General features: G+C 35.4%; 2 protein-coding genes and 1 long non-coding RNA gene across 3 annotated transcripts; 2 read left to right on the forward strand and 1 right to left on the reverse strand.

The window, feature by feature from the left end:
* The first annotated feature begins 744 nt into the window (after positions 1-744).
* On the forward strand, positions 745-68,200 carry LOC123560687 (uncharacterized). Its single transcript, XM_053553190.1, has 18 exons — positions 745-926; positions 1,329-1,584; positions 4,523-4,715; positions 5,117-5,210; positions 8,341-8,434; positions 8,758-8,875; positions 9,437-9,518; positions 10,113-10,198; positions 10,832-10,928; positions 41,291-41,543; positions 43,696-43,937; positions 46,113-46,154; positions 50,624-50,704; positions 55,648-55,707; positions 57,104-57,223; positions 59,008-59,058; positions 64,124-64,171; positions 68,178-68,200. Exons 6-15 carry the CDS (start codon positions 8,769-8,771, stop codon positions 57,167-57,169), a joined length of 1,116 nt encoding a protein of 371 aa, XP_053409165.1. The 5' UTR covers positions 745-926; positions 1,329-1,584; positions 4,523-4,715; positions 5,117-5,210; positions 8,341-8,434; positions 8,758-8,768; the 3' UTR covers positions 57,170-57,223; positions 59,008-59,058; positions 64,124-64,171; positions 68,178-68,200.
* Positions 68,201-86,004: 17,804 nt separating this feature from the next.
* Positions 86,005-94,463, forward strand: LOC128546426 (G2/M phase-specific E3 ubiquitin-protein ligase-like). Its single transcript, XM_053516939.1, has 5 exons — positions 86,005-86,298; positions 86,637-86,811; positions 88,102-88,280; positions 92,439-92,659; positions 94,240-94,463. The coding sequence occupies exons 2-5, from the start codon at positions 86,680-86,682 to the stop codon at positions 94,461-94,463; spliced, it is 756 nt and encodes a 251-aa protein (XP_053372914.1). The 5' UTR covers positions 86,005-86,298; positions 86,637-86,679.
* Positions 94,464-100,168: 5,705 nt separating this feature from the next.
* LOC123550390 (uncharacterized) lies at positions 100,169-109,052 on the reverse strand. Its single transcript, XR_008372812.1, has 3 exons — positions 108,513-109,052; positions 107,263-107,628; positions 100,169-102,559 (listed from the first exon to the last, which is right to left on the reverse strand). It is a non-coding gene; the product is annotated as an uncharacterized LOC123550390 (long non-coding RNA).
* Positions 109,053-144,179: the final 35,127 nt, after the last annotated feature.

The raw sequence follows: 144,179 nt of genomic DNA on the forward strand, positions 1-144,179 counted from the left end.
CTTTTCAGCATCATCTGTATTATGTTTATTTTAATATTCTGTAGACAAAATAAAGACACCCATTTCTAAACTATTGATAGATATAATCCTTGTGGTTTTGGATTTAATTGACAGAAGTTGTAAACCAGAATATACAGGAATCTTAATTGTTTTGTTAAAATATTGACTTGATTTATCTTTATATTTTAGTGCTTTGATCCAGAGGTTCAGATCAACCCAAGTTACGTGATACCTCAGTTGTACACCAACCCCGAATAAGAACAAATTATGGTTTTGATGTTGCTAGGAAATGATATTGTGAAAACATCTGGTTTGTTTATAGGTAAGAAATCATTCTGCAGTTTTAATCCTTGTTGTCAAATAATGCTTTTCTTGATTCTAGTTTACATTAAAGTAAGTGTATTTAAAGTTTTTCTTATTTAACAGTTTTAAAATGTGAACATAGGTAACTTTTTATATTGACATCTTTGTTACTTGTTATTTTTCACTTTCAATTTTGCACTCTCTTAAGATACATGCATCATATGGAAATGGGATGCTTATTGTTGTACAAAATGTTTAGTATGTAAGCAGAAACCAATGTTTTAAGTCTTATGTTTCAAACCTCTCATTTACTGTCATCATCAGGTTTAGTTTTGGAGGTAACATGTGTCAAGTGAACACATTTCTACTTACTTTTGAGTGTAGCAACACCTTTTGCCATTCAGTGACAGCTTTATGTGACTTTGTGTAATTATGTTGTAGGTAAACTATTAGGAATGTTACCATACAGTCGTCATCACCAGTCTTTGCCATTCAATGATGGTCTTGAGTTACTTGGTATGAAATGGGTGCCGAGGCTAACTGTGTCACAAGCATTTAGGAAGTCACACTATGTGAAGTGGGTGACAGACTATGGAGGGATAGTTTAAATACACTTGCTGCAGGTTTGTAATTTATGTTATGCTTTTAATTCATGTGACCATCAAAGAAATGTGTATTTTGAAAATCATTACAATAAAAAAAAAAAATACGGTTTTAATGGAAAGGTGTCCAAATTTTGGAGCTTTGCTTTATGTTAAAAATGTGGGGTTGTGATGTGTGTCAGAATTGTGAAGCTTTGGTTTATCAGAATTGTTAAGCTTTGCTGTGTGTAAAAATCATCAAACTTTGATGTTTATCGGAAATGTGGAGGTTTGATGTATGTAAAAGTTGTGAAGCTTTGATGAGTTTCAAAATTGTAAAGTTATATTTTACATGAAACATAATGTTTTTGATTTTATAACTTTAAATGTAACAACTAAACAAAAAGACCTTGCTACTAATTCTTTTATTGATTTTGTGTTTAGAACCATGTTTGGTGCTGGCTTTACGAGGAGTCAATGCATTTGCAAAGTTAGAGAGTGTGGTCCAACCTTGTCCGAGCCCCAAGTCTGGGCAGCAGTTCAACCTGGACATGATCCACACAAGGACAGCAGAAGAGGCTTACACATATATCAGGCTGTTTTTCACAGAGAGAGAGCTGTTCTCAGATACATTAGCCAGACCTATGTTACCATATATATCTGTCTTTCAAACAAAGCATGACATGCCCCATTTTACCAGGTAAAGCCCTTTCACTGTTAAATGCTGTCAGGGTTTGTCTTCGTAAGGGGTAGTTGGTAGACATTGGTAGTTTAGGATCAGATATCCAAAACAAAAGTAGGGTCTGCAGTTCATTACCAACTTTTAGTAACATCGATCTTACGGAAAATCGATAAATTTGCCTATATAAACAAAGAAGGAAAAAATTACTTAAGCTTAAATAGAAAAAGTTCTATTTGGAAGTCAAAAATTCGATACTCCACAAATTAAAGTTTAATTTATTCCGGATATTATAAATAATAAACTGATACTACCTGGGTAGATACTCCTTCTGTGCGGTAGGGTGACTAGTTGTCAAATCGGTGTCTATGTCAGAGAACATGTTCGTCCGATGTTCCAATAAATTACAAGCAAGGTGCCTTTAAACTTCGGAATTTCCTCTTCTTTTTAGCTCACCTGTCACATAGTGACAAGGTGAGCTTTTGTGATCACCCTTTGTCCGTCGTCCATCGTCGGTCCATGCGTCCGTCCGTCAACAATTTCTTGTCTGCATGATAGTGGTTTCATGTATGATTTTATTTCAACCGAACTTGCACACAACTTGTATCACCATAAGATCTCGATTCCTTTCTTGAACTGGCCAGATCCTGTTATGGGTTCCAGAGTTATGGCCCCTGAAAGGGCCAAAATCAGCTTTTTTGCCTTGTCTGCACAGTAGCAGCTTTATTTATGATTTGAATTTAATCAAACTTGCACAAAACTTGTGTCACCATAAGATCTTGGTTCCTTTCTTGAACTGGCCAGATCCCATTATGGGTTCCAGGGTTATGGTCCCTGAAAGGGCCAGAATTAGCTATTTTGACAATGTCTGCACAATAGCAGCTTTATTTATGATTTGATTTTAACCAAACTTGCACACAACTTGTTTCACCACAAGATCTTGGTTCCTTTGTTGAACTGGCCAGATTCCATCATGGGTTCCAGAGTTATAGCCCCTTAAATGTCCAAAATTGGCTATTTTGGCTTTTGCAGCCATATAGAGACTTCATTAATGGTTTGATCTGATACAAACTTCCAAAATATCTTCAACAACAATAAATCTTGGATTCCATGACGAACTTATCAGATCCAATCGTAGGTTCCAGAGTTATTTTATATCTTATTACCTCCCCTGATTGTAATCAAAATGGATTTATATCGGTAAGTACTTATATGACTTATTTGAAATTTCAATTTTTGTCATTAGTTGGACTGAGACAATCAGGGTAAATAACTATGGACTGATTTTTTGTCAAATTACCTCCCTTTATTTCAAATTAAAATGGGTATATCTCCGTAACTAATGAAGATACTGATCTGAAATTTCATTTATATCAACAGATGGACTTGGACAATCAGTGAAGATACATATTGACCGAATTAATGACAGATTACCTCCTTTATTATTTATCTAAATGAATACACCTTAGCAGCTTCTAATGAGATTGGTTTGAAACGATCATAATTTTATCATTTTGAGCAATAGTACTCAGGTGAGCAACACAGGGCCATCATGGCCCTCTTGTTATGCCTATCTTGTATATTTGTTTTGCTTGTAATGTAATAAAGAGTATTTCAAAAAAGTTACTACACAGAAAATCAGATCTTTGGGGAGATGAAATAGTTTTGCAAAGCAGTGTTGAGTGTTTTACTGTTTTAAAATCTTGATGGTATAACAGGGGAAAAAGGGCTATGATTTTACAAGATAAGGTTTTTATTGACCTTTATAGTACATTTTGATGAATTTTAGGCAGTTCACTGATCGAGCTAGACAGTGTCATGTTACATAAAGATTCACTTATAGGAAATTCCAGTTTTCGGACCTAAAGGTGACTTTTAAGCAGGGTCATTATATATACAGGTGACTGCTAATGTAGGTAACATTGTACACTACAGCACATATTTATGTTAGCATGGGAATCCAGTCTGACAATTTCTAACTTTTTCTACCTGCAAATTGACAGCCTGGGGAAACCTGTTTTCCGACCGCAGCGCCACCTGTATTACACCCGAAATATGCAGGTGTTTAATAAAGAACGATAACTTCTGAAAGCAATAATCCATGGCTAAAAATAGAAACGGAATTCTCACGGAAAAAAACAGTTCGGAATCGTGTACTTCCGAAGGTTTCCGAACATTTCCGGGCCATAGACAAATACCAGATTGTACCTCCCATAGCTTTTCAAGCAAGTTGCAACAACTTTTAAATATGTCAGTATAAACTTAAATTTGCGTCATAGCTATCAAGATGTTATATTAATGCAGACCTAGTGATCTACGAAAATTGCCGAAATTTCAGCAGCCTTGCCTCGTTTTCGATTCAGACAAGCGCAAATATGATCACATGTTAATTTCCCCAGGCATTGATAATAACAGAAACTCGATGAATGCCAATTTACACTAATTAGCGCAAAAAAAGTGATATCTTTAATGCATAAATATTAGGTATGATTTCTTCTGACAAAGCACAAATATTATCAACGGCTTCCCAGACTAATATTTATGTATGTAAACACATATTAGATGTCATTGTAACTGCCATAGTCCATAGACATCTTGTTCAGCTATACAGTTATTGTGATATTAGCCTGTTAGATACCAAAAAACCATGAGAGTTGGTAACGTTGGAGTTCCAGCAGGTATATTAACAAGCGAAGTTATGAGGCCTTGAAATGTATGTGTTTCTGGGTTGAAACACCTTCATATATGCAACTGGCAGATATTTTACATTTCAATGAATTTATATTAATTTATTTTCAGAAAGAAAGTTTATGATGAAATCATTACTTTACTTTCATTGAAGTCATAACTACATGATTATATTGTTTCATTGGGAGGTAGTTAACAATAGTGATAAGTGAAGTAGGCTTGAGCCTATAACTGATGATTCGTTGACAACTTGTTGAATATATTTTTGCAGAAAGATGAGGTAGAAAAGCATGAGAAACACTTGACCTATGGACCCTGTGTATGTTTGTGTGTACAAAGAGAGAATGCTGTTAAAAGATTACTTGACCTGCTGGGACCAGAGGATCCACAGAGCGCCCGCCGACACAGTCAGTTCTACTGGAGGGGAGTGTTTGGTGTGGATCCTGTTAGTAATGCAATATATGGTAAGGGAAATAATCTGTAGAAAGTGTACTCATTAAATTTGAAGGTAGTGATTTTATTATCAAGTTTTTATAGTGTGTTTTTGCTCAAATTATTTTATCACTTGTTAATATGAAAAGTATTTTTTGATCATTCGTACAATTTCATCGTAAGGTTACCAGGACCTTGGCTGTCTCTTCCACTCATGTTGGTCAGTTGCAAAAACTTGGAAGCACTTTGTACCATACTAGTAACCAAAAGTGCCAGAACTGGGAGCCATTTTAATTGGTGTTTCCTCTGATTGTTTTAACCATGTAAATTGCTATTATATATAGGTCTGCTGACTGCTTGTGTTTCAAAGATACAAAAACGCTCCTTTTTGCTCAATTAATTGTATATAAAAGCATGTTATTTTTATTTTCAGCTTCTAAAACATATATGGATGCAGTAGAAGATGAAAAGTTATTTTCCCTGATGGTTTGTGTTGTGAAGAAACAGATATACCTCTACAGGAAATAGTGAGAATTTTATTTAAGTCTTGATAATTAGGCCAGTAAACTTAGCATATATTTGTTTTCGGTAAAAAAGGGCAAACTGCATGAAGAATTAAATATGAGCATATGAATGATAAATGAGGGGATGATAATACTGTATGTGTGTTTGTAGAAAGTCCTTTCAGGGATTAACAGACAGTTGCTATAATTTGCCTAGAAATGAATCATTAGATTCAAAACATGTAAAAGTGCAGATGTAAAACTTCCAAAACCAGTTGTATATGTCCTTTATCAAAATAAATGTTGCCGACAACAACATTGTTTTGCCGATTTACCTTTATAAATGAAATTCTAGACATTCTGTGTGCAGTTAAGTATGAGATCTCGACTTTCATTCTTCCTTTACTGGTTTCCCAGTAGTTTCCAGAGCCAAGTAGTTTTCCGGACCTTTTACATTTCGTGCTGTATAGACTTTTCGCCGTCGTAAAGCATCTGGGTAACAATATCATATCATCTAGACCTTTGTTGCCTTTACATAGCAGCGAAAACCTAGCATTACCGAACTTATTTATTATTTGAATATCCCGGCTGTTTTAACTTACTTCGATGTAATGTTTACACAAGAGATTGTCAACAGCAGGGGAATTCCAGTTACAGTGCGCATGCGCAGAAATTGAGGCCCCTTGAAGGTAAACATCAGTCAATTGATGCTCCCATTTACAGACGGTATAGTAAAAACATTCCGAAAGTAATAAAACAATGAAAGTCAGAAAAATCGACCTAGTCACTATACTACGGCATTAAATTATCGATTAAAAATAGGAAACATAATAGACTGGGATTTACCTACGATACCCTCTTAAATCCCACGATACCCTCTATCAATCAAATGTTTAGCAGCAGTGTCCATGCCCGAGTGGTCAGGGCATTAGACTACCAATTTTGAAACCTGTCTTGTTCTTTTTTTTTTAAAGTTGTTAATTATATTAAAAGTTCTTAATTCCTTTTTTGTAATATTACCACTCCGCTAAAAACGTCATGTCATTTTAGCAAGACGTTGCAAACGTCATTCAAACGTAATTAGACGTAACTGTAATGAGCATATTATAAATCTAATATTTGTTAACTTCTTGAAATATACTTTTCAAATCCTCATCATGCCTTAGAATTATGTTTTTATTTTGAATATATATAACGAAATCGGAAATGTTTGCTTTTTACTGTTTTACAGAAAGGTTACAACTGTTACAATGAAAGGTCTGGAAAACTACCCGGACTAACTGAGATATTAATGGAATTAATTGCCATGTTTGAGGCCTCATCTACATTTGTGTTATCATGGAGGTAATATAGAGATGGAGTGCGGACGAGATAATTGGTGTTGTTCCTTGCTGAGCTCCTTTCAGAATCCTACGAGAGATATCACCACAGACACCTAATTATCACTATTTCACATGTAATTAAAATAATCCTTTGAACACACTGTGTGGCACCGCCGTTTTATCGTTAATCAGCAATTGCATCAAAATTTCAACAAAACAGAAGTTGTGGGTGACATATGCACGCGTGTCATATATTGAAACTAATTAATACAAACAATGCGCACTGCGGGGGATTCATCGGTAGAATGAATGTACTACTATTTAAAGCATGCGTTTCTGTGATATTCTAACTCTTCAGATAGCTGTAACTAAGTAAAGTAAGTACTTACAGTTTTCTATGTAGTCATTTTAAACTAAATTCTGTTAAAATTTCCTAAAATTTCCTAAAAAATTTGTACATGTTAAATTAAAGTCAAGGTATCAAATTTTCATTTACTGGGTATTAAAAACGTGAGCAGTTGTGAGCATTTTGAATATTGACCATGTTTTTAGACTGCATATTTACGCTATTGGTCTTGATTACAAGTTTATATAAGTCGTTCATATAACTATATTAAATTTTATTTATTTAAGTAGTTATTCAGTTACCTGTCCACTTCTTCGTGTATTTATTTATCTGTTTATTTATTTGATTATTTAATTCATTTCGCAGATTTGAAGCTGGTGTGAAATCTCGCTGCTAAATTGGAACTTTTTTGTCTCATTTTTTGTCGCACGATCTGGAGGTCAGTGCCTGTAAAGATGCACATTTTTTTTTTTTTTTAAATATGTGCCTTGTATTTCACTCATTCGCCTAATGTACAATCATATCGACAAGACAAGAGATGATATAATGTTCATATACACTCTGTACTGTATATACATATTAAACTTTCTGCTAAAATGGATTTGTATGTCAGTAATATTACGTTATAACCTCATTAGAATTTTATAATAAAGTGAAATTTCGTTTTCTTACTTTTCTTGTCTTTACATTCTGGACATATCCAGGGACCCTGATATAGTTTCAGCTGTCAAATTGGCACACGAATAGTGCTACCATTTGAATTCGCATTTTACATGTTCGCAATTAATCATTACCTTATCGTTTAGCTGTTCACTTGGACAATATGGCCAGTCATTGTCAAAATCACCCACGTCCCTGTTTCTTGGAATTAATTCATCGGAAAAGAAAATCCCTTCAATATCTTCATTTTCGTAATCATTATTTGCCATAAGTAACACTTATAATAAAGTCTTTCCAACATGTTTATCAATTATAATTGCATGACCATGGAAGATATGTAAAATGGGTGTATTTTGTCAACGTTAATTGCCAAAGTGTCAGTGTTTACAAAACGACATCAGAATGTGTATTGTTACTAAACGGAAAATATCGGAACATCCCGATCTCAGTATCGGACTATTCCGGCCGTTTATCGGGTCTCACTCGATAAACTCCGTAAGGAGCAACATGATATGTGATTAACACCTAATTGCTATTGTTTGGCAGATACTTATCAGAGGATAACAAAGCCGCATTGCTGCACAGTTTACCTTTGAAGTGCTTTCGTCCGCACTCCATCTCTATATTACCTCCATGGTGTTATGAACGCAAGTGTAATACGAATTCTGCATTGTGTTAACGAAGAACCTAGCTTTTTTTCTGTGAAAATTTTATGTTTCTGCTATGTTTTGTTTGAAAGTTACTGGCAAAAAATAGCGATTTCAGTCTGGAAACTACTTGGAAACCAGTAAAGAAAACACCTTTGTTTCTATTGTATTTTATATAGATAGCTTGCCCAGCAGTTGATCAAGAAATAGCTGTAAAATATTCTTCCCATAGAGATGTGGTTATCAGTACTGCAGTAGATTCTTCAAACACTGGTAGGTTCATTTAGTTTTCATTATATCTCCTTTTTAATTGTAAAATTATACATAGATGATTATTTTGTCTTCATGAAGGCTTTTTGGGTTGTATTTCCTATTAAGTGATTGGACTTAAGTAGGAATTAAGAATATAATTCTCATTTGTACTGATCTGCCTATATAAATAGCCAGTTTGACTTTAAGACAAGCTTGGTAGGAATTCAATTCATGTTAATGTCAGTGTTGTTAGCTTGCTTTTGTACTGTTCGTTATTACAGCTTATAAGCAGCTGCCTTAATTTTGTGACAGGCTTGATGATAATTAATTTTCTTTGTTTTCAGATGCTTCCCATATGTTGTTACTACAGACAAAATGTATTGTTCTGACACCATTGCTGATGAGGCAGCTAGGATCTCACCATGGTTACATGGATGTTATTGACAGTCTAATTGCTCAAGGGTAATAGTATTAACTGATTCATAAGTCATTTACAAGCTTGACTCCCTGCCCATGTGTACCCCATCCGCTGACCTTCAGAGTCACCAAATTAGTATGTTTTCTGTCAGTATTATCCTATACTAATTTCAAAACTTTAAAGAACTACTTTTGTAAAACTTGGCATGTAAATGAAATGCTGCAGAAAAATAATTTTGTTTTGGTATTTTTAAATGATGACCAGTTACACTAACACACTGGGATTTTTAATTATTACTTTCTATCTCTGTAAGTGAATGACAACTTTCTCATTGAATTAGGCTACGAGTATGAATGACTTTTGACCTATCTTTAATCAGGACATCAAAAGTTTGAATCGTTCTAAATTTGCATCAAACTACAGTTGAAAGTTGGTATCTCAAATTCAAAGACTGAGCTTTTAACTTCGAGATAATCGAAATTTTTACTTAAAATGATATTTTATGCAAGTGTTTTTGGGACGGGACTGGAAAATGCTGGAATTTTGAGATAAGCCACTATGAGATATTGAGTTTCAACTGTATATCATTGTTGCTTTACCTGTAGGTTTGAGTTTGTTGGAGGTAGAATGGTATGGTTCACCCAGGAACACTTCTTGTGCTCAATAGAAGCTGCAAGTTTCCAGCAGGTATAGTGAACAAAGTTTCTAATCTTTAGTACTGTAGAAAATACAGTTTTATATTCACCACTTTCCACCTGTTCTCCTTTGCCCTGTTTATAGGTGCAGATAATTAAAATGAAACTTTATTAAGATTTACAGGAGGGTAATAACTACCAGTAGTTAAGTTCCTGCTTTCAATTCACGCTATATTAAAATGAAAGTTGTTAAGTTTAACTATTAAATTTTGCAAGTTTAACAGATATGTTTTACCATTTCTAAAAGTTGTAAACCATGAGCTAGCACATTTTTATTGTTTTGTAAATACTAACTGCTTGATAATCTCTTTTCAAGATACAGAAATGTAATAGTAAAAATGTCAGCAGGATTGGAAAAAATATGCCTTGCTTTTCGTGATTACAGAGAAACATTGCTCTCACGAGCACCAAGGCTCCGAGTGCCCATGCTCACTTTGCGCATTCCATGGCTCATGTCCTGATATTTACAATGCTTAGATTGCTCAAAACTCAGGATAACTTGAGCAGTCTGCTCATTCCCATGTGACCTGTAATGGTCCCTGTTGTCAGAAATGAAATGGCTAGTGCTTTATTTGATGTTTTCCAGGTTCCAATGCTGGTATCCGGTCCATGTTTAGTACTGGCTTTACAACGAGACAATGCTGTTCTAGCATTTGATACAATACTCAGGGAGTAAGTGCATTGTGTTACTACTGATGGTTAATTTATGTATATGTGATGAATGTGTAATCAAAATTTTAAGAAAATGAATGGAGTGCCTGTGTAGCCCAGTGCATAAGATCATTTACTTGCCACACACTACAGTGGGTTCAGAATTTTTCCTTAGGTGTAAAAATCTTTAATGTGAGAATGCCATCCAGCCGACTTACAGTAGGTCAGTAGTTCCAAGTACCAGCCCATGCATGGTGGAGAACCTTTAGTTGTTCCTGTATCATCAAAAGCGGTACAGTTGCATTATGACTTGAAATTGTGTCTGTGTAACTTGATACTGTAACTAAACAACAACAAAAAATGAAGTTACAGGTCTTCTGTAGATGTGATGGCTGTTAAGACTGTGTAACTAATATGTAATTTGTCTTGTTGAATGAGGCACAAAAGTGAACTAGCATTTGTTATCACCAGTCATAAGTACTTCATGTTCAGGGTTGTCTGTTTCTTCACTTTTAAGGATTTTCTGCATGATACAAATTACTACATTATAAATCTTAAGGAAACCAACTACTGTCTTACTTTAGCAAACACAGCACTGTTGTAAGGTTTATGGCTTTCGAATAGTGTTCAAGTAAATTTTTTTATTATTTGTAGAACATTCAGTACAGAAAGCAGCCAGGGTAAATCAGTGACTGACTCACTACTGCAAAAATATGGCAGACTTATTCTCAGACTGTTGGATCTAAAACAGGTATTGTATAGTTTTAAAACTGTCTTCTGCTCTAATCAGTACCTGAAGTCTTGAATTGACTATAATAATGATTATATTCTTGGAATACTTGAAATTATGTCAAAAAGAAATGTTGAGTCTGTATGTCAAATCAAAATGGTACCAACAAGCTATAAAAGAATTTGAGTCTTCATTTGAGGAGGGAATCTTCAATAGCCAAGTAGTTTAGATTGTTGAATGAATCACAAACAACAAAGTTTGAAACCTCACTTAGGGTGTAGGATTCAATGTGAGGAAGTCATCCAGCTTGCTTGTAGAAATTAAGGTTCTTCTTCAGTAGTTTGTTACCTAACAGCAAACTACAGATTGTTCAGAAATAAAACAAGGGTAGCAGACACAGACAGGAAGACAGGTTATCAACTTACACCAGAATGGACTGGAAAAGGAATGGTTTGATGAAGTTATTATTGGCATGAATAACTTTATAACTGTTCTTGTTCTAATTTTTAATGCATACATAGTATGCTTTGGAATTCATTGCGTAAGACGAGATAATACCTTTATGATTTCAAAATTGTTTGGGATCATTTTGGTTCAACTCTTCAACCAAGTTCCTCTTTGTTCTATATACAGTTGAAACTGGCTTTGTTGAATTCAAAGAGATCAAATGTTTTCCTTTGAGATAACAGAAAATCAACTTTAAATGATATTTTTTGCATGTTTTTTGGACCGGACTTGAAAATCTCTTTGAAAGAGCTGAACTTTTGAGATAAGCAAGTTCAAGATATTGAATTTCAACTGTATTAATACTGTTAATTGCTAATTGGTGTACCTCTTGGTATCAAGCTATTTATTGTTTGGAAAATGTATAACATTTGTCATACATTATTACTGTCAGTGATAGCTTCCTCGTTGTCAATAATTCATGAACTGTTTGGTCTGAATGTTAATGAGATGGTTGCATATATAGATACAAGACTGAAATCCATATTGTAAACAATATGCCAGTATTATTGTTGTTGTAGTGCACTGTTTTTAAATACAAGTAAAGCAAAGCTTAGAGAGTATCAGTATATTAGTTTGGCACATAATGGATATAAAGAGGTCAGCAGGAAGTATCCCTTTTGTCACCATCATTTTTAGCTTGACTTTTCAAATAATAGGGGAGCTACCCTACTCGACCCAGCGTCGCCGGGAGCATGACACAAATGTAAAAGTTTGCGTACCACCCCAAATATTTTCAAAGTCCATTGAGATATTGCTTTCATATTTTGCATACTTATTTACCATCATGACCCCAGTCTGTAAATAGGAGGAGGCAACTCTATCAAGCATTTTGACTGAATTATGGCCCCTTTCCGACTTAGAATATGTTTATTGTAATGTTAAAATTTGCGTACCACCCCAAATATTTTCAAAGTCCATTGAGATATTGCTTTCATATTTTGCATGCCTGTTTACCATCATGACCCCAGTCTGTAAAAAGGAGGAGGCAACTCTATCTAGCATTTTGACTGAATTATGGCCCCTTTTCGACTTAGAATATGCTTATTGTAATGTTAAAATTTGCGTACCACCCCAAATATTTTCAAAGTCCATTGAGATTACTTTGCTTATTGTAATTGTAAAGTTTTACTCATAGCTTATATTATACTATCAAGCACTGAGAATAGTCGAGCATGCTGTCCACTGACAGCTCTTGTTTATTGCATGCCTTCAGCTTTTGTCACCTTAATTAGTGACCATAGCCTCCAGAACTTGCCCCTTAACCCCTGTTTAGGATGTAGAACTTTCTCTTGAAAGGAAGCCAACTTGCAGGTCAGTGATTCTATCCAGATTCTGGTCTGCACCTTGACCTTCACTAGCAGAACTGGACAGTCACCATATGAGGTTAGTTGTAACAAAAAACGGCAAATTTTCAGTGTTCTTTAAATGAATTGTAAACCCCCTTGTCTTTTGTATGAGTAAGATAATTTTGAATATATTTTTAACCACAAAAACCTGAGTTATTAGATTGGGGTATGTCGTTGGTCGGGTGGGCGGGCGGATGGGCAGGCGGCGGCGTCAAACTGGTGTTTCCGGTCAATAACTTTTGTTTCGGTAAAGATATTTGAATAAAACTTGGTATGTATGTAGCTTATATCAAGACAAAGGCTGGGATTGATTTTGGGGTTTCTGAGGTCAAGGTCAAGGTCACTGTTACTTAAAATAGAAAAAGGGTTTCCGGTCAATAACTTAACTTAGGAATGAGCTATCATGATGAAACTTGGTGTATAGAAAACTTATATAAAGTTGTAGCTTGGGATTGATTTTGGGGTTTCTGGGATCAAGGTCAAGGTCATTGTTACTAAAAATAGGGTTAGGGTTAGGGTTGTGCTTTAAAGTGGTGCACTGTGATTCAGTATACTTTTTTATTCTTATGAAAAGTGTTGAAAACCTGGTTTCGTGGCATTGCCGCATTTCTTGTTGTATTTTACACTGTAATTGTATATCATCTCATTGTCGAGTAAAAGATGCAGATATTTCAGAGTATTATCAAATCGTCATTGTTTTATTCCCAGAATGTTGTTATATTTTTGTATTGCTTTTAATATATGAAAGCTCAAAGTGATCTTTATTTCTATGTAACTGTATTTTATTTAGGTATGCATTTTTCAAATCTATCCTTTATCTTTTGCCAAATGATGTGTTTGTGCTATTGGAACAAATAATTGTGCTCATAGAATTGTTTTGAATAAAAGATATATGTTTTAATTGTAAGCTTAACAAGACTAGACAAAATGCCACCTACATATTACAGTACTAGTATACAGGTATGCCAGGTTAGCTTAGTAGGTGAAGCTTGACTTTTGAGAGTAAGCTGTAGGTACAAAATCCTGTTTTCAGTGATGATTACCTCCTGAAGATTATAATTATGTCTGAGGTCATACTTCCAACACATCAGATTTATGAAAGAAATTTGCCATTATATTTGCAGAGCTGGTAAATATTGGTTAGGAATTTAGCAAGTGACACATAGTGTCATTAAGAAAAAAAAAAAACGTTGAAAAAAAGGCGTAAAAAAACAACAAAAGTTAATGATTGCAACAAACTATGGGTGAAAGCCGGTCAAAAAGTACAGGAATAAAAACTATATCTGTTGTGTAAGAACCAACACTTCCATTTTGATACCATAACATTTTTGTTAAGACCTTATAATTAAATACATGCATGAAGGCATCAGTTTTAAGTTATAGTTGTGCCATGCCTGTCTTATCAATAGTTTAGCCTGCAGTATTCTTGTTTATGTATTATACATGTAATGTTTATCTGCCATGTAACAAATTAAACTGAATTTTCACCTCAATTCCAGTATTTTTGGATAGAAATTTATATCTATTTTAACTGCGACATATATATTTATTATGTTATCACTGATTGTTTTTGCAGTTGTGAATATATTGCTTATTGTCTACAGTTTACATTCAACAGTATTTATTTTATTTTGGTATATTACATTCTGTCCAAAGCTGTGTTAGTGGCTTTGCTGTTTTGCAACTGTTGATATTTAAATAAATATTTATATATAGATCTGCATGTATATTTTTGTGAGAAAAGAACATTCCATTTTAAGTTTGTATTAGGCCACACCAAATTGATGTCTTGTTCTTAGGATTTTTTCAAGAATATTTGGGGCAAACGAGCGAAAAAAAAAAAAAAATTCAAATCATCATTTATTGAAGTGAGCGAAGAACATAAAATAAAAAGGGAGAGTAAATAATCTCTTGTTTCATGTTTAACACCAGATCAAGTGTGTTTCTGTTCATAAGCTGGATTTTTAAACAAATGTGTGTGGAGTAACATTCAAACAGCAATGTCTTTGTATTATTGAATGTTTAATGTGTGATACATACCATAAAAAGTAAGAAATATATCTGAACAATTATTATTCTGGAATGTCTTATTATTCCCATATCACTTAATAATGTTCTCTGTTCCTGACATTAGACCTCTTATCCCTTGAAGTGCTGGACAACATATCTATTACAAATGCAGATCACACAGCACTCAAATGAACCTGCTAATCTGAGGTGGAACTATTCGGTGCTAAGTCAGCAGACTGCGTTTTACTGTCAGAAATGAAATGAAAATCCAGCACTTTGAGGGTTTGACAAAGTATACAAAAACAAATGTTGACACTTTTGAGAGACATATAAGCAACCTGTATGAAAAATTCACATGGAGTCCGTATGGAATCCATATAGATTCTGTATGGAATTGAGACGGAATGACTGTTTTCCATGCCAAAATGACATGGACATGGAATTTGTTTCAAAATTCCATGTTGACCAACAAATATTACATACGGAGTAACACATTTCCAACATGGAATAGAATCTGTTCCATATGGATGTATTTTTTTCAGGATGGATTTTTTTCCATGTCAGATGGAATTTTAAGACACAGTGCCGACTTTTTATCCCCCGCCGATGAAATCGGGAGAGGGGTATTGAAATGGCGTTGTCCGTCCGTCCGTTCGTCCGCAGCCATTTCTCAGTAACTACTTGGTAGAATTTCATGAAACTTGAAATAAACATGAACCAACATTCTGCGATGATGCCCGTCAAGTTTTTTTTTTGATTGGTCAATTTCCCTCAGAGTTATTGCCCTTGATTTAATAAAAAATGTCCGTCTGCAGCCATTTCTCAGTAACTAACAGGTAGAATTTCATCAAATTTGAAATAGACATGAACCAAGATACTGCGCTGATGCCCGTCAAGTTTTTGTTTTGATAGGTCAATTTCCCTCAGAGTTATTGCCCTTGATTTAATGAGAAATGTCCGTCTGCAGCCATTTCTCAGTACCTAGCAGGTAGAATTTCATCAAACTTGAGACATGAACCAAGATACTGCGACGATGCCCTTCAAGTTTTTTTTTTCGATTGGTCAATTTTCCATATAGTTATTGCCCTTTAATTGTTTAAAAATCCACAGATCTGTACATAACAAACCAACCAATTGGAAGAATTTCATTAAACTTCTTTCATTCTTTTCCATGAACATTTATTATAAACATGTGATGTTGTGTACCTACACCTGGTCACCACCTTACCTTGGTCCCCCCATCCCCCTCCCCCCCCCCCCCCCCCCCCCCCCCCCCACCACCACCCAACAAACCATCATTCTTGATGTAAGAAATCATATTGCTTCTGTAACATTTTAACTTTGCTGAATATTTTTTTGCCATCCTCAACTCTGCCCTTTCGCGGGATTCAATCACGAATTGCTGTAATAATGGGCACAATGATTTGATTCATTACAGCACAGAATTCTGACTTGTCTATTATGCCTGCTCCTACTCTAACATGGTACATCTTATACTTAATTATTTAATTCGTCTGGAATATTTAGTAAGTTGTGAATTTTGTCATTTTCTCACGAATATAAATGTGTCACTGTGCGTGATTCCTTCTCTAGATTCCATGCAATAATTAGGCTTCTGGCCATGTGAATTCTGTGAGTTTCCACATGCATTTTAGGAGGTTAATACTTGAGAACATAGAATACAATGTATTTCTTACTTATAAGTATGGTTATGACAATATTTAAACTACAATCTATTGATTAAGATAGCTAACAAAATTATACATTTATTGTAATTGTCAACTGTCCCATAAAAATTCACCTTGCAGTAAGGATTCATTTTAAACCATAATAAAATTCTATGAAATATCTTATTTTTCTCTTAGAGGTATAATACTTGAGAACATAGAATACAATGTATTTCTTACTTGATAAGTATGTGTTATGACAATATTTAAACTACAATCTATTGAATTAGATAGCTAACAAAAAATTAAACAATTTATTGTAATGCAACTGGTCATAACAATTCACCTTGCAGAAGGATTCATTTTTAAACCAATATTAAAATTTATTGAAATATCTTTATTTTTTCTCTTAGAAAATCAACTAAAAACAACAGCAGTAGCTTTATATTTAGAAACTCATAACAAGAGATTTACCAATGAAAATAGAGTGACCTACTTACTTCTAGGGGTTGTACATGTAATAATTTCTGAAGTGTTATCATGTATCATCTTTTACATCACTCAGACCAAATAAAGAATGTTACAACAATCAACAAAAACCTGCGTCTGAGAAACACACATGCCTCCAGTGGGTTTTACAGGACTGTATCAGTGTCGAAAGATTCATCTTACTGTATAGCGCAGCAGCCCTAAACAACTCTGTAAAACTGCAGCTTGGGAAAATCTCAACAGCTGTTGCTGGAAATACATTCTGTTCGTTGAGACAACAAAGACATAGGGGGCTGCCATTTTTTTATGCCCGATTTTTAAAGTGATTGAATATTACAAAAATTTAATCGAATAAACTGATACTACCTGGGTAGGTACTCCTTCTGTGCGGTAGGGTGACTAGTTGTCAAATCGGTGTCTATGTCAGAGAACATGTTCGTCCGATGGATTTTTGGTACTTTATTACATGGCATACATGGAATTCTGGTACTTTGTTATATTTATGCCTGGCATCCTACTCTAACATGGACATCTTATACTTAAGATTATTTTAAAGTTCAGTCTTGGGAACTATTTAGTACAGTTGTGAATTTTGTCATTTTTCTCAGCAGAATGTATAAATGTGGTCACTGGTGGAGGTTGGGATTTCCTTCTCTAGATTTGCCATGGCAATAATTAAGGCTTCTGCCATGGAATTCTATGGAGTTCCTTAGCAGGTTTTAGGAGGTATAATACTTGTGAATATAGAATACAATGTATTTCTTACTTGATAAGTATGTGTTATGACCAATAATTAAACTACAATCTATTGAATTAGATAGCTAACAAAAAATTAAACAATTTATTGTAATGCAACTGGTCATAACAATTCACCTTGCAGAAGGATTCATTTTTAAACCAATATTAGAATTTATTGAAATATCTTTATTTTTTCTCTTAGAAAATCACAGTAAAAACAACAGCAGTAGCTTTATATTTAGAAACTCATAACAAGAGATTTACCAATGAAAATAGATCGACCTACTTACTTCTAGGGGTTGTACATGTAATAATTTCTGATGTGTTATCATGTATCATCTTTTACATCACTCAGACCAAATAAAGAATGTTACAACAATCAACAAAAACCTGCGTCTGAGAAACACACATGCCTCCAGTGGGTTTTACAGTACTGTATCAGTGTGGAAAGATTCATCTTACTGTATAGCGCAGCAGCCCTAAACAACTCTGTAAAACTGCAGCTAGGGAAAATCTCAACAGCTGTTGCTGGAAATACGTTCTGTTCGTTGAGACAACAAAGACATAGGGGGCTGTCATTTTGTTATGCCCGATTTTTAAAGTGATTGAATATTACAAAAATTTAATCGAATAAACTAATACTACCTGGGTAGGTACTCCTTCTGTGCGGTAGGGTGACTTGTTGTCAAATCGGTGTCTATGTCAGAGAACATGTTCGTCCGATGTTCCGATAAATTACAAGCAAGGTGCCTTTAAACTTCGGAATTTCCTCTTCTTTTTAGCTCACCTGTCACATAGTGACAAGGTGAGTTTTTGTGATCACCCTTCGTCCGTCGTCCGTCGTCAGTCCGTGCATCAGTCTGTCAGCAATTTCTTGTCTGTACGATAGTGGTTTCATTTATGATTTTATTTTAACCAGACTTGCACACAACTTGTATCACCATAAGATCTCGATTCCTTTCTTGAACTGGCTAGATCCCGTTATGGGTTCCAGAGTTATGGCCCCTGAAAGGGCCAAAATCAGCTATTTTGTCCTTGTCTGCACAGTAGCAGCTTTATTTATGTCTCCCCCAGGAGACATATTGTTTTTACCCTGTCCGTCCATCCGTCCTTCCGTCCGTCCGTACGTCACACTTCATTTCCGAGCAATAACTGGAGAACCATTTGACCTAGAACCTTCAAGCTTCATAGGGTTGTAGGGCTGCTGGAGTAGACGACCCCTATTGTTTTTGGGGCCACTCCGTCAAAGGTCAAGGTCACGGGCCTGAACATTGAAAACCATTTCCGATCAATAACTAGAGAACCACTTGACCCAGAATGTTGAAACTTCATAGGATGATTGGTCATGAAGAGTAGATGACCCCTATTGATTTTGGGGTCACTCCATCAAAGGTCAAGGTCACAGGGGCCTGAACATGGAAAACCATTTCCGATCAATAAATAGAGAACAACTTGACCCAGAATGTTGAAACTTCATAGGATGATTGTACATGCAAAGTAGATGACCCCTATTAATTTTGGGGTCACTCCATTAAAGGTCAAGGTCACAGGGGCCTGAACATTGAAAACCATTTCCGGTCAGCAACTTGAGAACCACTTGACCCAGAATGTTGAAACTTAATAGGATGATTGGTCATGCAGAGTAGATGATCCCTAACGATTTTGGGGTCACTCTGTGAAAGGTCAAGGTCACAGGGGCCTGAACATTGAAAACCATTTCCGGTCAATAACTTGAAAACCACTTGACCCAGAATGATGAAACTTCATAGGATGATTGGTCATGCGGAGTAGATGACCCCTAACGATTTTAGGGTCACTCTGTTAAAGGTCAAGGCCACAGGGGCCTGAACATGGAAAACCATTTCCAATCAATAACTTGAGAACCTCTCGACCCAGAATGTTGAAACTTCATAGGATGATTGTTCATGCAGAGTAAATGGCCCCTATTGTTTTTGGGATCACTCCGTTAAAGGTCAAGGTCACAGAGGCCTGAACATTGATAACCAGTTCCGATCAATAACTTGAGAACCACTTGACCCAGAATGTTGAAACTTCATAGGATGATTGAACATGCAGGGTAGATGACCCCTATTGATTTTGGGGTCAGTCTATTAAAGGTCAAGGTCACAGTGGGCTGTTCATGTAAAATCATTTTTTGGAAATAACTTGAGAACCACTTGACCTACAATGTTGAAACTTAATAGGATGATTGGACATGCAGAATAGATGACCCCTATTTATTTTGAGGTCACTTGATCCAAGGGCAAGGTCACAGGAGCCTGAACAGTGACTTGAGAACCACTAGGCCAAGAGTGTTGAAATTTAGCGGGATGACTGGACATGCCAAGTAGATGATCCCTATTGCAGCCAACCATCAGTGTCTCTTTGACTTTCACTCCTGACCCCTATTGACTTCTTGCCTATAGGACTTTGCATTGGGGGAGACATGCGCTTTTTTACAAAAGCATTTTCTAGTTATGATTTGATTTTTACCAAGCTGGCACACATCTTGTATCACCATAAGATCTTGGTTCCTGTCTTGAACTGGCCAGATCCCATTATGGGTTCCAGAGTTATGGCCCCTGAAAGGGCCAGAATTAGCTATTTTGACCTTGTCTGCACAATAGCAGCTTCATTTATGATTATATTTTAACCAAAATTGCACACAACTTGTATCACCATAAGATCTTGGTTGCTTTTTTGAACTGGCCAGCTCCCATTATGGGTTCCAGAGTTATGGCCCCTGAAAGGGCCATAATTAGCTATTTTGTCCTTGTCTGCACAATAGAAGCTTTATTTATGATTTGATTTTTACCAAACTGGCACACAACTTGTATCACCGTAAGATCTTGGTTCCTTTCTTGAAATGGTCAGATCCCTTTATGGGTTCAAGAGTTATGGCCCCTGAAAGGGCCAAAATCAGCTATTTTGACCTTGTCTGCACAATAGCAGCTTTATTTATGATTTGATTTTTACCAAACTGGCACACAACTTGTATCACCATAAGATCTTGGTTCCTTTCTTGAACTGGCCAGATCGCTTAATGGGTTATAGAGTTATGGCCCCTGAAAGAGCCAAAATTTGCTATTTTGACCTTGTTTGCACAATAGCAATTTCATTTATGATTTGATTTTAACCAAACTTGCACACAACTTGAATCACCACAAGATCTTGATTCCTTTCTTGAACTGGTCAGATTTCGTTATGGGTTCCAGAGTTATGGCCCCTTAAAGGTCCAAAATTGGCTATTTTGGCTTTTGCAGCCATATAGAGTCTTCATTTATGGTTTTATTTGATACAAACATCAAAATATCTTCAACAACAATAAATCTTTGATTCCATGACAAATTAGATCCAATCGTAGGTTCCAGAGTTATTTTATATCTGATTACCTCCCGTGTTTGTAGTCAAAATGGAGTTATATCAGTAAGTCCTATTATAGGATTTATTTGAAATTTCATTGTTGTCATTAGTTGGACTGAGCCAATCAAAGTAGATAACTACAGGCCTGTATCTAACCTCCCCTTCATTACAAAAATCTTAGAAAAGGTAGTAGATGCGCGTCTTGAGCGGCACTTGAGTGAAAATGAGCTACATGAGGGACTGCAGTCTGCTTACAGAAAGTTTCATTCAACTGAGTCGGCTTTGATAAAGGTACAAATGACATCCTCACATGTTCTGATCAAAATTCTGTAACATCCTCGTGCTACTCGATCTTTCTGCGGCTTTCGACACGATTGATCACCAACACTGTTACACGGCTCGAACATCATTTTGGAGTCACACACAAAGCCTTGCATGGATGTCATCATATCTAGTGACCGCTATCAAACTGTATGCGTGATGGTGAGTTGTCGACGCCTACGTTGATGAAATACAGTGTGCCCCAGGGATCAGTGCTTGGTCAAAGAAACTATATCATGTACACTAAACCCGTGGGTGCCATATGCAGACGTCATGGACTTCTCATCATTTCTCTACGCTGATGACTCTCAATTATACCTATCTTTTAAGCGATAGAGGCTGTGGCCAGAAGTGAAGCTTTGCGCCGCATTGAGAGCTGCTGACTCTGAAATTGTCTCGTGGATGAATTCCAACATGCTGAAGTCAATGCTGACAAAACTGAGGTAATGCTATTGACATCAAAGGTAACTCCAAGTACATTATGACGTTTCTGTGAAGGTCGGTGATTCTGTGATAAAATCCACGAAATGTGTTAGGAATCTTGGAGCAGTATTGATAGCGGATGGATATGGAACAACAAGTCAACTCGGTGTGCCGGGCTGGATATGCACAACTTCGCAGAATAGGTCACATCAGACGGTATCTTACCAGTGATGCCACAAAAACCCTTATAAACAGCCTGGTTACTTCACGGTTAGAGACTACTGTAATGCCTTGTTAAGTGGTATACCAACAGCACACTTAAAAGTGTGCAACATGTCCAGAACACTGCAGCTCGCGTAATCACTAAGACGCCCGTCGCAATCATATAACACCGGTTCTGAAGGAGCTTCACTGGTTGCCAGTGAAATACAGGGTGCAGTACAAGGTTCTGACCCACACCTTTAAGCGTTACACAATCAGTCCCCTGCCTATATAGGGATATGCTAGAAGTGTATAAACCGGTCAGGACCTAGATCGCAAGACACGCTGTCACTGTTATGCCAAAATCTAATACCAATGATGTATGGCAATCGCAGCTTTTCGTGCACTGCTCCAAAGCTTTGGAACTCTCTTCCTGTCAAAATCAGGGAAGCTGACACGCTAGCTGCTTTCAAAAGCCTGCTCAAAACCCACTTTTTTGTACAATATTTTGTTAACTGACCGATACATTTATTTTTTTTTATCTTGTTTTTTTTTTTAAATTATACTTGTTTTCATTCATGATTTTTGTTAATGTGGAATGCATTATCTTTGTATACGTATTTGTTTGTATTTTTGCAATTTATTCTGTAAAGCACTTTTGAACGTGTACAAGTGCATGAAAAGAGTGCTATATAAATGTGGTATAATAATAATAATAATAATAATAATAACTATGGACTGATTTTATGTCAAATTACCTCCCTTTATTTCAAATTAAAATGGGTATATCTCCGTAACTATTAGTCTAATGAAGATACTGATCTGAAATTTCATTTATGTCAACAGATTTATTTGGCAGTTTCTTCTTTTGATCACTTACAATAATTTTCTTTTAATTACTTCCCTTTTACGTTATATGAATAGCTTATTTTAGTAACTTTTCTATGGTACAACATGAATGGTACCTCCAATTTCTAGGTGTATTTTGACATATCTGTACCTTGTAAGAATTTTTTTTTCTTTTTGGTTAGATGTCTTTCTTTGTTGTTCCTGTCCTTAGATATTTTTTCTGAGGACCTTCTTGTCCTCAAGTGCAATGATAACAGGTGAGCGATATAGGGCCATCATGGCCCTCTTGTTTTTCGTTCCTGCTGATTTCGACCCAGCGCAAAAAATACGCCAGGTGCGGGCGGTAAAAAAAAAATTAGAATATTTTTTTTTTTAATTTCCCGTCAAATTGGTGCGGGAAATCCGGCGAACAGGTAATCACTTTGGTGTGGCCTTAGATCAAAAGTTATTTTCAAAATTTGCTTAGCGTAAACTTAGTCACCACTTTTGGCAGTTCGGTGTATGTGTGTCCATGCGTGCATCCAATTTTGTCCTGACCATAACTTTTAACTTGCATGGACCAATCTTGTTTATATTTGGCATGATTGTTAACCTCACTGAGAAGGAATGTCATGCACAAACCCCATGTTCCTAGGTCAAGGTCACAGTCAGAGGTCAAAGGTAAAATTTCTTCTTTGTGCATGGTGGGTTTTTGATGCAACTTGGCATGAAGGGTCACCATTTTAAGACGGAGTCATGCGCAAGAACCAGATCTCTAGGTCTAAGGTCAAGGTTACATTTAGAGGCCAAAGGTCACTCCCAGTCCTTATGATAGCTGGTGGGCTCGACATGTTGCCCAGGGGCATCTCGTTACAAGATCTGACTTCTTATCCTGAGAATAGATAGTTAGTTAATGATATCTGGTAGTTTCACTTTGTAAAATTGTCTAGTACATTTTTATTTATAAAGTTGCTTCTAACTAATGAAAAGGCTTTTTAACAAGCAAGATTAAAACATCATTGACCTGTGGACACCACGTTCTACACATTCACTCCTGGCTATGCTTCTTGTAAAAACATTGCATTGGTGTTGACTCGGTGAAAGTTATTTCGATCAGAAACAGAAAAAGCAGTTTTCTCCACTATGTATTATTTTTATCTAAGTTAGTGGTATCTTTGTTACAGTTTCTCACTATTACACGTGTTCATTTCTTTCTTGTTCTCTGTTAATGTGATAGCTGTTCGAACCATGCCATGGCAAAAGGTACAATTCTGAAATATTCAACATATATTTATAACACAAAGAAATTCTGGTTTGCAATATCTAGTTAAAGCTCATTCTGCCCTAAAGCTTTATTTCCACTTCGAGTCTGCTGATATTTATCTTCCAGCCACCTAGGAGGCTGATAAGCCAATCTACCCTGAATACCTAGAGATGTTTTGAGAGATAACATTGATTTTGTATTTTTTTTTGCTTGGGATATTGTTGTTAATAAGTGACATATGACATCAAATATATGCTAATAGGTATGGAATTTGCACTCTGTGTAAGTAAATTGAAGTAGCTACGCGCAATAAAGTTAATTTCATTCAGCTGTGTAGTACAGTCATTTCATCAGACTGTTGAATTAAAGACACAAAACAAATGACCATATTCTCTCATCAGATTTTGTTTTGGCTAAACAACATTTATAAAATGCTAAATTTTATCATGCACAGATTTTAACAACAAAATAAGAAAAAACCTTGAAAATAATTTTAAATAAATATTATTGTCATTTTCTAACACTGATTTTACTCAGTTACACGCATCCAGGCAATCAAAACGCATCAAAATAAAGTTATTTCTCATAAAAAATAGTGTATGTATTTAGTATGTAATTGTAATAACATGAAAATAAGTGAATATTTTAATTAATTTAGACAGAAACTATTGTGCTGAAAATGAGATTATTTAAGACTTATTTTCAGAAAATATGGACTTTATGAAAATTTGAATTTTGAAACAATTTTGTAGAGTTTCTAAGGTATCACACACAAGCTGTCGAAATAATTAAGTTATTATTCTAGGACTCAATTTCATAAAACTACAAACCCATGATAAGTTTTTTCCATTTAATAAATTATAATATCATGTAAACCAAAACATCATTCTAATTTAAGCATTGTAGATTCAATTCAGAATAAAATGGAGCAAAATGGTCATGTCCGCAGTAGTTTCAATAGTTAACAGCTATTGAAACTGAAAAATTCTCATGCATGGAGACAACCAAGGGCATATAATGAAGAAAACCAATCCCCGTTGCGCCCCCGATTATTTATACTTACCAAGCACGCTCCTCTTGTGCTATGAAATAATACCAGGTACCCCGTTGGTACCGTAATAGAACCAGGTACTCCGTTAGTACCATAATAACACCAGGTACCCCAATGGTACCAAAATAACACCAGGTACCCCAATGGTACCATAATAACACCAGGTACCCCAATGGTACCATAATAACACCAGGTACCCCACTGGTACCAATATAGAACCACTGGCGCAACGTTGTGTAATTCCTACTAAACCTACTACGAAATATTCCTATAAAAATGGGGGAGTTACTATAAGAACGGCTAGCCCTTTTCGCTCTGGCCAGTTCTTAAACCAAAACCTAGTCCCAAAAAACTATAATGTTTTAGCCACATGAGGCCAATGCCTTCAAAGTTAACAGCTCTGACAGGCTTGGAGACTCATGTGTATGCAAAAGAGATTTTAATTATTTTATTTAATGCCCCTGTTCCTATCTGATACCCTCGATTGCCTCCAAGCATAAGAATTTTCCGCCACAAAATAAAAATAACATTAGATTTCTTAATATTTTTATTTCCCCAAAATTCTTACTTAAATCTGCTTGTATTTCCATTTTTCTTTGTTTTTCGTACATTCATTTTCACGAGTAAGTTGTATTCATCTCGAACACACGGGACCATTTATAAATAAAGTACGGAAAAGCGGAGATGTCGGCAACCGATAAGCTGTCGTCAGTATGCATTTATTTTGCATCAATAGTTATCTCCCTCTAACTCGCGCGATCTTTCAAATCTGCACGTGTCAGTGTCTACGCATGCGTGGATCTAAAATTAGATGCATTTGGTTCCCGTTCCTGTTTAGCATAGCTTTGTAATGCGTACCCGATAAAGGAATCAAGTACATGTACATCGCGGAGAGTTATTTATAGTTTGATTTCGAGGTCATTGATGTTATTTACTTCTAAAATTATTTAGGTAAAGTAGATCGACTCGTCAAAAAACTGAATTATCATAACGTTAAAGCTGCTATACTGATCATATTTTACGGTTTATTTCCATTTTTGATTTGAAATCTATAATGGACGTACTTCATTAAAAGATATTGTGTTACAACCAGCTTTCTTTTTTGGGGGAGGGGTGGGTTATGGGTATATTTTATACGATCTTGTGACGTCCAAAAACGTATTTAGCATCCAAACGTTGTTTAAAATAACGTTATGTAAATGTGCAGAATAGTATATGTTTGATGATGTATATTGTTGCCTGTGTATTTCACTGTCTGTGTGAAATTGCTCATCATTTGATACCCAAAACCTATCGTGAAATACTGATATTCCATTACACTGTTTAAAGAACTGTAACCACATTTTAGATCCAGTTTGATCCCCTTATTCACCCGGACATGATTGTAAGATTGTTTTATGCCGCAAGTAGAGTTTATCAGCCCAGAATGGTCTACCGACGGCGATAGCGCGGCAGCAGAAATTTAATGACCCAATTAAGGACTGTATTTCTTTTAATGTTACTAACTTTTTGGACAAAATGATTTTTTTCTTTTTTTTAATTACTTCAATAATTTTTGTGAACGGGATTCGAACTTCCATTTTTTGAGAATCTAATTCTAAACCTAAGATTACTTGAGTTGGGCTTTCGGTCTTCTCGTCGGCGAGCGGCACACCTAACTCTTGCATGACTGACTGAAATACCTGCATGACTGCTTTACAAACGTTTCCTTATTTTCACCGCCTAAAAAGTCAAGATAATGTATCATGTGACTTGACTGCGTTCTTGTTTTAACAGAAAATTCTAAAAAAGTATAAAAAAAAAAAAAAAAAAAAAAAAAAAAAAAAAATTCAAAAAGACTCTGAGAAATACTGCAGCCAAATGGTAAAGCTTTATCAAAAATACATTTTGTCCTTGAACTTGAACCCTAATAGCTCGTAATTGTCAGGATGAATAGGTAGCAACCTGAACGCGTTTTTATGTCCATTTTGAAAAGATAACAGTTAAATCTCTAAATCTTGAATCATTTGAATCGCTTCATCGAACTCTTTGTATTTAACAGAGCATAATTTTGGGTCAATGAAATCATTTGTGGAGTGGCCTTCTGCATATGACAAGTGGTGGATTAACCTATATTCGCCAGGTGTTTTCTTGGGAATAATACCAGTTGGTGTAATTTGAATGTTTTTAAAAGAACTGCTATCAAATGGGCCACCAACTCGGCCAGCATCAATTTCTTTTTGAATTTAACGTTGAGCCACTTCCGATAATTGATAAATGGATTTAAGACTTTTTGACGTACGAGCTTGACGAGGGCCTGTGAAATTATTCTGAATCCCTATTTAAAACCATTCAAAAAGATGTTAGCATCAGAGGATTTATATTTTCTCAGCCAGAATTCTAACGCTTGGATTTTTATTGATGAATTACCTAAGTTGACGTGTTTTTTCTTGCACTACCGGTTCATTCTCATTTTTTTTCTTGCACCTCGGTGATTGCTAGGGTAGCCGCGCTGGCGGCGCCATGACCCACGACCCTGAAAGGAATTACCAAAATATGCATGGTCTCCGGAACTTGCGTTCGGTGAAGTTTGTTGCGCGGTTTGAGGTTTTGAACCTATATTGCAGTCAAGAATTGTATGAGAATGACCGCAGTGGTAACAGACATGCTTGAACTTACAATTTTGCCAGTTGCATGTTCCTTTATTGAAAGGTAAACAAATATTTGTCGGTTTTTGTGCAACCGTGAACTGTTTTGAAATTTCATTTCCGAGTGGCATACATCTTATCCTAAGATCATGGTTGATTATAGCCCACGGCGACGGTACTATTGATTGGCGCATGCGAAATTGTTGATCATACACTTTCCACCGTGACGCGACGCACATTCACGGATTATAAAAAGGTACTGTAATAGCTCGTGGATTTTATTTGGATGAGCTGTTAAGTAAATTGACATGTATATAATGAAAGAATCTGTCCAGCGTTCTACTGAGCCGATATCATCTCTGCATTCGTTTGGACGGCATTCTATCGTGCCGTTATTTGATAACCTTAAAGTACTACCGGCAGTAAATTCGGCAAGATCCACCGCACCCTTCAAGAGTAAAGATAAATTCACAAATTCGCCTTTACAAATTTTTTGTTTTAGGCTGGAGGGAACGTGTAGAGCAATATCATCTTGAGCTAAGCGTGTGACGTTATAGCCTTGTAACAACAGATTATCAGAGTTTGATGTTAGGTCCAATACCGACCTCATGTATGTTTCGTCGCCATTATACGCTTGCTGTTGCTCACTGCTGATAAAGCTTTGGTTGGAATTCGACCTGGCACTGACGGTCGCAGTGTTTTCTGACGAGTTAGCGCTATCATGCCCGCTAGGCTTCTCAGCATTAACATGTTCTCTATTTTGAATATCATGCGATATTTGTGAGGCCCGAATAATTTGTTCAAAATCAATTAGATTACCTGAATCCGGGTCTGTTCCGTCATCCCTGGCAGGTTGTCGGCGTTTCTCCCAACCGGCTCCACTACTGGTGGGCTCTATTGTATCCGCTCTGGGCCAGTTTTCTTAGGCTTTGTCTCGTTTCTCCCTGCCCTGTTCCCTCCTGTGCCATCGTCCCGGGTCTGCGTCTCAAATTTATCCGTTTTCTTCTCCCTCTACCTGGCATTGCTACCAACTCGCTTAATTTATGTTACTTCGACCTCTACAAAATCGGTTGTGCGCGACAACGTGGCAATCACATGACTTTTTATACCGGTTTCTATCCCGTGAAATATCGCGAGTGTATCAGTGGAAGCGATCTAAGCGTCGCTTGGAATTATATATTACTTCCATATATATGAAACTACCCTTCCAGAAAGAAATTGTAACCAGAATAAACTAGATTAATCGAAAATATTAATCTTTATTATTAACACTTGTTGTTAACACTTTATTCTACAGATCAAGAGACCGTTTCAAAGTTTAACAATAAAATAAATAGATGAATAAATAAATAAATAAACAAATACATAAGTAGATAAATAAATAGATACCCACGAAGATGTTTTTATTTTTTCATATACACATGAGCATTGTCATATCACATAGGTAAAAATGAAAGGGCTGGTGTGCATTAGTGGAAGATAGTTTAATCTTGCATGTAAAAGAAAATATTTTAGTTCTTTTCTTTTCAATGATATAATCCACAATTCCACCAGTTTTGTCCAGGCAGTGTTATGTGCATCATCACGATGTAAAGATGTGACAATGTTCACGCGGTATGAAAATGTAAGATATTTCTATGAAATTTTTATTTTGCATTTCGGTATGATGTGTATAGTTATTTTTGTGCTGTAATTGTGTACGCCTGTCTTTATTGAAATGTATTTTTTATAACAGTACCCAGTTACAAATGTAGTTACAATTCATTTTTTTTCTGCACTCAAATAGAACCGTACTTATAAAGAATATACCCGGTACTCAATGCCTATTCTAGCTCCATAGCTGGGTTTTTATTTTTATCTCTGTTAAATTTTGACAGATTTAAATGAAATTCTTGCACAATGTTTAATGATAATTTTATTGTAATGAAACATAAGAACGATAATAATCAGAAGTAAAAATATTAATTTTAGACATATTATTAGGGCTGTCATCGATAGAAACGATATCGATGTATCAACGATATTTTTTGGTCGATCGATTATCGATTCCCATTTTTAAAAATCGATATTTTACACAGAGAAAAAAACTATCCAGATAAACACTCAGACCCTCTAAAACAACTTTTCTGCCTGCAAAAATGCGCCCTTAGTAACGGAAGTTGTCAATAAAGGTCATGTCTAAACTTGTACCGTAGCATTCTTTTCCAACTAGTCGGCACTACCTGTATGGGGAAATACATAAATACAAATAAAACACATGAAAAGCAGGCAATTAAACTAAAAATAACATTAACAAGAAGGTATATAGCATGTACATGAACAAATAAGTTGTTACTCTAACTTAATAATCGATATATCGATGTATCGTCGATATCTGTCTTCCGATATATCGGTATCGTCGATATGACAAAGACCCAATCAATGACAGCCCTACATATTATTATTGATCCCGCAGATAGCATTATTTGCCGCATAGCGACAAGCAAAAAATTATAATACTTTTTGGTTGCATTATTTCAACTGTCATTTCTCAATGAATCTTTATTTATTGATTCATTTATTTTTTTTTCTTTTTTTTTTCGATCATATAAAGAATCATCCGTAATTTTCAGGCTTTGAGAAATCACAAATTATAACTCGAACGACGCTCACTTTTTAATATATAAATTGATGAAAGCATTTATTTTTTTCACAATATCCGGTTTCATTTATGTTTTAGAAATGTTACACAACAAAAAATTTGATTGGTCAAATTTGTTAGAAAGAACTTAAATAGTTTATTAGTCCCCTACTGGTTGAAAACCAGTTTCGGGGACTATAGGAATGCACTTTTCCGTCATTCCGTCCGTCCGTCTGTCCGTCCGTCCGTCTGTCTGTCTGTCCGTCCGTCCGCAATTTCGTGTCCAGTCCATAACTCTGTCATCCATGAAGGGATTTTAATATTACTTGGCACAAATGTTCCCCATGATGAGACGACGTGTCATGCGCAAAACCCGGACCCCTAGCTCAAAGGTCAAGGTCACAATTGGAGGTCAAAGGTCAACAGGGCTTTTTTACTGTCTGGTCCACAACTCTCCCATCCATGAAGGGATTTTAGTATTAATTGGCACAAATGTTCCCCATTATGAGATGATGTGTCATGCGAAAATCCCGGACCCCTAGCTCAAAGGTCAAGGTCACAGTTGGAGGTCAAAGGTCAACAGGGCTTTTTTCCTGTCTGGTCCATAACTCTCCCATCCATGAAGAGATTTTAATATTACTTGGCACAAATGTTCCCCATGAGGAGACGACGTGTCATGCGCAAAACCTGGACCCCTAGCTTAAAGGTCAAGGTCACAATTGGAGGTCAAAGGTCAACAAGGCTTTTTTCATGTCCGGTCCATAACTCTCCCATCCATGAAGGGATTTTAAAATTACTTGGCACAAATGTACCTCATAATAAGACGATGTGTCATGCACAACTTTCAGACCCCTAGCTCAAAGGTCAAGGTCACACTTAGCAGTCAAATGTTAACATAACATGAACAGGGTCTGTTTCGTGTCCGGTCCATAACTCTGACATTCATTAAGGGATTTTAATATCACTTAGCACAAGTGTTCCCCATGATGAGATGACGTGTCATGCGCAAATCCCGGACCCCTAGCTCAAAGATCAAGGTCACAATTGGGGGTCAAAGGTCAACAGTTTTTTTCCTGTCCCGTCCATAACTCTGCCATCCATGAAGGGATTTTAATATTACTTGGCACAAATATTCCCCATGATGAGACAACATGTCATGCGCAAAGCCCAGACCCTTAGCTCAAAGGTCAAGGTCACAATTGGAGGACAAAGGTCAATAAGGTTTTTTCCCTGTCCGATCCAGAACTCTGTCATCCATCAAGAGATTACAATATTACTTGACATAAATGTTCCCCATGATGAGACGACGTGTCATGCGCAACACCCAGTACCCTAGCTTAAAGGTCAAGGTCACACTTTGAGATCAAAGGTCAAGAGAATTTTTTTCCTGTCAGGTCTATAACTTTGTCATGCAAAGCAGGATTTAGATATCAGTTGGCACAAATATTCCCCTGGATGAGACAACATGTCATGCGCAAGAACCAGGTCCCTAGGTCTAAGGTCAAGGTCATATTTAGAGGTCAAAGGTCAAATTCAAGAATGACTTTGTACGGAACATTTCTTCTTCATGCATGGAGGGATGTTTATGTAACTTGGAAGAAATGTTCACCACCATGAGGCACCCTTGTTTTTAGAATTACGTCCCTTCGTTTTACTATAAATAGATTTTATTGTAACTTTTTTATTACTGGCGGTAGAGAAAAATCGAGACCACTTTTCTGTGGTACAGCATGCATGTTACATCCAATTTTTAGGTGTATTTTGACCTATCTCTACTTGGTAAAGAGTTTCTTGTGGACTTATATTATATAGATTTTTTTTTTTTTTTTTTTTTTTTTTTTTTTAAGATTAATTTCCCTTTGTTGTTACTATAAATAACTTACATGATAACATTTTTATAATCAGCCAAAAAAATTCAATATGAAAACAATTGTGGGTTTTTATGTATGCACATTTTAATCCAAGTGTGTTGTTATAACATATTGTATATGTAGTACAATATTGTATACATCATTGACAGATAACAGTTCATTATGTTATACTGCAGTAGAGAAAATTAGGTGCCTTCCAGTAGGGGACTTTGTATTGCATGGCAATACTTCATTCACTTGTTTAAGGTAGTTCTGCACATTTGGGTCAAAAAATTTTCTACAATGTAGAATTTGATTAAACCTTGATTTTTTAAAAAGTTCCAAGTATACTTAGAAAATATTGCAAATAAAAAAGATAGGGCTGTGTGCTTGATTTTTAGCTCACCTATCACAAAGTGACAAAGTGAGCTTTTGTGATCAAGCAGCGTGCGTGTGTGCGTGCGTGCGTCTGTCCGTGCGTAAACTTTTGCTTGTGATCACTCTAGAGGTCATATTTTTCATGAGATCTTTATGAAAGTTGGCCAGAATGTTCATCTTGATGATATCTAGGTCAAGTTTGAAACTAGGTCATGTGCGGTCCAAAACTAGGTCGGTAGGTCTAAAAATAGAAAATCCTTGTGACCTCCCTAGAGGCCATATTTTTCAATGGATCTTCGTGAAAATTAATCAGAATGTTCACCTTGATGATATCTAAGTCAAGTTTGAAACTGGGTCACGTGTCTTCAAAAACTAGGTCAGTAGGTCAAATAATGAAAAAACCTTGTGACCTCTCTAGAGGCCATATTTTTCATGGGATCTGTATGAAAGTTGGTCTGAATGTTCACCTTGATAAAATCTAATTCAGATTCGAAACTGGGTCACGTGCCTTCAAAAACTAGGTCAGTAGGTCAAATAATGAAATTACCTTGTGACCTCTCTAGAGGCCATATTTTTCATGGGATCTGTATGAAAGTTGGTCTGAATGTTCATCTTGATGATATCTAGGTCAAGTTCGAAACTGAGTCACGTGCGAACCAAAACTAGGTTGGTAGGTCTAAAAATAGAAAATCCTTGTGACCTCTCTAGAGGCCATTTTTTCATGGTATCTGTATGAAAGTTGGTCTGAATGTTCATCTTGATGATATCTAGGTCAAGTTTGAAACTGGGTCATGTGCCTTCAAAAACTAGGTCAGTAGGTCAAATAATGAAATTACCTTTTGACCTCTCTAGAGGCCATATTTTTCATGGATCTGTATGAAATTTGGTCTGAATGTTCATCTTGATGATATCTAGGTCAAGTTTGAAACTGGGTCAACTGCGGTCAAAAACTAGGTTGGTAGGTCTAAAAATAAAAAAAACCTTGTGACCTCTCTAGAGGCCATACTTTTGAATGGATCTTCATGTAAATTAGTCAGAATGTTCACCTTGGTGATATCTAGGTCAAATTCAAAACTGGGTCACATACCTTCAAAAACTAGGTCAATAGGTCACATAATAGAAAAACTTTGTGACCTTTCTAGAGGCCATATTTTTCAATGAATCTTCATGAAAATTGGTCAGAATTTTTATCTTGATGATATCTAGGTCAAGTTTCAAACTGGGTCACATGAGCTCAAAAACTAGGTCACTATGTCAAATAATAGAAAAAAACGACGTCATACTCAAAACTGGGTCATGTGGGAACAGGTGAGCGATTCAGGACCATCATGGTCCTCTTGTTCGCAAGACAGATTTGACCTCACACAGTTTTTGGGTTGGGGCTTTGCTCCGACTCAATGGAATAATAGACTGTTAAATGAAAACCACTACACTTTTTAGTGCAAAACGGCAAATAACAAAAATGAGTGTAGCTATAACAAAGCGCATGAATATCATCAGGACTATTTACGGCTATTTATATTAACGGCTATTTTTAGAATGAAGTCGCCAGTGACGTCATCGATATATGTTATGTATACCTTTTGATATATGCGTTAAACAGGATTGCTCCTGAGAAACTATTCCAAATAAAAACTTGACGGAAACCGTATTCCAAGGACGAAGTTTCGCTCAAATGATATAAATGAGCATTCAGTATTTAACTCTGGCTTGAATGTGGATTACCTAACCGTGGAGATAAACTGAAAGTTATAGTAGAAAAGGTTCGTAAAGTATAACGTTCGCCGTTCAGCAAACACTTGTCGTGACTTAATTACACATGAATCCGCAACTTATAATTGCAGAATCGAATGCTCGCTTTCATTTTTAGCTCATCTGATTTTTTGAAAAAAAAAATGATGAGTTATTGTCATCACTTGATCGGTGTTGGCGTCGGCGTTGCCTGGTTAAGTTTTATGTTTAGGTCAGCTTTTCTCCTAAACTATCAAAGCTATTGCTTTGAAACTTAGAACACTTGTCCACCATCATAAGCTGACCCTGTACAGCAAGAAACATGACTCTATCCTGCATTTTGCAAGATTTATGGCCCCTTTTGGACTTATAAAATATCAGATTTCTTGGTTAAAATTTATGTTTAGGTCAACTTTTTCTCTTAAACTATCAAAGCTATTGCTTTGAAACTTGCAACACTTGTTCACCATCATAAGCTGACTCTGTACATCAAGAAACATAACTCCATCCTGCTTTTTATACGCCCGAAGAGACGTATTATGTTATGATGCTGGTGTCCGTCTGTTCATTCGTTAGCAATTTCGTGTCCGCTCTGTAACTCTTGAACCCCTTGAAGGATTTCAAAGAAACTTAACACAAATGTTCACTACATAGAGACGACGTGCAGAGCGCATGTTTCAGATGACTAGCTTCAAGGTCAAGGTCACACTTAGGGGTTAAAGGTCATATGAGTGTGTTTCATGTCTGCTTTGTAACTCTTGAACTGCTTGAAGGATTTCAAAGAAACATGGTACAAATATTCACCACACTGAGACGACGTGCAGAGCGCTTGTTTCGGGTGACTAGCTTCAAGGTCAAGGTCACACTTGGGGGTCAAAGGTCATATATGACTTTGCTTTGTGAATATTGCTCTGCATTGCAGTGCTCTTGTTTTTATTTGGCAGATCCCTTTTTTGTTCTCTAACAATAATTTTTTTTGTATTACTTCCCTTTTTTGTTACTATAAATAGCTTATTTTGAAACTTTTTTATTATTTGCCGTAGGGAAAAACCGAGACCACTTTTCTGTGGTACAACATGGATGGTACCTCCAATTTTTAGGTGTATTTTGACATAACTTTACCTGGTAAGAATTTTTTTGTGGACTTAGAATTTTTTTCTGGATTTTCTTCTTTTTGTTGTTCCCGTCCTTTGGGCTTCAACAGTCAAGTTCTTTAAATTTTGCTCCCATCCTCTGATGTAACCCTTTGGGCGTATATTGCCCTGCTTGGCGGTGCTCTTGTTTCAAGAATTATTGTCCCTTTTGGACTTAGAAAATCAGTTTTCTTGGTTGAGTAATATGTTTAAGTCAGCTTTTCTCATAAACTATCAAACCTATTGCTTTAAAACTTGCAACAGTTGTTCACCATCATAAGCTAACCATGTACAGCAAGAATATAACTCTGTCCTGCTTTTTGCAAGACTTATGGTCCCTTTTGTACTTAGAAAATATCAGATTTATTGGTTAAGTTTTATGTTTAGGTCAGCTTTTCTCCTAAACTATTCAAACTATTGCTTTGAAACTTGCAACAGTTGTTCACCATCATAAGCTGACTATGTACATAAAGAAACATAACTCCATCCTGCTTTTTGCAAAAATTATGGCCCTTTTTGGACTTAGAAAATCATGGGTAGGACAATTTTTCTATTATACAAAAAAAATCAGATGAGCATCAGCACCCGCAAGGCGGTGCTCTTGTTTAAACCTAGCTTATTTTATTGCATGTACATCTTAAAGAGTTTTAAGGAAAGTGCACAGACTGGTAATTATGTTATACACTGTTTTTCAAAGAGCCTACTGACTATACTGTATTTGAATGGGACTAAAATTTCATTTTCATTTTGTTTTATTGTATGGCTGCATAATGTCTCTAAAGTAGCTACGGAAGTCTTTCTTTTTCTTGTAGATTAACAAGTCATATTGAATTTAAAACTAATCAGATATATGTAGATCTAGCAGAAAAAAAGTTTTGCATATGTGTTTGTATCAAAAGCTAGAACATGAATTTAACACCCTATAAATCTTTATCACTACATTTTATGGTCAAACGAACAATCGATTTGTCATTCATTCACATATGTATAAGTTCTAGTATTGGGTGTCCTAAGTAGCTCAGTTGGTAGAGCGTTGGCGCATTAAGTCGTAGGTCCGAGGTTCGGGTCTAGGCTGCACAACTTTCTTTAGACTGTTACATTTGGAGGTTCTACTGAGATGTTCACCCTTGTAGCCCATGCAGAACAAAGCAGTTTAACTGGGGTGTACATCAGAATTCGGTATAATTGTGTCAGTGCAACGTTACAACCCCCCCCCCCCCCCCCAAAAAAAAAAAAAAAAAAGGACCCCTGGCAGTGCGGTAATCAAATTATGTACTTGTAGTTATACTGCTGTGTACCATATTAACAATGTATATGATATTTGCTGAGGAAAAGCTATGATTTATTGTCATAAACATAGTTTTTGTTAAATATTTTATGTAAACAGCTCTCACTTGGTGACATTATTAACTGTTATAATCTACTCTGTTAGTAGAATGAATTCAGCAATGCAACAATTCCAATAATTCCAAGTCTAAAATATTAAAAGTAAAAGTTTAACTTTATTTTTCTAATCGCAATAACAAATGCGAAATAAATGTTGTTACGGCTTTTGTTACCTGTACATATACTTTTATTTTCGATATCAAGCAAAATTGAACCATTTGACCGAACATGTTATTGATACATTGGGAATAATTAAGTAAAACTACGAAAAATGACGTTCACTAACAAAGCTGTCCAGATGTTGAAAAATCTGGCGTATCACATGTACGAGATTTGTTGTCTGTATATTATAATTGGACAACGATCAAATTCATGTGGGACTGCCAGAAAAATACCACAATTAATAAAAAGGAAATACACCAAAGAAATGGCAAAATGGAAGAGCAAAAGTGAGTATCAGCTTGTTAAAAAAAATTTTTTTCTTTGAAGTATTGAGAGTCTTTTCCTTTGAAGTATTGGGGATCAGAGAAGAAAAAAATAAGTAATATCACAATTGTTATTAATTATGTTTAAAACAAACTGCATTTTCAATGTATAATGATTGATGTCCCCTGCAAATGCAAACACATGATAAAAAATTCAAACTAGTCCAAATAATTTGACAGTCACATTAATGATTGTTTTATATTTCTGTCGGGCAACCTAGCCGAGTGGAGATATTGTGCATATGAAAAGCTTATCTCAATATTCTGAGGATCAAGTCAAATTAGTTTGAATAAAGTTCTAACCAGGTACCCTAACTTAAAAGATAATTATCAAACATGAAACTCCTGGCAGTATTCTCATGTCCACTTAAGTATACTAATAAAGAAGACCCATTGAAAGTATGTATGGGACAAACATTCAGCCACTAATTGCCACATGTGCCTTTTACACTGAGGAACACAATAAAATATCCAGTAATAAATGTATTTTCGGACTCCTAACTTACTACGTCCAAATCCCATTTCAGTGAAGAGTCTTTTCTCCGAAACTGTTGTTTGAACATCAGCTGATAAGGTTATTTTGTACACATTTTTGCTGAACCAAAATTAAGATTGTTTCGGCTTGTCATACAATATAGATGGAAATACACTTTATTTGGTGTTAAACATGACACAAGCGATAATTACTTTTTGTTTTATTTCATCGCTCTTCGCTCGCATCAATAAATGATGATTTGAAAAAAAAATATTTTAATTTTTTTTTCGCTCGCTCGCTCGCCCCAAATATTTTTGAAAAAAAATCCGAAGAACAAGACATCAATTTGGTGTGGCCTAAGACTTAGAAAAAAAGATGTAATACATTTGCTGGAAGCCACCATATTGAAATGAAGCTTTATCTAAGTGTTGTATTGTCTTACCTCCGGGCATAACGTTTCATTAAAATCTACATTGCCAATAAATGGCCATACGCGAAAACGTTATGAAAGTTGTAATTTTCCCATAGACTCCCATTATGAATCAAAGCACTGAGAGTACTGATGGGTCAGGGCAATTCATGTATTTATAACATAGCAGAATAATCTCCAGGGTTCATACAGAAATCATTTTCTTGTGCATAGTTGCATATATTACCCTGACAAGTGTGAGATGATTCGCATCACTAAAAAGCAAAACATCATAAATGGCTCATATTTCATCCATGGCCAAACACTAAAACAGACAAACAAGGCAAAGTATTTGGGTGCTACACTCGACAGTACACTATCCTGGAACAATCACATAGACAACACAGCCAAGAAGGCCAACACAACAACTGCCTTCCTACGTGGGAACCTATCACATTGCCCACGCGACATCAAGGCAACTTGCTACAAATTATTGGTCCGACCTCAGCTTGAGTATGCGTCGTCAGTATGGGACCCCCACACCCAATCCAACATCAACAAGCTCGAGAAAGTCCAAAGGAGGGCAGCCCGGTTCTGTACTGGTGACTACAGACACACCAGCAGCGTTACCGCCATGATGCAAGGGTTGAACTGGGACAACAAACCAAGGCAGTAATGATGTACCGGGACATCAATCACTTGGTGGACATCCAAGTCCATTTACTGGTTCCAACTGGCGTACACACCAGAGGCCATGCAAACAGATTCCTACAGCCTTTCACCCATGTAAACGCATTCAAGTACTTGTTTCTTCCTTTCTGGGAGAGGTCCCAAGATGTCTTCAAGACCAGGATGGGCAGGCTACACATGTGACTCTGTTTGTATCCTGTTTTTAGATGCACTGATTTTCCCTTCACACATGTACATACTCACAGTTGTGTGACAATGCTCCAGAGAAGTCAAGCGAGCCTGCCCGCTTAGCTCAGTAGGTAAGAGCGTTGGTCTACGGATTGCGGGGTCGCAAGTTCGATCCTCGGGCGGGGCGCATGTTCTCCGTGACTACTTGATAAACGACATTGGCTCTGAAATCATTAGTCCTCCACCTCTGATAATTCATGTGGGGAAGTTGGCAGTTACTTGCGGAGAACAGGTTTGTACTGGTACAGAATCCAGGAACACTGGTTAGGTTAACTGCCTGCCGTTACATGACTGAAATACTGTTGAAAAACGGCGTTAAACCCAAAAAAAAAACACAAAAACAAAAAAAAAAAAAAAAAAGGAGAAGTCAAGCACATTATCCGGAAGAAGAGAAGAAGAAGATATTATTATTAAAATATTATATATTTCAAAATTATTTTGAAAGTTGGTATAGCGTTAATATCTTTTGAGAAAAATTGTATCAGTTACCTTGTATCAATTTACCGGTAGTAACAAATATGTCACAACATTCAGTCTTTCAAGTGATATGCATATCATTTGCAAGTCGGTATATTCTTATTAATATTTGTTGGGGTTTTTTTTTCCAGTAAAGGTTTATGTGCAACTTGAACACAGCCATGTGCAATTTCAGTTCCTTAATTTTTAAACATGTCAATTATATTATTCCATACTACATGTTTTAAATCGTAAAGAATCTTCAATTTCAAGAAATATAACTGTACTGGTTTGAAGTCGTAAATTCGGCCAAGTCGTAAATATTCGGCCACCCACTTTAAAGCTTCCTTTCGAACCAGATGCTTGAGAACGCATCTTTGTCATCACAAGCACTTGCTTTAGCAACAAAGTTGGCAAAAAACAACAAGTTGAGGTGAATAGAAAAAGTTGTCCTTCCCCGTGTACTCTAAATAGCAAATATTTTGTCTTGCGGATTGCGTGACGTCATCGCACACACTCCTTTATGCTGAAGCCCGGCAAGGGTTAATTCAAAGCTAAACTTTATATTATAGCACGAAACGAACATGCGCTTATCAGCATAAAACGCGTTAAAACCAAGTAAATGAATGTATTGTCCCTCAACGTCATTGAATTTCCATGTCTACGTTGTTTGTTCATGTTGACATCATTTCCTTTTGAATTATCTATTTTAGGGCCGTAATACGTTTATGGTTTGCCACGGAACGCGCATATATAGAAAGATGTTATAACAGCGCTTGAGCACAAGAATCTCTCTATTAACACACGTTTACTAAAACTCCCCCGAAAAGTGACAAGAACAGCAGTTTTATGCTAGAATGTGTAATAAAAGGTGACGTAAAAATTTAACTACGTCATGCTGGTGTGAGAATGATGACAGGCGCTTTTTAAATCTCTATTGGCAAATATTTATCACGAAGTATGCTATTGAATATTGATTGCAGTTTGTTGAAAAAAGAATGATTTTGGCCTAAGCATCAATTTATTGCCAAGACAATGTTGAAAATATAACCAACTTTATGTTTAAAAAGTGCATGGCCGAATATTTACAACCTCTAGAAGGTAAAATGTGGAGGCTAAACCTGTGCGTTATTTTAAGCGTGGTTTTATTGTTTACCATACTGTAAATGGCCGTTAATGATAACTGTCAGTGTTGCTTGTATTAAAGCACATGTGGTAAATTTTTGTACAAATAAATTGTATAAAGAAAGAAATATGTATGAAAAACCGCAAGAAGTTGCCGAATTTATGACACAAACCAGTAATTGTAATAGAAATGAACTCTCCTTTAAAGGTAACATACTAAAACATATTTTAATATTTCATAATTCTAAGTAACATTTAATCAATTTTGAGGGGTTGTATGACAAGTTCCAAAAGTATTTCAGTTACTTACAGATGGGTATATACAGTCATTGAAATTAAAAATGCGCCAACATTTATGATTAATTACAATTATTTAATATTTAAAACATAATAAAAATGATTTTAGAATAAAAACATCAATGCTTCGGACTTCTCAAAGAATATGCCTTGTATCAGTCTTGTAGCCAATATCAGTACATGATAAAATTTATTATTATACTGTAAATAAAGTGATTTACAGTCAACTCTTCCCGTAGTCAACTTAGTGAGAATGTTTATCTTTATGCATTCCAATGCTTTCAGATGCAAGATTCAGACTCTGATTTGGACCTTCAAAGTTGTCTGGGCAATGCAGTTTCTAATATCTCCTCTATAAGGGAAACCTTCAGTCCGAAGAAACGCAAACCCCGGATAATGAAGGAAAAAAAGGTTCCTGGACCAAGCTGCGGAGTGTCTAGAATACTTCCTTATTTGTTGCCACCAGCATCAAAACCTCCCAGATTTAGAGGGGAGGCTGATAAGGATTTGATTAAAGACCATTGTGATGCTGGCTACGGTAAGTTCCTCCCCAGACCCTCCAGAAAAAGTAATATATCTTGTATGATACTAGTAGTGTTTACATGTAGCCACTTGAACATGGCTCTTGCCATAATTGTATTGATTTATAAGTTTTTATACACCCAAAGGGATGTATTATAATACCCCCAGTGTCCGCCTGTTTGTCCGTCCATCCGTCAATCTGTCCATTATTATTATGTGTCCGCTCTGTAACTCTTGAACCCCTTGAAGGATTTTAAAAAAACTTGACACAAATATTCACCACACCGAGACGATGTGCAGAGCAATGCATACAATATTTATAAGACTGGTACAGGATGCCACCAGGGTGATAATGATCAGATGATAAAGTGTCAAACTTCATTTAAAACAAAAATTTATTTCTTTTCTAAAAAGAGTAATATAGTAACACAACAGTACATAGTTACTGAAAGTTATTTATTTCTCTCCTCATCCCCTTGACACAATTTAATGAAACTTCACACAAGTGATCAGTAACAACAGTAGTTGTGCATGGGGCATGTTTGGTTCTTTCAGAAGAAAAAATTGCAGAGTTACGGGACTTTGTTTTTTGTTACTATATATTATATACATAGACACAATCTTGTGCGCTCCATCTCTCCTCATCCCCTTGACACAATTTAATGAAACTTCACACAAGTGATCAGTAACAACAGTAGTTGTGCATGGGGCATGTTAGGTTCTTTCAGAAAAAAAAATTGCAGAGTTACGGGACTTTGTTTTTTGTTACTATACTATATACATAGACACAGTCTTGTGCGCACCATCTCTCCTCATCCCCTTGACACAATTTAATGAATCTTCACACAAGTGATCAGTAACAACAGTAGTTGTGCATGGTACATGTAAGTTCTTTCAACAACAAAAATTGCAGAGTTATGGGACTTTGTTTCTTGTTAACATACTATGTACATACAGTCTGCATATGCAATCTTGTGTGCACTTAATCTTCCGAACACTTGCACACAATTTAATGAAACTTCACACAAGTGATCATTACCAACCGTAGTTTGCATGGTGCATGTTACGTTCTTTTAGATAAATATTCTGCATAGTTATAGGACTTTGTTTTTTGTTACTATACAGTGTACATGCAGTCTATATACATACAGTCCACAGAATTATGCAATCTTGTGTGCCTCAAATTGCAATGTACTGTGTCAGTGCATGCGGGGGGTACATTCATCACCTTTAGTGATAGCTCTAGTTTAATTCGGTGCCATTTACATACCTCATCCCCTTGACACAATTTCATGAAACTTCACACAAGTGATCAGTAACAACAGTAGTTGTGCATGGGACATGTTAGGTTCTTTCAACAACAAAAATTGCAGAGTTATGGGACTTTGTTTCTTGTTAACATACAATGTACATACAGTCTGCATATGCAATCTTGTGCGTGCTTAATCTTCCGAACACTTGCACACAATTTAATGAAACTTCACACAAGTGATCATTACCAACCGTAGTTTGCATGGTGCAAGTTACGTTCTTTTAGATAAATATTCTGCATAGTTATAGGACATTGTTTTTTGTTACTATATACAGTATACATGCAGTTTTTATACATACAGTCCACATAATTATGCAGTCTTGTGTGCCTCAAATTGCAATGTACTGTGTCAGTGCATGCGGGGGGTACATTCATCACCTTTAGTGATAGCTCTAGTTTAATTCGGTGCCATTTACATAAATTCGTGAACCAAGCCCTTTAAAATATGCAAATACATCTTATCGGGTTTTTTTTGTACGAAATTTAGAAATGATCAAGTCTCATTCTAATATGCTTGTCTCTGTTAAAACACGCTTACACTAGAATGACGTCACGTTAACGTGCAGTGACGTCAAAGTTTTTGATGCGACCAAGAAAGAGGCTACTATATTTTATCTACTGTTTTAGATTAAAGGCATAGAATTGAAATAATGTATAACAAAACTTAACACTATTTATACACTCGGGTGATAATGCGCCCTCGTGATATTATTACGCCCGAAGTATAACCGCCCATCGTGCATAATTGGTGTTTAAGCATATATTATTATTTCTTAACGTAAACATGTGAACATTCCCGAAAACGGTACTCTAGGTAATAAGAAGTACTTAGTGATACCATATTATTTTATTGCAGGATATCCCCAGAATCCAGGGCAGACATCAGGTAGACCAAAGTCTGTATCATTATCTTACGATATGGATACTGATGAATTTTACCAATTTTCTGTGGGGCTTTTCCCCAACCTGCAGGGGAAGGTTGTATCCATGTACAAAATGGATAAGCAGCGGCGACTGATAACAGTGACCCCAAGCTTGCCATCAGCACTTAGGGATAATTCATACACAGGAGTCACCTTTTTCAAGGGTGATGAACATGTAAGTAATACAAAGTAATGTTGGCAAATTCTTTATTTGTATGTATGACACTAGTTGGTATATTGCTATGTATTAGTAATGCAAAATCTTTAAATTCAAGATATTTTCATAAACATTAAGGGCTTTTAAATATTCGGCAGATAAGGGGATATAGTAATAGTAGGTGTGATTCTGTTCGTCCGTGTGTGCGAGCAAACGATTGATACCTTAGGTGGTAGGGAGTGTGGATTCCCCTTGTAATTATTCACCTTTAAAAAAATTTCGCACTCGCAGGGGAATATAGCAATCTGTGACCACTTCTTGATTCCTTTTATAACAGTGTCCAGAAAACCGACTCTCTCCAAAACTGCACACGTATATTTATGTATGTTTTGGGAAAATAACGCAAAACATGACCTTGGTAATTCTTGTTGTTCAGTGATGTCCGCTAACGTTTATCTTTTTCAAATTTCATTTTAATGATAGCTGCTTACTGAAGCATCTGAACAATGAACCGTGGTAAATTAGATGATAAATCTTAAGAAGGCCTTGATTTTTTTCAGTATGACATGCTCATGTACATTAATAAATATTATGCTGACCAGACTCCATTTACCCAAGGAGTAATTTATCTGACGTCATGCGGCAATTTGACGCCATCATGCTCTCTTACCAAAACGCGCATTAATAGTTTTTAGCGTAGAATATACAGAGCTTTGTTTCTTTCATTGTTTAACTTAAAATCAAATAGAGCCATTTTTATACGCCCATTTGAAAAACGGGACGTATTATGGGAACGCCCCTGGCGGGCGGGCGGGCGGGCGGGTTGGCGGGCGGGCGGGCGGGCGGGCGGCGTCCACAGACCTTGTCCGGAGCATATCTTCTACATGCATGAAGGGATTTTGATGAAACTTGGCACAGTTGTTCACCATCATGAGACGGAGTGTCATGCGCAAGAACCAGGTCCCTAGGTCTAAGGTCAAGGTCACACTTAGAGGTCAAAGGTCAAATTCAAGAATGACTTTGTCCGGAGCATATCTTCTTCATGCATAGAGGGATTTTGATGAAAGTTGGCACAATTGTTCATCATCATGAGAAGGAGTGTCATGCGCAAGAACCAGGTCCCTAGGTCTAAGGTCAAGGTCACACTTAGAGGTCAAAGGATACAAGAATGAAAACTTTGTCCGGAGCATTTCTTCTTCATGCATAGAGGGATTTTGATATAACTTGGCACAAATGTTCACCACCATGAGGCGGAGTGTCATGCGCAAGAACCAGGTCTCTAGGTCTAAGGTCAAGGTCACACTTAGAGGTCAAAGGATACAAGAATGAAAACCTTGTCCGGAGCATGTCTTCTTCATGCATAGAGGGATTTTGATATAACTTGGCACAAATGTTCACCACCACGAGACGTAGTGTCATGCGCAAGAACCAGGTCCCTAGGTCTAAGGTCAAGGTCACACTTAGAGGCCAAAGGTCAGATACAAGAATGACTTTGTCCGAAGCATTTCTTCTTCATGCATGGAGGGATTTTGATGTAACTTGACACAATTATACACCATCATGAGACGAAGTGTCATGCGCAGTTCCCTTCTTTCGAATTACTTCCCTTTGTTGTTACTATAAATAGCTTATATTGTAACTTTTTCATTACTAGTCATAGGGAAAAATCGAGACCACTTTTCTGTAGTACAATATGCATGCTACATCCAATTTTGAGGTGTATTTTGACCAGTCTCTACCTGGTAAAGATTTTTGTGAGGACTTACAATTTTTTTTTTTTTTTTTTTTTTTTTTTTAAGATTAACTTCCCTTAGTTGTTACTATAAATAACTTATATTGTAACTTTTTTATAATTGACCGTAGGGAAAAACCAAGACCACTTTTCTGTGGTACAACATAGATGTTACTTTCCAATTTTAGGTGTATTTTAAGGTATCTCTACCTGGTAAGGAGTTTTTTTGTGGACTTAGAAAAACAAAACACTTAGTTATTACTAAACAACCACAAAGTTAAAATTCCATTTGCAAATACAGGTGCTAGAGTAAAGAAATTTGCTGTGACGGGCGTATATTGTGACATTCTTGCACTCTTGTTAAGAAAAAGGATAGACCATATTAATCATTTTAGCAAGTACTAGTAGAGCAATACAGGACTGTTTGTTAATGTTATATACCGTTTTTGTATGAATTTCAGACTGAAGACCCTGGACCAGTAGTGGGCAATCCTAATCCTATAGTAAGTGCTTAATTAGATTTGACATTAATTAACCAAGGGCGGATCCGGGGGGGGGGGGGGGGGCACCTGGCAGCACCACCTCCCCCCTTAAATTTGTCTTTTGTTCTGGGTAAAAATAGTGCAAAATATGCATTTGTTCTTGCTTGCTACACTCCCACAGGTATTTTCTTTTGTTCTGGGTGAATAAAAAAAGTGCAAAATATGCAATTTATTATCATTTTTTTATCACTCGCTACGCTTACATAGGTATTTATCTTTTGTTCTGGGTGAAAAATATAAAATATGTATTTTTTCTCGCTTGCTATGCTTGCATAGGTAACTTGTCTTTTGCTCTAGGTTAAAAAGATACAAAATATGCATTTTTCCTTGCTCGCTACACTCGCACAATAAAAATCCAACAAAGTTTGCATGAGATCCTGTAATGCTCTTTACCATTTGTACAATATGCTAATAGCCCTTGGTAATCCCTCCCCATAAAAAATCCTCAGAAATCCAATCTGGCTAAGAAATTCCATTCTGAGATACTTACGCAAGAATAAGTCTGATAGGTCATAAAAGTTGGAATATTAATTGCATGTTATTTGTGTTGATTTTTTCACAAAACCTGTCCATTTAAAATACCAAATAAAGTTCCGTTCCTCAGAACGCCCAGAAGGATGCATTATTTTCAAAAAATTTCCAGTGGGGGATGCCCCCAGACCCCCCTAGTTGCGCCCTCCTAACACAAAATTCTGGATCCGCCCTTGTTAACCTTCATTATCGTGAATTATAATTTTGTTTTGTTATGTTTTTTCACTCATTATTATGCCCCTGTATCTGATGGATCGGGGCATTATGTTTTTAGCGCGACTATACAAAGTATAAAGAGAGTTATCCTACTCGACCCGGTGTTGGCCTCTTTCTGTGTCCCCACCATGGTTAAGTTTTTTTTTTTACACTTTCTCTTTTTTCTACTTATCTCTGTAATTACTTGATGGATTTGTTTCAAACTTAAAATAGTTATTTCTCAACAACACCCACATCATCTGACATAAAGGCCATAACTCTGGCGTTAATATTTCATGATTTATCCCCCATTTTCACCTAAGATATATAGGTTAAAGTTATAATGCACTTTCACTCTATCTCTGTTATAACGGAATGGATTTGATTAAGACTTAAAATTATTGTCCAACATCATCACCCACATCATATGACACAAAGTGCATAACTCTTTTGCAGTTTTTTCATGAATTATTCCCCCTTTTTATTTAGAATTTAAGGTTAAAGTTTTGATGCACTTTCACTCTTCCTCTGTTATAAATTACTGAATCGATTTTATTCCTTCTTAAAATAGTTGTTTAACATCATCGCCCACATTATATGACACAAGATGCATAAATCTTGCCCAATTTTTTCATGAACTATTCTCCCTTTTTACGTACATTTTTGGGTGAAAGTGTTGATGCACTTTTCACTCTATCACTGTTATAACTGAATGGACATGATTCCTACTTAAAATAGTTGTTCAACATCATCACCCACATATGACACAAGGTGCATGAAACTGACACACATTTTTAGTTCACCTGAGCAATGCTCAGGTGAGTTCTTCTGATCACTCGATGTCCGTCGTCTGTCTGTCGTCCGTCAACATTTAGCTTGTGTATGCGATAGAGGCTGTATTTTTCAACTGATCTTCATGAATTTTGGTCAGAATGATTACCTTGATGAAATCTAGGCTGAGTTCGAAAATGGGTCATCTGGGGTCAAAAACTAGGTCACTAGGTCAAATCAAGGAAAAACCTTGTGTATGCGATAGAGGCTGTATTTTTCAATTGATCTTCATGAAATTTTGTCAGAATGATTACCTTGATGAAATCTAGGCCAAGTTCGAAAATGGGTCACCCGTGGTCAAAAACTAGGTCACTAGGTCAAATCAAGGAAAAATCTTGTGTATGCGATAGAAGCTGTATTTTTCATTTTATCTTCATGAATTTTGGTCAGAATGATGACCTTGATGAAATCTAGGCTGAGTTCGAAAATAGGGTATCTGGGGTTCAAAAGTAGGTCACTAGGTCAAATCAAAGAAAAACCTTGTGTGTGCGATAGAGGCTGTATTTTTCAACTGATCTTCATGAAATTTTGTCAGAATGATAACCTTGATGAAATCTAGGCCAGTTTTGAAAATGGGTCATCTGGGGTCGTGATTTCCATTTGTAGGCAAGAGTACATAACTCTTACCAAGTATTTTGGCAGGTTAATGGCCCTTTTTATCCCCCGACAAAAGTCAGAGGGATATAGTTTTGGCGTTGTCCGTCTGTTCTTCCGTCTGTCCGTCCGGAGCCATATCTAGGAAATGGTTGGGAATATTTATCTAAAACTTCATATACATGTTCACCACTATGAGTTCTTGCGGCCCGTCTAGTTTCAGTCAGATTGCCCAAGTAACACCAGAGTTATGGCCCTTAGAAGTTTCTAGTGTTAACTATATAGTGTACTATAAATATGGCAATTTCTGCATCATAACTTTTGATACAATTTTACCTAGAACTATGAAACTTAAACAGAATTTAGATCACCATAATGTGGTTGTGTACACACAATTTCATTCGGATTTATTTGTAAATTAAGAGTTATTGCCCTTTAATTGTATAAAAATCCACATATTTGTATATAACAAACTTACCATTTGGTAGAATTTCATTAAATTTCTTTCATTTTTTTCCATGAACATTTATTGTAAACATGTGAAGTTGTGTACCCACACCTGGTCACCCCCTTACCTTGATCACACCAGAGTTATCACACCAGAGTTATGGCCCTTAGAAGTTTCTAGAGTTAACTATATAGGGTACTAGAGATCTATAGATATGGCAATTTCTGCATCATAACTTTTTATATATTTGACCTTGAACTATGAAACTTTAACAGAATTTAGAGTACTATAATGTGGTTGTGCACAGACAATTTTGTACGGATTTCTTTTGTAACTTCAGAGTTAATGCCCTTTAATTGTCTAAAAATCCACATATTTGTACATAACAAACTTACCATTTGGCAGAATTTCATTAAATTTCTTTCATTCTTTTCTGTGAACATTTATTATAAACATGTGAAGTTGCGCACCCACACCTTGTCACCCACTTGCCTCGGTCACTTCCCCTCCCCTCGCCAAAAACTTCTTATTCATTTCTTATTTTAGATTTTTTTCAAACCTTCCAAGTTGTACCATTCCCCCACCTCACTTCTCCACCCAGTCATGCCTACCACTGATCATGCATCCTCTGCCCCCCCAACTTCACCCTTTTTTTTTTTTTTTTTTTTTAATTTTCAATCAATATTTATAATCAGCATGTGAAATTTTATTTCCTCTCCTGTTCCCCTGCACCACCACTCCCTAAAAAAACAAATATATACATATATGTATATATATATATATTTCCATTCCTTTTTTTTTTTTTTTTTTTTTTTTTAAATGTTCAAACCTTCAACATGTTAAGTTGTGACTGCACAAATCTTGCCCTCAGACATGTTCAGGATATCTTACCTGTGTTCTCTTAAGGACATCTGTTCTTTTAAGTACATGTTAAACAGCAACACCTGGTGCCAAACCACTCAAAGACAATATTTCGTTCCAGTTAAACTTCAAGCTCACATTTCAATTAACTGCATTTAATTTTAAAAGCTAAGCTTATTACAGTAAGCATATTCCATTCAAAATAAATTCTTTAGTCAGGATCAAAGTGTCATACATTTATTATGTACTCTTTAATTAAACATTTGTTTTCTGTTAAATTGATTTTGACTAATGAAATTATTTGCTTCTTATTAACATCCTTAACTTTTTTCCGGATATATTTTTTTGCCATTCCTCACCACAAACCCTTTCGGCGGGGGATACCAATTCATCGAATTTGCTTGTTGACTTGGAATTTGGTTCATTTTTTGTACAAGTCCAGATTTTGTCAAAACTATGAAATGTGGCTTTGAAACTTCGAACACTTGCTTATCATTGTGATTTCCATCTGTAGACAAGAAAACAAACCATAACTCTGTCAAGTATTTTAGCTGAATTAAAACACTTTTTGGACTTGGAAATTGGTTTAGTTTTTGTACAAATCAAAACTATTTCATGTGGCAAAAAAATTATGAAAACTTGTTTATTGTCATGATTTTCATCTTTAGGTAAGAGTACATAACTCTTGTCAACTGTTTTGGCTGAATTATGGCCCTTTTTGGACTTGAAATTCAGTTAAAGTTTTTCATACCAGTCCATATTTTGCCTACTATGTTTGTCATATGACCACTTTTTTACCAGTAGTTGGACATCTAGTTAAACTGCAGATTTAGTTTGATTATTTTATACAGTCATCATACAGAAGCCCATTTACAGACTGAAACATGGTGCTTAAATGGGGAGATACAGTATTTTCTTTCCTGTTGGATCTTTTGAAAAATGGTTTTATGTGTAGTCTTTTATTTCATAGGAACCTATTGCTGAGAGACGGGCGATAATTGCTGTCCAGGACCAAGCTTTTGAAGAAGCTTTGGCAGAAGATAGAAAAAAGGTATTTAAAAGTAAAAAATATCAAATGTGTCTCATAATTTTCTGTAAAATCCTAATGTAACTGTTGGTGAAAAAATCGTGGCTTGAACTGGACTGGAAGGCCTCTTGCTTACTGTGCAGGCACTCTACTAACTGAACTACCAAGCAACATGGTCAATTAATTTATCAATTTATCACCATATACCTGTACCTGGCTACATTAATATTAAAAAATAAGCGCACACGCTTACCCTGTTACAGCTCTTCTGGTCATAGGCTCTTTTTTTTGTTGCTACATTGTTTTATTTGGATACTGTCTTTCATTTAGCTCAACTTAGGTTATAGTTGAAACAAGTACGGTAACAGTCTACATTGCAATGTATGCTGCAGGATGAAGATGCTAATATGAGAAAGTTTGCCAGTTACATGGAGATGAATGGTGGTTTTACTTGGGTATCTGAGCTGCTCAAATAAAAGAGATCTTCATCCACCAATTAAACTATTAGTCTAATTGACCTTATTGACATAACCTAATTGATATGTTGAGAATTTGCATAGAACTGTACAAAAATATATTATATATATGTAATTTTATTTTTTTCTATACATGAGAGGTGGGTGGCATATAGTGATTGAGTTGTCCGTGTGCGCAATGATCAACATTGATGCCTAAATGTGCATAAGGGAACAAATTGGAATTGCTTTTTAATTTCCTGGAGTATTAGGACCCATTTTTATACGCCTGAAGGGACATATTATGTTATGGTCCCGGTGTCCGTCTGTCTGTCTGTCCGTTAGCAATTTCGTGTCCGCTCTGTATCTCTTGAACCCCTTGAAGGATTTCAAAGAAACTTGACACAAATGTTCACCACACCAAAACGACATGCAGAGCACATGTTTCGGATGACTAGCTTCAAGGTCAAGGTCACACTTAGGGGTCAAAGGTCATATGAGTGTGTTTCGTGTCCGCTCTGTAACTCTTGAACTGCTTGAAGGATTTCAAAGAAACTTGGCACAAATGTTCACCACACCAAGACGACATGCAGAGCGCATGTTTCAGATGACTAGCTTCAAGGTCAAGGTCACACTTAGGGGTCAAAGGTCATATGAGTGTGTTTCGTGTCCGCTCTGTAACTCTTGAACTGCTTGAAGGATTTCAAAGAAACTTGGCTCAAATGTTCATCACACTGAGACGACGTGCAGAGCGCTTGTTTCGGATGACTAGCTTCAAGGTCAAGGTCACACTTAGGAGTGAAAGGTCATATATGACTTTGCTGTGTCCGCTCTGTAACTCTTGAACTGCTTGAAGGATTTCAAAGAAACTTGGCACAAATGTTCACCTCACTGAGGCGACTTGCAGAGCGCATGTTTTGGATTACTCGCTTCAAGGTCAAGGTCACACTTAGAGGTCAAAGGTCATATATGACTTTGCTTTGTGTATATTGCTCTGCATTGCAGTGCTCTTGTTTTTATTAGCTCACCTGAGCCAAAGGCTCATGGTGAGCTTTTGTGACCGGTCAATGTCCGTCGTGCATCGTGTGGTGTCAGTCGTCCGTCGTGTGTCCGTCAACATTTCTAAAAAAATATTCTTCTTGAAAACCACTGGCGGAATTACTCCAAACTTCACAGGAATGATCCTTGGGTGGTCCCCTTTCAAAATTGTTAAAAGAATTTCATTCCATTTAGAACTCTGGTTGCCATGGCAACCGAAAGGAAAAACTTTAAAAATCTTCTTGTCCAAAACCACAGGGCCTAGGGCTTTGATATCTGGTGTGTAGTATCATCTAGTGGCCCTCTACCAAAATTGTTCAAATTATCTCCCAAGGGTTAAATATGGCCCTGTCCCGGTGTCACATGTTTTATAAAGACTTATATAGGGAAAACTTTGAAAATCTTCTTGTACAAAACCACATGGCCTAGGGCTTTGATATTTGGTATGTAGCATCATCTAGTGGTCCTCTACCAAGATTGTTCAAATTAAACCCCTAGCTTCAAATTTGGCCCCACCCCGGGGGTCACATGGTTTATATAGACTTATATAGGGAAAACTTTGAAAATCTTCTTGTACAAAACCACATGGCTTAGGGCTTTGATATTTGGTATGTAGCATCATCTAGTGGTCCTCTACCAAGATTGTTCAAATTATCCCCCTAGAGTCAAATATGGCCCCGCCCCGGGGGTCCCAAGTTTTACATAGACTTGTATAGGAAAAAAAGTTTAAAAATGTTCTTGTCTGAAACTACAACACTTAGACCTTTGTTATTTGGTTTGTAGCATTGTCCTATGGTCCTCAACCAAAATTGTTCAAATTGTACCCATTGGGTGAAAAGAGGCCCTGCCCTGGGGGTCCCAAGTTTTATATAGACTTATATAGGAAAAAGCTTTAAAAATCTTCTTGTCTGAAACCATATGACCTAGGCTTTTGATATTTGGTATGATGCATTGTCTAGTAGTCCTCTACCAAAATTGTTCAAATTGTGCCCCTCAGTTTAAAAGAGGCCAAGCCCTGGGGTCACTTAGTTATTATGTGAGTTATATAGGAAAAATACTTTAAAAAATCATTTGATCCTTTTCCAAGACTGTTTAATTATAATTACCTGATGACCCCAAGTAATATGATGTCACTTGACTGTGACCTTGACCTACAGACCTACTTTCTTGTTTTTCAAGATACAGCCTTGAAATTTTGATGACATACACAGTTCTGCACATAAATCGTAAAACTGAATTTCATTGACCATGAATGTGACCTACTGACTTTCTTAAAAATTTAATCATTAGTTTGACATTTAAAACATGTAGCTCATATTACTCAGGTGAGCGATCCAGGGTCATCTTGACCCTCTTGTTTGGCAAAATACCTTTTTGTTCTCTTACAATATTTTTTTTGAATTACTTCCCTTTTTTGTTACTATAAATAGCCTATAAATAGCTTATTTTGAAACTTTTTTATTATTGGCAGTAGGGAAAAACTGAGACCACTTTTCTGTGGTACAAGATGGATGGTACATCCAATTTTTAGATGTATTTTGACGTAACTTCAAGTTCACCTAGTAAGAATTTTTTCTTGGACTTGGACATTATTTTTTTTTTGGAATTTCTTCTTTTTGTTGTTCCTGTCCTTTGGCCTTCAAAAGTCAAGTTCTTTAAATTTTGCTCCCATCCTCTGATGTAACCCTTCGGGCGTATATTGCCCCGCTTGGCGGTGCTCTTGTTTGTTTTTCCTCTAATAAATATAACCCAAAATGAAAAAAAAATAATATAAAAATGTAAAAGACTGTGCCAGACAAGTAAATTATAAAGAAAAAATAAATAACATGGCATGGGCTACTTAATATGAGAGATGCTTGTGTCATGAACTCCTTCAGTTTGTTCAAACTTCCAGCAGTGATCAACATTGATGTGCATAAGGGTAAACATTTGAAATTGCTTTTTGAACGCATCGTCTTGTTCTTATAAGAGTAGTTTTACAAGGTACATATACCTGTTGTGGTTATTAGATCACCTGTCACAAAGTGACAAGGTGAGCTTTTGTGATCGCGTGGCGTCCGTTGTCCGTCGTCCGTCCGTGCGTCCGTAAACTTTTGCTTGTGACCACTCTAGAGGTCACATTTTTCATGGGATCTTTATGAAAGTTGGTCAGAATGTTAATCTTGGTGATATCCAGGTCAAGTTCGAAACTGGGTCACGTGCGGTCAAAAACTAGGTCAGTAGGTCTAAAAATAGAAAAACCTTGTGACCTCTCTAGAGGCCATATTTTTCATGAGATCTTCATGAAAATTGGTCAGAATGTTCACCTTGATGATATCTAGGTCAAGTTCGAAACTGGGTCAGGTGGGGTCAAAAACTAGGTCAGTAGGTCTAAAAATAGAAAAACCTTGTGATCTCTCTAGAGGCCATATTTCTCAAGAGATCTTCATGAAAATTGGTCAGAATGTGCACCTTGATGATATCAAGGTCAAGTTTGAAACTGGGTCACGTGCGGTCAAAAACTAGGTCAGTAGGTCTGAAAATAGAAAAACTTTGTGACCTCTCTAGAGGCCATATTTTTTATGGGATCTTTATGAAAATTAGTCAGAATGTTCACCTTGATGATATCTAGGTCAAGTTCGAAACTGGTTTACGTGCGGTCAATAACTAGGTCAGTAGATCTAAAAATAGAAAAACCTTGTGACCTGTCTAGAGGCCATATTTTTCAAGAGATCTTCATGAAAATTGGTCAGAATGTTCACCTTGATGATATCTAGGTCAAGTTCAAAACTGGGTCACGTGCGGTCAAAAACTAGGTCAGTAGGTCTAAAAATAGAAAAACCTTGTGACATCTCTAGGGGCTATATTTCTCAATGGATCTTCATGAAAATTGCTGAGAATGTTAATCTTGATGATACCTAGGTCAAGTTCATAACTGGGTCATGTGCGGTCAAAAACTAGGTCAGTAGGTCGAAAAATAGAAAAACCTTGTGACCTCTCTAGAGGCCATATTTTTCATGAGATCTTCATGAAAATTGGTGAGAATGTTCACCTTGATGATATCTAGGTCAAGTTCAAAAGTGGGTCACGTGCCTTCAGAAACTAGGTCATTAGGTCAAATGATAGAAAAACCTTGTGACCTCTCTAGAGGTCATATTTTTCAATTGATCTTCATGAAAATTGGTCAGAATTTTTTATCTTGATGATATCTAGGTCAAATGTGCTCAAAAATTAGGTCACTGTGTCAAGTAATAGAAATAACGACGTCATACTCAGTTCAACACTGGGTCATGTGGGGATAGGTGAGCGATTCAGGACCATCATGGTCCTCTTTTTTGTAGACTTAATGTCAGAATGCACACAATTTATTTACTTTTTTTGTTATTTATATATCATTACATTATATTGTTAGAAATCATTGCTGTTTTTGGAGTTAGCATTGAACATTCCCAATGTCTCTTGACTAATGTATATCATTTATGTGCTTTTATGTAGGCTCAAATAGAGGATGAGAAAAAAATACAGTTGCAGCAACAAAAACAAAGACTGAAGCAGGTAATGTTCAACAAGGATGAATTTGTTTCAGAACCTGTTAAAAGGAAGATCTTGCCTGTACTTCATATGAAAATTCAATATAAAATACTTGCAGAAAATAATAAACAAACATGTGCAGTTCAGTGCTTACTATGGGTTTCTGCAGAATAACAGGTCATGACAGCCTTTAGGTACATAATGAATATCCTGGTGTCTATTCATGCGATGATCATCAAATGCTTTCATAGCCTCGACATGCTGTTAGTGGCCTTTTAGTATTAGTAATTACAATTTTAGAAACTTCAACAATTTTTAGCTCATCTGATTTTTTGAAAAAAAATGATGAGTTATTGTCATCACTTGAGCGGTTGTCGGCGTCGGCGTCGGCGTTGCCTGGTTAAGTTTTATGTTTAGGTCAGCTTTTCTCCTAAACTATCAAAGCTATTGCTTTGAAACTTGGAATACTTGTTCACCATCATAAGCTGACTCTGTATAGCAAGAAACATAACTCCATCTTGATTTTTGCAAGATTTATGGCCCCTTTTGTACTTAGAAAATATCAGATTTCTTGGTTAAGTTTTATGTTTAGGTCAACTTTTCTCCTAAACTATCAAAGCTATTGCTTTGAAACTTGGAATACTTGTTCACCATCATAAGCAGACCCTGTACATCAAGAAACATAACTCCATCTTGCTTTTTGCAAGAATTATTGCCCCTTTTGGACTTAGAAAATCAGTTTTCTTGGTTAAGTTTTATGTTTAGGTCAGCTTTTCTCCTAAACTGTCAAAGCTATTGCTTTAAAACTTGCAACACTTGTTCACCATCATAAGTTGACCCTGTACAGCAAGAAACATAACTCCATCATGCTTCTTGCAAGATTGATGGCCCCTTTTGGACTTAGAAAATATCAGATTTCTTGGTTAAGTTTTATGTTTAGGTCAACTTTTTCTCTTAAACTATCAAAGCTATTGCTTTAAAACTTGCAACTCTTGTTCACCATCATAAGCTGACCCTGTACAACAAGCAACATAACTCCATCCTGCTTTTTGCAATAATTATTGCCCCTTTTGGACTTAGAAAATCATTTTCTTGGTTGAGTATTATGTTTAAGTCAACTTTTCTCATAAACTATCAAAGCTATTGCTTTAAAACTTGCAACAGTTTTTCACCATCATAAGTGGACACTGAACATCAAGAAACATAACTCTATCCTGCTTTTTGCAAGAATGATGCCCCTTTTTAGACTTAGAAAATCATGGGTAGGACAATATTTCTATTATACAAAAAAAATCAGATGAGCGTCAGCACCCGCAAGGCGGTGCTCTTGTTTGAGTTTATACCAATAACTCCACATTTGTCAATTTAAACAAACTTAGTATTTGTGATAAACTAACCCATGCTTATTGCTTTGTTCTAGATACATGAAGACAGTTTGCGCATCACTGGGGAAGAACCTATGGGTGGGGTGGCTATAAAAGTGTGAGCAGAAGGAAATGTGTTGGGTCAGAAGCGATTTAGGTTCACTTCTGATGTTCGAGTAGGTTATTTTTAGTTGGGGATTCTGATTTATGTAAAACATTTCCGGGTCTTTAAGTTATTTTACTTTGCTAGTATATAAAAAAAATTCTATAACCATAGCACTTTGTTTTTGATATTTACAAGGGATGCTGAAATTAATATTCGGATATTCGGCTTGTTTAATGGAAACTTTAATACTTGTTAAGTGATTGGCATATGCACAATATATTCTGTTGTTTAAAATGTGAATCATCGTTATAAATATAGAGTTTTGGATAAAATGGCTAGGGCTGTTTTTTTTTCAGTTAAGATACAGGAAAAAAATATATTTCATTTACAAATATACATGCATAAATCAACGTGTCAATTTTTACTTAAGTGTGCATATACAGCTACATTGTAACAAAAAGTGTCACAATCATAAAGGTATTATACCTATTATGAAAAAAATTACGATACAATAATTTACCAATATTGGAATTTGATTTTCACATTAGGATATTCGGCCGATTTTTGAAGATTCGTTCCCATCCCTATTATTTACCAACTCTGTCAGTGTCTTTATATCAATGTTTTTAACACAACAGATGCCATATTTCTTGAACAGTTTCAACCAAACTTGCACAGATGGTATATGAATATAAGATTTGGAATAAGTTTGATAATTGAGCCAGTACTAGGGACTGATCGTTTACATAGGGCCGTCTTGGCCCTCTTGTTATATTTATTTATTTTTATTCCCCCGAAGGGAGGTATATTAGTTTTCAACTGTCTGTTCGTTAGTCACAACGTTAACTTTTTGCATGAAGGCACTTTACTCGCGAACCAGGACCTTCAGACTTCACCTGCTGATAGTACTTATTGAGTACACGACCCTTACTGACTTTGGTTTCACCTGGTCAAAGGTCAAGGTCACAGGGGCCAATGTTAACTTTTTGCATGAAGGCACTTTACTCTCGAACCACTGCACCCAGGACCTTCAAACTTCACGTGCTGATAGTACTTATTGAGTACACGACCCCCACTGACATTGGGGTCAAAGGTCAAGGTCACAGGGGCCAATGTTAACTTTTTGCATGAAGGCACTTTACTCGCGAACCACTGCACCAAGGACCTTCAAACTAATGTATTCTGACAGTGAAGGTGTAACCTTACACCAAATTGGTGTTACATCCCCAACTACTGTTGATGTAAACTTCAATGCCGAGGTAATTACTTGGACTGCATTTCATAACTTGATGAAATAGTGTTCTTAGCTTATATGGTTTTAAAAACAAAAACATTTTACAAGATGAATGCCACACCTTGGAGTCAGATTTGTGTCGCTAGCTTTAACTGACAAGTTTGTCCATTGCTGTTGTCTGTCTGTCACACTTTAAAATGCAGCCAAATCATACCAAAATGTACTAGTAGCTTCCTTGCTTGACGTTAAATATCTAAAATGGTAGTTCTAGGACTGCCAGAGCCGGTGTCAGTCTAATGTGACTATAAAATGAGAATTGAACTTGCTGCTACAATTATAAACCATCAAGATGTAACTGAAAGATTGTTGAAAGCGATGTTAAACACCACACAACAAAAATATATTGGCAGTTAACTTTAGCAGTGTTATACTCAATCCTGTAACCTAATCTGAGTCATAATTTATGTTGGTGCTATGATCATGAAACTTTATACAGTTATTTCTTATAATTAAGATAATTCATAACTCGTTTCATAAATCTTACATGATGTTTGAACCTGTTTAAGTTCCTCTATTCCTGTTAAAACCTTCATGTTTGTTGTTTATTTTGTAATTTACAGGCCAGAGTTGAACCCTTACCTGCAGCCATACTCCCAGTCCATGATACAGAGGTTTGTAATGATATTTTGAATTCAAGGAAGGTTCCAGTTGATCTACATTTATGCAGCAAGTGCTGTAAAATTGCAATCTCTTTTCTAGATTTACTTTTATCAATTCAATTTAAATGTAAAGTTTCTATTAGATATGTTTCCAATACACATTTTGGCAACTGTTCTTTTCTGATGACCATGCCATTTCCATAACAAAAAATTTGTACAGATAAGAATATTTCCTTTTCATTGGGTTAATTAATCCCCCTCCACGGGTAGGATAATCATGATACTTGGGTCAAATGTTCACTTCATGTCAGATCAAGGTCAAGGTCATAATGAGAGCTTTCCATTTCGAGTCCGCTCTTTATACTGGTACTGATGATAAACCCGGACAGATGATAAAGTAAACCACCTTGGAAATATTCGATTGCAATTGGTTATTTATAAAATTGAACACATCATCTAATAGTTTCCACTTACAACACCAACTGATGTAAAAAAAACAAAATTGGTAAATATTCTGTACAAATAAATGACTTACATTTATTTGTATAAAAAAAATTTATCCAAAATTACTGGGGAAGAGGGTTTTTTTTCGCATGCTCACTGCTGAAACAAGAAGGCCTGACATTGGGTCACTTTTCATTACTTGATCAGAAATGACTGTTGCAGCTTTTTGAGAAAGTTTCAATATAATAATACGAAGAAAATTTTGTAAATGACAGAGTGGTCGAATTTATCATCAGTCAACGTTCATATAGTCCCCATTTTACAAACCCCTTTCAGGGCCTCACTTCATGTGAGTTTGCTTACTAAATATAAATTTGAATTATGTAAAGTTTTCAGCAAATGTTAAGCTTTATTTTGATACCAACCATTGATTACAATTTGTAGAAATAAAAAAGTTGCATGTAAAAAACCTCATTTTCTGTTCTGGTTTATCATCAGTACCAGTAGTGTTATTTCTAGAGCTCAGAAAGGGCAGGGTGCTGCCTAAAAGGGTCAGGGTACTCTTTTAGCCATGAAAGTTACCATAGCAATTAAAAAGTTACATTTCTAGATGTCTATAGTTAATAATTATGTATTCCATTTATCTTTATTGCACACTTGAAAGAAATGTCACAGAATAAAGTGGTAAATCTTCCCAAAACCAGTAACATAGTTTACAAAGGCTTTTTACTTACTTTATAGTTTAGGTTGAATCATTCAAGCCTTTGTCTTAAAAAATGTCACCAAGAATGTCAACTTATTCATATGAATATGAAATAGTGGAGGGCCTTAATATTAATTTAGCTTAATCTTGAAACCAATTAAGATCATGTTGTAAACAACATAGTAAAAAGCCTGTTTCAGGTCATGTTGTAAACTAATAATTATCAAAAGCCATGTTGTATTGATCAGGTCTTTCACCAATATCATTAACAGAAAAGTGCTATTACAGTCAGGTTAAAGTTTACTAAAACGCATATCCAAAATATACTATCCGGATACTGGTACACTTTCGGAATGTTGTCTGAAAGTAGTTTTTACTCAGTTTACATGACCCACTAGGGTAAACCAGAGATAGTTCCTCAAATTTTGATGTTTCTCATCATAAAAAATACACCGACAGTCAGCTTTTTTTGAAGGAAATATGGAAAAATTGCATACGACATCGAGAGAAATAAGACTCGTGAACGGACATTCTACACTTACTTTTACTTTTGATATTCATTAAAATTTATTTTCTAGTTGAAATTACAGTAGAATCAAACTGTATTGATATATACTTGTTATTATACTAAAGGAATAAGGTCAGTAATTCGGTCGAAAATGTGCTTCCGTGGTGTAGTCGAAAGATGTCCATAATAAATAGATCCTAATTTTCCCATTTTTTGCGCAAATTCGTGTAGAACGAGCGCTTTAATCACCATTTTTAGCTCACCTGTCACATAGTGACAAGGTGAGCTTTTGTGATCATGCAGCGTCCGTCGTCCGTGCGTCCGTCCGTGTGTTCGTGCGTCCGTAAACTTTTGCTTGTGACCACTCTAGAGGTCACATTTTTTGTGGGATCTTTATGAAAGTTGGTCAGAATGTTCATCTTGATGATATCTAGGTCAGTTTCGAAACTGGGTCATGTGCCATCAAAAACTAGGTCAGTAGGTCTAAAAATAGAAAAACCTTGTGACCTCTCTAGAGGCCATATATTTCACAAGATCTTCATGAAAATTGGTCAGAATGTTCGCCTTGATGATTTCTAGGTCAAGTTCGAAACTGGGTCACATGCCTTCAAAAACTAGGTCAGTAGGTCTAAAAATAGAAAAACCTTGTGGCCTCTCTAGAGGCCATATATTTCACAAGATCTTCATGAAAATGGTCAGAACGTTCACCTTGATGATATCTAGGTCAAGTTTGAAACTGGGTCACGTGCCATCAAAATCTAGGTCAGTAGGTCAAATAATAGAAAAACCTTGTGACCTCTCTAGAGGCCATATTTTTCATGGGATCTGTATGAAAGTTGGTTTGAGTGTTCATCTTGATGATATCTAGGTCAGGTTCGAAACTGGGTCACGTGCGGTCAAAAACTAGGTCAGTAGGTCTAAAAGTAGAAAAACTTTGTGACCTCTCTAGAGGCCATATATTTCATGAGATCTTCATGAAAATTGGTCAGAATGTTCACCTTGATGATATCTAGGTCAAGTTCGCAAGTGGGTCACGTGCCTTCAAAATCTAGGTCAGTATGTCAAATAATAGAAAAACCTTGTGACCTCTCTAGAGGCCATATTTTTCATGGGATCTGTATGAAAGTTGGTCTGAATGTTCATCTTGATGATATATAGGTCAAGTTTGAAACTGGGTCAACTGCGATCAAAAACTAGGTCAGTAGGTCTTGAAATAGAAAAACCTTGTGACCTCTCTAGAGGCCATACCCTAGAATGGATCTTCATGAAAATTGGTCAGAATGTTCACCTTGATGATATCTAGGTCAAGTATGAAACTGGGTCAAGTGCCATAAAAAACTAGGTCAGTAGGTCAAATAATAAAAAAACCTTGTGACCTCTCTAGAGGCCATACTTTTCATGGGATCTGTATGAAAGTTGGTCTGAATGTTCATCTTGATGATATCTAGATCAAGTTTGAAACTGGGTCAACTGCGGTCAAAAACTAGGTCAGTAGGTCTAAAATTATTAAAATCTTTTGACCTCTCTAGAGGCCATATTTTTCAATGGATCTTCATGAAAATTGATCTGAATGTTCACCTTGATGATATCTAGGTCAGTTTTGAAACTGGGTCACGTGCGGTCAAAAACTAGGCCAGTAGGTATAAAAAAAGATAAACCTTGTGACCTCTCTAGAGGCCATATTTTTCATGAGATCTTCATGAAAATTAGTAAGAATGTTCACCTTGATGATATCTAGGTAAATTTCAAAACAGGGTCACGTACCTTCGAAAACTAGGTGAATAGGTCAAATAATAGAAAAACCTTTTGACCTCTCTAGAGACCATATTTTTCAAGGATCTACATGAAAATTGGTCAGAATTTTTATCTTCATTATATCTAGGTCAAGTTCAAAACTGGGTCACATGAGCTCAAAGATACGTAAATACGACCTGAAGTTGTTGTTTTTTATATGAAACAAAGAAGGATTTGAATTACTGACCTTTAACCTTTAAACTATAAAGGAATAAGGTCAGTAATTCGGTCGAAAATGTGCTTCCATGGTGTAGTCGAAAGAAGTCCATAATAAATAGATCCTAATTTTCCCATTTTTTGTGCAAATTCGTGTAGAACGAGTGCTTTAATCACCATTTTTCACTACTAGAATACATTCTGCATGAAATGAGACAGTTTTCATGTTCATACACCCCACATGGCAAGTTTTGCAGATCGAAACCGGAAGTAGGTGTTTATTGCGCGGACGAGAGCAAATATGTGCCGTTTTTAGGGTAGCAGACCACAACTGACTGGCATTTCACTAGGAACTACATAACCCCCTGTTTTCTTTTCATTTTTTCGTTAATTTGTCATAGAACTTTCATGAAAAATAGGTGTAGGAAAAAGTGATGTTCTCTAAAGATACGTAAAGACGACCTGAAGTTGTCGTTTTTTTATATGAAACAAAGAAGGATTTGAATTACTGACCTTTAACCTAAACAACGGTCTAATTTAAATTTTGCACAAAGAAATCTAGGGCACTTTTCACGTGCTCGGTAATCAGCTGGCCGCTTACGAACGCCTTTTTGACATTACACAGGATCCATACACTTTATCAATTAGTTTTAACACTTCACTGATTCTCATTACCTGTGTGCACTCGCCGTGACGTAGTTTGCTGATAAAAAAATCATCGAGGCATGTCAACAGGAAAATTGGCGGGATTTAGCAGATCAAAGGCAAGAGGGCACATTTTCAGGGCAGCGTGGCGGCAGTAAAAAAGGGCAGGGCGGGGCGCCCCGCTGCGTCGCTCTAGAAATAACACTAGCTCTATATCTCCTAAACCTCTTGAAGGATTTTCATGAAACTGGTTAAATGATCACCTCATCAAGTCGATTTGCATAACTTATGTCAGCTTAAGGTCAAGGTCACAACTCTGGATCAAATGTTTATACCTTCCATTTTGTGTCTGCTCTGTATCTCCAAAATACCTTGAAGGATTTCCATGAAATTTTGATTACCTCATCAAGATGAGCGATACTGGGCCTAATTCAGAGTCCTCTTTTTAAAAGGTATTGGTGTCACTTGATAGTCAGTAGTGCTGTTGGTTAAAATTTTTGTCCAGGTTAATTAATACTCCAGGGTGAGCTATAATAATAGTTGGATGCTATGAGCCAGTTTATGTTACTTCGACTTAAATTTTCAATAGTATGTTCCTTTTGTTTGTAAGCTGGAATAAGGTTGAAGGGTTTCAAATTGCTGGGTGTGTCATCATTAGACAGTTATTTTCAAATGTTTTTGGGATGAGTTGAAGTAGGATCAATTCCAGATTGAGACAGTGCCTTATTTCATGTTAATTTCTACTTTTATGTATATTATGATAGTACTGTATGATATATGAAAGTGTAACTGAATTAAAATGAAAAACTTCTTTTCCTCTAATTTAGGAACACAATGAAACAGATGCAGTCTTTGATGATACAGACACTCCTACAGTAAGTATTGTTAACTCCTTTTATGTCATAAATTGGATGTAGATGAATGCATATAGTATTGATCCTATCAATCTGTTTGCATATCTTGCCTTTCTTGTGTTAAAAACTTAAATGTCTGTCTTATCAAGGGCTAAAGGGCTTGGTACGCTTCCCTATACAAATTGGCCTAAAATAATAGGAAAAAATAAATTTCAATATTTTGATAAATAAGTATGCCTAGTACATCTACAGTCATATATTGAACATCGTGGCGAAAAAAAAAAAGTTAATAACGTTACCAGTTGTGACGTCACTGATGACGTCATTTGTGCGGGAAATGCTATATAACGCAAGAAAAGCAGTGATATATGGTATATAATAAAGAAATAAACCACATCCGCAAAGGATAAACTTTTAAGTTTTTACATGGTCATGTAGATCAATGAATATCCTTTATCATGTAACAAATTTCGTAAAGTTTACTGTTTGCGGATGACGAGTATTTTGCGAAGATCTGACCTCATATTAGCGTTCTCAGAACGTTTTAACAAGTTTTATCCTTTCTGGCTTTAAAAACTTATTTTTCTTAAAGAAATTTCCATTTTCTCTTTAAGAAAAATGCTATAAATAGTAATATTATTTCAAACTCTTGACAATGCATTTATCGAATAATACAAAACAATTGTTTTTTTATCGATTACCGATTCTTAAAAGGACTACAGGTGTCGGGAGTCATATTTAGTTCCGAGGAGTAAAATCAAATTCAACAAGGAAAACATAATTTAAATACGTTTTTAGAGCCAGTGCACTACACTTTTTTGTGTCGCTTGATCTGAATACATGTATTTGTGATGTCCCATAGATAACTGTAAGAATACTAGTCGAAGGTGCCGATGGAAAATCTGGCTTGATAATAACTGTTTAGACGGTAACGGGTCTCGGCCGAGTTACTGCGAAACAGTTACCCGAGAGCCAGATATTTTCATTTGCATCTTCAGTTAATGATAGATTCGTTTTCTTGCATACCATACGCTTCAATCAATATAAAAAAATAATATAAAACAAATGTTTCTCTTTAAAGCACTTTATTATTATGGTAGTGTATGAATTTACGCATTCATTCATAAACTACAGCATATAAGTAATATTACACCTCGGAGTGTAAGACGAATTTTTCCATAACTAACAAAACCACAAGAAAATCTTACCTGGCAGGCAAGCAAATAACTTCAGCAACGTACCAAATTAATTTCATAAAACGAATATTTTCAAGGTATTGAAACACGTACTTCTTAAAATAATATACCACTAAGAGCTAACTTGTAGTTTTATAAAGAATCAACAACTTTAAATTATTTCATTGACACTTGAATTTAGTTGCATGTTACTGTTATTCTTTTTTTATTTTGAAGTACGCTTTCTGAAACACGTCTGCACACTTATGCAGACACGCAAACGCAGGTGTGGTATAGTATAACTTTAGGTAACGGTATTTTTTAATTATCTAAGCATCGCAAACAGATACCTTAATAATAAATGATATACAGAGGAACAAGATAGTGTATTCCTAACTTAATCTAGACATTAAAGATTATGTGAAGGAAAAAGCAAATATTTTTAAAGCTATGATTTTATATTAAAAGATAACCGGAACTCGTTATTTTTTAGTCTGCATCAAACCATAAAAAGACTTTACTTACGATGCTGAAAATACAGTGCCGGAGTACCAGCTTAAAGTTTTGTTTGTTGTAAAACATTTGTTATTTAAAGTCTATAAATACCTGATATTCCTGGCTTAAGCAAAAACACTGTTTACTGCAAGTACGGAGCTTCATGCAGGACGATGCGGCGGAGGATGACATCATTATCATACATCATTTTATCATCTTAATTAATGCATTTGTGATAAATATTGTTTATATACGTTCATCGAAACAAGAATATAACTTATTTTCTTTATTGTTATCTCATTATCAACTTTAATATTGGAATGTTATATGAATATACATCTAAAGGAACACAAACAAATCCAAGATAAATCAGCTGCTTATCAAATGATATGTGATATTTTGGCGGGAAAATAGAGCGTGTGTTTCAAGTGGTGGTAAAATTCCATTTTCAATGAAAACAAACCGGTTATGTCAACCGTTCAGACTAAAATTTATAAAAGGCTCCATCTTTATATGCAAAATGCTATAGAAATATGGAGTTGCGAAAAGTTCGACGATAATTTTGTGTCTTCAGTATACAAGATTTCCAGATTTGTAGTGTAAGGTCACGTATGAAAAATTTATAGATTAATATTCATGAATCTAATGTGAACATACTTGATCAAATGATCCCTATGAGTTTCTTTTCTATGTGAAAAGGCAACATTCTATTGTTTGGATTTTCCCATGATGCTATACTGAGCTACGAGAAAGATATTTTTCATATTTTGGAACATCACACAATCACTATTAGGTTGAAGCCCGCCCGCTTAGCTCAGTAGGTAGAGTCTGTCTACGGATCGCGGGGTCGTGAGTTCGATCCTCGGGCGGGGCGTATGTTCTCCGTGACTATTTGATAAATGACATTGTGTCTGAAATCATTAGTCCTCCACCTCTGATTCATGTGGGGAAGTTGGCAGTTACTTGCGGAGAACAGGTTTGTACTGGTACAGAATTCAGGAACACTGGTTAGGTTAACTGCCCGCCGTTATATGACTGAAATACTGTTGAAAAACGGTGTTAAACCCCCAAAAAAACAAAAAAAAAACTATTAGGTTGTTCTTTTTTCAAATGTGATCATGGTTTGACATCTGAGTTCGCATAATCCAGTACCCTCGCTGAAAATTCTGAGAAAACTTGATAAGAAAATCCGTACTGCCACCCATGCTCCAATTTAATTAATTTGCTCCCTACGCATAAATTAATTTGTTTTAAAATAACATAATGTACAGCTAAATTATGTTGCTGACACCTAAGACGCTAATATATGTTTTATATAGTAAAATTATACTGATACTTTCCCAGAAATATATGTCTGCTGTATCGACTCCGCAAACAGATTTTGCACGGCAGTAATATACCATCAACATCATAAATAACTTTTTATATCTAATATATTCTCATCGGAATCAAAGAAGGGGGTTGTTTTTCTACGTTAGACACGGTGTTTTTAATAAAGTAATAAATAAAATATTTAAGAATACTAACATGTTCGTCTGCATAACATAATTTTGTTAAAAGCGACCCGTTACTTCTTTTACCTATACAGAAGGTTGCATAACGTTTCACGTAACGTCAAAATGACGCATAAATGTATATTTTCGTTCAGATAGTCTGGTTAAATATTGGCATATAAAAGGAGCAATTTTTAAAATTTCGTAATATTTTTTAAAGATTTATCATTTAAACGGATGATACTTTTTGCCATTTTAATTTAGGCAATTTGCATGAAAGGCCATTTTTCAATGTAAACCGTACCGAGCCCTTTTGTTACAATTTCCTTAAACTCTCCATAATGCCCCATCATCCATGAAATCTACTGCTTGTTTTTTTTTTCAAGCATTACAAATGGTCGTCTGTGAATTAGTGGTATGGTTAATATCTGGAACCATTGTACAGTTTAATGAAACTTCACACAAGTGATCAGTACCAATGTTACTTTTGCATGGTGCATGTAAGGTTCTTTCAGAAAAATATTCTGCAGAGTTATGGGACTTTGTTTTTTGTTTCTGAACTATATACATAAAGTCTGCATATGCAATCTTGTGTGCATCAAATTGCAATGCACTGTGTCAGTGTGTGCAGGGGTACATTCATCACCTTTAGTGATAGCTCTAATTATCATTAGTCCCTCCTGAAGGTAGAGGATAATGGTTTTGTCACATTTGTCTTTTCATTTTGTCTGGCTTTCTATCTGCCTGTCTGTCTAATGAATTTACCAAAGAATGATTTGGTGGATTTGAATTCATGTTTGCAAATAATTTACAGCAGTTATATGTATATTGATAAATTTGTCAATGTTCAATTAAATGTTACAGGTATCATTTCATCCACGCCATAGACATAGTAGATTGAGTCTTCGTCGGCAAGGTGATGACAGTACTCATACACTGAGTCTTCGTCGGCAAGGTGATGACAGTACTCCATACAGGTACACTGTCTATTTAGTCATGGGTTATTGCCCTAAATGTGTCATCACTGTAACAAGAGATTGATTAAAAATCATAAACATAATTAATTAATGTATTTAGGCAGAAACTCATTAATGCACATTCTACTTTATAAAACATACTAGTAATTCTTTGTTGAAAGGATTTGATAACGAAATTAGTCATGTTTAGGTACAACTTGAAATACCTCTGCCAAGATTATTCAAATGATGCCTCTGAGGTAAATACTTGCCATACCCTTTGCCTATCCTCCCTGAAACCACTAGGCTTAGATACTTTGCAAGAACTTCATCCGGATGATTTCAGAAAACATTTATAGAATTATTTCCAGGGATCAAAGAAGGCCCCGTCCCAGGTATGGATGTTTGGTGTCAATAGTTTTTAGCTATATACCATTCATAACACAAGTCCAATGGTCAGTACATAGCTTAAATAAAACATGGCAATATGTCGAGCCTACCTGCTCTCAAATAGGCTGACATTTATATTACTGTTTAGTGTATGTTGTAAAGTGGAATCATGTGAAATAAGTTTCTGGGTAATTCGATTCTATCCATTCTTCAGTTTGTCCGTCCGTCCTGGAGCCACATCTAGAAAGTGGTTTGGAATATTTAAATAAAACTTCATATACATGTTCACCACTATAGGGAAATGCTGTCTGTCAAGTTTCAGTCAGATTGCCCAAGTAACATTAATGGCCCTTAGTAGTTTCTAGTGTTAACTATATACTAATTAGGGTACTATAAAGGTGGCAACTTTTGCTTCATAACTTGTGAAGACAATGATTTTAAAACTAGGAGACACATCCTTGCAAACACTTTACATTTCGGCAAGGATGGTCACCTGTTTTTACTAAATTAGTTTTAAATATATTTTTATAACTTAATTTTATTAAGAACTTTAGGCAAAATAAAAATCAGAAATAAGAGTCTTTGTGTTTTCGTCTTTCGGCAAAGGCCGACTCTGATTTTATCAAATTTTATCAAATTTTAGCTAGCTTTTTAATCAACTTTTATTCAATTTTAACTTTTTTAAACAAATTCTATAATAACAGTAATAAAATCATGAAATAATAAGAAACCAATATCAAATAAAGCTATAAAAATAATTTAAATGGTCAGCAATGTGTATATGTGATAGGGACCTATGGTGGCATGCATAAGCATGACCCAGTCCAAGAAAGACGCCACCATAGGAAAATCCAGTAGTGATGATGATCCGGAAACACACAGACGTCGACACACAACGGTAAACAAACAACAGGTAAACAGGTAAATTTTAAGTAAAAATTCTTACGCGTAATTTAGGCGACGGGTACACAGGATTCGCATGTAAAACATTTATTAATATATAGTTTATCTTCAAATTTGCAGAATCGCTAAAGAATACATATAGCTACATTGCTAGAGCACTTTTAGAAAGATAATATCATTAAAATAACCAAAATCACTTAGAAACGGTCGAATTTTGATAAAAACAACCGCAAAATTTCATACAGCGCGATCGTAAATATCTGTTACATGCAATAAGTAAAGTAACTAATACCGATATAATCATTAAATTCAGACTTTGGACTATAAAGTACAAAAAGCAGAACGGAAAAACATTAAAAAATGACAAAATGTCAGCATTTTAAAAATATAGTAAAACGGTATCGGTAAAGCACATTGAATGTTTACGAGAATACAAAATAAGCATATTTATCGATATGACACATTTATGCAGTAGGCGTGGCGTGTAATCTATAAATAACCTGTGTACTGTCAACAATCGGACGTATATAAAGACTATGTTTTAAACGTGTTTTTAAAGTTTTAATGTTTTTAAAGTTTTAATATTAATTAAATAAAGCTTAAGAGTATAGATGTAGTTCATGGTCAGTGGCAGTTTTTTCTCAGGCGCTTCAGGAGTGTTAGTAAGGTAGTCGCGGCTCTTACCCTGGATGTCAAAATTTAACAAATTTAAATATATATTTCATAACCTATTTATTATTTCGGAAATTATGACACAGTTTAGGGGGGTATAACATTTAAAAACAATATAATAACAATAAATACTCCAGCCAAAAACCAGACATGTACAAAAATAACACCCGGGCCTTGAATTAAGGTCCCTTTTTAACTATATCATATGAATCTAATTCTTTGGAATCGATTCAGGCGCCGACCTGTATCTGGCAACGGGTCTCAAAATTCCAATCTCGCTGGGCCTACGATTGATTAGTTAGATTGGAAACAGTCATAACTACGCAGCGCAGCGTAAACAAATAAGAATGAATAAAACAAAACAAAACAAATCATAACTTGTGACATATTTGACCTAGACCTATGAAACTTGAATTAAATTTAGATCACCATAATATGGTAGTGCACATTGATTTTTGTCTTGTTCTCTAAAGCAACTTTAGAGTTATTGCCATTTAATTATTTAAAAATCAACATATTTCTACATTACAAACTAACCAATTGGTAGAATTTCATTAAATTTCTTTCATTTTTTCCATGAACATTTATTATCCATATGTGAAGTTATGTACCCATACCCGGTCACTCCCACTGACCTTGTCACACCCCGTCAACTTCCCTCACCTTACTTTTTTTTTTCATTTTTCATATTTAATCTTAAACCTTTCATATGTATGAATATGTATCAACATGAAATTTGGTACCCTACTTCTACTTCGCTTCTCCACCAAGTCACCCAAATTTTTAAATGATGAGTTATTGTCATCACTTGTTCTCCATCAAGACTGACTCTGTACAACAAGAAACATCACTTCATCCTGCTTTTTGCAAGAATTATGGCCTTTTTCTTTGGACTTTGAAAATATCAGATTTCTTGGTTAAGTTTTATGTTAAGGTCAACTTTTCTCCTGAACTATCAAAGGTATTGCTTTAAAACTGTGACACTTGTTTACCATCAATAGCTGATGAGCTGGATTGATTTTGTGGTCATTGGGGTCAAGATCACTATTAATGAAAATAGAAATAAATATCTTTATTCTTGATACAATGTTGACCCTGCCCTGTGAGTCGCATCTTTTGTTTGGAGCAGGTGTTAGGGACTTGAGACTCTTAAAAGTGCTTGAGTGATCCAGTGCTATATCATAGACCTCTTGTTAAGTGCTGACCAGAATTGTTTTCATGTCAATATTGCAGATCCTATGTTCAACTATTTGAGGAAGTCCCATGTGTAGTTATTGATACATCAGAGGATGAAGAATTACACCAATCCCACACTGTTGCAGAAGTGTCCAGGTACCAGTAGTGATTTTTCATCGACGCCGTCTAAATACATTTTCATTACCTATGCCACGTGACTTCAGTTTGCAAATCAAACTACTTGATAACGCATTATAGATAATTTATCAAAAGGAAGATTTATGAAAACCCACTCTGCCTGTTTTTACGAGGTGTCATTTTTTTCACTTTGTTGAGTGCTACGCTAATGAAAAGTGACAAAACGTTTATCCAAACGACCTGTTCACGTTTTAAAACTAAATTTGGTCAGATTTTGCAAGAATATTGATATATCTCAAATTATAGTAAATTTTTAAATATGTAAAAAATGTTCAAATCCCAAAATAAAAAAATAAAGAAAGAGGAAAACGGTCGCTATCAATGAAAAACCGCGAAAAAAGGTTAAAATCGGGGTGTAGGGTCCGTAATTTTCCCTATGGGAAGAAATCGGGGGAAACCAAAATAGGGCATGCGGGGCTTGTATTTTAAAAATCCGTTACTAATAAAAAAGGATTTCGTATATTAAAAACGGAATCTTTTGATAGATCCCCTTATTATTGAATCGGGAAATTCAAAAAGGGGTTTTTTGGTATACAACACCAATATTCCCCTTAATTTGGTGTAGGGAATCCCCTAAAAACCCTAAATTTTTGAAAATACGGGGGTATATTTCCCGTAATTTTTTCTAACAAAACCCCTTATTTCCCCTATTTTATTAGTTTGTATATTTCGAAAAAACAGGGGTTAAATTTCCGTATATTCTTCGTATACAACTCCGTATATTTCCCGTATATGCCGGAAATACGTGATTTAAATAATTTGCATTTTCGAAAATACGGCACGTATATGTCCCGTATATGCTTGGTGTACAACTCCGTAATTTCCGTATATGCCGAAATACGGGATTTAAATAATTTGTATATTTTAAAAATACGGGACTTATTTTTCCCCGTATTTCTTTGTATCAACTCGTATATTTCCCGATTAGCCGAAAATACGGGGTTTAAATAACTTATTATTTCAAAAATACGGGATGCAATCAATATGTGAAATCATATTCTCCGGCCATTTCAAAGGTCAAACTTTTTGTATGTTTCGAACTTGTACGTGTATGTAGAATGAATGCCAATATTGAAAGAAAGAAATGTTTAATACTAATATGACATGAACTGAAAAAAGCATTCACGGACCAAAACAGGTATAAATTTAAAATCGACATGAATGAATCCATCATTTCATCTAGCGCGTTCCCGATTTATTTAACATTTAATCTAAATAGCCGATTGAGAAAAAAAAAGGATTAATCTTTTCCCATCCTATTTTTTTGTAGTGTTAAATACATCCGTTGATCATCGCCATTGTAAAAATCTAATGAAAGCATAAATTAACTGTTTTTTATGCCATTTCCAACGCTTGTGCATACAATGCAAATATTTATAGAAAAAAAAGAGGAACTAATCATTTATATTTTGTACTGAAAAAGTATATAAGACATGTATTGATACTTTACTTATAAAAATAATTCTAATATTTTTACAGACGAAAAATAATCGATATAATGTGTCTGCGCCCAAAGATTCGAACAAACGCCTTTCATATAAAATAGTTTCTTTTTCTGTGCGCACGTGTTAGCTACGACGTGCGTATGTGGTAATTCTCACGTTTGCGGGTGATAACTATCAGTGCGCAAGGACAGCCGTTATACTACCATGTGCCCATGTGATAACTAACACGTGCGCCCCGTGTTAGCTGATCAATGAAAAAGCTTTGAAGATCTGCAATTTTTCTAAATGGATGTCATTCATAAGGAAGTGTTATTTATAGTTAGCTGTAATTTACGAAGTAAGTGTTTCTTGTTTATGAAAAAGGCTGATATCTCGTTTGTTTCGTTGGTAATATTTCACGTTCGAACGTGTCAGCTAACAACTGCGAACGTGTTAGCTATCACATGCGAACGTGTTAGCTAAGATAGTTATACGTGCGCACGTGTTAATCAACACATTCGCACTTTGGTATCTAACATGTGCGATTGTGGTGCTAACACGTGTGCACGTGATAAATAAAATTTTTCCTATGTCCCCTCTATTCCACTGTAGTATACACTGTGGCAGACTATTTATTTCTCGTGGATGTAGGGTCCTTTAGTATTGACCTAGCACATGTGATTTTTTCGTATATTTCCATAAATTCATTTCAATGTCCAACATAAATAGCGATCAAATATTACATATATAATTCTTAGTTGTATTATACTATCGCATGTGCAGGTAGCGGGGCCCGGCAAAGCTTTAGCTGCCAAAAACAGGTAGTGGGTTCGAGTTTTGGCCATACCTTTTCCCCTAAATTTATTTGCAAACTTTCCACTTATTTGTCAAACGCACCGTGATATTTATGGCCATTTATTAAAAGTTATCATATTCCCCCGTTGTAAAAATGTCAATTTTTAAAATATTCTAACCAAAAGAAAGACACATTACCAGTCACAAGCGTACAAAAAAATAAATCCCTTTAGAGGAAAAAATAAAATTTATTAAGATAAAACAGGTAGCGATAAACATCACATTACTTTACTTTAAAACCGTGTAACGTGGATGGCGTGGACACTGTTTGACTGTATAAAATACAAATATTGCTTAAATTAACGAAAACGCTCGAAAATATTGGAAAAGATTAATGGGGGTTTCTTTCATTAAATCAAATGATATAAGCATTTACAATGATTTACCCATCTCCACAAAAATAATCTGTACATTAATTTCTGCCTAACGTTTTACTGCAACATAATTGATAAAAAATGTTGCATATTAACTAAATCATTAGATAGCCCATGTACCCTAACCCTGGTAACCCAGTCTGACAATTTCTAACATTTTTCTACCTGCCAAATTGACAATATCAGAAACTCGATGAATCCCCATTAACCACAAATTAGCGCAAATTAATTGGGATCTTTTATGCATAGAAAATTAGGTATCCAATCAGTTGAGAACACGCTTCGTCACGCTTCGCGCGTTCATATATCCCGAAGCGATAACATCTGGCTCAAGTGCCCGCACGCGATAATCTGTAATGCATATTTCAGAGGGAAAGGAAGTCGCGAGGTAAGTACTTATTTGATTTATATGTTTTAATTTTTAATAAACTGATTTTTTTTTGTGACAAACCAGACCATGAATTAAATATTTCAATTAATGGGAAAAACAGGGGTTCCCTTTTTACTGCTTTAACAAATTCAGAAGGTCAAAAAGGTCAGTTTAATTTTGTAATCTTAATATAAAAAAGAAATTCAGAATAGCCGTTAAGTAGTTCATTCTTCTTTTCATTCGATTGATCTTTTCTTCACAACTAATCATTTAACTATTATTTCATTCATTTCTTTCACCCGGGATAGTCTACAAGGATGTCAGTCACCAAATGTTGATGTTGCAAGTGTTTGAAATAAAAAAATATCGTGCAAAAACATTTGATGAATACCATTGGGGTTAACAAGATTAAAGTTGAAAGGACAAAACCAACTCAGATAGAAGTTTTATTTCGTAGAAGCTAGGTAGCCGAGGCTATTTTTAAAGAATGAATAAGGCGGCACGCACGTTCATTCATTCGATTAAACTGGAAAAGCATTTAATAAAGTTATAATTCAATCTTTTATTTTTAGAAAAGGGTACCGGAAAATCTGACAAATAACGCTTTTTTCTAGATGGCACTTTTGCAAAAAATTACAACATCTCTTGCCTCTGTGTAGAGAGAAAATGTTTTCTCTGCGAAAATTCAGTGTCAGTATAAAGAAATTTAAACTAAATTCAGATTATTTTTATCTCTACAGACTTTGTAAGTCTATTGTAAGGGTTGTCATGCGTATTTCTTTTTCAAAGTATTATATAAAAAAAGGTTGATAATAATAACAATTTATATTATGTGAATTTGATTAAAATCTGAAAGTTATAAAGATTTTTTTAGTGACCTAAAATACATACATAATATAGATCTTTTGCATTACCAATTTTTAGTAAACATCTTTAAAACCGATAAAGCGGGAGAACAAATAATCCAATTTGTCGATTTCCGTACAAGTGTGTTGTTGGTAACACAGGGGTGGGGGTGGGGTGAATCGATAACTAATAGCTTTGGTCATTTAATTTTTTTTCTGATGCATTTACAGGCAAAGGTTTACTAACGATGTACTTGAAAGAAGTTTAAATTAATATTAAAGTGAAATTCGGAACAAGTCGAATATGTATATAATACTTTATTTTTTGTCAAAAAAAGTAATATTTAGTAATATGGGAAAATGGTATCTAACATATTTTTAAATCGTTACAAACTAAAACAAACAATTACTTTCAGGACCATACATGTACAAACAATAAGTAATTGCTGAGCTTAGTCTGTTATTTTAAATCGATTTTCAACGGACCATTTTGAATTTTAACAAATTAAAGTTGACGATATTTCCGATTGACTGGTATTTTTTCAGTTCTCTGTTTTACGCCATTTTACAGCTGTAAAACTTCAAATTTTGACCACAAACGTCTTTTTTTTCAGCAGGGCGCAAAATAAGTACTTAACAGGTTAACCATAAAACCATAAAATTTAAAGTACCTATCACTTGTAGTAAGTGGGTTATCATATTTTTATGACCCAGTTGAAACAACAATGACCGGATATTTCTTATCCCCAGGCAATATTGTAATACACAATGAAATTTAAAGGGTGATTAAACATTTGACACAATAAATTATCTTATTTTTAGTGTAACTGTATGCAATCTTGGGGTTAAAATAAATTTAAAAAATAAACGCAATGTTTAACGAATACTAAAAAAGGCACTGGCCTCCAGATCGTCCGAAAAAGAACAGAAAAAAATATATAATTGGAGCCGTGCCTGAGAAAACCAGCATAGTCTTAGTTTTCGGGCCCGCATGGATCCCAGACCAACTTGCGCATTCCCCGCAGGGCTCCTCAGGATCCATGCTGTTCGCTAACAGTTTTTCTAATTCCAATAGGCTTTGAAAGCGAAAAGCATGGCTCCTGACCAGACTGCCGGATGCGCAGGCTTGGTCTCGATCCATGCTGGTCGCAAACCCACTATGTTGGGTTTTTTCTCATGGCACGGCATTATATTTTTTAGATATATGGATATTAATGGTGTATAATTATGTTAAGTATACTGACAAGACTATAATGTTGCGGAAAACACATGAGAAATTAAAATGTTTTAAATATTTTTTACGATAAAAAATTTTATCTTAACGCGCATTAAAAAACTAACCCTCCCCTTTCGTTATAATCGGTAACGACAGTGGAAAATTTCTTTATTGCCGCTGCGGTCAGGGTTCGTTTCCCGGCGCGACCACATGTCATTTTATTCGTCATAATTTTCACATCATTTAATAGATATAATTATCAGGATCCATGAATTGCAAGAGTCCATTTTTTATAACTTTTAATGCTAGCATTTTTTTATTCCAGGATTTACAAAGAGTTGTTTACTGGAATCAGAAAACGGGAAAGACCCATTTTTTTCACGAATTTGGAATATACTTATGTGTGAAGTTTCTACTAGTTTGATCAACAGATGCAGGGCAGACAGCCCGGATGAGCCATTCGTTCTCAGTGAAAATTCGTAACAAAGATAAAAGCTTATACTTATTGAGATCAGGAAACTGAATATTTCCTGTGGTTCATCATTTGTAACCTGCTTACGTATCGTGTTCCGTACAGAACCAACATGCGTCTTTTTAAAGTACATCTTCGACATTGGAGGGGTGTACTGCTCTTTTTAGAAGACGGCAAATCGAAAAGCCTATAGCGGTAAACAGCATTCATGGGAATAACGAAACATGTACAGACAATAGTAAAAGAAGTGATACTCAACTGATTTGTTGAGTCAACCGCGCAGAATTAAATTGCCAATTGCTAGTTTTTCAATCAGAAATGAACATATAATAATATAAAGAAATGCTTGATGTTATTGATTACTCACATTTTAAATTTTGCTTATTTCATTTGGAAAAAAAAATGAAATGCTTCATAACCGTTTGAAAAACTGATTTAAAAAGATTTAAGTTGAATAAAATGTTAGTTTAATCTGACATGTCTCCAATTAATAACAATATGATTTTTTTTTTTATACCCTGTCTTTGTCTTGCTTTTTTCTAAAAATACCGTATTCTGCTGTAGGGATCACCGACATTCATTTTGTCACTTTCAGTGTGTGCCCATATACAAATCAGTTTACATAAAAAAAAAATCGGGATTTTTATACTATACATGCAATTTCGGGAAAGTCTGGTAAATTTTATCTTTTTGAAATACTGGTCCCTGAATTCCCCGAATACGAAAACCCAAAATTTAGTCTAAATGTGAACAAATAAGGAATCTGTATACTCCCGGGATATCTTGCAAAACGGGGAAAAACCTGGCCGTATTTCAAAAAACTACAGGTTCGTATATCCCGTATATCAGATGCAATACTTCCGTATATGACACAAGTACGGGTCCGTATATTGCGTTTTGTATACCAGCATATACGGGGACTAGTTCCGTAGCCCGTATAATAAAAAATACAGTTTCGTATTTTCCCCGTGTATGACACAAGTACGGGATCCGTATATTGCGTTACCATGATATACGGGATAGTCCGTAGCACGTATATCAAAAAGTACAGTTTTTGTATATGCCCCGTATAGGGCAAAAGACGGGTCCGTATACTTAGTATATCATGCGTATACGGAAAAAAATCCGAAGCCCGTATATTTGGGAAAAAAACAAGTCCGTATTGCCCCGTATATTAGATGCAATCACAGTCCGTTATGACAAAATACGGGATCCGTTTACTACGTATATTCGGAATATACAGGCTGTATACGTTTCCGTATATTCTAAAATACGAAAGTATACGGGAAAAAAGTCTCAAGACTCTTCGAATACATGAAAATGAAACTTATGTTAAAGCAGGACACGGATTAAAACCCATTTCTAGGGATTTTTTAGGAAAGTTCGTATATTGCATATATTTCGGGAAATATACATTTATGTATATTCGGCGTATACGGGATCCCGCATATGCATGACAAATATACGGACTTCCCGTATACTAGATGTTCCGAATACGGGATCGTATATTAGGTCCGTATATTTGTAATATACATCCCATATACGCCCGTATTTTCGAAATATACGGGACCGTACACTCCCGTATATTGACCCTTTTTTCGCAGTGTAAGGGTGTGATAAGAGTCTTTTATGTAGAGAAGTGCTTTTTAAAAGATTTTCCTTGTTACAATTGTCGTCTGCATATGAGGTTTATTGCTTTTGTAACTTATTCAGATTGCATATTAAAATGAGTACTTGTTTGCTTTGATATATTTGTTATAAATTATTTAACCGATTTATTATATATGAATATTTTTCTTTAGTATGGTATGCAGATATTGAACTCAGTTGAAATCTGTTTTATTATATATATGCTATATAATGACTGAATCTCATTACACCGAAATTGTTAGGCCCCTCAGCCAACTTTGTTCAGCTGGGACATTTAACCCCTTTTAGGGGCTGCTAGAGCTAAAACTAGAAATGACTGTATACAGTGTCTCATGAACAGCTTGGTGGATTTTTGTCATACTTGGTCTGGAGCATCATTATAAGGTCCTCTTCCAAATTTATTTATATAGGAACTTGGGCCTTATTAGGGACCACTATAGCTAAAAGTAGATATGCCTTTCTTCGCATTAACCACTAAAATGTAATGGATTTTGTGTAACAATATCGTAAGGTCTCCTGCTATTTTGTTACAAATGGGGATAGGGACCAATTTAGCTAAAAATATAAACACGTTTAATGACCTCTTCTCATGAACCGCTTCCTGAATCTTCATCAAACTACTGCTGTATTTATTCGTCTAAGGATAAACGAAACAAAATTGCAACCCTACGAAACCTTTGCAAAAAATTAAAAGAGAACCATTTAAATTGTTAAAGTGCGGTGTTTAGTTTTGCAATTTGAAAAATGTTAGATGAAAGATGAATGTTAGATGAAAAATTCATAAACTTCTTTCCTTATTAGCTCACCTGAGCAATGCTCAGGTGAGTTTTTCTGATCGCTCAATGTTCGGTGTCCGTCGTCTGTCTGTCGTCCGTCAACATTTAGCTTGCGTATGCGATAGAGGCTGTATTTTTCAATTAATCTTCATGAATATTAGTCAGAATGATAATTTTGATGAAATCTAGGCCGAGTTTGAAAATGGGTCATCTCGGGTCAAAAACTAGGTCACTAGGTCAAATCAAAGAAAAACCTTGTGTATGCGATAGAGGCTGTATTTTTCAATTAATCTTCATGAATATTGGTTAGAAGGATAACCTTGATGAAATCTAGGCCGAGTTTGAAAATGGGTCATCTCGGGTCAAAAACTAGGTCACTAGGTCAAATCAAAGAAAAACCTTGTGTATGCGATAGAGGCTGTATTTTTCAATTAATCTTCATGAATTTTGGTCAGAATGATAACCTTGATGAAATCTAGGCCGAGTTCGAAAATGGGTATCTCGGATCAAAAACTAGGTCACTAGGTCAAATCAAGGAAAAAACTTGTGTATGCGATAGAGGCTGTATTTTTCAATTGATATTCATGAATATTGGTCAGAATAATTGCCTTGATGAAATCTAGGCCGATTTCGAAAATGGGTCATCTCGGGTCAAAATCTAGGTCACTAGGTCAAATCAAGGAAAAACCTTGTGTATGCGATAGAGGCTGTATTTTTCAATTAATCTTCATGAATATTGGTCAGAATGATAACCTTGATGAAATCTAGGCCGACTTTGAAAATGGGTCATCTGAGGTCAAAAACTAGGTCACTAGGTCAAATCAAAGAAAAACCTTGTGTATGCGATAGAGGCTGTTTTTTTAATTGATCTTCATGAATATTGGTCAGAATGATTGCCTTGATGAAATCTAGGCCGAGTTGAAAATGGGTCATCTCGGGTCAAAAACTAGGTCACTGGGTCAAATCAAAGAAAAACCTTGTGTATGTAATAGAGGCGGTATTTTTCAATTGATCTTCATGAATTTTGGTCAGAATGATTGCCTTGATAAAATCTAGGTAGAGTTTGAACATGGGTCATCTAGGGTCAAAAACTAGGTCATATCTAAGAAAATGCTCGTTTTATCGCAAGAGACCAATTTTTTGGTCCAATCTTAATGACAATAGATCAGAATATTTGTTTCCATGAAATCACTAGGTCAAACATGTTTTACACTGTTATGGTGTGTTTTTTAGGTGAGCGACCTAGGGCCATCTTGGCCCTCTTGTTACAATTCGCCGACCATCATTTTTAAAGATATTTCTTGTCAGCTCACCTGAGCAATGCTCAGGTGAGTTTTTCTGATCGCTCGATGTCCGTTGTCCGTCGTCTGTCAACATTTAGCTTGTGTATGCGATAGAGGCTGTATTTTTCAATTAATCTTCATGAATGTTGGTCAGAATGATAACCTTGATGAAATCTAGGCCGAGTTCGAAAATGGGTCATCTCGGATCAAAAACTAGGTCACTAGGTCAAATCAAAGAAAAACCTTGTGTATGCGATAGAGGCTGTATTTTTCAATTAATCTTCATGAATATTGGTCAGAATGATAACCTTGATGAAATCTAGGCCGAGTTCGAAAATGGGTCATCTCGGGTCAAAAACTAGGTCACTAGGTCAAATCAAGGAAAAACCTTGTGTATGCGATAGAGGCTGTATTTTTCAATTGATCTTCATGAATATTGGTCAGAATGATTGCCTTGATGAAATCTAGGCCGAGTTGAAAATGGGTTATCTCGGGTCAAAAACTAGGTCACTAGGTCAAATCAAAGAAAAACCTTGTGTATGCGATAGAGGCTGTATTTTTCAATTATTCTTCATGAATATTGGTCAGAATGATAACCTTGATGAAATCTAGGCCGAGTTCTAAAATGGGTCATCTTGGGTCAAAAACTAGGTCACTAGGTCAAATCAAAGAAAAACCTTGTGTATGCGATAGAGGCGGTATTTTTCAACTGATCTTTATGAATTTTGGTCAGAATGATTACCTTGATGAAATCTAGGCCGATTTCGAAAATGGGTCATCTGGGGTCAAAAACTAGGTCACTAGGTCAAATCAAGGAAAAACCTTGTGTATGAGATAGAGGCTGTATTTTTCAATTGATCTTCATGAATTTTGGTGAGAATGATTACCTTGATGAAATTTAGACCAAGTTTAAAAATGGGTCATCTGGGGTCAAAAACTAAGTCACTAGGTCAAATCAAAGAAAAACCTTGTGTATGCAATAGAGGCTGTATTTTTCAACTGATCTTCATGAAATTTAGCCAGAATGATTACCTTGATAAAATCTAGGCCGAGTTCGAAATGGGTCATTTGGGGTCAATAACTAGGTCACTAGGTCAAATCGAAGAAAAACATTGTGTATGCAATAGAGGATGTATTTTTTAATTGATCTTCATGAAATTTGGTCAGAGTGATTGCCTTGATGAAATCTAGGTCGAGTTTGAATATGGGTTATCTGAGGTCAAAAACTAGGTCACTAGGTCAAATTAAAGAAAAATCTTGTGTATGCGATACTGTTTTTTTTTCAATTGATTTTTATGCAACTTGGTCAGGATGATTGCCCTAATGAAATCTAGGTCGAATTTGAATATGGGTCATCTGAGGTCAAAAACTAGGTCATTTGGTCAAAATAAAGAAAAAACTTGTGTATGTGATAGAGACTGTATTTTTCAATTGATCTTCATGAATTTTGGTCAGAATGATTGCCTTGATAAAATCTAGGTCGAGTTTGAACATGGGTCATCTAGGGTCAAAAACTAGGTCATATCTAAGAAAATGCTTGTTTTATCGCAAGAGACCAATTTTTTGGTCCAGTCTTAATGACAATTGGTCAGAATATTTGTTTCCATGAAATCACTAGGTCAAACATGGTTTACACTGTTATGGTGTGTTTCTTAGGTGAGCGACCTAGGGCCATCTTGGCCCTCTTGTTTTAAACTGAAGTATGTATCATAGTATTCTAATGCAGCAAGAGCTGTGTTAATAAAACAGTCCTGATTTTCAAATTCAGGTGTTTCGTTATAAATGTAATTTGTCTTAAATTACAAATCCCATTTGATGTATGACATTTGATTTGTCGTTGGCCATCATATTTTATAACTTATTACATCATGTATTTTTCATTTTATTATTTGCTTTGTATGAATGCTGAAAGTATTACAGATTTTTATACCCACAAAATTTAGGGGGTATATAGGAATCACCCTGTCTGTCTGTCTGTCTGTCCATACACCTCGTAAGTGCAACTTCTTCTTAACGGTTTGAAGGATGTCGGTGAAACTTGATACAGTGGTAACTAATATGTAGATGTGCATGAAGCAAGATGATTACCAACTGACAACTGTAAAGGGAGATAATCTGACATAGAATTTTTATTAATGAGCTACGGGTACAGTGGGGATATCCCATAGTGAGGTTAATTACAGTCTTTTTTTATGCATGCAATAACATTAATTAATTTTCTAGTTCCATAAAAAATGAAAATACGAGTTCTGACATTTGCCATTTCAGCGGATAGATACTTGTAATAGTAACTGTTTTGTCATACTTAACCCCTCTATAACTAAAATAGAAGTGGGAGTTTATACGAAGCAAAAGAACATTCTTACATGACTCAATTTGATTTCCAGTTAAACAAAGAAGGAAATCAAGCTCTGTATATTCTGTGATAAAGAACGATTGATGCGCAGACTAGTAAGAGAGCAATATGACGTCAAATTGCCGCATGACATCCGATATATTACTCCTCGGGTAAATTAAGTTCAGCATAATAATTATCAAAATATGTCATTGAGCATGTCAGAATGAAAACAATCAAGGCCTTCTTGTGATTTATCATCTAATTTACCATGGTTCAGAGTTCAGGTGCGTAGGAATTGAACCACAAGCATCTGAACAACAAACTGTGGTAAATTAGACAATAAACCACTCAAAGGCCTAGATTATTAGTTAAGTATATATCTTAAACATTCCAGTTTTGTTTTTTTATGCCCCCGAAGGGAGGCATATAGTTTTTGAACCGTCTGTCTGTCGGTCTGTCAGTCTGTCGGTCTGTCCGCATTTTTCGTGTCCGGTCCATATCTTTGTCATCGATGGATGGATTTTCAAATAACTTGGCATGAATGTGTACCACAGTAAGACAGTAAGACCACAGTCGCGCCAAGAACCCAGGTCCGTAGCTCAAAGGTCAAGGTCACACTTAGACTTTAAAAGGTTATTGCATTGATGGGAAAGTCCGGTCCATATCTTTGCCCATCGGGGATGGATTTTAAAATAACTTGGCATGAATGTGTACCCCCTAAATGACTGTCGCGTGCAAGACCCAGTCCTAGCTCAAAGGTCAAGGCCCACACTTAGACATTAAGGATAGGCATTGAGGGGCGTGTCCGGTCCATATCTTTGTCATCGATGGATGGATTTTAAATAACTTGGCATGAATGTGTACCACATAAAGGACGTGTCGCGCGCAAGACCCAGGTCCGTATCTAAAAGGGGTAAAGGTCACACTTAGACATTAAGGGATAGTGCATTGATGGGTGTGCCCGGGTCCATATCTTTGTCATCTTTGGGATGGATTTTCAAATAACTTGGCATGAATGTGTACCACATAAGACGCGTGTCGTGCGCAAGACCCAGGTCCGTAGCTCAAAGGTCAAGGTCACACTTAAAATGTTAAAGGTCTTTTTTCATGATAGTGCATTGATGGGCGTGTCCCGGTCCCATATCTTTGTCATTCATGCATGGTTTTTTAAAAAACTACGCATAAATGTGTGACACAGTAAGACGACGTGTGGGCGCGCAAGACCCGCTCCGTAGGTCAAAGGTCCTAAACTCGAACAATCGGCCCATAACTATTCATTTAAAGTGCAATCGGGGCATGGTCCTCCTATGGAACAGCTCTTTTTTTTTTCCTGACAACCATATCAAGGTACTTCCAGCAGCTGAATTCATTAGAAACTTACCGACTTTATCGTTTGCAAGCAGTGTGACAATTAATAAGTCATATTTTGGTGTAATTTATTTTAAATGTATCATAACATGCAAACTGGAGACTATTGATTATGTTCAGTTGATGTGTTTTAGCGGAAATATACTGTGGATCTATGTGCTGGTCAAAGAAATGTATAAAGATAAAGTACGACTTGTGATGTTTATTGTTTGAGAGCAATTACCGGTTTTGCAAAATTGAAACCAGATGTCCATGGGTAGGTGTCGGTGTGTCTGTTAGGAATTTCATTTCTGTTCCATAACTTTAAAATGATTGGACAGATTTATATATTACTTCATATTATTAATCCCCATGACCAGATGATGTGTTGTGTGCATCACCAATGTTTGTCTGTCAAAGGTCAAGGTCACAATTCAAGGTCAAATGTCAAAAAATTTCTCTTTATCATTTCTGCCAATGCCTGCTTCAGGGGCATTTGTCACTTGGTGACATTTCTTGTTTAGTCCTATACTGGTGTGCACTTAGTGACATTTCTTGTTTAGTCCTATACTTGTCTGCACTTAGTGACATTTCTTTCTTAGTCCTATACTTGTCTGTTTAAGCACATTTGAGTAAAATTTATGCGATTTTCACCAAAATAATGCGAGAATATCGCGAAATCGCGGCCAAAAGTGATTCCTGCTATACTTGTCTGTCCTTAGTGACATTTCTTTCTTAGTCCTATACTTGTCTGCACTTAGTGACATTTCTTTCTTAGTCCTATACTTGTCAGCACTTAGTGACATTTCTTGTTTAGTCCTATACTGGTGTGTCACTCTAGGTTTACTGTCAGTCCGTTTGTCTGTAAATTACTGGATTTTGTGATAATTCAAAACGTACATAAACTAGGTTCATGAAACTTGGTATGATGATACATTGCAACATGGATATAAAGCAGAGTGCTTTAAAATTCTATGTAGGTCAAAGTTCATATCTGCAATCAAATTGTGCATTTAATCTGTATCTAATATGACTGTTCAAATCATATATGGACAAATTTTGATGTAACTTAGTAGTTCTATTATCACGTTAGAGATAGTGTTCAAACATTTGACTTTGACCCATACTACATAGGTCAAAGTTCACACCTGTACGTCAACATACTTGTACTCTCATTGTCAACTTTGTGACTTTTTTATGCCTGCCAAGTTCTTTTTATACTTTGGATCTCCTATTTCTCATAATTGGATTATTTGTTCTGCAGAAGACCTACTGCAGAGGTCAAAAATCATATTTACAATCAGCCTAGTTTCATGTCCACACTATAAAACTTTGTGTTGGCAAATTATTTATGGAAGGGGTTTACACGTGTAGGGGACTACTGCATTGCCTACAATACTCTATGCGCTTGTATTACATTTTTTTTAAATTTCTTTTTAGTGATGATTGACTACAGGATCTATCCCAGACATTAGATACACATGAACATTTAAGTTCAACCAAACTAAATGTGACCAGAACCAATCCTCTAGATGGTACCAGAAGGTCGATTCGGAGACCCAGTTTCAACCCAACAGCAAAGTTGTCAGTACACTTTGCAGATGACTTTGGTACATCAGAAGGTGCTGTAGACCAAGGCGGCCCTACAAGAGAGCTTTTTGCTTTTGAAGCAGATTTCTGAGTTGCCAATGTTTAGTGGTTCAGTCACCTCAGGCAAATTAGTGGCTTTGGATGCAGCAGGTACAAATTATCAACATCATTTAAAAGGTTGCTACAACTACTACAAACTTAAATAATTAATGTTCTGCAAAAATTTTTTTTCAGAAAATAAAATCTGAAATTACATGGTGAGAAGGTCATTTCTAAATACTCATATATTGTACATGTATATGTTTCTGTACACATGTACATGATTGTACAGATGTGTGTCTAGAACTAAGTTTCACTGCATTTCTGTCAAGTTAAATCTCGACTGTTGTTTATCATTCACTTTAATCAAATTTATAATTTTGGCCAGTTGTCAGTTTTAGTAAATTGATGTGTAATAGAACTGGTAAAAAACTACTTTGTCTCTGCAGCCTAAAGGATGGATTAAACCATGATGTTGGAGTTTTACTAGCTATGGCAGTAGTACATTGTGGGCAGTTTCCAAAATTTATGAGCCAAACCGCATACAACTCGCTGTTAAAAGACGACATACCCATAAGTGTAATGGACATTCCTGATAGTGTACAGAGGACAAAAGTTCAGCAGGTAGATACTTAGTAAGTTTATTGTTAGCCCATTTTAAGCTCACCTGAGCCAATTTTAGGCTCATGGTCAGCTTTTGTGACCGCTCAATGTTCGTTGTGTGTTGTATGTTCTTAAAAAAATCTTTTTCTTGAAAATCACTAGGCAGAATTACACTAAACTTCACAGGAATTATCCTTGCGTGGCCCCCTTTCAAAATTGTTCAAAGATAAAATCTAAAAGTCTTCTAGTTCAAAACCGCAAGTTGTAGAGCCTTGATATTAGACATGTAACATTATCTAACGGTCCTCTATGAAGATTGTTTAAATTATGCCCCTGAGGTGAAAAGAGGCCCCACCCCTGGGGGTCCCAAGTTTACATTGACTTATATAGGAAAAAACTTTGAAAATCTTTTTGTCTGAAAAGGCAAGACCTAGGCCTTTGATATTTGGTATGTTGCAGTGCGTTGTGGTCCTCTATCAAGATTTTTCAAATTATGCCCCTGGGGTGAAAAGAGGTGCTGACCTTGAGGTCCCAGACTTATATAGAGGAAAAAAACAAAATCTTCTTTTCTGAAAGTTCAAGGCCTAGGCCTTTGATATGTAGCATTGCCTAGTGGATTTCTAAATGATTGTTCAAATTATGCTCCTGAGGTGAAAAGAGTCCCCGCCCTGGGAGTCACTTGTTATATGAGTTATATAGGAATAAATATTTCAAAAATTATCAGGTCATATTTCCTAGACTGTTTAATTATAATTAGCTGATGACCCCAAGTGATTAGGAGTCACTTCACTGCAAACTTGACCTACTGACCTACTTTCTTGTTTTTTAAGATACAGCCTTGAAATTTGGATGACATGTACAGTTTTTGCACCAATCTCAAAACTAAATTTCAGTGACCATGAATATGACCTACTGACCTACTTTCTAATATTGTAGTGTCAGTTTGCCATTTGAACATGTGGCTCACATTACTCAGGTGAGCGATTCAGGGTCATCATGAACATCTTGTTTTGTTTTGAAAGAATGCAGATCAGGTTTGTAGTAATTGCCCACTGAGACTCCGAAGACAATGTAGCTTCCATATGAGCTATTATAGGTCAGAGTATTTGCCTAGAATAGTCTTGGTTTATATTATGGGGTATTGAGACTGATAAATATCCTGCTGTATGAATTGCACAATATTACACATTATTGCACATTCGTATGGTATTAAAAGGGGACAAATACTTACAGATAAACCAGAAAATAAGAGACAGATATAAGGTAATAACACTTCGCAATCTAAATTTTGTTTTCTTTCTTTTTTGCTAGCTCCTTGAAGCCACCTCCTGTGACGCTATTCAAGAAATGATGCATGAGAATTATGTATTATTTGAGTTAGCTGGTTGCTACAAACCAGCTACAACCTTTAGTGAAAGTTCAAGGAATAAACTGGTAGATGATGTGGTCAGGTTTATTGTTATTGGGAGGAATCTTCCACCTATTCAACAGTATGTTCAAGATCTTTTATAAATTTCATAAACTTGTACATTACAATTAACTTGCAATCTTTATCCTTAAAGATGTTATATTGAGCAAGCAAGTACATGTAATGTCAGGGTTGATAAGTTAGCTTACTTTAAAATCAAATAGTAGCCAATATCTATGAAACTTTCTTGATTTATTGGTTAAGTATATTGACATTTTGTGCAAAATTATTTATAAAAGAATAGATTAACTATTCAAGACAATGCTGAATCACAGTAGCTTGTAGTAGCCGAAACCACTTTGCTTACATTTAGGGCAAGAGAATGCTTAAGCAGTACTCTGTGTTTTTCATTGTAGATAAAAATGATCCAATCTATGCATCTCTATATGTGTATATAATTGCCTTTATTGCAAGTGGTGGGGGCATATATGAACTTGCGCACCTCCTACTTTTTATCTGGGTCCACCCCCTATTTTCAGAGTTATGGCCCCTGAAATAGTTAAAAATGCACATTGTCACCTTGTGACGCATCTAACTAAAAAAAGTATTTCATATAAATGAATGAAACCTTGCATGAGTCTTTATCATTATCTGAACTTGCGCACCTTCTATTTTTTGTCTGCCTCCGTCCCCTATTTCCAGAGTTATTGCCCCTGAAATAGTTAAAAATGCACATTTTCACCTTGTGATGCACCTAGCTCATAGAGTATATGACATAAATGGATGAAAACTTGCATGAGTCTTTATCATGATATAAACTTGCGCACCTCGTATTTTTTTGGCAGACTCCACCCCCTATTTTTAAAGTTATGGCCCATGAAACAGTCAAAAATGCACATTTTCACTTAATAATGTGCCTAGCTCAAAAAGTATTTGATGTAAATTTATGAAACCTTGCTTGAGTCTTTATCATGCTGTGAACTTGCGCACTTTGCATTTTTATTAGCTCACCTGTCACAAAGTGACAAGGTGAGCTTTTGTGATCGCGCGGCGTCCTCCGGTTTCGTCCGTAGTCCGTTCACTGGTGCGTGGTGCGCGTGCGTCTAATTTTGCTTGTGACCACTCGCAGAGTCTACATTTTTCATTGCGATCTTCTATGTAAAGTTGGTCAGACAGTTCACCCTATTTATAGTTAGGCAAGTATCAGAAAAATGGTCACGTGTCCGTCAAAAATCTAGTAAAAGTAGTCTAAAATAGAAAACCTTGTGACTCTCTGTAGATGGCACATTGATTTTTCACAAGGCTTCATGAAAAGGTAGAAGGTCAGCTTTTGTGATTCTAGGCGTCACGTTTCGAACGTGGGTACGTGCCGTTCAAAACTAGCGTCCGTGATCAAACTTTGAAACTTGTGACCCTCTAGAGGCATATTTTTCATGGGATCTTTATGAAAGTTGGTCGAATGTTCATCTTGATGATATCTAGGTCAAGTTCGAAACTGGGTCACGTGCGGTCAAAAACTAGGTCAGTAGGTCTAAAAATAGAAAAACCTTGTGACCTCTCTAGAGGCCATATATTTCACAGAGACTTCATGAAAATGGTCAGAATGTTCACCTTGATGATATCTAGGTCAGTTCGAAGTGGGTCACGTGCCTTCAAAAACTAGGTCAGTAGTCAATAATAGAAAAACCTTGTGACCTTTCTAGAGGCCATATATTTACATGATCTTCATGAAATTATCTGAACTGTTCACTTGATGATATCTAGGTCAAGTTCAAAACTGGGTCACGTGCCGTCAAAAACTAGGTCAGTAGGTCAAAAATAGAAAAACCTTGTGACCTCTCTAAGGCCATATTTTTCAGGATCTGTATGAAAGTTGGTCTGAATGTTCATCCTTGATGATATCTAGGTCAGGTTCGAAACTGGGTCACGTTCGGCTCAAAAGCTAGGTCAGTAGGTCTAAAAATAGAAAAACCTTGTGACCTTCTCTAGAGGCCATATATTTCATAAATCTTCATGAAAATTGGTCAGAATGTTCACCTTGATGATATCTAAATCAAGTTCAGAAATGGGTCACGTGCCATCAAAACTAGGTCAGTAGGTCAAATAATAGAAAAACCTTGTGACCTCTCTAAGGCCATATTTTCATGGGATCTGTATGAAAGTTGGTCTGAATGTTCATCTTGATGATATCTAGGTCAAGTTCGAAACTGGGTCACGTGCGTCAAAAACTAGGTCAGTAGGTCAAATAATAGAAAAACCTTGTGACCTCTCTAAAGGCCATATTTTTCATGGAATCTTCATGAAAGTTGGTGAATGTTCACTTGATGATATCTAAGTCAAGTTCGAAAAGGGTCAGTGCGTCAAAACTAGGTCAGTAGGTCAAAAATAGAAAAACCTTGTGACCTCTCTAGAGGCCATATTGTCATGGATCTATGAAAGTTGGTCGAATGTTCATCTTGATGATATTAGGTCAAGTTGAAAGTGGGTCACGTGCCTCAAAAAGTAGGTCAGTAGGTCAAATAATGAAAAAACGTTGTGACCTCTCTAGAGGCCATATTTTTCATGGGATCTGTATGAAAGTTGGTCTGAATGTTTATCTTGATGATATCTAGGTCAAGTTTGAAACTGGGTCAACTGTGATCAAAAACTAGGTCAGTAGGTCTTGAAATAGAAAAACCTTGTGACCTCTCTAGAGGCCATACCCTTGAATGGATCTTCATGAAAATTGGTCAGAATGTTCACCTTGATGATATCTAGGTCAAGTTCGAAACTGGGTCACGTGCCTTAAAAAACTAGGTCAATAGGTCAAATAATAGAAAAACCTTGTGACCTCTCTAGAGACCATATTTTTCAATGGATCTTCATGAAAATTGGTTAGAATTTTTATCTTGATAATATCTAGGTCAAGTTCAAAACTGGGTCACATGAGCTCAAAAACTAGGTCACTATGTCAAATAATAGAAAAAACGACGTCATACTCAAAACTGGATCATGTGGGAAGAGGTGAGCGATTCAGGACCATCATGGTCCTCTTGTATTTTTATGCCCCCACTTTTAGGGGGTGCATATAGATTTGCCCTTGTCCATCCAGCCTCCTTCCGTCCGTCCGTCCTTCCGAGAATGTTGTGTCGCACCTAGCTCCAAAAGTATTTGACATAGAGTCACAAAACTTTACAGGAATGTTGGTCAGCATGTGTAGTTGTGCACCTGGGGTTTCGCATCTGGATTCATTCAGTCGTGTAGGGGTTATGGCCCCTGACTTTGTGAAAATTGGTCATTTTAATGTTTTGTCGCGCCTAGCTCCAAAAGTATTTGACCTAGAGTGACAAAACTTTACAGGAATGTTAGTCAGCATGTATAGTTGTGCACCTGGGGTTTTGCATCCTCATTCATTCAGTCATGTAGGAGTTATGGCCCCTGACTTTGTAAAAATTGGTCATTTTAATGTTGTGTCGTGCCTGGCTCCAAAAGTATTTGACCTAGAGTCACAAAACTTTACAGGAATGTTGGTCAACATGTGTAGTTGTGCACCTGGGGTATTGCATCCGGATTCATTCAGTTGTGTAGTAGTTATGGCCCCTGACTTAGTAAAAAATTTGTCATTTTTATGTTGTGTCGCTCGTAGCTCCAAAAGTATTTGACCTAGAGTCACCAAAGTTTACAGGAATGTTGGTCAGCATGTGCAGTTGTGCACCTGGGGTTTCGTGTCCAGATTCATTCAGTCTTGTAGGAGTTATGGCCCTTGACTTAGCTAAAAATTGGTCATTTTAATGTTGTGTCGCGCGTAGCTCCAAAAGTATTTGACCTAGAGTCACCAAAGTTTAAAGGAATGTTGGTCAGCATTTGCGGTTGTGCACCTGGGGTTTCGCGTCCGGATTCATTCAATATTGTAGGAGTAATGGCCCCTGACCTAGGAAAAAATTTGTGTCATTTGTCATGTAGTGGGGGCATCTGTGTCCCATGGACACATTTCTAGTTCTTGAGAATTTTAGTGCTTATTACAGAGTTATGGCCCTTGAAATAGCCAAAGTAATGGATTTTTTGTTTGTGATGCTAGCTCATAGCTCAAAAAGTGTATGGCCTAGAATACTGAATACTTCATAAAAGAATTATCATAAAATGTTAGTTTAGGCTATATTGCCCCCTTAAGACTGCAAACATTTGAATTATTGCCCCTTCTTTGTGACAAATGTACCAGTGAGGGGCAGTTGATTATGTAGATGGAATGTCTTTATTGCAGACTGAGGCAAGGTCTTCAGACATTTGGTCTTTTAGACCTGATGAAAGATCACAGTACACAATTCAATGCGGGTTTTCTGCCAGGTCAGACAACAAATTTGACAGCAGAGCAGGTGGAAGCTGTCTTCAGTAAAATTGAATACTCAGAAATATGGAGCAACAAAAGGAGAGAGGAAGAATGCACCATTGCATACTGGAGAGATTATCTGATTGATATAGAGGGTATATAGCTATAATGTCATGTATGCAATCTCTGTTGTGTACCTAGGGAGATATATTATTTTACATGTATTGTTAATCCATCTGTTTGACCAAGTTTGACTGCACTAGTAATCCTGACCATACAGTAATTTTTTTCTTAAAATTGTCAATGGATCCAGTACTGGAAAAATTGTGAAAATTAGCATTGTTTCTCTCAAAATTGTGAATTTTTCCCCCTGTAGTTTTAATACTTTGTGAATCAAAATGTTTAATGATGGAATGTGAATATATGGGTGTATAAAGATAGGCATCTATAACTTGCAATCATATATTTATTCCAAAACAATTTATTTATTTTATTTTGTTGGGTTTAACGTCACACCGACACAATTTAAGGTCATATGACCACTTTCAGCTTTGATGGTGGAGGAAGACCCCAGGTGTCCCTCCGTGCATAATTTCATCACGAGCGGGCACCTGGGTAGAAAGTTGTGACCACTCTAGTTTAAGATCCAGCCTTGAAATTTGGATGACATGTACCGTTTTGCACACCAATCTTTAAACTGTCTTTCTGAGTGACCATAAATGTGACCTACTGATCTACTTTCTAATATTTTAGCATCAGTTTGCCATTTGAAACATGTGGTTCAATATACTCAGGTGAGCGTTTCAGGGTCATCATGACCCTCTTGTTAGAGGTTTTCACACCAATTGTGAATGGGTCTGGTGGACCCAATTTGAAAATTGTTACAGACCGTCCGCAGCTGTGAACGGGTCCGATATTAAGCGCCACTTATATAAGAAAAAAAAAACAGTGCCAGATTTAAGTGAAACTTACCAGGTTTTATCTAAACTCCATCCAACTTGGTCTGAATATTGGTTGGTAATGACCCTCTTCAAAAAATATTCATTTGCTTTTAGTTAATGACAGCAGGGGCGGCGAAATACGATTTTGACTTGCTTGTCCGTTTTTGTCATTTGCTATTTTTTACTTGTCCGTATGATAGTTCTATAATAAATTCTGGTGAAATTTCACTTGTCGGTACAAGCTTTGGGACAACCTGGGCAAAACAGACAATTGAATTTGCCGCCCCTGGACAGGTTATGGAGCCTCAGGGCTAAATATTGAAAATGTTAAAAACAAATAGTCTACAAATAAACTGCAAGGACTACCGCTTTGGTACATCAGCCAGTTGAGTTGTACTTTTAAATTCCCTGTTCCTGTAGAATTGATTGCATATTTGGGGGTCAAAAGGCTACAATTAGCAAAACTGTTAAAAGAAGTCAACAAGCTCTAAAGCCAAAATATTTGGTGTATGTCTAGTGATTCTCTAGTCAAAAATGTTCCAGTTCATCACACATTAGGGGTAACAAGTAGAAGTATCTTTTAGCCTTGCGGCCCCTAATGTGAAATGAACTAGAACCGTTAGGACATTCTTGTATAAGCCAAATACCTTAGTTGAAGCATGTGCCAATAATTTTGAAGGTTTTCTCTTGAAAGATATTTCTATTTTTTGCAGCTGTCTTGTTATACCTATTAATCCATTTAGCGTACCTTTAAAATTTGTCTTCAGTTATTTTTACAAGCTATATTTTTACAGAACGAAATGTTGGAGTGACATTCGAAGACGTGTTAGTGTTTGCGACTGGAGGCAACAAGGTGTTGTATTTGGGATTTTCACCAGACCCATCAGTAGAGTTTGTCTATGACAGTGGTGAAAAGAATTTTCCACTGGCAAACACGTGTTCAATGGTCCTACGGCTTCCAACAGTTAACAGCTATGAACAATTCAAGAACATGGACTTTGGAATATTAAACCTTTGAAATGCCAAACACTGGTACTAGATTAAAAGCACAATTTCCATAAACATTTAAACTACTTGTATGTCATGATATAATTCTAGAAATGTTATTTTAGTTTCGTGTTATCGATTAGTGATTATACCTGATAAACCGCACAGTGAAATTATCAAAGTCCGATTAACGCAAAAGTTTACCGGCGTATGAAAGCGAAACAATTGCGTGATCTAAAAGACGTCATCTGCGATGCTTCCTGATAAGTTTCGAATTTGACATTGTATGAAATAAAACAAAAAGTGTTTACATAATAACAGAAAAATGTTGGTATCGATGTTATACGGTAATTTCACTCGGAACACCAAAGTTTTTTCACTCGTGCGAGCACTCGGAAATATCACTTGTGCCCATGGGAAATTATAACGCATTACCCGAAACCAACATTATCTTTATCTTGTATGTTCCAACACCACAGAGAAGAATTGCTCAGGATGGGGAGCATGTAGTTGTTGCCTTATCCATCTCATTTTGACAGTACCAGAGTTTAACTGTAAAACTATAAGAGGTATTGAGTTGAAACCTGCTATGTGGATAGATCTCATTGGGGGCAATGCAGAGCAGAGGAATCATAACTATCTCTTGTTATTTCTGAGTTACAGCCTTTTCATTTTGTCCACAATGGAATAGTATATCACCAAATGTTGGAAAGGAATTGACTTCAAACTATATACAAACTATCTATTTTTTTATATGTCTGCCCTGATGATTATGATATGAAACCGGTAGGTAGACAGAAATACAGATAGAGGAAACCCATTGGATGTTTTTCTTTTTTATTTATCTCTCTCTCTCTCTCTCTCACACACTGAGTTGGATTGCAGTGCACAACAGACATAACTATATGTCTTGTGTTGTTTTAGTTCTGGCACTTTATTTTTTTTTATTCTTTTGTACAATGTAAAACTTCTAAAACTACAAGTTATTGACAATCAACTTCTTATTTACAAAAGTCTCACTGAAGTGTAGTGCATAAGAGTCATAACTGTCCATAGCAGTTTTTGAGTTATGGCCCCTTATTTTTAATACTTAAATTTTTGTCAGCAGTTTACCTCTGAAAGTGTAAAAGTTATTTAAAATAAGTACTCAAACTTCATATACTGATGGATGTCATTTAGGAGGAGTGCAGAGGCCAAGAGTCTAAACTGTCTATAGTTAGTGCTGAGCTATGACCACTCATTATAATACTTAACATATATAACAGGATTACAGAACACCATATTTGCTGCATCTGATAACATGGATATTGGAGATAATTATTTAAAATAACTACTGTTACTTCCTCATACACAACATAATGTCTCCCCTCAGAGTTGGGGAAGACATATTATTTTTGCCCTGTCTGTCTGCCCCCACACTATTTCCCCTCAGTATGTAAAATCTTATTAACCATTCATCACAGAGACTTCATATTTCACATGATGGTTGGACTGCTGGAGTAGAAGACCCTCTATTGGGTCAAAGGTCAGAGTCACAGGTGTCAGTAATGTGAAATTTGCTTCAGTTTATTATCTTATGAATCATAAATAGGAATTTGTTGAAACGTCATACAATGATAGAGGACCTTGAGAGAAAGCGCTCTGTGTAAGACCCATAACTCTTTCATTAAATTTGAGCCAAAGGCGGCTCATGGTGAGCTTTTATGACCGCTCAATGTCCGACATCCATCCGTCAACATTTTCAAAAAAAAATATTTTGAAAACTACTGGGCTGAATTACACAGAAATGATCCTTAGTTGGTCCCCTTTCAAAATTGTTCAAAGAATTGAATTCAATGCAAAACTCTGGTTGCCATGGCAACCGAAATGAAAAACTTTAAAAATCTTCTTGTCCAAAACTGCAAGGCGTAGAGCCTTGATATTTGGCATATAACATCATGTAATGGTCCTCTATGAAGATTCTTCAAATTAATTCCCAAAAACCACAAGACCTAGGCCTTTGATATTTGGTATGTAGCATTGTCTTGAGGTCCTTTATCAAATATTGTTCAAATTATAACCCTGGGGTGAAAAGAGGCCCTGCCCTGGGGGTCTCAAGTTTTACATAAACTTAAATAGGGAAAAAAAATTTAAAAATCTTCTTGCTGTAAACTGCAAGGTCTATGCTTTTGGTATTTGGTATGTTGCATTGCCTTGTCGTCCTCGACCAAAATTGTTCAAAGTATGCCCCTGGTGTGAAAAGAGGCCCTGCCCTGGGGTCCAAAATTTAACATAGACTTATATTGGGAAAAAATCTTGTCTGAAAGTTCAAGGCATAGGCTTTTGATATTTGGTATGTAGCATGGCCTAGAGGATGTCTAATAGAATTGTTCAAATTATTCCCCAGGCATGAAAAGAGCTACTTGTTATATGAGTTATATAGGAATAAATACTTTGAAAACTATCAGATCATATTTCCTAGACTGTTTAATTATAATTACCTGATGATCCCAAGTGATTAGGGGACACCTGACTGTAAACTTGACCTACTTGAATTTCTTGTTACAGATACAGACTTGAAATTTGGACGACATGTACAGTTTTACACACCGATCCTAAAACTGTCTTTCAGTGACCATAAATATGACCTACTGACCTACTTCCTTATACTTCAGCATCATTTTGCTATTTTAAACAAGTGGCTCATATCACTTAGGAGAGGGTCATCATGACCCTCTTGTTTTAATTTTTCCCTTTGTTTTATTTTTTGTTGAGAGCATTCCTCAAACACTATGAAATTTGTTGATTAAATTTTATACAATGATAGAGCACATTGATAAGAGTGCATTGCAAAAGACCCAGAACTCGTCCTTGCTTTACTTTTTAATTATCTCCCTTTGTTTGATTTTCTTATCAAGAGCAATACTAATGCTATTTAATGGAGTTTGTTGAACCTGGGGTCATTTTACTCATTTGACATTGAGAGGGAGTGTAGTGTGTAAGACCCATAATCCTTCCTTGTTTAATTATGTCTCCGTCAGTTATTTCCCTTGGTTTAATTTTCTTGTTAAAAGCCTAACTCAGACACTACATGACAGAAGTTGTTGAAGCTTTATACAATGATAAATTTCATTGTCTTTTTTACCACCTCTTATCATATCCCATGGATGAGTCTTGTGCTTTTTACAAAAGCATCTTTTAGTTCATTTTTATGCCTCTTCAAAGGAGGGGTATATTGTTTTGCAGATGTCAATCTGTCGGTTGGTATGTAGACATATCTGTTTCCGGATGATATTTCAAGGAGGGGTATATTGTTTTGCAGATGTCAATCTGTCGGTTGGTATGTAGACATATCTGTTTCAAGATGATATTTCAAGAACGCTTTGGCCTAGGATCAAGAAAGTTGACGGGGAGATTGATCAGAACAAGCAGATGACCACTATTAATTTTGAGATCAGTAGGTCAAGGTCAAAGGTCAAGGTCACAGTGACCAAGAACAGATAAACGGTTTCCGGATGATGACTCAAGAATGCTTGGGCCTAGGATCATGAAAATTGATAAGAAGGTCGGTCATGACCAGCAGATGACCTCTATTGATTTTGAGATCAGTAAGTCAAAGGTCAAGGTCACAGTGACACAGAACAGTTAAATGGTTTCCAGATGACAACTCAAGAATGCTTGGGCCTAGGATCATGAAAGTTGATAGGGAGGCTGATCACGCCCGGCATATGACCCCTATTGATTTTGAGGTCAATAAGTCAAAGGTTAAGGTCACATTGACCCAGAGCTGTAGAACTTCAGTGTACAGTGACCAAAATATTTCCGTTCCTCGTGCAATCACTGAATGCATCAAGGGGGGCATTTCGTGTTCTACAAGCTCTCGTTTCTTTTGTAAAATACCACCCTGTTGAAAGCCATTATAACAAATCTTTCATCTCCAAATTCGCCTTCATGCATTGTTTATAATTTAACTACTAAATATTTTTCACATTTTCCTTCTTCCACAAACAGAATTTATTTTTTGGAGCATCTATTGGTTCCACCAATATTTTTGCTTTCAAAGCTGGCACACAATGTTTTAGTTTATTAAATACATGATTGTGTTTGTTTATGCAGACAATATTTGACATAAATGTGATGACTATTATTTTTGTTCAGTCGCATATTATCAATTAAGTCCCTAGCAGGTTTGGGGGACATAAAATATTCCTTTCTGTCCAGATCTCTTGCCATATATCAAGATCACTGAGTCAAAGATCAATTTATTTCAAAACTGTGACATGCATGGGTGGTTTTCATTGTAACCTTGCTCAAATATTCGTCATGTCCTAAAGATAGTTTATACATCTTGCAAAAGTGAAGTGATACATTTAGTATGCAATATTAGATGTCACAGCTTCTTATAACAAGAGCACCGCCTTGCGGGTGCTGACGCTCATCTGATTTTTTTTGTGTAATAGAAATATTGTCCTACCCATGATTTTCTAAGTCTAAAAAGGGCCATCATTCTTGCAAAAAGCAGGATAGAGTTATGTTTCTTGATGTACAGTGTCCACTTATGATGGTGAAAAACTGTTGCAAGTTTTAAAGCAATAGCTTTGATAGTTTATGAGAAAAGTTGACTTAAACATAATACTCAACCAAGAAAATGATTTTCTAAGTCCAAAAGGGGCAATAATTATTGCAAAAAGCAGGATGGAGTTATGTTGCTTGCTGTACAGGGTCAGCTTATGATGGTGAACAAGTGTTGCAAGTTTCAAAGCAATAGCTTTGATAGTTTAAGAGAAAAGTTGACCTAAACATAAAACTTAACCAAGAAATCTGATATTTTCTAAGTCCAAAAGGGGCCATAAATCTTGCAAAAAGCAGGACGGAGTTATGTTTCTTGCTATACAGGGTCAACTTATGATGGTGAACAAGTGTTGCAAGTTTTAAAGCAATAGCTTTGATAGTTTAGGATAAAAGCTGACCTAAACATAAAACTTAACCAAGAAAACTGATTTTCTAAGTCCAAAAGGGGCAATAAATCTTGCAAAAAGCAAGATGGAGTTATGTTTCTTGATGTACAGGGTCTGCTTATGATGGTGAACAAGTATTCCAAGTTTCAAAGCAATAGCTTTGATAGTTTAGGAGAAAAGTTGACCTAAACATAAAACTTAACCAAGAAATCTGATATTTTCTAAGTACAAAAGGGGCCATAAATCTTGCAAAAAGCAAGATGGAGTTATGTTTCTTGCTATACAGGGTCAGCTTATGATGGTGAACAAGTATTCCAAGTTTCAAAGCAATAGCTTTGATAGTTTAGGAGAAAAGCTGACCTAAACATAAAACTTAACCAGGCAACGCCGACGCAGACGCCGACGCCGACAACCGCTCAAGTGATGATTATAACTCATCATTTTTTTTCAAAAAATCAGATGAGCTAATAAATGAATACTCAAAATACTTTTATGTTAACATTTTTCAAAATTAGGCATGTCAGGGAAAAGGCCGAGGTTATACATCAATGATTAAACATGGCATTTTGTATTCATTATTCTTTGTTTTCCTTTTAAGATCATACTGTCAATACCACATTGAGTTCAAAGATCTCTGCATTTTGTATTATCCACTTACAGAGAAAGCCCTGTCCCCATTTAGAAGCCTGGTTTTGTTTGTATTGTCCTGTATGTTGTTAGATATTAAATTTTCTCTACAGTTATTAACATTTGGATTTAATTACAGTTAAGAATAATTTGTTTCAATAAAACATAAAAGCTCAGTGTTATCTTTATTTATGAATATAATATTGTGAATGTAACAAAACATGCCGGACTTGGGAAATAGGTTAATGATATTTATTAAATACAAATATAGCATATATATGCAATTAAGCAACATGCATATACAGTTATACAATATACACATGACTTTTTACCAAAGACATATTTAATTTTACAATATAACTTTATAGAACATATGCAGTTATAGAACATACATAAACAGTTATTGAATTTTGCAACGTTTGACGTGCCATAGACTTATTGGCCATGATGTCATCATGATTCATAAGTATATATTGAAAGCTTGATGAAGAAATGTGTTATGAGAAAGTTATAGCCAATGTTAAGTTTTCGTGACGAACAGACTACAATGATCCACATGTAGGGCTTTACAATAACATCGTTAAAATGTGTGTCCATATTTAAGACAGTGGAGGAACTTAAATGTGCTGTTACTCCATAGGAATGGTCTCCGTCCGTTCTTCCATAACATTTTGTGTCCGCTCTGTATCTCCTAAACCCCTTGGATTTTCATGAACTTTGGGTCAAATGATAACCTCATCAAGACAATGTGCAGAACCCATGAGTCAGCCATGTCGGTTCAAGGTCAAGGTCAAAGGTTTGAGCCTTCCGTTTCGTGTCCGCTCTGTATCTCCTAAACCCCTTGAAGGATAATCATGAATAACCTCATCAAAACAATATGCAGAACCCATAAGTTAGCCATGTCAGCTCAAGGTCAAGGTCACAACTCGAGGACAAAAGATTGAGCCTTCCGTTTTGTGTCCGCCCTGTTTCTCCTAAACCCCTTGAAGGATTTTCATCAAACTTTGGTCAAATGATCACCTTATTACGGCAATGTGCAGAACTCATAGTCAGCCATGTTGGCTCAAGGTCAAGGTCACAACTTAGGGTCAAAGGTTTGAGCCATTTTGTGTCCACTCTGTATCTCCTAATCCCCTTGAAGGATTCATATGAAACCTGGATCAAATGATCACCTATCCAAGACAATGTGCAGAACTTACGAGTCAGCCATGCGGGGTCAATGTCACAACTCAAGGTCAAAGGTTTCATGTCTGCTCTATATCTTCTAACCGCCTTGAAGGAATTTTATCACACTTGGGTCAAATGATCACCTCATCGGGACGATGTGCCGAACTGATGAGTCAGCCATGCCAGCTCAAGGTCTAGGTCACAACTTAGGGTCAAAGGTTTGAGCCTTTCATTTCATGTCCACTCTGTATCTCCTAAACCGCTTGAAGGATTTTCATGAAACGTGGGTCAAACGATCACCTCATAAAGACGATATGCATAATTCATGGGTCAGTATGTCAGTTCAAGGTCAAGGTCACAGCTCAATGTCAAAGATTTACCCTTAGGATTTTCATGAAACTTTGGTCAAATGATCACCTCATCAAGACGATGTGCAGAATTCATGTTGTTCCAGAAAAAGCATGACAAAGAATTAAATTGTGCAAAATTGGCTGGAAACTAGATTTGTTGATATACACGTAACTATATAGATTGAGAGGGAGACGATCTAACATAAGTGCTCATTTATTATTCAATTTATTAAACAAGTAGGCAAAAATGATATGATGCTACTACATTCGATAATGAATGTGATATTCTATTTATCACACTGCCAGATTCATAATAAATTGGAGTACTTCTACATAAATGTCCATTCCATAAGATGATGACTCACCAAGTACATTTATATTGTCTTGCAATAGCCTAAAATTGTCATCATTTAAAGGATTCACAATATTTGGAATGGTCAGTATTGTTTCTGGATCTGATAAATCCCAGTCAACATTGTTTTTTTCCAAAGATCCATGTCTGCTGTCAGATATATTCCTCATAGCAGTGGACTGAGGACGCGCCTGTTGAATAACGCCAGCATACCACAACTGCAGCGCTGTTTTATTGTTTTCAGTTCTAAGTTTATGATTATTGTGAACAGATGCCCATTTTATTAATTCAGCATCGATCTGTGGTAAAAATGTGTGATGCAAGGCGAATATATGAATTTCATTGTTTATATCTAAAAGTTTGTAATCTTCCATATGATAAAATAGTTTATAAAATTTATCCAATGTACACTTTGGTAAAGACATCTCTCCATAAGCATTCAATTCTTTGATTGTGTGTAGACAGGCCACTAACAGCACTTCCCCTATTTGGTCCCAATTCTGTATTCATAAAACGTCTAACATGTACATACTCTCCACCATTATCTGTACGTATTCGACTAGGCAGACCATGATCAGCAATACCTTGAAGAAAGAAGACCAAACTGGTCTTGGCTCGATTGTTTGATGAAGCTCTCAGGAAAGTAACAAGCCTTGAAAACCCATCAATATCTCCATGGACAACAAATCGCCACCTGTAATAAAAGTATAAAAATAAAGGGAATTCCTATAAAAAAAATTATGCGCATCTTTCTGCGCAGCCGACACTATCTATGGAAAATTGAAGTGAAGTCAACATTTGTTGAAACATGTGACAATCTTAAATATCATGAATCTTGAAAAAAATAACATTTTTAAGAAGTTTTATTAGTAATCAAATGTTGATACTTGTTTACGTTGTATTGACATGTATCATGCCTGACATGTATCAAGCAACTTGCCATTTGTGGCTGTGTTTTGACAGCGCATTTTAGTACAAAGACAGTAATGTTCATATAATGTTAGATAACTAACTTTGTATTGATAAGACAATATCTCCTTTCAGATCATTTTGTATTCGAGTATAGAAAGGATTAGCGATGTATTAACATTAAGGTATAGGTCCATGTTTCAGAGTGAAAATTTCGAACGTCATCAAATCATAGAAAGAAAGCATTGTTTTACTTGAAAATTTAACAGCGTATAAAACATTTATATTATTCTACAAAACCATTGTCAATTTACTGATATATGTATTGAATTCCGGAAAGGGACTGCATGAAGGGGCCACACTTCAGGACAGTTCAGAGCCTTTAAAAACTCACCATTTTTTAAAAGCTGTTTCACGTCTTCGTTTCGATGCATTTGCAACATCGTGCGAGTGTTTAAACTTTACATAACTAGATAAAACATCGTTTTTGACAATTGTTTACATTTTTTCTTTACAAATGGCATTCTTATTTAAAGGGGGACAACTCATTAAGAATATTTTAAGTATCCAACTCTGTGGGACAGAACAGTAAAACATGTATTGGACAGATAAGTTGTGTGTCAAGATGCTGTTCATTCGTTAAGAAAATCTGTTGTTTTTGTGATATACTGCTAAACCTTAAATAATTTTGTTTTAACTTCTAGCAGACATAATCAATTTGGTCAGGTTCGCGCCATTTTACGCCCAAACAGGTGTTGTATTCAAGCGGTCTTAACATACTTTAGCATGGTGACCCATACATTTATGGCCATTTTTATGGTCACAATACACTTATCTATACACAAGGAAAACAGGAAAAAAATCTATGAAACAGTTTTGTTCAAAATTTAAAAATATATTCTCTACTATGGGTATTTTTCAAAAAAAAAAAGCTCATAAAAGCGAATATGAAACAATATTTCTTTTTCATTTGTACCCATTTTTGTAATAATATAGTATTACAAATATGACTATATGATATCAAAAAAGTACATGTATATGAGCTGCACCATGAGAAAACCAACATAGTGGCTTTGCGACCAGCATGGATCCAGACCAGACTGCGCATTCACTCAGTCTGGACAGGATCTATAATGCTGTTCGCTAACGGTTTCTTTAATTGCAAACGGCTTTGAAAGCGAACAGCATGGATCCTGACCAGACTGTGCGGATGCGCAGGCTGGGTTGAATCTATGCTGGTCACAAAGCCACTATGTTGGTTTTCTTATGGTGGGCCCATTGTTTTTATTTGTTCATTGTTTTCAGCACACATTTTCCTGTCATAAATGTGAATTTGATAAAAAATCTATGAAAAGGAAACATTATAGGAATTCTCTTTAAGATTGTAACTTCTTAACCAAAGAGTATATAACGCAAAAGGAGGCAAAAATAAGATTTAATAAAATGCTCAGGTGTGCTGATCTGATGAGCAACATTTGAATCCGCTGAAACAAATGAAGCAACATGACATAGTGGATCGTAAGTATTTGTAGTAAACAAGTTAGAAGTAGGCACTGCTTCAGTATTTAACCACCCGGGCTAATGTCCTCCCGGTTCAATTCCTATGCATCTAAACTGAACCGTGGTAAATCAGACGATAAACCACTCGAAGGCCTTGATTATTTGTTAATTATATAATGATGAATTGTCAGATTTCATTATCTCTAACCAAAATTTAATAGATATCTCCTTTGCTACAATACATAGTGGTAATCTCCCCAGTATACCATAGACAGCATTATTAGGTGTTTTTGTAGGTACACCTAGTATATATTTACAAAATCTCAGGTGAGTTCTATCTACTTCAGTATAATTGTACACGCCCCAAATTACAGAACCTTATAAAAAAAATAGGTGCAACCATTGTATCAAACATCTGCAGCTTTAATTTTACATTCATATTTACATGATCAAATAATGAAAGTAGATTGTGATATAAAGCCCCTTTGGTCAGACAAAGTTGTAACAGCCCCTAACAAATTGCCAGTATAAAGAAAATTTAACACCTAAATAAATAAAATGATCAACAATTTTAACCTTTTAATCGTCATGAAGAAATCTGTATCATTATGATTTTGATTTTGCATGGTGGTATACTTTATTGCTTTATTTTCAGCATAGTCCATGCTGGTTGCAAAGCCACTATGTTGGTTTTCTCATGGCACGGCTCATATACATACGTAGCAACACATAACTGATATGATGTGTTCACATAACAAACATTGGTTTAAAAGTCTCACCCAAAGACCGGATTGGCAGGGGTCCACTTATTTAAAACAGCCATCTTTAAATAGGACTTACTTTTAAATATATATATTTTGTTTATTATAGTCTCATCCATTTACAAACATCAGTAAATACAAATACACAATGGCAATATATATCTGCAAATGGTCATTCTTTTACAGAATTATAAGAGACTTAAATAAATTAATACTATTTACAATGTATGTTGCATTTAAAACCCTATCTACAGTGGAAAGTTGATGTTTACTAATAAAATACATTAGTAGACTTTATTTAAGGTATTAGGTCACTAATAGTAATGTTTACAAAATGGCCTTTGCTTGGTATATTCTGAAAGGTAACCGTGTTTTGCACTATTTTGCAAATTTTAAACAACTTTTACCGTGCCGTTTTTAAAAAAAATTGAATAACTTATGGTATCTCCTCAAGCTCAAGTAGAGACAATTTTCAAAGTGATAGGCACTAACCAAAACGTTTGCAGAGAACTCATTTTACCATTAATTTCAATAGAAGAAACATCAAACTATTGGTAAACAATTATAAAACACAATATAAAAATGTCAATATCATTTTTTCTATGGTGCCTCAAGTAAATTGATTTAATGAGACAGAATTCATACTTCAACATTGAAAAAATAAGGTCGAATGATGTGTTTCTGTTTTGAATTTTGCTTACTCCATTTAAAAATAACTTTAGGGAAGACGTAAAACCTACCTAAATTTCTTCCACAATGTATAATCTAAAAGTGAAAGCATAATAGAGAACTTTCACCGTGCGTAACTCAATATTTTTAAAGATTTGTAACTCTACCCCTTCTGTTTAAGTAGAAAATTCTCTTTGAACACCAAGAAATTGCTTATAAGATTCATCTTTTTCCATTTTTGTACAAAAAATCAATGAAAGTCTTGAAAGAAGTAAAAACTTACTAGTAAAAAAGGAAAATAACGAAAAAAAAAATTGGTCCCAGTAGGGCTTGAACAAGCCACCCAAAGAGATTGCAGGTCAAATATTTAAAAGATTAAATAACTTACTTCTAAAATATAGTTTTGTTATTATAGTCTCATCATTAAAACACTCTAAATACAAATACAATTGCAAATAATCTGCAATGGATCTTTTACAGAATTATAAGAGACTGAAATAATTAATACATTACAATGTGGTAGCATTTAAATATCCACTAGAAAGTTTGTTTACTATAATTTCTTGAACTTTATTAAGGTATTGCGGGTACTAATAGAATGTTACATAAATGCCTTTGCTTGGTATCTGAAGTAACCTGTCGTTTTCACATTTGCAATGTTAACAATTTGGCCAAATGAATAATATTTCTAAGCAGCAGAAAATTTTCCAAGCGAGGCCTCAACTTTGAGGAACTCATTGACCATTCTTTTCCAATCATTATTGGTATTTTTATAAATCATATCATTCTATGTCATAAGTAATGATTTAATGAGACAGAATCATACTCCATTGTGGTGTGAATGTGTTCTTAATTTTTTCCATTTATAAAATAATTGGGAAGACGTAAACCACAATTCTGCCACAATTGTTAGTTCTAAAAGTTAAAGCAATTAGAGCTTCAACCGGAGTAAGCTAGAATTTTAAAGATTGAACTCACCCACCAGTGTAGAATCATTAACCGTATCTTACATTCCTCACATGATATCTTAAAGAAGTAAAATTATAGTAAAAAAGAAATAACGATAAGAAAATGCCTTTATATCTTGAACCTGCCCCTCTTAAATTCAGAAAATCGTACGGGGCAAAATACCTAAAAGAGGTTTCGCTAGTGCATCCTAAATAAAACATTTATCACTGAATATATTAAATAGGTGGTAGACTGATTACTGCACTCATATATATTAGTGCTAATCTTACCAAAATTAAGAGTCCATTTCATTAACATTTCTTATTTATACACTTAAAAAAGTAAGTTATTAAGATGTGAATAAAACACCTAAATAAGGCTATCATTTAAAAATATTTTTGTTTGTTACATGTCCGCCTTCCTACTACTAAAATTTAGCCTACCCACAAGTTTTTTTCAATGACTTTCGGACCTTATTTTTTAGCTTATAAAGGTAATGATCCATATGCCAATAGAGATAACAACTCTTGTGTGTGTGGCAATGTTAATTAAAATATCTGCTTTTCATTTTGTTCTTTATTTACAGAAGTAGTATAGATTTATAGCTTACCTCTTCGCTACCAGAGTAAGGATTTTCTAGATTTATGCCGGCTACAACATCTCTCAGCTCTTCATCAAATATATTAGTGTATCTCTGGCGTACATTTGCAATGTTGTGTTTTGACATATGGTTACATATAGTTTGGCGACAGCTTGTACCCAGTAATTTACTTTTAGCAATCTCTGTAACACTAAATCCTAACGAAAACAAGGTATGCAACTGTGAAGCAGTTATGTCTTACGCAGAGACCCCAGGTTTAGTACCAGCAATTCTTGAACACAGAGTTGAACTTGTTTCGTTGGCACCAAAGTCAGGTTGTGTTGGTACATCAACAGTTTGCTGTTGGTGGATGTATTCTCTCAGTATATGGATCACCTGAAAAATGGACACATGTGACAAAAAATATAACAAAGAAAAACACTTACTGTACATCATAATTTATATAAGGTAGTTAGTTAGAGACTTCTCTGACGTTTTTCAAAAGCATTTAGAAGTCATTTTACGTTATCAACACTATGTCTTACATAACCAAAACAGCTTAATAAGAATGCCACTGTAAGTTACATTATGTCTTGTATAAGTGTGACCTTCACCTTGGAACTATGGACCTTTATGTTGCAAACAAAACGTGGTCTGGTTATGGTAAACATCTGTGCCAAGTTATTTCGAAATCCAATAAATGTCAGGGTTATTGACCTGCCACGATACTGTGGTGCTTTTAAAATCCATGCAGATGTTTTGAAAGTATGGTCCAGACAAGAATGTCTGACAGAAACATTTGACATGTAAATGTGACCTTGACCTTGGCACAACGGACCAGGATCTTGCGCGCGACAACTCTTACTCAAGATAATTGACCTATATGCGTGACCTTGACCTATGAGCGGACCTGGGTTTTGCACGCAATACATCATCTTGTTATGGTGATCACTTTTGCCAAGTTTTTTTTAATCCATGCAGGGATTTGGAAGGTACGGTCCGGACTCCAAACTGCCGACTGACGGACAGACAGATGGAAGGATGGTGCGATTACTGTACACCTTCGAAATCCAAACACACAACAATAAAGTGTAAAGACAAGGACATGTACAGATGTTAATTCTATAGAAAAAATAGGGGTCGGGTGCAGAGGTGGAGGAGTTAGAGGACTGTCATATCTCACACTGCACTGGGTGCATACCAGATCAGTACCCTATAACTTAATTTCGCGGACGAAGAGGCGGACAAATATAAAGACGACATACTTATTTTAGGCTTACCTGCAGCAAAGAATTTTCAACAGGTTCATATAGTCCCACCGGTATCCTTGTCCTAATTCTGTTGACATGTCTCGTAACAATTTGCAACCTGTCAAGGGTGTTTTGGAATGTTGTAACTACATGGTCATCTAAAGCTCAGACTTGAATGTCATTAGCATGTACAAACAGTTGTAGATCATGTAACAGTTTTGAAACTTCCTCGAAGAAATCACTAAGTGTCGCGACAGAGGAACTCTCAATTCGATCTGGTAGCGGAGACTGAATAAATAAAAAAAATAATACAAATATGAGAAGACGAAATATGACCACCATTTTGTCTCTTCAGAAAAAATTGTAGTTTCTTGATTCCCATTTGGATATAGGGCCTACGGTGTTGTAATTGGCTATGCTCGTAAATCACAGATACTGGTCCTAAAGCATAGTTACAAATCGATAAACACGGTTTTACGAAGGTAAACTGTAGTTCACGCTCGTAAACCTAGGTTCACGACCGTAAACATAGGTTTACGGCCGAAATTGATAGTTGATTTCATACTCCTAGTATATCAATCGTAAACCATGGTTTACGTTCGATAAACTAGGTTACTCGATTGAACTATGAATTTTGGTCGTTATCCTATGTTTATGACCATAAACTTGGGTTTACGAACGTGAACCTACGTTTATGAGCGTGAACTATGGTTTAAGACGTTATCCAATTGGCGCATTCGGCATACAAACCCGTGTAACTCTGACTAGATCACCCGAGTTTACCTGAGTGACACGAGTAACAATTGTAGTCCGAACGCTTTATCGAGTAACTTAAAATGATGGAAAACGTTACCTATATCAGTAAATGCTAACAGTTCAAAGGCTTTTGAGCTGTAACAATAATAAAGAATGGTTACTACTTTTGATGCATAAATGACTTCATTTTCCAAAATAAACAGCTGATCAGACGAGACAGAATCCCTCGTATCAGAAATTATGTTGAGTTAGTGGACTATATGTTTATGTATGCGATATATAGCGCTGTTAGCTGCGTGTATCTTACATAATGTTTGCATTTTTAATGACAATGAAATAAATGATTTTTGTGAAGAACCGAACCTAACCTAATAAAGATATGTTTGATGAATATAATGAGGACAGACTGCCTGGTATCGTTGTTAGAGATGAACTGGTATGACTTCTGTCAGAGTGAAGAAACCGGACTGGATTATTATCAATCGACTTTTCAGATTCTGGGATCAAGTAACACTTGGAAAAATGTTCAGCCCATAATGTTTAATAGACTACAAATTTCTATTTTATGTTAGTTTATACTTTGAATTATTTCTGAAGCAAGAGCTACAACTTATATTAGTCCTCTTATATCTACATATGACTCTACTAACCCGGGTCATTTCAAATTAAAGGGTGTTTGGTATAATTATTTCTTTTTTTATTCTTGTGACTTAAGTTCATTTAAGGAAACAGTGGAGACCCTGATCACATGATCAGTTTTACGGTGTTCAGTCTGCACTGTTTGCCAAGACCCATTTATAGGAAGAAATATATTACGAAAATGAATAAGCTCAACTCTACTGACTGTCTCTATTCCCCCATGCTAATGAATTTCTTTTTTTTTTTAAATGTCTTTGTTTAAAATGACATAACTTACAAATAGCACATAACAAACAGTATGCTTTTTTCAAACTTTTTACGTAGTACAGCCATGAAATGTGCTAAATGCTAGTTTGACTTTTAAAAGACCAAGTATCAGTTCTTGATGTTGGTCAGTTGGGTTCAACACCATTTCCAACAATCTTATTGCCATATATGACTGCCAGTCACAAATGGTAACAAATGTTCACTCTCCCTCGCAAGCTTAGCAACCTAAGTGGCTTCCCAGTCCACTTTCATAAGCAACTGACAACTCTACATTCATATGGACTGAGGTAGTTTGCAAATGGCCATGGGAGGAATTTCAGTCGCTAACCGGATCAAACCCGTGACCTTTGAAGCGACAGGACAGTACATCAACTACTGAGCTAACTAAACAACAGTACCATAATTATGTGTCTGTGGAAAGATGGTTTGTCGGCAAGTAGGGAGATTGAATTATTTACTTATAACTTCAACATCAATGTTTGGCTTCTGTTGTGGATTATTTGTCCTTATTACTTATTATGTGTTCTTAAACCTAGATGTTTTACTCAAAGTTTTCCCTTGTGAACATAGAAAGTTACTCTGTATAAAGAAAGTAAAAGGTTTTAAAAGAACAATGACAGCACACTTCATTATTCAAAAGCAATTGTCAATATGAATGATTTTCGGTTCTAGAACTGAAATAATGATTCAAGGATTATTTGACTTGATTCTATGATCTAACTTAAAAACTGTGAATAGATATAAGATGTTTTCAACCCATTACCGCCCTTAATTTTTAAAATTAAATTAAATTTTAACCTCATTTTCATACTAAAAAGGGACATAACTTTGCCAAAATTAAAGTAAATTGATGGAACCTTGCTTTACAAGCCTGAAGACACGCGAGAAATGTTAACCCAATGCCCCCATTAGTTTTGGAGATAGTAATTTGCATGCAAACACAACAATATCTATGCACAAGAGAAAGGGCATAACTTGTCCAAAGTTAAAAGTTGTGGTTATTGATTCTTTGACCTTCCTTTACATCACTGGAGACATGTATGGAAGTTTTAATCCAATAACTGCATTAGTTTCTGAGATAGTAACTTGCATGCAAAACTTTAACCAGCTTTTTCTAAGTTTTAACAGTGGGGCATAACTTGGCCAAAGTTCAAGTAAGAGTTATGGAAGTTGATGCCATGTCCTATACAACATTGAAGACATGTGTGAAGTTTCAACCCAGTATCAGCATTCGTTTAAAACAAACTTGCATGCAAAACTTTAACCCTTAAAAGGGGTCTGACTCAAGTAAGAGTTATGAGGCTTGTGATATGTTGATATGACCTTATTTTACAGACCGGTAGAAATGTGTGAAGTTTTAACCAAACATCTGCATTAGTTTAGATGTACTAACTTTTATGTAAAACTGCATTTTCTAAGTCCAACAGGGGCATAATTTTGTCAAAATACATATTGGAGTAATGGGACTTGATCATCTGCGGTTAGTTTATGACCTAAAAAAAGTAAAAATTGGTTTCAAAGCAAATGTCTATAAATGAGACCCATAATTTACATAGATTCGTTCAAGACCTATCTAACTAGATTATTTTGGTAGGTCTGATGAGTGGAAATACTTGTTTGAAGTTTCTTTTTAATATCATACGTGGGTATTGAGATAAAACCTTGATAGTAATTGTACCCAAAATTTTACCAGTCTACCAACGATGGCATGTTTAAAGTGTTAATGTATTCGGATATGATCACCCGCCTTTCCCAGCTTCAGGAGGTGGGTAGAATTCGGGTGACACAACTACTATCACCCGGGTTACACGAGTTATACTCGAGTAATACCCTGGGTGACTCGGGTTAGCTCGAGTATGTATTCCGAACGCGCCCAATGTTTCCGCTCGAAAAAATAGGTTAGTATTTTGAAAAACCTGGTTTTACATTTGAAAAACCCGGTTTATCGAACGTAAACCTAAGTTCACGCTCGAAAATATAGGTTAGTATTCGAAAAACCTAGTTTTATGTTCGAAAAACCTAGTTTATCGATCGTTAATCTTAGTTTTTCGACCGTGAACTAGGGTTCACGTAATTATTGGACAATTGGCTTGCATAAACACTTGGTACTGAAAAAATACACAACTTCAATCACAATCCTAACATCTTAACCCTCAGCCTGCTGGCTGCAAGTGATTCTGCTTTGCAATATGTGCAGTCAGATCATGATCTGCACTGTTCGCCATTCAGCCAGTATCTTTTTGGTGAGCACCCCTTTTAAGTTAATGGTACTGTACAAATTGAACAAGAGCACCGCCTTGCAGGTGCAGACGCTCATCTGATTTTTTTGTCTTTGTACAATATAAATATTGTCCTACCCATGATTTTCTAAGTCCAAAAAGGGCCAGAATTATTACAAAAAGCATAATTATTACAAAAATCAGGTAGAGTTATGTTACTTGATATACAGAGTCAGCTTATGATGGTAAACAACTGTTCCAAGTTTCAAACCAATAGCTTTGATGGTTTAGAAGAAAAGTTTACGTAAACATGAAACTTAACCAAGAAATCTGATATTTTCTAAGTCCAAAAGGGGCCATAATTCTTGCAAAAAAGGAAGCTGGAGTAATGTTTCTTGCTGTATGGGGTCAGCTTTTGATGATGAACAAGTGTCGCAAGATTTAAAGCAATAGCTTTGATAGTTTAGGAGAAAAGCTGACCTAAACCCAAGTTTTAACCAAAACATGTGATTTTCTAAGTCCAGAAGGGGCCATATTTCTTGCAAAAAGCAGGACAGAGTTATGTTTCTTGCTGTACAAGGTCAGCTTATGATGATGAACAAGTGTTGCAAGTTTCAAAGCAAAGCTCTGATAGTTTACGAGAAAAGTTGACCTAAACAAAAAACTTAACCAAGAAATCTGATATTATATAATTCTTACAAAAAGCAGGATGGAGTTATGTTTCTTGCTGTACAGGGTCAGCTATTGATGGTGAAGAAGTGTTGCAAGTTTCAAAGCAATAGCTTTGATAGTTTAGGAGAAAAGCTGACCTAAACATAAAACTTAACCAAGAAATCTGATATTAAGTAATTCTTGCAAAAAGCAGGATGGAGTTATGTTTCTTGCTGTAAAGGGTCAGCTATTGATGCTGAAAAAGTGTTGCAAGTTTCAAAGCAATAGCTTTGACAGTTTAGCAGAAAAGCTGACCTAAACATAAAACTTAACCAGGCAACGCTGTCGCCGATCAAGTGATGACAATAATTTATCATTTTTCAAAAATCAGATGAGCTGAAAATGGAAAAAAGTTAGTTCATTATAGAAATTATGCATGGTAATGGTTAAGTCAATGCTTAAATCAAAGAAAAACAATGACCATTGTTATTTATTACAACAATATAAGACAAAACTGATGAGATTTTTTATGAAAACAATAACATAATTTAAGGGGGTATAATTTAAGGGTGTGTCTTAAAATTTAAAAGGCAAATTCACATAAATTTCTGTTTAATTTACTGACTTAAGTAGCAAAATACACTATTTTTCCAGCAATTTGTTTTGACAAAATTCACGTATCTTTTTAAGGTTTAGCAGTATATCACAAAACAACAGATTTTTTTAGCGAATGAACAGCACCTTGACACAAAATTTATCTGTCCAGTACATGTTTTACTGTTCTGTCCAATGGACTTGGACACTTAAAATATTCTAAATGTGTTGTCTCCCTTTAAATAAGAATGCCATTTATTAAGAAAAAATGTAAACAATTGTCAAAACGATGTTTTACCTTCTTATGTAAAGTTTAAACACTCGCACGATGTTGCAAATGCATCAAAACAAAGACATGTAACAGCTTTTTAAAAATGGTGTTTTTAAAGGCGCTAGACTGTCCAGAAGTGTGGCCCCTTCATGTAGTCCCTTTCTGGAATTCAATATATATATGAATGAATTGACAATACTTCCATTCAATATTATTAAAACATTGGTTCCATTTAACTTGACTAGTAGGTATATCATTGTTTGCAATCAGTACATTACACATGCTTATTTGCCATATTTGAAAATAAAACTTTTGAAACATAACAAGAGACAACAGGTCCATAACAACTACAATTACCACTTATTCTAATATTACATGTTCTTAAATAGGACTTTATAGTACTTTTTAAACCTTCATAAAATACAAAATTTAACCTTTTACCAATACACTGTTCTAAGTAAGATATATCTACAAATTCACCTGTGTCTGATATTAAATCTTTAACAAATCTAAAACCTCTATCAAACATACTTTTATCAAATACACCTTTGTTACCAATTTTAAAACAGCTGTTATAAAATAATGGCATTGCAAGAATTTCATCTACAGTTTCAACAGGCATCTTATCCATATAAGAGATAAAACTTCTTAACACATCACACCAGAATTTGTTTCCTAGCCTTTTCATTATATTTTCGCAATACAAATTTCCAAGATTAACAATTCTATGTAAGTCAAATATTGATTTTAACAACACATAACACTTTCCAGTTCCATTAAAAGTTTTTCTTATCCATGACATTTTCATACTATGTTCATATTTATAAATATCCACCATTTTTAGCCCTCCTTCTTCATAATTCTTGACAACAAGCACTTTATTTTATATGGGCCATTCCATACAAAGTCATATAACAATTTGTTTAAATTATCCATAAACATTTAAGGTGGTGTTGGCAAAATTATAAACAAATTTGTAAAGAGAGGAACTTACAATGATTTTACAACAGTAATTTTTCCAATAGGAGTATTAAGTAATCTTCTGTTCCAGTAGGATATCATCCTTTTAACATTTTCTAACTTATCATTGAAATTAAGCATTATCATATTATCAAGATCTACATCAAAAATAATACCAAGTACTTTAAACCTTGTAGTACCCCAAGATAGTTTGTACTTTGTCTTTATAGATCGGGTACTGTATTTCATTGCACCTATCCAAATAACATTAGTCTTCTCAAACTTAACTTTTAGACCAGAATAAAATGAAAATTCATGTAGCATATCTAGGGAAGCACGTAAAGACTCTTCCGAGCCATCCAACAAGAGTGAAGTATCATCAGCAAATTGAGATATTTTATACTCAATTTCATCAATAGGCGGCAGCCTCGTTCTACTTTGAAGAAATCTGATAGGAATCCATTGAGTTGTACTGAAGTCATAGTATTATGTAGAAACAATCTAAGCCATTCCTTGAATGTGGTTCCAAAATTAAAAAAATCGAAAGCTTTTTCAATGAAATTAAAGGATAATGTATCAAATGCTTTCTCATAATCTACTGTAATTAATAGTCCAGGAATCTTTCTTTCTTCTGTTATTTTCATTATATTGTACAGTAGCCTAGTATTTTCTCCTATGTATCTACCCTGTAAAAAACCAGTCTGGTCATGATTTATTAGTTTTGGTAATACAGACTTCAGTCTATTTGCAATAGATCCAGAGGCTAACTTATAGATAACATTTAACAATGTAAGAGGTCTGAGGTTTTTTAAAAATTTTCTGGGTTTATTTTCTTTTGGGATACATGTTATTATTCCTTGTTTTTGAGTAACAGATAGGGAACCAACAGTAAATGCATAATTAATAGATCTTACAACAAAATGACCAAGTTTCATCCAAAAAACTTTTAAAAATTCTACAGTAAATCCATCTGAACCTGGAGACTTATCATTTTTCATTTTTTTCAGGGTGTTTAGCATTTCACTATAAGTTAACAGACCTTCTAAACTATCTGCTTCTTCTCTAGACAACTTCTTAACAGTAATATCTTTTAAGTCATTTTCTATATCATACAACTTTTCTAAAACATTTTTAGAATACATATTTTAATAAAAAAGAACAAGCTTCATTTAAAATATCTGACTGATTTGACAGCACAGTACCATCTTCTTTTTCTATAAATGGAATAACTTTGCTTGTACAATACTGTTTTTCTAGATTGCAGAAATAACTTGAAGGCTTTTCACCCTCATCTATGAACTTTGCTCTAGATCTTATTACATATCCTTTCATATTTTCTGCTCTTATTATTTGCAATTCATTTTGTAAATTCAGTAATTCTTCTTTGTTATTCTCATCTAAGTTCTATTTTGTTTACTAAAATTTTTTCACGTGAAACTCTCTGTTTCTTCTTATAACTCGAGTGTGCAATGGTTTTTCCCCTAATTTCCATTAACAAAGTTTCCAGAAATAACTGATCATTTATAACAAACTGAATATCATTGTTGTCTATATTAAGTACATTCTCTAAACAATATACAGGTAAACAGTACTGCTTTTTAATCTCGTCAATTTTATCATTTATACACTCTAAATAATTTCTATCATACAGCAATGAATTATTAAATTTCCATAGAGGTTTACCATGTTCAATCTCATTGAATACCAATTCTAAACATACAACAGAATGATCAGACCGGTAAGAGATTCCAGTAGAAGACTCCTTAATTTTTGACAGCAAGTTTTCTGATGTTAGAAAAAAGTCAAGTCTACCTTGCTGTGCAGAATTCATCCGCCTCCAAGTAAAACGTTTTTCATCAGCATTAATAATTCTAAATGTATCAACTAAATTTCGTTCCCTTACAATTGTACGGATTTTTCCCTAGCTTTTCTATTATTATCAACAGATCTGTAATTCATATAATCTTTGTCAACATCTAATACAAGGTTATAGTCTCCACAAACAATGTACGAATCATTACCAATTGTATCTATACGATTAAATACATCAGAATAGAAACTAGGTTTGTCAGCATTTGGACCATAAATATTACATAAAGTAAATCTTTTCCCATCATAACTAACATCTAAGAATAGACAGTTACCAGTAGTATCTCGCTCAACTGAGTGTACAACAGTTGGAATATTCTTTTTCAATAAAATGCTAACACCTCTAGAATTTGAAGTACCATGAGAAAAATAGCAGTCTCCATCCCATTGTGAGTAAATAACTTTTTCTAAACCATCAGTAAAATGACAATCTTGTAAACAATAAAACTCAGCATTCTGTTTTTTCAGGAAATTAAAAATATCAATTCTTTTACTATTATTGTTTAGACCCCGGCAGTTGTATGAGACAAATTTAATATTACTCATACTGACTAGAAATGTTCAGTAGCTTACTAATACTGTTATAAAAGGCAATCCACATCTTTCTACCTTTCAATACATCTATACTATCACAAATTAAATGCCATAATAATCGAACAGCTTAACATATAACACATGAAGGAAAAACAAACTAAATAAACAGTTAGTAACAGCATAACTGCCTGTGCATTGATTTTGCACAATTACATATGGTATCACAACTAAAAAGTATTGTTTGAGTACATCATCAATTGTATAAAGTTTTTTAAAGACAAAAAGCATTTTAGAATATTTGCTGACTATGACTACTTGTTTATACATGTCCATTTACTAAAATAAATTTTACATTATTTCTATTAAATTTTAAGGTTCTACTGTATAGCATAAACCAAAAAATAAAATAAATCTAAACCACACTGTACAATAAAATGCTCATTTAAACATGACTTTTGCTGCGTATGTTGCTTTGCAAATTCTTCTGTATAGATTCACTTAAATGCATAGTGACATTTATTCTGTTTGTAATTTGCAAGAATTATCAAACATGTATATTTTTCTATTCAAATCAGGCTTTACAATTCTGACCAATGTAAAATGTACTTTTCTGTTATTAAAAACATAATAGTATACCAACAAACCTAAAGATACATTACAGTACTATTCAGACATTTATCTAACCTTCGTAAACAAAATGTATTTACATCTTATGCTGTTAAAACAGAATGATAGACAAATACCAGCAACCTTTATTCCAGCTACCTTTGCAGTGGATATCTGTACACAAAGAAACAAGTTGCTTACATAGGGCATATATCTTCCAATATCTGATAATTTCTGAACCAGGAAGGGTGTGGGTTGAGGTGGTGTGGAGTATAAGTAAGTCTATTGATGGGTGGGGGGGGGGGGGAGAATGGGAGAGTTCATTGTTGAAATACCAGACATCAGCACATATCAAGACATGAAAAATTCATATCTCTGCATATTCTTTAAAGCATACATTTACAAACAAGTTTAAATCATACTAAATTTGCAGCTTTTAACATATTTTTCCACCAAAGTAACTTTACATATTCAAAACAGTCCCAACACAAAATTCTTCTCAGTCATATTTAATTGATTAACTTCTAGAAGCGCTCTGCCCCTCTAATCCCCTTCTTCTGTCCACTTCTTTCTTCTCACGAGCCTTTCTCAATGTCTCATCTATATTGTCATACACGTCAAATTTTACACGTTCGCCAGTCAATGTTTCCCCATATACTGCTCCATTAAAAAACCATGCTGATTTTATTTCCCTATGAAGCGTTAACCTATTTATAAGTCCAGAGTTCATTATTGTAACATCATCCGCAATTCTATGCCCAGCATCCCTCATATTCTTCCTCTTCCTCATCACTGCTGTTTTAACAGTATTGTTCACTGTTTTAATAATGACAGGTCTTATATGTCCGGGTTTGGTTGGTAACCTGTGTATGGCACTAATATCTTCCTCTCTTAAATTCACATTCTCCTTTTTAAGAATGCCCTGAACTTTTTCGGTAAGCTTTATCTGGGTTTCATTTCTTTCTTCTATAACGTCATATATTTTTATGTTATTTTTCCTTGAATATTGTCCATTTCTGTTTGCCTTTCTGTTGGCCTCTATGCACATGTCCTCAGATTTCAGTAGTCTCTCTTCTATTTCTTCTATTTTCTTGTTGTATTCCTCATCCTTTTTATCTAATATATCTTTCAAGTTATCATAGTCAAATTTCAGTGTTGTTAGTTGATCCTGTAAGTATCTGGTTTTTTCTTCTACTTTGGAACTGACTGTCTCTAAAATTTTCTCCTCCATTTTGCTCATTATTTGTGTGATAGTGTTTGTTATTAATGTTTCTATGTCTTCCTTCCTAAGCATTGATTCCTGCATTATATCAAGCTGATTTTGAATCACTGATAAGTTCATGCTCTCATTGCTAGTGTCACTTAGTTCCGATAATGTTCGTTTAGCTTGTTTTGTTGGTTGTTGTCCTGTTGTTTTGTTTTGTGTTTGTTGTTTTTGATAATGGTTTGTTTGCCCCTTTTGCTCCTCCTTGACTTTTAGGGCTGGACCAGCAGATGAAGATGTAACTGCACCTTTTGGATTCATTTTACTTAAATTTCTTCAGTGTTTTGGTTTTCACTAACGGTTAGATTTTAGGCAGTTGACCTTGAAATTTTAACTGTTAATCACTGACTTGTCAGGCATTATTTCATTCCTGTTATAGCAATTCCTTTATGCTACTGTAAACTACAATTATCTCCAATCAATCATCAGACCCATATACACCTCACAACACAATAGTGTTTATAATCCATTGATAATAGCTGCACTGATCACTATTATGTACTTCAAGTTTTTCATTAATCCATGTGATCCAGGTCTCTCAATGTGAACAAAGGAAAGACAAAGAAAAATTCATATTTTCACTAATATCTCCAAAGTTAAAACTCTCTTTTTAGTCAAACTTCAGCATCTTGCAGTCCATCTCATAAGCTTCATCTTCATGTACTTTTTGACATTTTATCCCTCATTAATCCATATGTAATTGGCAAAAATGATCAGAGCTGTTTTATACACACATCTCAAACATTTTCCCCTCAAGCCCCTTGATAAATAATGATATTATTTTTACCAAATCCAAATTTCGAATACCCAAATCAGACAAAAAGTGATGGGTAAATACCCATTTGCACCAAAAGCTTATCTGGAGCTCTGGAGGAAGCTACTAGTACCATTTTTTACGTCTTTGGTATGACGCGGCTGGGGATCAAACCCATGACCTCCCGCACTCGAGGCGGACGCTCTACCACTAGGCTACCGAGGCGGTATATATCATATATGTAAACACTATCTAAATCATAAACCGTTCCATTATAAAAAGCACAAAAACATAGCTGACTTTAAAACAGACCTATACATGATGTCAATATTGTTATTAAAATTGTTTAGCAGCTTTATTAACTGCTCTAAGTAATGGCAGTAGCAGCACTTCACATCTGGTAGTACAAGCATTTAACTGTTGTAACTGCTGGCAGTAGCAACAGTTAACTGCTGTAACTGCTGGCAGTAGCAGCAGTTAACTGCTGCTACTGCTGTACTGCCAACTTCACGCCAATAACTGTTTAATTTGTACCCACCCACTTACTTTACAATGCATTTTACACGTCTCTTCTACCTCTTAATATTAATCTGTTTTCGACTATTCTTATGGTGTTGAATTTGAAAAATGATTATTTCCGAAAGTTACAAGAAATATAACATACATGAAATAGGTACCTAGAAGGAAAGGAATTTGATGAAAATGCAGTACACATCAATGTCAGCACAAACAGTTGTCTATGCTCTAATTATAAAATTATTACATAGTTTGCAATTTTATCTATATCAGATTTAAGCATGATCAAGACAATTATGCCAGTGTAAGTGTTACAGATTTTTTGTAACTTAATATAAGTGTTAAAGTCATGATAGTCTTCTGAATAATGGAAGTATTTTTTTCAGCCAGAAACAGACATCCCTCACAAATACTTCCCAAAATTAACCTTTAGCATGCTAGATAAACTGTCGTCTGCTGGAAATGTCGTCTGCTAAAATTGTAAAGTTCATTCAATTTGCTCCAAAAATGGAAGAAATATTGTCAGAGTAGCAAACAGCTTGGAACCTGATCAGACGCCGATTTAATCGGCGTCTGATCTGGTTTCAAGCTGTTTGCAAAGGCTGTTAAATTCGCCTGCAGCAGGCTAAGAGTTAATGTTTCCTAAGCTCTGTGACAAAATATTTGTGACATAATAGAGGTGCCTTTATACAAAAAATATATATGACTTACTTAAAACTAAATATTGCAAGATATTTGCATCTGCGAGAAGTTATTTCCACTATTTTTATTTGTAAACAGTCTGTTGATAATAAACACCATATAATTTCTACTTCAAATTAAGCATTCCAGTTAGTAGTATAATATAAAATTGTGTACTTAGATAATGATAATTATCAATTACCCTCCTGACTTGAATTGTCCAAATAGTCACTTCGAAGTTATCAGACAAGGACTGTATTCTCTCTGACAAAGCAGTTTTATAAACACGGTTAAACACATGACTTGACACGAACATGTTGCATGGAATTTTAATGCCATATACATAATAGTGGATTTTCAATGGTTAAAATTTGGGGTCTACATTTAAATCCTCCTGGATTTTTTTAAATTGGATTTATTTTGTTCTATGAACCTTCTACTTCAAGAAAAGTATCATCCTCAAATTTTCATGTCAATATTTTGGCGGACATCTTGAATTCAAAATGGCAGCCATTGAATTCTGTGATATAACCAATATGAACTACACATCTTGTAGGCACTGTAACTAAAAATACAAACTTCAAGTAGGAACTATCTATTTTAGATATATGTATAGCTAACTGCATCAAAGTATGTAGACTGAAAAAATATTTCAGATATCATTTTCGAAAAAGAGTTATTTGAGCTGAAAAAAAATGATCCCAGGTAAAATATTTGGAAAAACTGGAGACAACTCTGCTATGACTTTACTGTAGGCTTAGGTGGCTATTGACCTAGTACCCCATGCAAACCATGCACTTTTTACCTCTATGCAGGAAAAAAGCATGCTTAATTATGCATAATTGCCCTAAGAATTAACAATCTGAATAGAAAATTATGTAAAGATCAAATAAGTTAATGCCCTGGGGAAAGTGTGACATTTTCTATGGTGAAATTTGTCAACAAACAGACGATTATTTTGAAAAAGTCAAAACCCACAGAATTTCATAAGCTAAAATATACTGAAAAGGTTACTGCTGGAAAGAGAACCGTGAATCTCTTCTATCAATATATATGCGTCAAAGTATGGGAAAAACATCTAGAAATATGAGAAAATCAAAGAAATCAATTTCAGGACTGTTCAATGCATGACTGTCTTATCATGCATAGATTACTTTCCCATTGCACTGGTATAAATAATATGGACAGGTTTAGGATTAACAAACGGTGTTCACTAAACCAACTAATTTCACTATATAAACAGATTGTTTCCCTTGTGTAAATAAATAAATAAATAAATAAATAAATAAATAATATACCAGATTTATATAGTGCCCTTTTCATGATCAATTTCACGTTCAAAGGCGCTTTACATAGTTCAAATGCAGCTACACAGGGCGCATAATTGGGTGCATAATTCATCCTCTACTAGTACAGACATACAGCGGGACAGAGTGAGACAAAGCCCCCAAGACAGAGAGATCAGAAATCAGATACAGGCTTGTCTGGCTAACTTAGCCTAGCTCGTTGCGAATCTATCTATCTATCTTCAATAACCGTCGAACCCCTTGCGGACACGTAGACGTTTTGCCCGTCAAAATCATAAGAGAAAGAATATAGTGATAAAAATTTAGTGGAAGATACTAAAAAGTAACTTTGGTGAAATAAAAAGGTTAAAACTTGAGTTAGCAGGATAACTAGGGCGAGACATGTTCAAGGCTGCAAACTGCGGCACTGAACTGCTCTACAGTCCTACCAAAATGTCCGAGAAGGTTACTAAAATCTAGCAGGGGCTATTCAGCTAGGCAAATAATCTGTAACTGTTAATATCCCATAAATCTCCATGGCCTGCTGTGCTGGCCGACATCCTCACATTTATTACCTGCTATTTGACTTTATCTTACATGAATTACCTGACTACAAGTTTTATGCCTTTATACTAATCAGCAGAAATTTATAGAAGTCTTATATTGTTGTCTACAAAGCAGGGAATGTTTTTTTTTCATCATTTCCAAAGAGCTATAAAATAAATTTAATCATATTTTTTTTACAGGTGAGTAATAATATATTTTTTGTTTTTATCAGTTTTGTTCTTGAAACAAAATTTATCTGGAAAAACAATTAGAAGTACAGCACAGTTATTTTCGAGACAGTTTTTATTATTATTATTATACACAATAAAACTAAGAAAATTAGTATTAGTCCCTACCTGTTTCACTAGAGGGTTTATAGTTTTACTACTTCTATCAGTTTGTCTGTCCATGCTTTAATACGAATCGGTACTTATGCTGCTACAGGAAACGATTTATAATATTGAATTCAATTTATTCGCTAATTCTTATTTAGTGATTAAAACTTCTTTTAGGTGACTTAATTCCGTCTACAAGAATGTCCTTCTAATTGTTTCAATAAGTGTACAAAAACAGAATAATGCAATTTTGATGAAACTTTCTATATGTTATGAAAAACATCAGGTGAAAATGCATGCATTTTGTTTTTACCTAGTTATGCAAATGTAAGAAACTGTAGTCTGAAATGACTTAATAAGAAGTACATGGTAGGTTATTGTAACTTGCTATACTGATAGTAGGCACATCATATAATTTTTGCAATTTTTGTACCTTGTCATGAGAAAACTTAATAAAACAGCTCTTGCAATAAATTGAAAAGCATTAGAGGTAGATCAATTAAGGGACTTTTTTTACAGAATGAATACACACATAAGGCATTTGACCATTCCTGTGGGAAAGTTATGAAATTATGCGATAATTTTAAAAGTATTGGTTGTATAAAAATAGGGGATATTGAGAAGATAGTGACATTTATGCTCCCATGCATTTTAGCAGAAGTATTTTGTACTTAAAGAAAAATTCAGTTTAATTTTTGCGTGTAAGTAAAAAACTGTGTAACTACTAAAGATATTCAATTTAAACTTCACACATGTCTTCAATATCATAATGTAACGTCACTGGCTATGTCCCGTAACTCTGACTTTTAGCAGAATTATGCCCTTTTTGTACCTAGAAAATTCTGGTTAAAATTTTGCATCAAAGTACATATCTCTGTAACTACTAAAGTACTTACAGTACCGCGATATTTACATACAACATAGTCTAATGCAGTTATTTGTCTATAAATGTTTCTTCTCCACTTACAACATGCTTTTTAGGTCCCCTATTCAGAGAATAGGGGGCTATACTACTCGCTCCGGCGTCGGCATGACCCTTCTTGGTAAACGTTTTTCGGCAACCTTTGTTTTTTCTGTCATATCTTTGTTACTGTTGCTTATATCTTACTGTAATTTCACATAAACATTGTCCAGTATACAAACAATATATGTGTAGGGGCTGAGCCCTTTATACCCAAGGTCAAGATCACCAGGCTGTTATACTTATTTTTAAGGTTAACGTTTTTTGGCAACCTTTGTTTTTCTGTCATAACTTTGTTACTATTGATTATATCTTACTGTAACTTCACATAAACATTGTCCATTATACAAACAAAGTATGTGTAGGGGCTGAGCCCATTATAAATACCCAAGGTCAAGGTCACCCAAGTCTTATACTTGGGTTATTTTAAGGTTAAAGGTTTTTGGCAACCTTTGTTTTTCTGTCATATCTTTGTTACTTTTGCTTATATCATACTGTAAGTTCACATACACATTGTCCAGCACAGAAACAAAGTATGTGCATGGGTTGGGCCCATCATACCCAAGGTCAAGGTCACCAAGAAGTTATACTTTGAATTATTTTCTTGTTAACTTCATTTATAGACATATCTTTGGTACTTTAAAATGTAATGTACAGATTAAAATTAAAAATATTTGTTTATAATCATCTGCATGTGTGGCTACATACCCCATAACTGTAAATGTGATTTTGACAGAATTATACCCCTTTTGTACTTAAACTTTTTTGCAATCTTCGCTTTCTGGATATAATTTTAATGCAATATAAGATATAGACTTGAAACTTAAAATGTATCTTTATAATCATCATCTGCACGTGTGGTAACAATCCCCATAACTCTGATTTGTATTTTTGACTGAATTATCCCCCATTTTACACTTAAATTTTTTACAAACTTTGTTTTCTGGATATAACTTTGGTACTATATAAGATAGTGACTTGAAACTCAAAACATATCTTTATCATCATCATCTGCATGTGTTGTAACAATCCTAATAACTCAGATTTGTGTATCTGATGGAATTATGCTCCTTGGTGTATCTTCCTTTTGAAGTAGGCCTCTTATTCAGACATATATTCATTTTACTGTCAATTCCCCGAATAGTGGAGCGCGCTGTCTTATGGACAGCTCTTGTTTGTTGGTTACTGTAACATGCGATGTACAGAATGAGGTACATACTATCAAATTAAAAAAATGTGTATTTCTGGCACGTGCAAAGAGTGTCTTACCATGAATTGTTTGAAAGAATATGCTTTTTCCTTGTGCCTAGTTAGTGTCAACATTACCTGTATGAACCACATCTTGCACAATAGTACAACTATGGGCAGTTCTGTCTTTATTTCTAAATGTACCTTTAAATTGATAGCGAACAGATCTTGAGTGAAGCGATAAAAATCAGGATCGATCCATTTTCGTTAACATGCGATATACCAAATGATATATTTACTGTTGACTTGAAAATTGTGTCCTACGGTCCATGCCATTATCAGACAGTTCTTTTTAAATGTTATGTTTGATCGATTCCCAGTTGAGGCAGCCACAGTATTTCTGCACTCTGGTCTGGGACAAGTTCGATGTGTATAGTGATTCCTTATTAGATGTTTCATGTGTCGTAAACAGGCTTGTTGCAGTACTAGGGGTATAGTACTGAAGTACCAGTACCAGTACTTGCACATTTATGCAGTACCAGTACCAGTACTAAATTTTGTCTGAGTACTGCAGTACCAGTACTTTTATTTTACAAGTAATGCAGTACCAGTACTCTCTTGAGGTCAATTGTTATGGGTACTTGCAATAAACTGACTCATCATAAAACATTACATTTTCTCAGCTATTTTATTTCTAACTTAAATCTAGTGCATATAACATTAGTGCGAGAATATCATTTATGTATTTGTTTAACCTTGAACACAGCACTCTATGTATAGATATTCATGTTTAAAGTTTCAACACACTTGTTAACTTTTTATGCATTTTTAGCTTCTGAATTGCATTTGATCATTATAAGGTTATGAAATGTCTCGTCATTCATCCGACACCTATCTGGCCGAAATATCTTGCCAGCTATAGAAAAGAGTCGCTCTACTGGGGCAAACATGATTGACAAACTTCACTGAAGACAAAGGCTTGTGTGTTTGTTTGTTTTGGGTGGCAGCATTCTTATGCAAAGATAACAATACAGTTAATTACCACACTTATGTGCATAATAGATATTTGTTAATACAACTCAAATGATATGCATCCATTGTGCTTATTAACACCTTTTTCTATTGTATATTGTATTGTTTTGTCACAGTGTCAGACAATGTCTAAGGGATGTTAACATAAAGTTATGACAACAAAAAAAAAAACAAAGTACTTGTTGAGTACTGCAGTACCAGTACCACTTTTTTGAGACAGTAATGCAGTATCAGTAACAGTAGTCGCCAAATTTTGACCAAGTAATTCAGTAGCAGTACCAGTAGTTGCTAAAATGGCTTCAGTAGTACTGCAGTAGCAGTACTACTGGTACTGCAACAAGCCTGGAGGCAGTGCTTTTTTCATATAATCATGACATGATTGTTTTCTTTTCTAAAGGTCAAGTAACACTTAAGATTAACCTACAGCATGTTACCATATATTTTTCTGTGAAATTTTAGTTGTCTCTTCATAGAAAACAGTAAAAGACCTGCTCCGCTACTATTCAAATTCTTTTGTGTGTATGCAACCCATGATTACAATAGGCAACAGCTGTAACGGCCACGTGCAACACTTTAGCATGCAAAACCACAGGTATTTAATATAGAATTTTATATAAAATAGACTTAATTTTGACAGCAGTCACTGTTCATAGTTAGGATTTTCATGCTTTTTCAGTGACAATTCAAGATTAAAAGGTAGCACGGGAGCAGGGCTTTAACTGTTACCTATTGTAATCATGGGTTTCATACATACAGAAGACATTTCTCTCTGTTTTGCAATATCATTGAAATAAAATACAACATGCTATATTTCAGATTTATAATTTAAACTTTTAAAAAGCAACGCTAAATTATGTTCTGAGCAAATAAAGGCCAATTTCATCAGAAATTTTATAACTTTCTAGGTAAAATAAATGCTGTTTGTAATTATTACATTCAAAGTATTACTGGGCCTTTAAACTATAACTCCAATATGAACTGTTAATTGTAAAGATTAATTTTATTAACTTTCATAGGTTCATATGTATTACTTGAATTTCAAGTGACACTGTGTGAAATTTCCTTCAACATTTCATTCAAAATACAACAATTGTATCTTTTTCTTGATTCCTCATGCAACAAGAGCACCGCCTTGCGGGTGCTGACGCTCATCTGATTTTTTTTAGTGTAATAGAAATATTGTCCTACCCATGATTTTCTAAGTCTAAAAAGGGCCATCATTCTTGCAAAAAGCAGGATAGATTTATGTTTCTTGATGTACAGTGTCCACTTATGATGGTGAAAAACTGTTGCAAGTTTTAAAGCAATAGCTTTGATAGTTTATGAGAAAAGTTGACTTAAACATAATACTCAACCAAGAAAATGATTTTCAAAAGTCCAAAAGGGGCAATAATTATTGCAAAAAGCAGGATGGAGTTATGTTGCTTGCTGTACAGGGTCAGCTTATGATGGTGAACAAGTGTTGCAAGTTTCAAAGCAATAGCTTTGATAGTTTAAGAGAAAAAGTTGACCTAAACATAAAACTTAACCAAGAAATCTGATATTTTCTAAGTCCAAAAGGGGCCATAAATCTTGCAAAAAGCAGGACGGAGTTATGTTTCTTGCTGTACAGGGTCAACTTATGATGGTGAACAAGTGTTTCAAGTTTTAAAGCAATAGCTTTGATAGTTTAGGATTAAAGCTGACCTAAACATAAAACTTAACCAAGAAAACTGATTTTCTAAGTCCAAAAGGGGCAATAAATCTTGCAAAAAGCAAGATGGAGTTATGTTTCTTGATGTACAGGGTCAGCTTATGATGGTGAACAAGTCTTCCAAGTTTCAAAGCAATAGCTTTGATAGTTTAGGAGAAAAGTTGACCTAAACATAAAACTTAACCAAGAAATCTGATATTTTCTAAGTACAAAAGGGGCCATAAATCTTGCAAAAAGCAAGATGGAGTTATGTTTCTTGCTATACAGGGTCAGCTTATGATGGTGAACAAGTATTCCAAGTTTCAAAGCAATAGCTTTGATAGTTTAGGAGAAAAGCTGACCTAAACATAAAACTTAACCAGGCAACGCCGACGCCGACGCCGACAACCGCTCAAGTGATGACAATAACTCATCATTTTTTTTCAAAAAATCAGATGAGCTAATAAAACCACCTGACCTAATGTTCATCTCAATATTATAAGCTGGCCAAGGAGAAGAGTGCCGGTAATTTGATAGGGCTATTAAAAGGCAATCTAAAGATGCTATCTGTAACTCTCTGGCATTCCATGTTATTATAATTTCACGCCAATCATTAACCCTCTGACCAGAAATTCTGGGAGAAATTGAAATCTTGGACATTTTAGTAGGACTGTCTAGGGTAGGGAGGTGGGCGACACTGGGGGGTAGCTGGTTCCAATGTTACACAGTTCTCGGAAAATAAGAGAACTTGTAATAGTCAGTGGTTGCAGTAATTAACCTATAACTTAGGGAATGGCCATAGCGGACACATCGGGTCATTGGGGTAAGGTAATCTACGATTGAGATAGCAACCAGATCATGATGAATCTTATAGAAGAGTGATAACCTAGAATCTATACGCCTTAAATCCAGTCGACGAAGGTTTAGGGAGTGTAACATATCTGTTACACTGGAAGTATGGCCGTAGTCAGTCTTGATCCAATGGGCGGCTCTCCTTTGGACGCTTTCAATTTGGTCTGTCCGGTTTTGGGTGTGGGGCGACCATACCTCGGAGGCATATTCAAGCTGGGGTCGGACTAGAGTGAATAGACAGCCTGGTTCTTTAACGTGCCCTCGCAGTGAGTGAATAAGTGTATAGCACTGATACAGGCAAGGATTGCCTGGGTTCCTGACCAGTACACCTCTAGTTGGGTGGCAAACACCGAAAAGCGTTTCTGAAAATTCCCGAGTAGCTGCCAGGGATCGAACCCCCCGGCCTCAGGATTGGAAGGCCAGTGTGCAAACCACTGAGCTATCCGTCCACCACTAGATGTAAAAGAGGGGAAACACCCTTTTCCATAGTCAAGATTCCATACTGAAGATTATACACCACTAAGAACCGGTACTACGTCCATCCGTACCATATTCTTCCTTGTCCGGAGTATTTCTACGAACCCACTGATGATTGTAATCTATAGCGAAACTTCACAGACTTGTTGTTCCCGTCAGATGATTTTTCACGGAGTTATTGCCCTCTGACTATTTAACAGTGCATACAGTAATATACTGCTATTGTTCAGAGTTTTCTCAGCAAGCACAATTTTGAATTTAGCCGCTCTTCATAAAAAGCTTTACTATCAAGAGGACATGTGCATAAACTTATTTTATTTGTGTTCCGGTCTGATGATGTTTCGAGTTATTGCCCTTTAATTAATCAACAATAGTATACTATAGTACAATTCTTGTTTTGAGTATTTCTCAGCAACCACTGGGTGGAATTTAGTGAAAATTGATAGGAAGCTTCACTATAAAGAGGAGATGCCCACTATTATTATCTTTATGTTCCGGTTTGATGATTTTTCGAATTATCGCCCTTCAATTATTCCACAATAGTTTACTATAGTACAGTTCTTGTTAGGAGTATATCTCTGCAACCGCTGGTTGGAATTGAACAGATCTTTATAGAAAGTTTCAGTATCAAGAGCATCTTATGTTTAGGTTCAGGTTGGATGAATTTTAGAGTTATTGCCCTTTCATTATTTAACAGTAATATACTATACTAGGACTATTTCTCAACAAACACCTGTTGGAATTTGGTGAATATTAAGCAAAGTCATGTATGACCTTTCACTCCTAAGTGTGACCTTGACCTTGAAGCTAGTCATCCGAAACTAGAACTCTGTATGTCGTATCAGTGTGGTGAACATTTGTGCCAAGTTTCTTTGAAATCCTTCAAGCAGTTCAAGAGTTACAGAGCAGACACAAAACAAACTCATAAGACCTTTGACCCCAAAGTGTGACCTTGACCTTGAAATAAGACATCCAAAACATGCGCTCTGCACGTCATCTCAGTATGGTGAACATTTGAGTCAAGTTGACAGAATTATACCCCTTTTGTACTTAAACTTTTTTGCAATCTTCGCTTTCTGGATATAATTTTAATGCAATATAAGATATAGACTTGAAACTTAAAATGTATCTTTATAATCATCATCTGCACGTGTGGTAACAATCCCCATAACTCTGATTTGTATTTTCTGCACGTCGTCTCAGTATGGTGAACATTTGAGTCAAGTTGACTCGTTGGATTCATACATTGAATACAGCCTGGCCTCATGGCATGAATGCTAAAATATTATTTTAGTCTTTCATTTTTTCACACAGATTCGTCCTAATGTATTTTTGCATGTAAGTTAGTTTTCCTTGCCTGTATTAATATTATTTTTGCTTTGCAATTTTTGCAGGGAATAAGTATCTATTTTTGATCCTATACTATTATGTGAATATTACGCCAAAATGGGTAACGTCTTTTGACGTCGTCATTGACGTCGTACTTTCCTGTGACGTCATACTATTTTGTTATTATACTCTGATGAAGTCCAATGGACGAAACATGTTAGTTTTGAAGTAAAAAGTATATTTCTGGAATTAGTTCTTCGCTTTATCTATTTCTTACAATTATATCTGAAGAACTCCGCATCTGTAACAGATTCTTCGGAAGAATGGAAGAATCAGAAGAATCAGAAGAAAAAATGATAAAGAATATTGAGAGACTTGCTGATTTTCAAATGCGAAAATCGTTGCATATCAGATTTTTGGAAAATTGTTTGTCACAGAATATATCTCCAAAAGGACTACAAGTAAATTTGAAAGTTCAAGTGGGAGAAAATGACCGCCTCCAAGCTGCAGTTGATCGATTGTTAAAGAAAACATCGCTTGAAGTAACTCGTCTGGTTTGTGAAGAACATAGACAGCAACTGCATGAATCAAAACCTAAAATGACTGAACAGGAAAACAGGCTGAAGGCAAAACTAAAGAATGAAACAAGATGGATAACTGTCACACAGGACATCTTTGAAAAAACAGAAACCAAAAAGAATAAAATTCTACAAAAGCAAAACAACAAAATTGAAGTTTTGCAGAAAAGGATGTTAAATGTTCCAGTCAACAACACTTCCTGTCCTGAGATAAATGAAAATAACATTCAGAACAAGAAGAACAACAACATGAAGAAAAACAACAACAAGGAAAACAACAAAAAGAAAAACAACAACAATAAAAATAGAGAGAAAAAGAGACGAGATGATCCAGAGAAAACTACTGCTGCCACACAACAAAAAACATCATCTGGAAAAAATCAAGAAAACGCAGAAAAAAATCCAATTTCTTCTCGCCCTAACTTAAATCAGTCAAAAAACGGGATGCCCCCAGGCAACGCACAGAATATGACCTACGCGAATGTCACAAAATGGGGGAAAAAACAACAGAAGAGAGACGAGAATCAGTCTCCGAGAATCAAACCTCGGGATTCACAGAGCTGCCTCAAGGAGTCAATAGATCACCTCATCAAGTGTCTAGGAGAAATAAAAGGAATAGGAGATTCATCCGAATTCAAAGTAGGAGAAAATGGCAACAACAAAAGAAAATACAGAAAGAAATACAAAGGGGCAAGGAGACAGTGAAAAATCTTTCTTCAAAGGAACTTACAAACTGTGAGTACAGACTTTTAGGTAAGGGACTAAAATTTTGTCTTAAACCTAAGCACCATAATGAGATACAGTTAAAACAAGAGATTTTTGAGTTCACAAGACGTTTACGGTTGAAAGAATATTTTTACATGCCGGAAGAGGATTCTGATGGCAAAAATGATTGTGATAGTGCTGAAGGTGGGAAAAATAAACAGAAATATAAGAAAAAACATTCAATATTTACTCCACCTTCTGGAAGAGACTCTACACTTGATTTTTACATTGATGCTATAACGCATGAACTTCTTCAAAAGAACAGTAAGTACAGGTTTCGACCTAACCTATCTACTGATGAACTTTCTGCCCTGAAAAATCTTCGAAATGATGATAGTATAATCCTTAAGAAATCTGACAAAGGCTCGGTTATTGTGGTAATGAACAGAACTGATTATATTGCTGAAGTCAACAGACAGCTGAATAATACTGCTTACTACAAAAAACTTGATCATAACCCTGTTGAACAGTTTTCAAAAGATGTTACTGATGTTTTAGATGTTATTTGTAGGAATGTTAATGGTGATTCTAATGATACTTTAGTTGTACCTAGTGATGCCAGAATGCCACAGTTTTACATCTTGCCCAAAATTCATAAAGATATTAACTCAGAACTACCACTTGGTTCCCGGGACGGCCAATTGTATCTGGGTATAACTCTGTTACTGAAGGCATATCTGAATACGTTGATAATATCTTGAAGCCACACATGGAAGCCCTGCCCTCATATGTTAAAGACTCTACTGACTTCATTAAAAAGCTAGGGTCTATGCCTAATATCTCCCCTCATGCATTTTTGGTTACTATGGACGTTTCATCCTTATACACTAATGTTCTGCATGATGACGGGATAGAGGCTTGCCGGGAATATTTGGACAAAGCTCATTCATACTTGTCACATCAGTCAGTCAATGATATTTGCCAGCTTATTGAACTAGTCTTGACTAAAAACCATTTTCAGTTCAATAATGAAAATTATGTTCAAATTTTAGGTACTGCTATGGGTACACGTATGGCTCCTACTTATGCTTCACTTTTTATGGGTAAACTGGAAAGCGATTTCCTAGCTAATACTACTGTTAAGCCATCGCTTTGGTTACGTTTCCTCGATGACATTTTTTTTATATGGGAACACAGTGAAGCAGACCTACTTAAATTTATTGACAGTTTAAACAATGTCCATCCCAATATAAAATTCACCCACAGTTATTCAAGAGATACAGCTACATTTCTTGATGTTAATATTGGTAGAACAGGAGATGGTAATTTTGATTTTTCTGTTCATGAAAAAGCAACCAATACACATCAATACATTGAATTTTCATCCTGTCACCCTCTTTCATGCAAGAAAGGGATCCCGTATAGCCAAGCTAAGCGATACAGGCGTCTCACTTCTAATAATGATTTGTTCACAAATGAATTGGAGAAATTGCGAACGTATTTCCAAAATCGTAATTATCCAAGTCATATCCTTGATGATGCTTTAGATAAAGCATCAGCATTGTCAACCGAAGAAGCCATGACCAATCACAGGCAGAACACAGATGATATTATCCCCTTTGTTTGCGTATACAACCCATCCCTACCAAACATTGGTCAGATCCTTAATAAATATTGGGGGCTTTTTGAACTATCTGAGAAAAGCAGTGTACGCAACCTGGTTAAATGCAAACCAATTATTGCTTACAAGCGACCTACAAATCTTAGTGATATCTTGGTTCACAGTAGCCTGATGTCTTCGGATGTAAATGGTGGTGTTCTTAAATGTAATAGAACACTGTATTCTCATTGCGCTAATATCACTGAATCTGTACAGTTTACAAGCTCTCAAACTTTAAAAACTTACGATGTTAAACAAAATCTTAACTGCATGTCTGAAAATGTTATCTATTTAATCACATGCAAAAAGTGTAAGTTACAATATGTGGGACAAACACATCAGAAATGTTCTCAAAGAATGAACAGCCATAAATTTGATATCAGACATTTTCCTGATACTCCTACAAATGTATCTGAACATTTCAATTCTGAAAATCACTCTGTTAGTGATTTTTCATTCATGCCAATCGACTTGGGAAAAAAAATGACTGGTTTAGGCTCTTGAAAGAGACTCGTTGGATTCATACATTGAATACAGCCTGGCCTCATGGCATGAATGCTAAAATATTATTTTAGTCTTAATTTTTTCACACAGATTCGTCCTAATGTATTTTTGCATATAAGTTAGTTTTCCTTGCCTGTATTAATATTATTTTTGCTTTGCAATTTTTGCAGGGAATAAGTATCTATTTTTGATCCTATACTATATGTGAATATTACGCCAAAATGGGTAACATCTTTTGACGTCGTCATTGACGTCGTACTTTCCTGTGACGTCATACTATTTTGTTATTATACTCTGATGAAGTCCAATGGACGAAACATGTTAGTTTTGAAGTAAAAAGTATATTTCTGGAGTTAGTTCTTCGCTTTATCTATTTCTGTGAATATTTAATGGAAGTTTCAAATGAGATGTGGATATGATCTAAATAGATGTCAAAATAGCACCAAATACCTGTCTCACTTGTTCTATATGGCCACAGTAAATGAAGGTCAATATAACACAAAGTTCCCATATGACTAGCATTATATGGCCACAGTAAAATTAATGAAGGTCAATATAACACAAAGTTCCCATATGATTAGCATTATATGGCCACAGTAAATGAAGGTCAATATAACACAAAGTTCCCATATGACAAGCATTATATGGCCACAGTAAATGAAGGTCAATATAACACAAAGTTCCCATGTGACTAGCATTATATGGCCAAAGTAAATGAAGGTCAATATAACACAAAGTTCCCATGTGATTAGCATTATATGGCCACAGTAAATGAAGGTCAATATAACACAAAGTTCCCATATGATTAGCATTATATGGCCACAGTAAATGAAGGTGAATATAACACCAAGTTCCCATATGACTAGTTGAATATGGCCACAGTAAATGAAGGTGAATATAACACCAAGTTCCGATATGATCAGTACAGTATGGCCACAGTTAATAGAGGTCAATATAGCACCAAGTTCCGATATGACTAGTAGAATATGGCCACAGTAAATAGAGGTCAATATAGCACAAAGTTCCGATATCACTAGTTGAATATGGCCATAGTAAATGAAGGTGAATATAACACCAAGTTCCGATATCAATGGTTCAATATGGCCACAATAAATGAAGGTCAATATAACACCAAGTTCTGATATGACTAGTTGAATATGGCCACAGTAAATGAAGGTCAATATAACATCAAGTTCCGATATGACTAGTTGAATATGGCCACAGTAAATGAAGGTCAATATAGCAGCAAGTTCCGATATGACTAGTTGAATATAGCCACAGTAAATGAAGGTCAATATAACACCAAGTTCCGATATGATTAGTACAGTATGGCCACAGTAAATAGAGGTCATTATTCTATACCTATTTTATCTATCCAATCGCAAACGTTCATTTGCAACATGTGACCGTACAATATATTACGGTATTTGGATGCACGTGCGTACAAAAATCCTGTATTTTCTGTATTTGGACGGTTCAACAGTCCCATGTTAAACATACGATAAAGCCCGAAACGCGTGAAAATGTTCCGAATGTAAATCGGATGAAGTAGGATTTCTATGTACAGAGTTTGATAATGCGTCTTGAAATCTGGATTTACTTTGAGTTGTTTTTTTTTGTTTACAACAAACAAAAACGATTCAAGGGATAACAATGCTATTTGATTTAGATATTAAAATGTTCGTTAATAATCAAAAACTTAAAAATACTGTTGAAAGGATCATCAGATGTTGGAATATTTGAAAAGTCGATAAAAGAAGCCGTTCCGGACGAAACCTAGAAATTGGTTTCACCCCTGACTGTCTGAATAGCTACCTCAGCAGTTTTTATTTAACGGTTTAGAAACAAAACAGAGAAGATTATGAATGGCAGCGGACAGGCGGTCAGCATCAAAAACATGTCTGCTCTATAATCCAGTTTTCGTCGGATCTTCACCAAACTTGCTGACAATGTTTGTGGGCATTACATTTCAGCCAATTTCGATAACCAGCCAAATTGTACCAGGCACTCTTTGATTATAGTCCTTGAATTACTCGAAAAATGGGGAATTTAGCCTTGTCCGCTCTTTTAAGTTAACAGCTTTCATCCGATCTTCACCAAACTTGCTGACAATGTTTGTGGGCATAATATCTCAGCCAAGTATTATTGCCACCCAAATCGCCAAATGGCTGTTGTAGGGAGGTTGCACCATATACTTTTTTAATGATGATACGCAGGAAAAACAACATTCAATGAATTAAGTATATTACTTATGAAGTGAAATAAATATACATTGTAGAATAAAAAGGTTATTTAAGGTCAAACATTGTTCTGTATAATGTATATTTGCACTCATACCAAGCTGGGAAAAACTAGAAAAGGCAGGAATACAATATTCATTGAAACATTTTAATTTAAACTATTATCATAGTAAGATAAAATAGATATAGAATAAAAAAAGGTTATTTAACATTGTACTGTACAATATGAGATATATTTGGACTCGTACCCAGCTGAGAAAACCATATTGAACTCGCCTAGCAGCTCGTCCAATATGGTTTTCTCAGCTGGATACTCGTCCAAATATATCTCCGTATTGTACAGAACAATGTTAAATAACCTAATAATATAGCACCACGTTCCGATATGACTAGCTGAATATGGCCACAGTAAATGAAGGTCTATATAACACCAAGTTCTGATATGACTAGTTCAATATGGCCACAGTAAATGAAGGTCAATATAACACCAAGTTCCGATATGACTAGTTCAATATGGCCACAGTAAATGAAGGTCAATATAACACCAAGTTCTGATATGACTAGTTGAATATGGCCACAGTAAATGAAGGTGAATATAACACCAAGTTCCGATATCACTACCCTGAAATCCCGAAAATAAGCCACGGCTTATTTTATATTTTCGTAAGGAATTGGTGGCTTATTTTCGAGACCGGCTTATTTTTGAGTCCGGCGAACTTTCGAGTACTTATATCCGGTAACGATTTAAAAACCGGCATAGTTTCGAGTGCCATTTTTTTATACCGGTATTTGATTTTTAGTAAAAACATCGATGTCGGTAAGTACTTATACTTCTGACATAATTACCCATACAAAAAGTTTTGTCTGGCCTAACAAACAAAACACACCTATGTTTCGATCGCCAAACCGTGAACGGGTATGAATAACTTGCATAATACGTGACAAACAACGCATTGTGATATCAGTTTAACAGTTTTATAGGCTTTCTTATAAAGTGGTATAATTACATGTACAATGGCGTTTTACAAGTTGTAAATAATGGAAACGCCAAAACAAAATGGTAGAAGCTATACAAGGGAATTTAAACTGAAAGTTGTGTCTCATTACAAAACGTTGTCAGCTGGAAATATTAAAGATAAAGTAATAGACACAGCCCGACATTTTAACATAGAAGAAACCAATGTTAAACGTTGGCTGAAAGCTCAGGCGGACATTAAAATTTCGCCAAAAGGTTCTAAAAGTACCGTTCCGGGACGGAGAGCTTTATTTCCTGACATGGAATCTCAGTTTCATCACGAATTTCTTGAAATTAGACAAGGACTGAAAACAAAAGCTTGGTGGTTCAAATCCCGTGGAAAGGAACTTTGATACAAAAAGGTGAACGGCTTATTTTTGAGTACGGCTTATTTATGAGCCCTTTTTGCCTGTAGTGAAATGGTGGCTTATTTTCGAGACCGGCTTATTATCGAAACCGGCGTATTTTCGGGATTTCAGGGTATTTCAATATGGCCACAGTAAATGAAGGTCAATATAACACCAAGTTCCGATATGATTAGTAAAGTATCGCCACAGTAAATAGAGGTCATTATAGCACCAAGTTCCGATATGACTAGTTGAATAGCACCAAGTTCCGATAATTATGACTAGTTCAATATGGCCACAGTAAATAGAGGTCAATATAGCACCAAGTAACGATCTGACTAGTTCTATATGGCCACAGTAAATGAAGGTCAATATAACACCAAGTTCCGATATGACTAGTTGTATATGACAATATAGCACCAAGTAACTATCTGACTAGTTCTATATGGCCACAGTAAATGAAGGTCAATATAACACCAAGTTCCGATATGACTAGTTCAATATGGCCACAGTAAATACAGGTCAATATAGCACCAAGTAACAATCTGACTAGTTCTGTATGGCCACAGTAAATGAAGGTCAATATAAGTTCCGATATGACTGGTTCAATATGGCCACAGTAAATAGAGGTCAATATAACACCAAGTTCCGATATGACTAGTTCAATATTGCCACAGTAAATAGAGGTCAATATAACACCAAGTTCCGATATGACTAGTTCAATATGGCCACAGTAAATAGAGGTCAATATAACACCAAGTACCTATCTGACTAGTTCTATATGGCCACATTTAATAGAGGTCAATATAGCACCAAGTATCCATCTGACTAGTTCTATATGGCCACAGGAAATAGAGGTCAATACAGCACCAAGTACCCATCTGAATAGTTCTATATGGCCACAGTAAATAGAGGTCAATATAGCACGAAGTTCCGATATGACTAGTTGAATATGGCCACAGGAAATGAAGGTCAATATAACACCAAGTTCCGATATGACTAGTTGAAAATGGCCACAGTAAATGAAGGTCAATATAGCACCAAGTTCCGATATGAGGCTTAAAATAAAATTAAGTTTGTTTGACCTTTACCGACCGACCCGAAAAAATTGCCCCGACTCAAATAATTTTATTGCATTCCAGAGAAAAAAAATATTTTTATTTTCTTATCAAAGGGAAAAACTTATTTTGGTGCTTGCAACTGGCGATTATTTTATTTAACAAATGCGTACATAATTATGGCAAGTGAGAAAATAACCCGCGGTCGGCTAGTAGAAATCGATAAAGCGACTGTTTTCTCATTTCGTGAATTCCGAAAACGTGTCAACTATGCCGATAACGTTGCCTAAGGCCATAGGATGCAGACGACAATCAAACCGCTTATAACCGGAAGGCAATCTGACGAAAGGACATAATTTTACAAGTCTAGTATCTAATTTACCCGCTAAACGTAAAGAAACCAAAACGTCATGCCGGTACTTTTCCATTCCACGAGCACGTGCGAGCTATCGTAATATCTAATTTCCATCACTCGACGTTACTTTTGTTTACACATACACAAAAAAAAAAAAACGCGCGTAGTGCATTCATTTTTTGTTATTATCGCATCAATATTTTTTTAGCACCGCTTAAGAGGTAATATAGTTTCAATTCTATAACGATTTTAATAAGATATCAACAGGAATGTAGGCAAAATTCTATAAAAACGGTCAAATTTAAATTTAGTTCTTTGTAAAATTTCAAACAGTGCGATCTTAAAATTACTTATTTCTTTCTAAGAGTAAATAAATGATAAATTCTATGGGCATAAAGTTCAGACTTTTGACCAGAAGGTACAAAAAAAAAAAACAAAAAAAAAACAAAAACAGAATAAAAAAATCTTTAATAATGAAAAAGCATCAGCAATTAAAATACATGGCGTAAAACGACTTTTGGCAAACAGATTTATGTTAGTGCGGCAAAATAGCTCACAGAGGTAGGATTCCACAATATCATCGTTTGACACATTTACTGTCAGTTTATACAGGCTATTGAATTCGCTTTAAGAAATTAAAGAAGAAACTTTTTTATTGATTAATTCAAAGAACCGAGGCGGTACGATCAAAGAGTGATGTGTTATATGGCGCGAAAACATGACGTAATTCCATGACAATCTCGGGCAACTGTAACGCTTTGATCTCCGCTTCAGATGCCGTGATACCTACACACTTCTTTTAGCTCTTTGAGGGGGGTGTTAATTGATGATGAAAACAAGGACAAGGACTAAGTTTATCAACAGATTAATTACCGGTAATCGTTTACGCTTTTTATTACGCTTTCAACATTGGGTGGATTATGATTATTGTGTCCATATTTTTGGGACACTTTACAAAATAATCATTTTTCGGGAAATAAGTCTTGAGAAAGTGAAAATAACTAGTCCTAACATTTTTGGAAAATACGGTAAGGGCTAGACTGTGATTATTTTTACTATCGATGCAGTTATTATGGAGAGCAACTAGGTGGTGGTGATTACTAAAATACACTGAAAGAAAAATGTCTGCTGTGAAAACGAAATTTAAGAAGAACAAATATGATTGATTACAAAGGAAACGTAATGTACATGAGATTATTATTTGTCTACTATGTGTTATATTCGAAATTTGCTTGTACATAATACTGCTTTCATAACAGTGACAGTATTACGCGTCAATTGACAGGCGAGTGGTGGGAAATTTGATTATCTGTGAAAATATATTATGAACTGACTTAATTGTTGATTTCAAAATGTCTTTAATCAGAGATCGTTTTGAAATGCACTTGTTCGAAGTGAATAAATATCTGTTTCCGAATTTCAAGAATTTGACACGAACGTAAATGTTTTGAAATATGACAAGCTAGATAGTTTTAATATTTTAATTTTGTAATGCCAGAACAAAGAGGTATAAAAATCTTATACTTCTTTTGCCAGGACAGTGGCATAATAAATGTCTGATGTCGGGGAAACCCAATCTTGTTGCTGTTCTTAGTAACATGACCAATACGTGCAAGTAGCTTAAAGCTAAAAAATCATCACTTTTGCTTGCATACTGCCATAACCGTTGTAAAAACCTTCTAAAACTCATAAAAAGCTATTGAATTAAGCATCAAACACTTGTTGAAAATAAGCTGTAATTCAGTAGTGTGTTTAGATGCCAAATATTTTCCCAACTATATCGTTTTGTACTTTTAAGCGCAGATGTAGTGAAAACATTTTTGATATATATATAAAGAAAAAGTATAGACATGAAAGATACTCAAAGACTTGGTCAACTTTGCCTTATGTGCAAATTAAGCCTGTGCCCATATTGTGTGTGCATGTATAGGGCTAGGGGTTTATTACAAGAATACATTTAACAGAGCATCTTCCAAGATTATCTACAAGCAATAGGTATTAATAAATAGACTTTAATTTTTATTATTACTGAGACAACAAACATTAAAAAAAAAACTAAAATATAATAAAATTATTTACCTACCTACCTACTCACTGTAAAAATACTGGGTCGCTAAAGGTCAAACAAACTGAATTTTAATTTAGGCCTGACTAGTTGAATACGGCCACAGTAAATGAAGGAGAATATAACACCAAGTTCCGATATGACTTGTTCAATATGGCAACAGTAAATGAAGGTCAATATAACACCGTATCAACTAGTCATATCGGAACTTGCTGCTACATTCACCTTCATTTACTGTGGCCATATTCCACTAGTCATATCGGAACTGAACTTGGTGTTATATTCACCTTCAGTTACTGTGGCCATATTCAACTGTTCATATCGGAACTTGGTGCTATGTTCACCTTCATTTACTGTGGCCATATTCAACTAGTCATATCCGAACTTGGTGTTATAATGACCTTCATTTACTGTGGCCATATTGAACAAGTCATATCGGAACTTGGTGTTATATTCACCTTCATTTATTGTGGCCATATTCAACTAGTCATATCGGAACTTGGTGTTATATTGACCTGTATTTACTGTGGCCATACTGTACTAATCATATCGGAACTTGGTGTTATATTGACATTCATTTACTGTGGCCATATTGAACTAGTCCTATCAGAACTTGGTGTTATATTCACCTTCATTTACTGTGGCCATACAGAACTAGTCAGATGGGTACTTGGTGCTATATTGACCTCTATGTACTGCGGCCATACTGTACTAATCATATCGGGACTTGGTGTTATACTGACCTTCATTTACTGTGGCCATACAGAACTAGTCAGATAGGTACTTGGTGCTATATTGACCTCTATTTACTGTGGCCATACTGTACTAATCATATCAGGACTTGGTGTTATATTGACCTTCATTTACTGTGGCCATATAGAACTATTCGGATGGGTACTGGGTGCTATATTGACCTTCATTTACTGTGGCCATATAGAACTATTCATATTGGTATTTGTTGCTAAAATGACCTCAATTTACTGTTGCCATATAGAACTAGTCAGATTGGTACTTGTTGCTATATTGACATGTAATTACTGTGGCCATATAGAACTATTCAGATCGGTACCTGGTGCTATATTGACCTTCAATTACTGTGGCCATATAGAACTAGTGAGATATTTTTTTGGTGCTATACTGACCTCTAATTACTGTGGCCATATAGAACTACCCTTACAGAAGAAAAAGGCCTGCTGCGTACTCTTGCTGTGTACATACAGCGTATATGATGCGTACATGATGTGTACTGAAATCAAGGGCTTTATATAGTACACAGGATATACACCGCACATACACCGATAGTACGTTTGTAGTACACTTTTGACACAGGATGTACGCTGGAGGAATTTAGTATTCGGGAAATAGTATGCAGCATGTACGCGGCACATACACTTTTCACATGCAAATGAGCCTATGGTGTACTACCCCTGCGGCGTACATGCTGTGTACTCCTGCGGCGTACATGCTGTGTACTCCTGGCCCGAGTCCTGCGGCGTACATGCTGTGTACTCCTGCTGCATACATGCTGTGTACTCTTGTGGCGAAACTGCTGTGATAATGTAAATTCCTTACCCCACCAACTTTCGTATGCAAATGCTGATCATTTGGACAGAAAAAAAAAACAGAAAAAAGATAAGTGACATGCATCAATAAGTATTTACCCTTACCAAAATAAAGTAGATTGATGTTATCAAATAAATTAATATGCTTTTCTTCATCCATTTTTCAATGAAATAAATCATTTTTGTAGCATGTAATTTGGTAAACATTTGAAGAAAATGGCGTAACTGCATCAAGGGGAAACAACTTTAATGCAACTAAATATAAGTGTTATGATTTATTATAGACGATGTGTGCGTAGTATGTATTTATTTTGATTAAAATCCATCTGAGAACAATCTAGGACTGGAATTATATAAGCATTTATACACTTTTACGTCCGTAAAAAGTAGCGCACCAAAAAAATTTGGATTGATTTTTTCCAATGGGGCGGGCGCAATTAGCCAAAAACGTTCTGAAAATATACGAGCGGCAAATCCGACGAACAACTTTTTAATTTGGTGAGGCCTTAACGAGTTAACATAATGAGCATTAACGCCTTTATAAAACATGATAGAAGGGTGTTTTGCTTTAAAAGAGTATTCAAATAACAGTGAGAGCTATTAATTCTTCTCATTCGGGCGCTGTTGAGGCATTATCTTGGTAATTATTTCATTTATTACAAAATGTAATGCAACGAAGTTCAAATAAGGCTTTTCAATTATCCAAGTTAGAAAGCTCCAGGATTAATTCAAAATGAAAAAGAATATATTTTTACACTGCATGCAAGGTGCAGCTCAGAAATCACTAAGATGTAAGCTTCACAAATGATATATATGATTGAATTATATCAAAAAACCCTCAAAAATACCTTTAATTAAAAAAATACATGTGTATTCCGGTTATAGAAAGTGTATTCCGGTGTATTCCGGTTTTTAGGTGGATTCCGGTTTAATGTGTGACTCCAGATAAGCTGGTAAGGTCTGGCATGATGATTTACTCTAACTGTGACCTTGACCTTTGAGATAGGACCCTACTATAGTGTTTGCGCATGACCATACATGTCAAGTTCTGTGGACAATTTTCCAGGATATTTCAGTTGAAAATCCAGGATATTTGATGAAAATCCAGGAGATTTTTTCGACGAATGTTTTTTAGGAAGTTTTTGCTTGAATATAATACCGTGTAACAGATTAGATCGGATTTGGGCAATATTTTAAGGTGTTTAAGTTGCATTTTAAAACATTTTAACCTTTATCATGTTGAATACGATTGATTCTGCCTTTTTGACAAGTGTAAGTTGTCCATGCAGTCTGATCATGATCTGCATTCTTTGCCATTTATCAGTCGGTATCTTTTTTTGTAAGCACCC

This window comes from Mercenaria mercenaria, chromosome 10, assembly GCF_021730395.1.
Source record: "Mercenaria mercenaria strain notata chromosome 10, MADL_Memer_1, whole genome shotgun sequence".
Classification (NCBI taxonomy): Eukaryota; Metazoa; Mollusca; class Bivalvia; order Venerida; family Veneridae; genus Mercenaria; species Mercenaria mercenaria.

Bases quoted from the DNA above. Each gene is read 5' to 3' on its own strand.
- LOC123560687 (XM_053553190.1), top strand. From the start codon at position 8,769: ATGTTGTTACTACAGACAAAATGTATTGTTCTGACACCATTGCTGATG. The intron at 8,876-9,436 runs GTAATAGTATTA...CTTTACCTGTAG, and splicing joins GACAGTCTAATTGCTCAAGG to GTTTGAGTTTGTTGGAGGTA. The intron at 10,929-41,290 runs GTATTGTATAGT...CAATGCTTTCAG, and splicing joins GACTGTTGGATCTAAAACAG to ATGCAAGATTCAGACTCTGA.
- LOC128546426 (XM_053516939.1), top strand. From the start codon at position 86,680: ATGGCAGTAGTACATTGTGGGCAGTTTCCAAAATTTATGAGCCAAACC. The intron at 86,812-88,101 runs GTAGATACTTAG...CTTTTTTGCTAG, and splicing joins AGAGGACAAAAGTTCAGCAG to CTCCTTGAAGCCACCTCCTG. The intron at 88,281-92,438 runs GTATGTTCAAGA...TCTTTATTGCAG, and splicing joins AATCTTCCACCTATTCAACA to ACTGAGGCAAGGTCTTCAGA.